At 28.7% G+C, this 144,179-nt stretch overlaps 11 protein-coding genes and 3 long non-coding RNA genes across 33 annotated transcripts in view; 10 read left to right on the top strand and 4 right to left on the bottom strand.

Moving 5' to 3' along the window:
- Positions 1 to 2,390, top strand: part of LOC145971001 (cytochrome P450 4C1-like) — a 59,616-nt gene extending 57,226 nt beyond the window's left edge. For all 4 annotated transcript variants that reach the window (XM_083098160.1, XM_083098161.1, XM_083098158.1 and 1 more), the window contains 5 exons: positions 1 to 36; positions 1,122 to 1,190; positions 1,520 to 1,682; positions 1,950 to 2,126; positions 2,192 to 2,390. The exon at positions 1 to 36 is cut by the window's left edge and continues 59 nt beyond it. In XM_083098160.1, coding sequence (XP_082954286.1) covers positions 1 to 36; positions 1,122 to 1,190; positions 1,520 to 1,682; positions 1,950 to 2,126; positions 2,192 to 2,364 — 618 coding nt within the window. In that variant the 3' untranslated portion in view covers positions 2,365 to 2,390. The remainder of the gene's footprint in view (positions 37 to 1,121; positions 1,191 to 1,519; positions 1,683 to 1,949; positions 2,127 to 2,191) is intronic.
- A 13,306-nt stretch (positions 2,391 to 15,696) lies between these two features.
- Positions 15,697 to 22,214, top strand: LOC145970525 (cytochrome P450 4C1-like). The gene is made up of 9 exons (XM_083097368.1): positions 15,697 to 15,736; positions 18,201 to 18,270; positions 18,645 to 18,768; positions 18,845 to 18,902; positions 19,702 to 19,796; positions 20,842 to 20,910; positions 21,238 to 21,400; positions 21,668 to 21,844; positions 21,910 to 22,214. Exons 3-9 carry the CDS (start codon positions 18,676 to 18,678, stop codon positions 22,080 to 22,082), a joined length of 828 nt encoding a protein of 275 aa, XP_082953494.1. The 5' UTR covers positions 15,697 to 15,736; positions 18,201 to 18,270; positions 18,645 to 18,675; the 3' UTR covers positions 22,083 to 22,214.
- Positions 22,215 to 24,381: 2,167 nt separating this feature from the next.
- On the top strand, positions 24,382 to 27,050 carry LOC145970843 (uncharacterized). 3 transcript variants are annotated; one of them, XR_014438632.1, is made up of 5 exons: positions 25,468 to 25,601; positions 25,952 to 26,078; positions 26,155 to 26,212; positions 26,491 to 26,653; positions 26,907 to 27,050. It is a non-coding gene; the product is annotated as an uncharacterized LOC145970843 (long non-coding RNA). The 3 variants fall into 3 exon arrangements; XR_014438631.1 differs by lacking the exons at positions 26,491 to 26,653; positions 26,907 to 27,050 and adding an exon at positions 24,382 to 24,560 and having other exon boundaries at positions 25,532 to 25,601; positions 26,155 to 26,405; XR_014438633.1 differs by lacking the exon at positions 26,907 to 27,050 and having other exon boundaries at positions 26,491 to 26,767.
- Positions 27,051 to 38,888: 11,838 nt separating this feature from the next.
- LOC145970723 (uncharacterized) lies at positions 38,889 to 44,062 on the bottom strand. Its single transcript, XR_014438579.1, has 3 exons — positions 43,821 to 44,062; positions 41,116 to 41,230; positions 38,889 to 40,078 (listed from the first exon to the last, which is right to left on the bottom strand). It is a non-coding gene; the product is annotated as an uncharacterized LOC145970723 (long non-coding RNA).
- Positions 44,063 to 48,306: 4,244 nt separating this feature from the next.
- LOC145970003 (nucleoporin Nup43-like) lies at positions 48,307 to 50,198 on the top strand. Its single transcript, XM_083096351.1, has 7 exons — positions 48,307 to 48,676; positions 48,789 to 48,893; positions 48,972 to 49,096; positions 49,186 to 49,304; positions 49,411 to 49,562; positions 49,641 to 49,887; positions 49,966 to 50,198. Exons 1-7 carry the CDS (start codon positions 48,563 to 48,565, stop codon positions 50,136 to 50,138), a joined length of 1,035 nt encoding a protein of 344 aa, XP_082952477.1. The 5' UTR covers positions 48,307 to 48,562; the 3' UTR covers positions 50,139 to 50,198.
- A 383-nt stretch (positions 50,199 to 50,581) lies between these two features.
- Positions 50,582 to 55,636, top strand: LOC145970268 (putative pre-mRNA-splicing factor ATP-dependent RNA helicase PRP1). Its single transcript, XM_083096850.1, has 9 exons — positions 50,582 to 50,754; positions 51,285 to 51,640; positions 51,899 to 52,593; positions 52,685 to 52,915; positions 53,034 to 53,253; positions 53,502 to 53,624; positions 53,705 to 53,895; positions 53,979 to 54,141; positions 54,310 to 55,636. Exons 1-9 carry the CDS (start codon positions 50,702 to 50,704, stop codon positions 54,435 to 54,437), a joined length of 2,160 nt encoding a protein of 719 aa, XP_082952976.1. The 5' UTR covers positions 50,582 to 50,701; the 3' UTR covers positions 54,438 to 55,636.
- Positions 55,637 to 56,659: 1,023 nt separating this feature from the next.
- Rangap (Ran GTPase activating protein) lies at positions 56,660 to 60,062 on the top strand. Of its 2 annotated transcripts, XM_083098778.1 has the most exons (6): positions 56,660 to 56,947; positions 57,197 to 57,616; positions 57,699 to 58,513; positions 58,590 to 58,817; positions 58,899 to 59,144; positions 59,647 to 60,062. In XM_083098778.1, exons 1-5 carry the CDS (start codon positions 56,842 to 56,844, stop codon positions 59,118 to 59,120), a joined length of 1,791 nt encoding a protein of 596 aa, XP_082954904.1. In that variant the 5' UTR covers positions 56,660 to 56,841; the 3' UTR covers positions 59,121 to 59,144; positions 59,647 to 60,062. The 2 variants fall into 2 exon arrangements, with proteins under 2 accessions (XP_082954904.1, XP_082954906.1); XM_083098780.1 differs by lacking the exon at positions 59,647 to 60,062 and having other exon boundaries at positions 56,661 to 56,947; positions 58,899 to 59,637.
- Positions 59,464 to 65,119, bottom strand: LOC145971278 (phosphatidylserine lipase ABHD16A). 4 transcript variants are annotated; one of them, XM_083098783.1, is made up of 12 exons: positions 64,666 to 65,119; positions 62,950 to 62,998; positions 62,787 to 62,840; positions 62,286 to 62,596; positions 61,688 to 61,872; positions 61,463 to 61,577; positions 61,254 to 61,398; positions 60,847 to 61,011; positions 60,651 to 60,778; positions 60,377 to 60,573; positions 60,148 to 60,299; positions 59,464 to 60,062 (listed from the first exon to the last, which is right to left on the bottom strand). In XM_083098783.1, exons 1-12 carry the CDS (start codon positions 64,746 to 64,748, stop codon positions 59,958 to 59,960), a joined length of 1,689 nt encoding a protein of 562 aa, XP_082954909.1. In that variant the 5' UTR covers positions 64,749 to 65,119; the 3' UTR covers positions 59,464 to 59,957. The 4 variants fall into 4 exon arrangements, with proteins under 4 accessions (XP_082954909.1, XP_082954907.1, XP_082954908.1 ...); XM_083098781.1 differs by having other exon boundaries at positions 62,923 to 62,998; positions 64,666 to 65,118; XM_083098782.1 differs by having other exon boundaries at positions 61,254 to 61,389; positions 62,923 to 62,998; positions 64,666 to 65,113.
- Positions 60,329 to 61,903, top strand: LOC145971281 (uncharacterized). Its single transcript, XR_014438832.1, has 3 exons — positions 60,329 to 60,517; positions 60,808 to 61,041; positions 61,256 to 61,903. It is a non-coding gene; the product is annotated as an uncharacterized LOC145971281 (long non-coding RNA).
- Positions 64,398 to 66,613, top strand: Mbf1 (multiprotein bridging factor 1). Of its 2 annotated transcripts, none has more exons than XM_083098786.1 (4): positions 64,398 to 64,996; positions 65,099 to 65,165; positions 65,795 to 65,955; positions 66,054 to 66,613. In XM_083098786.1, the coding sequence occupies exons 1-4, from the start codon at positions 64,922 to 64,924 to the stop codon at positions 66,207 to 66,209; spliced, it is 459 nt and encodes a 152-aa protein (XP_082954912.1). In that variant the 5' UTR covers positions 64,398 to 64,921; the 3' UTR covers positions 66,210 to 66,613. The 2 variants fall into 2 exon arrangements, with proteins under 2 accessions (XP_082954912.1, XP_082954913.1); XM_083098787.1 differs by having other exon boundaries at positions 64,402 to 64,996; positions 65,114 to 65,165.
- A 312-nt stretch (positions 66,614 to 66,925) lies between these two features.
- Prosbeta6 (proteasome beta6 subunit) lies at positions 66,926 to 68,218 on the bottom strand. Its single transcript, XM_083098785.1, has 4 exons — positions 68,005 to 68,218; positions 67,647 to 67,836; positions 67,290 to 67,526; positions 66,926 to 67,169 (listed from the first exon to the last, which is right to left on the bottom strand). Exons 1-4 carry the CDS (start codon positions 68,100 to 68,102, stop codon positions 66,984 to 66,986), a joined length of 711 nt encoding a protein of 236 aa, XP_082954911.1. The 5' UTR covers positions 68,103 to 68,218; the 3' UTR covers positions 66,926 to 66,983.
- A 3,893-nt stretch (positions 68,219 to 72,111) lies between these two features.
- LOC145971276 (nose resistant to fluoxetine protein 6-like) lies at positions 72,112 to 81,279 on the top strand. The gene is made up of 11 exons (XM_083098777.1): positions 72,112 to 72,497; positions 73,935 to 74,167; positions 76,687 to 76,904; positions 77,278 to 77,548; positions 78,041 to 78,201; positions 78,385 to 78,553; positions 78,632 to 78,828; positions 80,030 to 80,168; positions 80,252 to 80,447; positions 80,727 to 80,869; positions 80,988 to 81,279. Exons 1-11 carry the CDS (start codon positions 72,167 to 72,169, stop codon positions 81,114 to 81,116), a joined length of 2,187 nt encoding a protein of 728 aa, XP_082954903.1. The 5' UTR covers positions 72,112 to 72,166; the 3' UTR covers positions 81,117 to 81,279.
- Positions 81,280 to 82,574: 1,295 nt separating this feature from the next.
- Positions 82,575 to 119,034, top strand: Hrb27c (Heterogeneous nuclear ribonucleoprotein at 27C). 9 transcript variants are annotated; one of them, XR_014438719.1, is made up of 9 exons: positions 82,575 to 82,742; positions 84,263 to 84,470; positions 84,672 to 84,858; positions 87,572 to 87,654; positions 88,339 to 88,729; positions 91,061 to 91,261; positions 94,059 to 94,214; positions 111,425 to 111,579; positions 117,903 to 119,034. XR_014438719.1 is itself a non-coding variant. In XM_083098150.1 (9 exons), the coding sequence occupies exons 1-8, from the start codon at positions 82,705 to 82,707 to the stop codon at positions 117,965 to 117,967; spliced, it is 1,329 nt and encodes a 442-aa protein (XP_082954276.1). In that variant the 5' UTR covers positions 82,575 to 82,704; the 3' UTR covers position 117,968; positions 118,639 to 119,034. The 9 variants fall into 9 exon arrangements, 6 of the variants coding, with proteins under 6 accessions (XP_082954276.1, XP_082954275.1, XP_082954273.1 ...); XR_014438717.1 differs by having other exon boundaries at positions 111,419 to 111,579; XR_014438718.1 differs by lacking the exon at positions 117,903 to 119,034 and adding an exon at positions 115,902 to 116,006 and having other exon boundaries at positions 111,419 to 111,579.
- Positions 119,035 to 119,348: 314 nt separating this feature from the next.
- LOC145970540 (uncharacterized) lies at positions 119,349 to 143,971 on the bottom strand. 2 transcript variants are annotated; one of them, XM_083097390.1, is made up of 14 exons: positions 143,830 to 143,971; positions 132,535 to 132,748; positions 131,079 to 131,182; positions 130,802 to 130,900; positions 130,386 to 130,484; positions 129,545 to 129,751; positions 124,607 to 124,804; positions 124,162 to 124,260; positions 123,835 to 123,933; positions 123,455 to 123,553; positions 122,230 to 122,325; positions 121,643 to 121,877; positions 121,204 to 121,344; positions 119,349 to 121,091 (listed from the first exon to the last, which is right to left on the bottom strand). In XM_083097390.1, exons 2-14 carry the CDS (start codon positions 132,635 to 132,637, stop codon positions 121,006 to 121,008), a joined length of 1,665 nt encoding a protein of 554 aa, XP_082953516.1. In that variant the 5' UTR covers positions 132,638 to 132,748; positions 143,830 to 143,971; the 3' UTR covers positions 119,349 to 121,005. The 2 variants fall into 2 exon arrangements, with proteins under 2 accessions (XP_082953516.1, XP_082953517.1); XM_083097391.1 differs by having other exon boundaries at positions 121,204 to 121,332.
- Between the last annotated feature and the right edge of the window lie 208 nt (positions 143,972 to 144,179).

Raw genomic sequence — 144,179 nt, 5'->3', positions numbered from 1 at the left:
GTAATACGGGAGAATTTAATTACTATAATACTAGCGGTATGTAAAATATCTCTATATAATTTTTACATAATTATGTTTGTATATAAACAAATATTTATTATATTATATATAAAAAGTTAAAAAAGAATTAGTCTAATAAGAGCTAAGCACAATAAATAAATGCATTTATATTGTGTAAATATTCTTTTTGATAATAACGTTTCGATGCTTTTGTATCGTATCTCTCTTCAGCATATAAAAATAAATAATATACTGCTACAATGTAGCTAATATTATCTAATAAGCATAATAAAGAGATAAAAATCGATTAATAACACGGATTACTTTACATTTTTTAACATACCATTTCGTTACATTTTTTTCGGAACAATTTAGACGTGGTCCGTGATTGGAAAATATTTTTATTTTACACTGATATGAACAAGTTACATGCCATCATTAAACTACATAAAAACTCTTTCTCTCAGCAAAAAATAAATCAAATAAAAATATGGTATATAAAATTTCATGTAAAGATTGTGATGCATCATATGTTGGTCAGATAAATAGATAAAATATTAAAATTACGCATTTATGAACATTGTATTCATATTAATAACGACACTTTGCAATATTCTGTGATAGTCAAAGAGCATTGAATTATTTCTTTTTTTTAATTACAGTTTGAATAGGATAACGTTGAAGGATATAAAATATAGTTATATATTATAGGATAGTTTTTGGATATAAAAATTTATTTTAAGTAAAAGATTATTATGAGATCTGTTGTTTATTAAGCATCAGAAAAATAGAATCAATCGACATATAATACCGAATGTCTTTACCATATATGCTGGATTATTGGAAAAATAATATTAAACGAAAATTTAAGTGTCCCTATGTGTTTATTTTTCTCCCATCGGAAGAATTGAATTATTATTAAAGTGAAATTTTGCATAATTTAAGTGCATTTATTTACTACGCTTTCTTCTTATTAGTTTTATTCTCCTTTCCGATTTTTTTATATTCAATATATATAGGTACACACACACACACACACACACATATCAATATATATGTTTTTAGTTGTTTATTATCAACGAATCATTTTAATCAACATATAAAAAATTGTTATCTATTAGGGATCGGATACAACGGCGATAACATTAGATTTTGCTATCTTTATGCTGGCCTTGCATCCACATATACAAGTAAGTATTTATTAAATTTATTCGAAATAATACAATTAATTATACAATTAATACAATTAATTCGGAATAATAAACTAAGTAAATGCAAATAATACAATTTTCAATGATGAATATAAAAAAATATTTTTCTAGTAATAATCAAAGAAAGTTCTTTCTCAATAAATTCTATCATTTACACAAATAATAATTCGCTCAGAATCTCTTTTCATCTGCATTTCAATACCAAACTGATAAAAATTCGTAAATATAATCAATAAGATTACATCTCTCTTATATATTGTACATGTTTATATTTATATAATTAAATATCTTATTTAATTTTATAATAGAATAAAGTATATGAAGAAATTAAAGAAATTTGTGGAACTGATCCTGTTAAATATGAAGATTCACATTACATGGAATACTTAGATTGTGTAATAAAAGAAACAATGAGACTATTTCCAGCTATTCCATTAATTGGGCGGTCTTTAACTAAGGACGTAAAAATAGGTATCTTTTCAAATATTAAAATTCTATTACTTTATATGTGTGTTAGAATACATATAATCATTATATAGCTTAAGCACGAAAAACCATAATTTTTAAAGAATAATTACAAATATATTTTATTATTTAAAAATTATATTATATTATGTGCTCATTTTGTTTTTATATATAAACTACTTTTATATGTTGCCTTATATATACCATACATATATAAATATTATTTTTTATATCTTTTTTTAACGTTTAAATATAAAGAGATATATGTTTTAGGAGACACTATTTTGCCAAAAGGCACGGAAGTTATATTGGGGATAATAGCTCTCCATCGAAATGAAAAGTTCTGGCGAAATGCACTAACATTTGATCCAGATAGATTTTTGCCAGACAAAATAGAAATATCACAGAAACATTACATGCCATTTAGTTATGGCGTAAGAAATTGTATAGGTGAGCAATAAATCACAAGATATTAAGATCAAATTTATTTATAATTAACTAACAAGTTTTTGCAGGTGGAGGATTTGCTTTGTTATCGATGAAAATTCTACTAGCAACATTAATACGCAATTTCATATTTGAAGCGGATTCTAATATTAAAATCAATGAAATAAAATTGAACATGAATATTGCTTTATCTAGCGTGAAACCTTTAAGTGTTAAATTAAAAACACGAGGTCCACACTAGTAAAATAGTATAAAAAGAAATATATTATGTAACAGTATACATTTAATTAATGTATACATACATACACACACACATATATTATAATATAGTACATACAATAAAAAAGATATTCATTATATTAGATTGTAGTATTTGAATTTTCTGCGCATTATAAAAAGTTTTGTAATAGTATTCAATAGATTATAATTAAAATTTTGATTTTAGTAATTAATATTTTTTTGTCATATTTAAAAAAGATGTACATATATATATATATATATATATATATATATTTATATATATATATATATATATATATATATATAAGAAAAAATGCAATTGTTAATCGCAAATTATATTTTTTTTTTCTAAACAATTATGTGTTTTCTTTACACCAATTGATTCCTCTCATTATTTTGTACATAAAAGTATTAAGGTAAGATAATCGAAAAATGAATATTTTACTAGATATTTTATGGTTTATGTAAAATTAAGAAATTATTTCAAGCCTTATAACTCGAAAAGTACTTGATGAAAAAATACTTTATTTTAGTGTTTTGGAAAGCTCTCGACATAAGCTATAAGAATATGCAATAAAAAATAGGTGGTTCCATTTAAGAAATTAAAGGTGTCCTTGACCTCACCTTAACGATGCCATCCAAGGTCAAACCAATGACACCATCTTGTGTTCCCCTCAAAATCATACAATTTTTGTCGAAAATGTTTTTCTCTAAAATGCTTAGTTTTTGAAAGAAAAGGTGTGTACTGGTGGTCTAGGACACCCTGTATATATATATATATATATATATATATATATATATATATATATACAGAGTGAGTTTTATTTCCTGTGTCAAACTTTTTATCATACGAGAGATTATCATCTGCAATTATAATAAATTATAATAAATTGATCGGTACACAGATGTCAGTTATTTGAAACGACCGTATCGATCCATATATAATATGTACAAGTTAAAAGGTGAATCAAATTATGTGGTATGGATTTATTATTATTAGAGCTACGTATTATTATTATTATTATCATTATTATTATTATTATTATTATTATTAAATATATATATATATATATATATATATATATATATATATACATATTAATATATTTTTTATTATTATTATTAAAGCTACGTATACATATTCGATATATTAAAGCAGTAGAAATACATATTTAAAAATTCAGTTTTCAAATTTAACACTTTTATGTAAAACTTTATTTCAAAATCCGCATTTATTTTTATGATTCATAAATTGTTATTATTGATTTATACGTTAAAAGTATGCAGCAAAAAAGTGTTCTTCCTTCTTAAAGTAAAATTACACAATTGTTCCATAAGAAATACATTCTTAGCGCCAAGTTTTTTTAATTAAAATTTTTTTTACTTTTTTGTTTTATATTAATTTTCAGTTTTCAATTTTTAAATAAATTTTTAATTTCTTAATATTATTATTTTTGAAAATTAAAACAACTATTTTGTATAACAATGTTTTCAATTAAAATATTTCTATTTAACTTGTACAAGTTTTCTTCCTTGTACTTCTATTTATCTTGTACAAATTTTTATTCTTAGTTGGCGCAATTTTTTTATATCACTACTTTTGTAGACAATATGACAGTTGGATACAATTAGTGCATGAACTTGGCGCCCTTTTTTTACCTTTTTTTAAAAAGGTAAGTTTTTGGGGATTATATCACTTCTTTTTTTAGTCTAATTTGCTAAGAGATATTATATTAAAAAAATATATATATATATACATATATACATATATACATATATATATATATATATATATATATATATGTATATTTTTTAAATATATAAGCAAATTATATAAAAATATATATAGAATAAGTATATATAATATATATTTTATATATATATATTATTATTATTATATTATATATATTTATATTTGGCTTGTAAAATAGATATATTTATTTACCTTGCGTTCCAATTATCATACCTTACTGGCTCTTGCGAATTTTTAATTAATTATTAATTATTTATTATTTAACTTGCACTTTATTATTTATCACTACTCAAAATGCGGTTAATGATACATGTCACTAATGACACATATAACACATGTCATTAATATCGCAAATATCGCAAAGCGTCATTAGCGCAATCTTCTGTCGAGAGTAGGAAATGTACGTTTTCTCTTTCTATGTGTTGTGTTGATGACCATGATGATGATAAAGACGTTTCTTAATTGAAAATTTTCATATTTCGATTTTGCGTCATGATATCTCCGTTTATAGATCATGCAGCACAAAAATAAAGATACTTTCTTTATACAATTCAAACCCGCTCTATCGATTAAGGCAAGTAAGAATTCAATCCGTTCAGCCGTTATTGAAATCCGATAATCTGAGTTACTCTCAACTGTCCGACTCGCGTATAGATACACGGAGTGCCGCGCTAATGCTTCGCATGAACTTGGCGCGAGACACTACCGTGTCTCTTGATAAAATATAACAAAATATAAAATAATATATAATATAAGAGTGGTAAAATATGGCTCAAGGCAAAGGTCCACTTTAAAAAACCTAACGCACCATTGGTGGTACCTCATGGGTGGTGTGGAAAATCACCATTCATTAGTATATTGCTTTGTAATATTAAGATACTTGTATGAAATTGTTACCTTTTTCCTCTATATTCTTATTAAGGACTGATTAATTCTAATCATATTAGCTTATTATATATTTATCGATACTTTTCTCTTATTGTTTCTAAACGGATAATCTTTTTAGTCATCAATATATTTGTACGTAAACAAAAAATCTTTTAATAATTTCGATTATATACACAGACTATATAAATATAATATTATATATTATATATTTACTATCTGTAATATAATATAAAATAAATATATAATGCATAAATAGTTATACATTATATTTAATATAAAAAGACTGTAAAAAAATATTTAATGCTGTCACGTCGCCCGTCGCGGTGACGGATGACGGTTCTCGCTTCTCGATATCTCGATATGGGTGGCAGTATTAAACATTTTTCTCTTACACTTTTTTATATTAGATATTTTTTATAACTGATAAATATATACTATATACTTACTAGTTGTAAGAAAATATTCTCCACATTTTCTTTATATAAAAAATTAAAACATACAATTCTTATAAACGAATATTGAATGTGTGTGTGTGTGTGTGTGTGTGTGTGTGTGTGTGTATATATATATATATATATATATATATATATATATATGAAAAAGAGGAATTAAAAAATTAATAAATTTTCAAATTAATATTTATCATTTTGCATATATATATATATATATATATATATATATATATATATATACAGGGTGAGCCATTTTAAGTTACCCACCCCAATAACTTTTTTATTTTTGAATGTACAACAAAATGTTTCAAATAAAAGTTGCTTGACTTCGAGGGGGACAGAAGATGGTGGCAAAAATTTGACCTTGGATAGTCATCTGAAGGTCACATAAAGGTCACCTTCAATTTCTTAAATGGAACCTACTATTTTTCATTGCATATTCTTGTAGCTTATCTCGAGAGCTTTCCAAACACTATAATTAAGTACCTTTTCGTTAAGTACTTTTTGAGTTATGAGGCTTGAAATAATTTCTTAATTTTACATAAACCGTGAAATATCTTGTAAAATATTCATTTTTCGATTATCTTACCTTAATACTTTTATGTACAAAATAATGAGAGGAATCAATTGGTGTAAAGAAAACACATAATTGTTTGGAAAAAAAAATGTAATTGTTAATTGCAAATTACATTTTTTCTTTCGAAACAATTATGTGTTTTCTTTACACCAATTGATTCCTCTCATTATTTTGTACGTAAAAGTATTAAGGTAAGATAATCGAAAAATGAATATTTTACAAGATATTTTACGGTTTATGTAAAATTAAGAAATTATTTCAATCCTCATAACTCAAAAAGTACTTAACGAAAAGGTACTTAATTATAGTGTTTTGGAAAGCTCTCGAGATAAGCTACAAGAATGAAAAATAGTAGGTTCCATTTAAGAAATTGAAGATGACCTTTATATGACCTTCAAATGACTATCCAAGGTCAAATTTTTGCCACCATCTTCTGTCCCCCTCGAAGTCAAGCAACTTTTATTTGAAACATTTTGTTGTACATTCAAAAATAAAAAAGTTATTGGGGTGGGTAACTTAAAATGGCTCACCCTGTATATGAAAAAGAGGAATTAAAAAATTAATGAATTTACAAATTAATATTTATCATTTTGCATATAACATTATAACATCATAAATTGCATTTTATTATATAATACAAATTTTATAATGAAATTTAATTTAATTCATAAAAATAGGTAAAGTAAAACCATTTTCGACAAGCGTTCTCAACACATGTGTTCGTAACATTCGTTTTTATTAATATATATATATACATATAGAACATATATATCTATATATATATATATATATGTGTGTATATATTCACAATTCGTTTATATTAATATATATATAGTATACGCATTCAATATTCGTTTATAAGAATTATACGATTTAATTTTTTATATGAAGAAAATATATCGATATTTTCTTACAACTGATAAATGTATAATATATTTATCAGTTATGAAAAATATATGATATAAAAAGCTGTAAGGGAAAACATTTAACGCTGCCGCACGTATCGAGATAGCGAGAAGCGAGCAGCGTCGCCCGTCCGTTGCCAGCTTAGTAGGAAGGAGACAGAAAACTGTATTCTGTCCTTTTCTACTATCCGAAGCTAGCCGAAGCGCCGAGCTCATACGTACGCTTACGCATACGTGTCTGTTACTCCCTCCACTCACGGTTGCCGGTTGCCAGCGTATACGTTCTGGCATCATTGGTTCTAATATGCATGTAAATATACATAAAATTTTTAATTTTATATAGTCCTTTATTAAAAAAATTTATCTTATGAACATTTTATTTTTTTTTAATATTTTATTTTATTTTTCTAACTTTAATTTTCCTATTTTTCTCTAATAATAAACATTTAATTTTAATTCCAAAGTTAGATATAAACTGATAAGGTTATTTAGAATAAGAAAAAATATATAATGTGTATTTCTTTGTAAAAAATATAAATATATTTTTATAAATTTCAAACAAACACTTAATTGTAATGTACCATTAATTTGAAACCTATGCATTTTGAATATATTAAATTAATGCATTTAAATATGATTAATTAACACGTTTTAATGTATTAAATTAAAATATATCAAGTGCATATAAGTTATGCAGCAGGAAACGTATGAAAAGAGCTTCATCTAATTTACACATTTATACATGTGTAAATTAGATGAAGCTCTTTTTATATGTAAATAAAACATATTAAAGATTTGCAGTGTAATGTTATGCCTCTGTAGCTGCATAAGAGTATCATTTGTTTTTGTAGCACTGATAATAAATTATTATATATATTACTTTTTGATGTCATAAACACAATTTTTTTTGTTCGTTTAGTTCCAGTTTTTATGAAACGTTTTAAATATTTTAAGTGTATCGCACATATATATTGCGTGTTTCTCTCTTCTGTAATCGCGAGTCGTAGCAAGTGTAACAACAAATACCCATACTTTTCGATAAGGTAAGTACACTGCAAATCTTAATATGTTATATTTACACGTATAAATGTGTAAATTAGCTGAAGCCCTTTTTATACGTTTCCTGCTGCATAACTTATGCACTTGATATATTTTAATTTAATACATTAAAACGTGTTACTTAATCATATTTAAATGCATTAATTTAATATATTTAAAATGTATAGGTTTCAAATTAATGGTACATTACAATAAAGTGCTTGTTTGAAATTTATAAAAATATATTTATATTTTTTACAAAGAAATACACATTATATATTTTTTCTTATTCTAAATAACCTTATCAGTTTATATCTAACTTTGGAATTAAAATTAAATGATTATTATTAGAGAAAAATAGAAAAATTAAAGTTGGAAAAATAAAATAAAATATTTAAAAAAAATAAAATGTTCATAAGATAAATTTTTTAAATAAAAGACTATAAAGTTAAAAATTTTATTTATATTTAGGTGCGTATTGAACATGCATCTTAAATAGATAATGAACGAATCATTTTCGTTTATTGGCCGAACATTTACTTGTCCGACTTATAAAATCGATTTAATATCTGAAGTTCCTCTATTGAAACTGTATCAGAAATTAAATCGAAGTGATATTTTTAATTTTATCTGTCGTCTTTTGCAAGCTTTATATAATTCTCATGACTAAAACTTAAATACGAGAAAAATAGCGCACCGTAGCGGTAAACAAACGAACTAGCGATTACTGATTTTGCGGTGAAATTTTACTTCCACTGACTATAATTAATGAGATATAAGATAAAATAACAAAAAATAAGCGTTTCTATTAGAGTTCAATGAAATACTGATTCTTAGTGATCTTATTCATATATTTGTAAATAGAAATTAATATAGTTTTCATAATTATATATATATATATATATATATATATATATATATATATATATGTATAAGTATGTATGTATGTATGTATGTATGTATGTATGTATATGTATATGTATATGTATGTACATATGTATATATAGTTTTAAATTAATTTGAAATTAATAAAAATTAATTTTTATTTTGTCTATAGAAACGTAAAAAATACATTTCCTTAACTATGGTTTTAAAAGCATTTCTATAGGAACGTTTCTTATTAATGCTTTACGGTTAAAAAATGTTGGATACGTTTAAGAAACGTATATAAAACGACCGTGTGCTACCTGGGTTTATTGTTATCATACATGACAAGAATATAATATTTAATAAATTATTTGTAAATTTATTATAAGTAAACATTACTTTAAAAAATCAAAGCAATATAATTTATAATATTAATATTATTAGAAATTTATATAATAATATTATATAATAATATTATTAGAAATATTAATATATACATTAAAAATTTTACATATATGTAGTTTCAATTTGTATAATTTTGATATCTGTGTAAGTCATTAAATGTGTTAAGCTGCTGAGACGTGTAAATCAAGAACAAACGTCTCTTTATAACACGTCCCAAACATTGAATAAAGAAGTGTTTTATTTTTTTATACGTTTCCATACTCTCTAAAAGCGAATCAGTGTATTATCACTGAAAAACAGTAAATAGTCACTAATTACAGCAGTTATAAGTACAGCACTGTAAATCAGTGATATTTTATTGAAAGAATTAGTTAATAATTTTGACTGTTTCAAACAGTAATATTTCTTTCGTTATTGTCAGTAATATTAAACTACAATTCATCTCTCTATCTATTTCATATAAAATTAAAAATTTTATTTATATATATCTACTGAATATTTATTATATCAAAAATTTTATTTTATTTATATTATATGCATATTGAACTTGCTATCTTAAATAGATAACGAACGAATAATTTTCATTAAGTCGCCAGACATTTATTTGTCCGACTCATAAAATCGATTTAACATCTGAAATTAAATCGAAGTAATATTTTTAATTTTATCTGTCGCTCTTTGCAAACTTTATATAATTCTTATAACTAAAACTAAATACGAGAGAGATAGCGATCGTAGCGGTAAACGAACGAACTAGCGATTACTGGTTTTACAGTGAAATTTACTGGTTTTACAGTGAATTTTATTTTAACTGACCATAATCAGTGAGATATAAGATAAAATAACAAAAAAATAAGCGTTTCCACTGAAAATCAGTAAAATACTCACTGATTCTCAGTGAAATCTTATTTTACTGTTTAAATTAGTGATATTTTCACTGATTCACTTTTAGAGAGTACATATTCTCATTATAACACGTAAGATTCGTATAAAATTAATACATTACACATTTATATGTATTTAAATAACATGGATAAACGTGTTTTCTGGAAATTACACAAATGAAATAAGTTACATTAACACATTGAAATTTGCAGTGCATTGCGAAGAATTTTGAGATTTGTTTAAAGCCGCAAAAGTAGCTTTCCTGGCAGACAACGGACGGTCAAATATAAAAAAATTTTTTATTTTCTCAAAAATACATAGTGTTTTTGATGTCGCTGATTCTAATTCTGAACATAGATTTATGAAATTTCAAGCCTAAGAGCAGTAATGATAACATGAATAAATATAAACGTATAGACTTATGCAGAGAACTTTCTTTTAACATTATCGAGAACTAATTATGTGGATGTAGAAAGCTCCTTTTTTACTTTAGAGTCTTTTTCGTTGGTTTTCTAATTTTTTACTTCTATGGTATTAATTTAATATTTATGAAATACCACTAATTTATCAACTCAAGAGTCACAAAAGTGGCTTTCCCGGAAGTCTAATGTCGCGCCTTTGTAGCTGCATAAGTGCATCTATTTGTATTTGTATCACTAATAATAAATTATCGTCTATTACCCTTTGATGTCATCAAAAAGAATTTTACTTGTTCGTTTAGTTCGTTTTTGTGAAACGTTTTGAATAATTTAAGTGTATCACATATATATTGCGTGTCTCTCTTTTCTGTAATCGCGAGTCGTAGCAAGTGTGATGGTAACAACAAATACCCATACTTTTCGATAAGTAGTATCTCTATTTAGTGTATCTCTATTTACTTTCTAATCTGAAAAAAGCATCTCCATTATTTCATAAATTGTATTTATGTATTTTTCTTTGTTATAGTCTGAAGGACTATAACTCTAGTTTAATATTAATATAGATTTTATTTAAACAAAAAAATGCAATGGAATGTTTGCGAACCGCGTAAAATCGTCACCTCAGCGAACTACGTGTGAGTTCGCCAGAAACACGAAAATGCAAAGGGTTTCGATTTTGAAACGCTTTCGCTTGCACCAAGATTTGACCGTCACGAAAAGTTCACCATGATCTTATATGATAACGTCACTAGGCGATCCCCTCCCAAATTTTAGCAAAAACGAGGAGTTAAAAACCGCCCATCGCGAGAGCGCAGCGGACAGTCGTTAACAAATATTGAACAATTGTAAGTGCGGGCTAGTCGCTAATTAATTTCACTAATTAATTTAACTTATTACTTAAAAGAATAAAGGAAGAGGTTATAGAAATAATCCGAGTCTTATATCAAATCAAGAAAATATATTTGTAGCACTGATAATAAGTTATCATCTATTACCCTCTAATCAAAAAGAATTTTCCTTCCTCGTCTAGTTCCAGTTTTAGTGAACATTTTAATGAACATTTTGAATATTTCAGTATATTGCACGTATATATTGCGTCCGACTTCTATAACCGTGAGTCGCGACAATTCAAGTGTAGCAGCAAATACCTATACTCTTCGATAAAGTAAGTAGTATTTCTATTTGTTCCTTAAAGTTTTTTATATTAATTATTGTTGTTTTATTAGCGGAGTTTCTTTTTTATTAAGTATTTTAGATTAATAAAATTTTTAAATAAAGCAGATTGAAGATTTTTGTTACATATAAAATTATTATCTTTTAAAATTTTATAAAAACATTGATTATTTTAAATAACTACGAAACTTATTTAATTTTTATTTTTCCTTAAACATAGAAATTCTCGAAATAATAGCTTCCATGTTATTTGATACTTGACATTTCGAAAATAATTAATGAATTTACTTCTTAATCTGAAAGAAGCATTTCCATTATTTCATAAATTGTATTTATGTATTTATCTATATGTTTAGAAGGGGAAGACATAAAATAAAAAAAAATCTGGGAAATACATTAATACAAATTTGTATTATCAATTTAATGATAATGATATTTATTTCATTAATACTATTGGGTCTTACTGCTCTATATATATATATATATATATATTATTATATTTTAAATGATCATCGCCGACATATAATTAAAAAGATAAATATATTAAACGGCCCAAAGAGTTTTCCATTTATTGGAAGTGGTTATTATTTCTTTCGTCAGAATTATGGAGGTAATAATAAAGAGATATTTAAAAAATTAATTATTACCAACATTGCATTAATTTAAAATAATAAAGATATTAATAAATTCATAATATAAATAATATTAATATTAATAAATAAAATAAATTTTAATAACTTAATAATCTTATATGATAAATCATAAAACATTTTTTAGAATTTTTGGATATTATTATTAAACTGACACAAGATTATTCATCTCCATTCAAGTTTTGGCTAGGCAACAAATTAGTAATTGGTATATATGAACCAGATCAAATGCAGGTAAAAAGATAGCGTTTATATGTTTCATTATTATTTGTTTGTATATTCATGAATTATTTAAATCTATATATAGAGAATCTGTTGTCTATTTCAAATAAATAATACTTTTATATATCTTTATAATAACTCATCACTGATCTAATCAAAATAATTTTCTACAGTTAACTTTATCTAAATATAATATATTGTTAAATATCTAAATGACACAAACAGATATACATTTGAAATATTTAAAAGTACTTCACATAATACAACTTTTATAGGTAATCTTGCATAACAGTGTGGATAAAAGTATGATATATAAACTTTTTGAACCCATAATAGGCAAAGGATTACTCACAGCTCCTGGTAAGATATTTTTAGTAACATAAAATTTAAAATTATTCCTATAACTATAGTTTACACATAATAAAATTATGTAGTTCCATAACTACAATTTACATAATAACATTATATAATTTTAAAAAATCCTTTATAACATACTTATAATATAATTATTACTTGCATTCTCATATAATATATTCTTATATTTTTACTTTTGTTACTTTGACTGCAATGTGACAAATTTAAAATTATTATTAATTAAATTTGTTTTCAAAGTTTTTTAATATCAATGCTTTTTAATATTATTTTTATGTATTATATGTACATATATATATATATATATATATATATATATATATATATATATATACAGGGTGATCCAGAACAAACGTTTGTCTTTATAAAAATAAATTGTCGAGTCTATTCTAAGACGATTTTCCCTTTACCAAAATTGTCTACGAGGCTTAGTTTTTAAATTATTAAATAAAATAGTTTGCGAATTACGGAACGAGTACAAGAGGTAGACAGGGACGGCGCAACTCACCGTCCGATACAGGCGATCATGTGGGGCGCTCGACGGGATCAGCTGATTGTTGCACACGATGAGTGTAACAATCAGTGTGTGTGTGTGTATGTGTGTGGTGTATTTATGCACGCGTATCCACACATGCACCGTACTCTCTCTCTTTCTCTCTCTCTCTCTCCCTCTTTCTCTCTCACTCTCTCACTCTCTCATTCACTCACTCACTCACTTATTCTTACCTTAATAATGAGATTCTTCATACTGCTGATAAATAGCAGTGCCCAGTGTGTTGTACGATAATAATCGTCGTCGACGAGACGTTGTTTCTTTAACACGCAGTCTGACACATCGTCAAATAAGCGAAGTTTTTTCTTTCATCACTTTCGACACTTTTACAAATTTACTCGCGCACTTAATCACTTACGATTGATAAAAGGAGGAATTTACCAACGGTTACGGTACGAATTTAATAAACGGTTAACGCATTTAATTATTAATTACACACTCGATTAAAGAAACGCGTTAACAGAACGCGATACTTGATGCAAAGCGCGCGACGCGACGACCGACGACAAGCAGGTCAGATTAGTACTAGCGCCTCTAGCGCTGCCAAACATAAACGTGTAGCATTACGCGCTAGTACTAACCTGACCTGCTTGTTGTCGGTCGTCGCGTCGCGCGCTTTGCATCGAGTATCGCGTTCTGTTAACGCGTTTCTTTAATCGAGTGTGTAATTAATAATTAAATGCGTTAACCGTTTATTAAATTCGTACCGTAACCGTTGGTAAATTCCTCCTTTTATCAATCGTGAGTGATTAAGTGCGCGAGTAAATTTGTAAAAGTGTCGAAAGTGATGAAAGAAAAAACTTCGCTTATTTGACGATGTGTCAGACTGCGTGTTAAAGAAACAACGTCTCGTCGACGACTATTATTATCGTGCAACACACTGGGCACTGCTATTTATCAACAGTATGAAGAATCTCATTATTAAGGTAAGAATAAGTGAGTGAGTGAGTGAGTGAGTGAGTGAGAGAGTGAGAGAGAGAGAGAGAGAGAGAGAGAGAAAGAGAGAGAGTACGGTGCATGTGTGGATACGCGTGCATAAATACACCACACACACACACACTGATCGTACACTCATCGTGTGCAGCAATCAGCTGATCGCGTCGAGCGCCCCACATGATCGCCTGTATCGGACGGTGAGTTGCGCCCTCCCTGTCTACCTCTTGTACTCGTTCCGTAATTCGCAAACTATTTTATTTAATAATTTAAAAACTAAGCCTCGTAGACAATTTTGGTAAAGGGAAAATCGTCTTAGAATAGACTCGACAATTTATTTTTTTAAAGACAAACGTTTGTTCTGGATCACCCTGTATACAGGGTGTCACAGGTATTATCCGTCAAATAAAAACCATAAATAGAGCTCGCTAAACTAAACTAAAAAGCCCTATACCATTTTCCAAACAACCACGTAAAATTTCGAGATATTAATTAAGGAAGCTCGGCTAATAAGCGTACAATTGGCGTGATTAGACAGGCGGCCATTCCAGCGAGGACAACGCGGAGTGATCGGATTGTATTTTTGCAACATTCCCACGCGGTTTTGTAAGAAATTTTAATCACTTTCTAGTCAAATAATTATTTTTCAAATAAAAACCATTTTTAACATTTAAAAATCAATATGGTCCTTATTTGAAAAATAATTATTTGACTAGAAAGTGATTAAAATTTCTGACAAAACCGCGTGGAAATGTCATAAAAATACGATCCAATCACTTCGCACCGTCCTCGCTAAAATGGCCGACTGCCTAATCACACCGATCGCGCGCTTATTAACCAATCTTTTTTAATTAATATCTCGAAATTTTACGTGGTTGTTTGCAAAATGGTATAGAACTTTTTAGTTCAGTTTAGCGAGCTCTACTTATGGTTTTTTTTTGACGAATGATACCTGTGACACCCTGTATATATATAAATACACACACACACACACACACATGTATATATATATATATATATATATATATATATACATACATGCTTTCTTCATTTATCTTCTTTAATATATCTTTCCTATAATATTTTTTTCAGTACCTATATGGAGAAAACATCGAAAAGTTATTGCATTAAATTTTAATACTCCAATATTACGAAACTTTTCGGATACATTTGTCGATCAATCTCTAAATTTAACAAAGGAACTTAAAAAGATCGGATTAAATGGAAAAGAAATAGATCTTTCCCATTATATCTTCAAATATACGCTTAACGTTATATGTGGTAAGGCCAAGTATTTTTATTTAATATAAAACATCTGTATAGTATATTTGTTATCATAAAAGTAAAAAGAAATCAAAAATTTTGCAAGAAATCAAGAGAAAGACACGTAACTTATACATTAAGTATAATATAGTATAATTTGTATTATTTTATTATTTGCGTGCGTGCGTACGTGCGTGCGTGCGTGCGTGCGTGCGTGCGTGCGTGCGTGCGTGTGTGTTTTGTGTGTGTGTGTGTGTGTGTGTGTGTGTGTGTGTGTGTGTGTGTGTGTGTGTGTGTGTATCGTGTGTACATAGAAAGAAGAACAAAAATTTATACAATATAAATTATTCCACAGAAATAAAATGTTAATCATATCAATGTACAATGTACATATATGTGTATATATATATATATATATATATATATATATATATATATTTCTAAGGTAATTATGCATAAAAAGGGCCCACCTTCGCACAAATGTGTTATTGACGTATGTTGTGAAGATGTTATCCCTGATTAACATTCTAAAGGTTTTAGCCGGCGGTCGTTCTTTATTCAAAAGTTATTAACAAATAAATGTGAGAAATATTGACATAAAGATTCTACTTTATTTGTTCACCGATTTGCTTTATTTTTAAATATGTTATAGGGGAGATTTTCCCGAGTAATTTCGTATATATATATGGTATATAAGGGTCGGATTCAAATAGTTTTGGAGATATAGGCTGAAAAAGGATAAAAATAATAAATACAAAAATAAGATAAACCTTCCGAAAACCTTCGGAAAACCTACCTATATGAAATAATGGGTAAGAATACCCAATTTCTACGTATTTTTACCACCTGAACACGAATATGAAACTTAAAAATAGTGGTCGAACTCGCAAGTCGAAGAAAAAAGGTAAATTAAAGGTAAATAAAAAAAAGGTAAACAATTTAAATTTATATAGAATTTAATACAATTTAATACAATTAAAAAATATCACAAATGTATGTGTACACACACACATACGCGCGCGCGCGGGGGGGGTTGCAAGGGGGGCCTTCGGCCTCCCTCCCGCAACCGCCCCGCCGGTAGGGACGCATTGCGAAGAGTTCAATCACAATGGATATATGCTGTAAGTTGTAAAGCGAGGTCCACCTTGCCTACCGGCGGGGTGGTTGCGGGAGGGGGGGCCGAAGGCCCCCCTTGCACCCCTCGCGCGTGTGTGTGTGTGTGTGTGTACACATACATTTGTGATATTTTTTAATTGTATTAAATTGTATTAAATTCTATATAAATTTAAATTGTATTAAATGTATTTAAAATTATTATTTTTTCATATAACAGCTAAAATAGTAGGTTTATGAAAAAAATGCATATAACCTTTTTTGTAGAGTTTCTCAGCGGCTATATTTTTTGCTTAAAATTTTTTTCTCAAATCAATATTTTCGGAGATAAAAAGGATTAAAATTGTGAAATTCTTTTGTTAATAACTTTTTAATAAACAACGATCGCCAGCTAAAACCTTCAGAATATTAATTAGAGATATGACCTTGACAACATATGTCAATGACATGATTTGTGCGAAGGTGGGCCCTTTTTATGCATAATTACCATTTCTAATTTAAATTATCGCCAGTATTAATTTAATCCAGAGTACTCTATAGGGGTTATATTGTTCATATCTCTTTTTATAGAAATTTTGTGCATATAATTGAAAAAGACAAACATATGCAATAGAACATATGTAATCGAAGCATATGTAATAGAAAAGAACAGAAAAATAATTATGATGGTGTTCAAAACATTTTTTAAATGAAAATATTCATATTAGCATTTTTGTAATATTTCTGTTTATAGGACACATAGAACACAACTACAGATATTTTTCTTAATGAGACTAAAGCTATTGATTAAGTCTATTAACATTGACTCAATAGTTATTGAAATATGATAATCGATGATACTTCTAAATGAGCAACTCGCATATAAGTTGCTGCGAGTGACTTTATTAATGTGTTTCATGATTTTTCAGTTCTTATGTTTGTTACTTTTGAAAACATTTTAATGACAGTATGTGTAAAATATGCTGCAAAATATTGTTCAACATAGTAAATTAATATCGAGAATATTGAAACAATAAAAGTAATGAAATGCATATAATTTTACTAAGTTGATTATTATTTTCAAAAATATTTGGATAACAAGACATTTATTTTTTATTTTATATATATATATATATATATATAATTTCATATCATATTTGTTTAGGGAATGCATTGTATAAAATGTACAAATCAAAATTATTACTCAATTACTATAATAGTTAATATCAATTAACTAAATAATAATATAATAGTTAGTATCAATTAACTAAATAATAATATAATAGTTAATACCAATTAATAGTTAATATCAATTTATAATAGTTAATATCAATTACTATAATAGTTAATATCTTGAGTAATGAATTTCTTTTCATGTGTCATAATAAAGCCACAATGACGAACGTCAAACCAGAACTTCTCTCAAACTAGATCAATCAATGTCTCGAAATAAGTGCGAGGTAAAATGATATTTTATATTATTGTTTCTCTTTTTTATGTTATTGTATTTTAAAATAATTTTTTTAACCTGGACTTTTTACAATATTACTTCTTACAATATTAAAGTATACGCACAAATCGTAAAAATAAGTCTATCTGAAAATAATTTGTAAAATTCTTTAAAAAATTGCACTTTCAAAAGAATTTTTTACAAATGTATTTGTAAAAATTATATTTTAAATTAAATCTTTATTATAAATAATTTTGTTGACATATAACCAGGAAAGCAATATTTTTCTTTTGCTCTATTTGTGGAATTAATATAATTAAATATATTCTTATATTTTATAATATAGAATATTATTTTAATAGAAAGATGTTGTATGTGTTTTAGCACGAAGAAAATTTTAACATTAAGGTTACGGATGTTTTTGTGTCCTGATTTCATATTTAATCTGACAGCTGCAGGACTAAAACAAAAAGATAATATAAACATTATACACTCTTTTATAAATAAGGTAAATATTGTGAATATTAATAACGAATTAATTTTAACTTATATTTTATACATACACATAATTTATTATTTCACAGTTAATACAACAGCACCTAATAAATGCACAGAATAGCAACATTAATAATGATAAGACTCGTAAGTTTTGTCTATGGACGTACTATATGGACGTAGTATATAGACTCCGCATGCCCTTTTTTGTCTATCTAATTGAGTGAAGCCAACATCTAGAAAGAGAGCGAGAATAGAGAGCTTTTTCATCTCTCTCTTTCTTTTTTTTTTTTTTTTGCAATTCGTCTGCGCAGAAAGAGACAAAGTCTGAACAGAAAGGTTAGATCATCTGTTTCTTTCTATATGTTGGCTTCACTTTTTTGGCCATATGCGGAATCCTTGTATACTACGTCTATGGTTTTGTCTATATTTTATTTGTATGTTTTCATTGTTGTTACGATGCAAGATTGTAAATGATTTTTTTCAGCAAAATAATATTTTTCAAAAGCTTAAAACTTTATTAAAGTGCTTGCTTTCATTGTTAAAACACTATTATAATGTCTAATTTTAATCAATGCTAAAGATATTTTTCTTTTTCTACGTTTATTTTTAATATTAATTTTCAAAATATCTAATTTTTCTTTTATATATACATGGCGTCCCAGAAAACTACATACAAGCGCTTGTGAGGAGGTACAGACCAGTAAATTGAACAGAAAAGTCTTGTACCATTTTACAATTTTCGCAATAATAACAGAAATATTAAATATTAAAATCGGACGTACGAAAGAAGCGCTCAGCCGCTCGAGCGCTTGTTTGTAGTGTATATATATATATATATATATATATAATATACTATTATTATATATTCTTATGCTATGAGAAAATAATTAACATATATACACACATGCACAAAATTTTATACTTTTTCTTTCATTTTATTTAGATAAAACACTTCTCGATACATTAATAGAAATGTTTGATAACGAGAAATGCCCGCAAGAAGTAATACGGGAGAATTTAATTACTATAATACTAGCGGTATGTAAAATATCTCTTTATAATTTTTACATAATTATGTTTGTATATAAACAAATATTTATTATATTATATATAAAAAGTTAAAAAAGAATTAGTCTAATAAGAGCTAAGCACAATAAATAAATGCATTTATATTGTGTACATATTCTTTTTGATAATAACGTTTCGATGCTTTTGTATCGTATCTCTCTTCAGCATATAAAAATAAATAATATACTGCTACAATGTAGCTAATATTATCTAATAAGCATAATAAAGAGATAAAAATCGATTACAAATAGTAATAATTAATAACACGGATTACTTTACATTTTTTAACATACCATTTCGTTACATTTTTTTCGGAACAATTTAGACGTGGTCCGTGATTGGAAAATATTTTTATTTTACACTGATATGAACAAGTTACATGCCATCATTAAACTACATAAGGACTCTTTTTCTCAGCAAAAAATAAATCAAATAAAAATATGGTATATAAAATTTCATGTAAAGATTGTGATGCATCATATGTTGGTCAGTTAAATAGATAAAATATTAAAATTACGCATTTATGAAGATTGTATTCATATTAATAACGACACTTTACAATATTCTGTGATAGTCAAAGAGCATTGAATTACTTCTTTTTTTTAATTACAGTTGAATAGGATAACGTTGAAGTTTTGGATATAAAAATTATTTTAAGTAAAAATTATTATAAGATCTGTTGTTTATTAAGCATCAGAAAAATAGAATCAATCGACATATAATACCGAATGTCTTTACCATGTATGCTGGATTATTGGAAAATTAATGTTAAACGAAAATTTAAGTGTCCCTATGTGTTTATTTTTCTCCCATCGGAAGAATTGAATTATTATTAAAGTGAAATTTTGCATAATTTAAGTGCATTTATTTACTACGCTTTCTTCTCATTAGTTTTATTCTCCTTTCCGATTTTTTTATATTCAATATATATAGGTATATATATATATATATGTTTTTAGTTGTTTATTATCAACGAATCATTTAAATTAACATATAAAAAATTGTTATTTATTAGGGGTCGGATACAACGGCAACAACATTAAATTTTGCTATCTTTATGCTGGCCTTGCATCCACATATACAAGTAAGTATTTATTAAATTTATTCGAAATAATACAATTAATTATACAATTAATACAATTAATTCGGTATAATAAACGAAGTAAATGCAAATAATACAATTTTCAACGACGAATATAAAAAAATTTTTCTAGTAATAATCAAAGAAAGTTCTTTCTCAATAAATTCTATTATTTACACAAATAATAATTCGCTCAGAATCTCTTTTCATCTGCATTTCAATACCAAACTGATAAAAATTCGTAAATATAATCAATAAGATTACATCTCTCTTATATATTGTACATGTTTATATTTATATAATTAAATATCTTATTTAATTTTATAATAGAATAAAGTATATGAAGAAATTAAAGAAATTTGTGGAACTGATCCTGTTAAATATGAAGATTCACATTACATGGAATACTTAGATTGTGTAATAAAAGAAACAATGAGACTATTTCCAGCTATTCCATTAATTGGGCGGTCTTTAACTAAGGACGTAAAAATAGGTATCTTTTCAAATATTAAAATTCTATTACTTTATATGTGTGTTAGAATACATATAATCATTATATAGCTTAAGCACGAAAAACCATAATTTTTAAAGAATAATTACAAATATATTTTATTATTTAAAAATTATATTATATTATGTGCTCATTTTGTTTTTATATATAAACTACTTTTATATGTTGCCTTATATATACCATACATATATAAATATTATTTTTTATATCTTTTTTTAACGTTTAAATATAAAGAGATATATGTTTTAGGAGACACTATTTTGCCAAAAGGCACGGAAGTTATATTGGGGATAATAGCTCTCCATCGAAATGAAAAGTTCTGGCGAAATGCACTAACATTTGATCCAGATAGATTTTTGCCAGACAAAATAGAAATATCACAGAAACATTACATGCCATTTAGTTATGGCGTAAGAAATTGTATAGGTGAGCAATAAATCACAAGATATTAAGATCAAATTTATTTATAATTAACTAACAAGTTTTTGCAGGTGGAGGTTTTGCTTTGTTATCGATGAAAATTCTACTAGCAACATTAATACGCAATTTCATATTTGAAGCGGATTCTAATATTAAAATCAATGAAATAAAATTGAACATGAATGTTACTTTATCTAGCGTGAAACCTTTAAGCATTAAATTAAAAACACGAGGTCCACACTAGTAAAATAGTATAAAAAGAAATATATTATGTAATAATTATGTAACAATATACATTTAATTAATGTATACATACATACACACACATATATATTATAATATAGTACATACAATAAAAAAGATATTCATTATATTAGATTGTAGTATTTTAATTTTCTGCGCATTATAAAAAGTTTTGTAATAGTATTCAATAGATTATAATTAAAATTTTGATTTTAGTAATTAATATTTTATTGTCATATTTAAAAAAGATGTACATATATATATATATATATATATATATATATATATAAGAAAAAATGCAATTGTTAATCGCAAATTACATTTTTTTTTTCGAAACAATTATGTGTTTTCTTTACACCAATTGATTCCTCTCATTATTTTGTACATAAAAGTATTAAGGTAAGATAATCGAAAAATGAATATTTTACTAGATATTTTATGGTTTATGTAAAATTAAGAAATTATTTCAAGCCTTATAACTCGAAAAGTACTTGATGAAAAAATACTTTATTATAGTGTTTTGGAAAGCTCTCGACATAAGCTATAAGAATATGCAATAAAAAATAGGTAGTTCCATTTAAGAAATTAAGGGTGTCCTTGACCTCACCTTAACGATGCCATCCAAGGTCAAACCAATGACACCATCTTATGTTCCCCTCAAAACCATACAATTTTTGTCGAAAACGTTTTTCTCTAAAATGCTTAGTTTTTGAAAGAAAAGGGGTGTACGGGTGGTCTAGGACAAAAGTTTGACACAGGAAATAAAACTCACCCTGTATATATATATATATATATATATATATATATATATATATATATATATATATACAGGGTGAGTTTTATTTCCTGTGTCAAACTTTTTATCATACGAGAGATTATCGACTGCAATTATAATAAATTGATCGGTACACAGATGTCAGTTATTTGAATCGACCGTATCGATCCATATATAATATGTACAAGTTAAAAGGTGAATCAAATTATGTGGTATGGATTTATTATTATTAGAGCTACGTATTATTATTATTATTATAATTATTATTATTATTATTATTATTAAATATATATATATATATATATATATACATATTAATATATTTTTTATTATTATTATTAAAGCTACGTATACATATTCGATATATTAAAGCAGTAGAAATACATATTTAAAAATTCAGTTTTCAAATTTAACACTTTAACTTTTTATGTAAAACTTTATTTCAAAATCCGCATTTTTTTTTATGATTCATAAATTGTTATTATTGATTTATACGTTAAGAGTATGCAGCAAAAAAATGTTCTTCCTTCTTAAAGTAAAATTACACAATTGTTCCATAAGAAATACATTCTTAGCGCCAAGTTTTTTTAATTAAAATTTTTTTTACTTTTTTGTTTTATATTAATTTTCAGTTTTCAATTTTTAAATAAATTTTTAATTTCTTAATATTATTATTTTTGAAAATTAAAACAACTATTTTGTATAACAATGTTTTCAATTAAAATATTTCTATTTAACTTGTACAAGCTTTCTTCCTTGTACTTCTATTTATCTTGTACAAATTTTTATTCTTAGTTGTCGCAATTTTTTTATATCACTACTTTTGTAGACAATATGACAGTTGGATACAATTAGTGCATGAACTTGGCGCCCTTTTTTTACCTTTTTTTAAAATGGTAAGTTTTTGGGGATTATATCACTTCTTTTTTTAGTCTAATTTGTGTGCTAAGAGATATTATATTAAAAAAAAATATATATATATATATATATATATATGTATATTTTTTTAAATATATAAGCAAATTATATAAAAATATATATAGAATAAGTATATATAATATACTTATTCTATATATTATATATATATATATTATATATATATATAATTATATTATATATATTTATATTTGGCTTGTAAAATAGATATATTTATTTACCTTGCGCTCCAATTATCATACCTTACTGGCTCTTGCGAATTTTTAATTAATAATTTTATTATTTATTATTTAACTTGCCCTTTATTATTTATCACTACTCAAAATGCGGTTAATAATACATGTCACTAATGACACATATGACACATGTCATTAATATCGCAAATATCGCAAAGCGTCATTAGCGCAATCTTCCGTCGAGAGTAGGAAATGTACGTTTTCTCTTTCTATGTGTTGTGTACATGTGCGTTGATGACGATGATGATGATGATAAAGACATTTCTTAATTGAAAATTTTCATATTTCGATTTTGCGTTATGATATTTCCGTTTATAGATCATGCTGCACAAAAATAAAGATACTTTCTTTATACAATTCAAACCCGCTCTATCGATTAAGGCTAGTAAGAATTCGATCCGTTCAGCCGTTATTGAAATCTGAGTTACTCTCAACTGTCCGACTCGCGTATAGATACACGGAGTGCCGCGCTAATGCTTCGCATGAACTTGGCGCGAGACACTACCGTTTCTCTTGATAAATACAATATGTGGTAAGGCCAAGTATTTTTATTTATTATAAAACATGTGTGTATACTATATTTGTTATCATAAAAAGAAATCAAAAACTTTGTAAGAGATAAAGAAAGAGACACACAAATTACATATTAAATATAATATAGTATAATTTGTATTATTTTATTATTTGTGAATTAAATAATATATTAAATCCTGTTGATTTAATGATAAAATTTCATAGAGTATAAAATATAAAAAAAAATTGTGTAATAAAATTCGACAACAGCAGAATTAGATTTATTTTAGTGTGTGCGACATATGTAATCGAAACATATGTAATAGAAAAGAACGGAAAAGTAATTATCATCTGTCTAAAACATTTCTTAAATGAAAATATTCACAAATATTTGGAATTTTGCATCTATTTCCCTATCTTTAATTGTAATATTTCTGTTTATAGACACGTAGAACACAACTACAGATACTTTCCTTAATGAAACCCAAGCTATTGATTAAGTCTATTAAGATTGATATTGAATAGTTATTGAAATAGTTATTGAAATCTGATAATCGATGATACTTCTAAATGAGCAACTCGCATATACGTAGATACATAGATACGAGACTAATCTTGTCGTTGCTGCGAGTGACTTTATTATCGTGTCTTTTGATTTTTCAGTTCTTATGTTTGTTACTTTTGAAAACATTTTAATGACAATATGTGTAATATACGCTGCAAAATATTGTTCGACGTTCGACATTCGACATAAATTAATATCGAGAATATTGAAACAATAAAAATAATAAAATGCATATAATTTTACCAAGTTGATTATTATTTTCAAAAATATTTAGATAACAAAACATTTATTTTTTATTTTATAATTTCATATCATATTTATTTAGCAAATGCATTGAATAAAATGTACAAATCAATATTATTATTCAATTACTATAATAGTTAATATCTTGAGTAATGAATTTCTTTTCATGTATCATTATGAAGCCACAATGATGAACGTCAAACCTGAACTCTTATCAAATCAGATCAATCAATGTCTCGAAATAAGTGCGAGGTAAAATAATATTTTATATTATTGTTTCTCTCTTTTACATTATTGTTTTTTAAAGTAATTTTTTTTACTTGACTTCTTACAATATTAAAATATGCACAAATCGTAAAAATAAGTCTATCTGAAAATAATTTATAAAATTCTTTAAAAAATTGCACTTTCAAAAGAATTTTTACAAGGGTTTGTAGAAATTATATTTTAAATTAAATCTTTATTATAAATAATTTTGTTGACATATATAACCAGGAAAACAATATTTTTCTTTTGCTCTATTTGGAATTAAATTAATTAAATATATTTTTATAGTTTATAATATAGAATATTATTTTAATAGAAAGATGTGTGTGTTTTAGCATGAGGAAAATTTTCACATTAAGATTACGGAATGTGTTCTTGTATCCTGATTTCATATTTAATCTGACAGCTGCAGGACGAAAACAAAAAGAAAATATAAACATTTTATACTCTTTTATGGATAAGGTAAATATTATGAATATTAATAAGGAATTAATTTTAACTTATACTTTATACTTACTCATAAATTATTATTTCACAGTTAATACAACAGCATTTAATAAATGCAGAGAATAGCAACAATGAAAATGAAACAACTCGTAAGTTTTGTCTATATTTTATTTGTATATTTTCATTGTTATTATGATGCAAGATTTGTAAATAATATATTTTTCAGCAAAATAATATTTTTCAAAAGCTTAAAATGCTGTTAAAGTGCTTGCTTTCATTGTTAAAATACTATTATAATGTCTAATTTTAATCAATGCTAAAAATATTTTTCTTTTCTTATGTTTATTTTTAATATTAATTTTTAGAATATCTAATTTTTCTTATATATATGTTATTGTATATTATTGCTATATTTTTATGCTATTAGAAAACTTGAGAAAATAATTAACATGTATCCACACATGCACAAAATTTTACATTTTTTCTTTTATAATATAAATAAAACACTCCTCGATGTACTAATAAAAATGTCTAACGGGAAATTTCGGCAAGAAACAATACGGGAGAATTTACTTACGATGATATTAGCGGTATGTAAAATATCTCTATATAATTTTTACATAATGTTTGTATATAAACAAACATTTATTATATTATATATAAAAATTAGAAAAGAATTGTACGTGTGTGTGTGTGTGTGTGTGTGTGTGTACATATAAACATATTCATATATATAATATTTGTATATATATAAATGCACTTAAATTGTGCAAAAAGACCCCGCACATTTTATATTAAAAAAGTGGCTTCGGTCAAATTGGCTAAAATTGAAATATGTTGTAGTTTAGGTGATGCTGATCAAAAGTTTCCTGAGGTAAAAAGTCTAAAAATCAAAAGTATAAAAGATGATTTGAAATGGATAGTATTGAAGTTTAAAAAACGTCTGTTTTTGAATACATAAATTAAATTAATATACAGGGTGTTGAAAAAAAAAGGATAATTTAATATGTTTATGTTAGTATGTTTATGTTAATATTTTTTGTGTTAGTTAATAATTTAATTTGTAATTTATTTGTAATTATTTGTAATGTGTTTTTTATGTAATTGCAAATTAATTGTAATTTACGTTGTATATATTATAATTATGTGTAATATATATTTTATATATGTATTATATTCTCTGTTTGGAAACTCTGTATTAAAAGGAAATTAAACTAAAATTAAAAAAAAATTTTCCTCTTCAATATATCTCCACCTTAACGAAGGCATTTGCCGGGTATGAAGGTTTCAGTACTCTCATGAACCTGAGAACTATGCCGGCGGTAACATATGCCAATATTCATATAGACTATTCTTACTCTCTAAAAGTGAATCAGTGTATTATCACTGTAATCAGTGCTGTACTTATAACTGCTTGTAATCAGTGAGTATTTACTGTTTTTCAGTGATAATATACTATATACTACTTTCACTAGCGTGAAGCAGTGTATTATCACTGAAAGACAGTAAATACTCACTGATTACAAGCAGTTATAAGTACAGTACTGATTACAGTGATAATACACTGATTCACTTTTAGAGAGTATATTTAAAATCATTTTAAGTATGATCTTAGATCGCGTCTTAAGATTCCATACAGTTATTAAAATAGTTATGTAACAATTTCCAACTTATTTAAAACACTGACTGAATGAATTAATTATTTTAGAGATAATTAATTAAATAATCTATAAATTAATATTTTTCTATAATTTAATATTCCGTGTGTATATTATATAATGCATAGAATATTTCGGCAACAAATTACCAATAACATGTTCAGCCTTGATGATAAACAGTAAAGCGTTATTGTTTACATATATCATTGTCATGGGTGTGGGTGGGTGGGTGTGTGTGTGTGTGTGTGTGTGTGTGTGTGTGTGTGTGGGTGGGTGGGTGTGGGTGTGGGTGTGGGTGTGGGTGCGGGTGCGGGTGCGGGTGCGTGTGTGTGTGTGTGGTGTGTGTGGTGTGTGTGTGTGTGTGTGTGTGTGTGTGTGTGTGTGTGTGTGTGTGTGTGTGTGTGTGTGTGTGTGTGTGTGTGTGTGTGTGTGTGTGTGTGTGTGTGTGTGTGTGTGTGTGTGTGTGTGTAGAAAGAAAGAGAGAAAGAACCACAAAATTTTATTTAAAAAAATTAAAATTAAAAATTTATATATATTTATATACATAAGCGTCTTGCTATACAGCACTGATGCTACTGGCATTTCGTGCACATAGCACGGAACAAAACCAGAAATTGTGCACATTATATGTTACCCTTTGAGAACATTAGTGGCTTCGTAGTTCATGTTTTTCAATGTTCTCAGAGGGCGTATCGCTTTCAGGCTGATATCAGAGAGAAGACTGAGAGATGTCATGGCCCGCTTTTAGGTGATCCCTGGAAGCGATACTCCCTCTGTGGACATTAAAAACGTGAACATGAACTACAAAGCCAATGTCCACGAATGTTCTCAGAGGGTAACATATATGTCTCTCTGATAATATAAATAATATAAATAAAAATATAAATAATTTAATTAATAATAATTTATTATATTATAAAAATATTAGTATGTTATTTATTATATTATAAAAATATTAGTATGTTCTCTCTTTCCACGCTATTATTTATTTATGTGTGTTCTTTTTCTTCTCAACATCATTTATTTATTTTTTATTTATTTATTTATTTATTTATTTATTTATTTATTTAGCTCGCTCTAAGTCAGTCTTCTAAAATGCAAAACTAAATATTATAGAATTTGACTTTGAAAATAAAATAATCGAATAAACTCAAATAATTGGCATAAGGAAAGATTTCGTGATAAGTTATTTAATAAATAATCAATTTTAATTAATTAATGAAAATACTTCTATAATTTAATATTCCGCGTTAGCGTATATTTTATAATATATAAAATATTTCGGCAACGAATTATCGATAACACGGTGTTCGACTTTGGCAATACAAAAAATAAACAGTAGCGCGCTATGTTAAAGCTTTAATATTAGAATTAACTATATTTCGACCAATGTTTTAATTTTCTCAATCCTTGTTATTAAACAATATACAATTTAATCGAAAATCGATTAAATGATAGAAATCCAAAATATTAAATAATTACTTCGATCATTGCGATTTTTACGGACAATAATTATTATTATAATATTTAGAGTCACAAATATATTTCATCCGTGTTACTTTATCGTTCTACTTGACAATCTAAATGTAATTTGGATTATGAGAGAACACGAAGTAAATCAATCGAATTATAGATGCAAATAATTAGCATAATGAAAGGATAAATTGTTTAATAAATAATCAATTTTATTCGATAAAATACTTCATTAATTTAATATTCCGCGTTAATGTACATTTTATAATATATAAAATATTTTGGCAACGAATTATTGATAACACGATGTTCGACTTTGGCAATATAAAATATAAACAGTAGCGCGCTATGTTTCGGTTTTGTCATCATTCGCACGGTGACTCTCGAGTAATAAGGTAGTGGTGAGAAACGTTTCGTATTGTATTGTAATTTTTTTACTAAATACGATTACGATTAGTATCGAAACATAATTTGCTTTAAATATTAATATAAATTAATTAATTAAAAATTAATTCACGACATGAAACTGTATCGCAACTATAAATCTTTATCGAATCGCAATCATTTATTACCGTGATTAAAAATTGAAACAAAATAATTAATATAACACATTAGAGAAAATATTAGACAATAACATATGAAATTATATAAATGAGATACAGATAGCATTGTAATATCTGCATGTCGATTGTGAAACGATTTATATAATTTCATATGTTATTGTCTAATATTTTCTAACGAGTAATATAGTGATACGCCGTTAAATTTCTTTTCTAGATACGATCGCGATTAACATCGGAAAATTATTTATTATATAACAATATAATTAATTAACTTTTATAAATAACACATAATTAATATCTATATACATACCGCGACGAAAATTCTCGAATCGCATATTTCGTAATTTATTCATTTAATTAATTATAATAAGAATCATATAGTAACAGAAATCTAAAATAATAAATTATTATTTCGATATGAAATCGATTTTTACGAGCAGAAATTATTTCTTTAATATTTATAGATATTTATAGAGTCGAATATAATATGTCTGCGACGTTTTATTGTTTTATTTTTCAATCATTGAAATATAATTCGGATTATAAGGATGCACAGTAAAATAATTGAATCGTGGATCTAAACAACCCAGACAGCACAAAAAGGCCAAAAGATGTCTTAAAAACATCTAAAAGACTTTAAGACGTCTTTAAATCGTCTTTTAGATGTCTTTTGTACATGTGTGCTGTCTGGGAATTAATATAATGTAAGTCTCCATGATACATCATACAATCTTTTAATAAATAATCATATAATTAAAAAATCTATATAATCTAAAGTACTTCTATATACTTTAATATATTCCATATGTATATGTATATATATATATATATATATATATATATATATATATATACATGTGTGTGTGTGTGTGTGTGTTAAAGTACGTAAAATATTTCGATGACGAACAAGACAATAACATTGACCTTAGCCGCGTAAACAATAGCGCGCTAATGTTTATATGCCATAGTCTTGAAAAATGTTTCGATAAAAAAATAATAATAACACGGTTTTTCGGACTAATTTTCTCGGCTCTATTATTATTCGCGCGACGACACTCAAAGAGTAAAGTAGTAGTACAAGGCGCTCCGTTAAATCCTTTTCTAGATGCGATCGCGATCAATATCGACAAATTATTTGCTGTATCAAAATACGTAAAATATAATATAATATAATATAATATAATATAATATAATATAATATAATATATATGTATTGTTTACGCCAAGGTTGGTATTATTGTCTGTTCGTCATCGAAATATTTTACGTACTTTAACATATTTATATTATATTATATTATAGTATAAAATATAATATAATATAATACAATATATTTCGATATGACTAACGGACAATAACGGTGTTAGGCCTTGACAATGTAAACAATAGCGCGCTAGTCATACGGTCTTGGTATCATTCACACGGCAACACTCGAGCAGTAAAGATCGTAGTGCGAAATACGTCGTATATTCTTAAATTAATTATTAATTAAACAATTATTGTATCATGACTTTCAATTTTATTAATCTTTCGATCCTATAATTCGTATTAATATACATGTATTGCATATATATATCAATAATGAAAACAACATTTGTAATGAATTAGTATTTAATTTAATTTCATAAAAACGTCGAGCGAATCGTACTTCTCTATCCCTTATACAATATATTAAAGTGCGTCTCTCGTAATTATTCCGTGATCGGGAGTGCCGTGCAAAGTGTCTCGCAATCGTTTCTACATATGACTAAATATAATTAATTGTTTGTTCGCGAGTGAACGTGAGTGCTGTGAAGGTGCAAACAAAGGATGAAGAAAGGAGAAGGATATCTGGAAAAGTATCGGACAGCCAGAGAACAGTGAGAGAGCCTGAAGCAGCCAGAGAGATATGCGGTGAGTAATTTATAAAAATTATTTATTATTTATATTGTTGCGTCCCCGCGACTCGTTCCTGCGGATGTATACGCCATCCGTTATTCTGTCGGGAAGTATGTCGATGGAAGAAGATCGTCTCCGCGCGCGTTGTTAAGAGGTTGTTTAACATCAACGACGGTCAGCTGAGTCTGAGCCCAGCTGTCAAGCTGAGCAGTCGCGCGTTAAAATCTGTGTTTCGTTTTACGAATTACCTGAGTTCTTGTATGTTTCTCGTGGTTCTATGTTTCGTGGTTCTTGTGTTTCAAAGAATTGTATTATTATTATCGAGTGCGCGAGTGCGAGCGTGTGCCGATCAATTGTGTCGCGCGCGTTCGATACATATCGTTCCGCGGACGCAACAATATATATTAATTTGAAAATAGACATATTGCTTATTATTTTTTCATTTTCTCAATGGTATATATAATTCGCTCTAAAAATCACGTAATATAATGCATGTATAAAATATTCCAGGTTTTATTTTAACATTTTAACATTTAACATTTTAACATTTAAAGTATCTATAATAAAGCATTTATAATATTTTTGTTATTAATTAATATTTTTATATATAAATATTTTAATATTTTATAAAATATTTTTAAAATAATATAATTATTTAAATATTTCATATATGAAAATTAACATACTCTCTTTATATAATTATATTTTTCAAAAATTTATAATAAAGAAACATTTTTTTGCTAGTTTTACATTTAAAGTATTAATATCAGAGATAAATCTCTCTTAAAAGATAAAAAAATTGAATGCGCGTAATAATTAATTTTACAAAATAAATTATTTTGAGTTTTATAAAGAATAAATCTATAAGAATATTAATTGATTATATTTGAATTTGATTTTTGACATATTGATTTAAAAATAGAAGTGTGTGACAAGAATTAAAATTAATAATAATTTGAATTGTATTTAGATTGTTAAAAAGTTGAATGATAAAACATCGAATAAAATACACTTAATCTTTAAGTATTGTTAAAGAAATAATTATTCTTATAAAAATCACAATAAAATAAATTATCGTTTTATTGCTAAGTGTTAACTGTTAAATGCAACATAAAAATTAATTACTTGATACTTTTTTATTATCATATAAAACGATAATAATTATATTGCGTGTGCGCACATTGTGTTGCGATTATTATAAAAATGACATGGATTGTAATTAAATATTACTATTACTGTCAATTTATTTATTTGTCATGTATATTCGTGAAATTTAAATCGCGATTTTTTTTCTCATTTAATCATTGGGTAACATCGACACTTAGTTTATCTTCTCGCGATAATATTTCTTTTAGAAAACCTTACAAAATACATTAAAATTCCGGGTACTCTTTCTTAATTGAAAGACATAATCGATAAATTTATTAGTGATTCTTTTGATTGCGATAGATTATATCAGCTATATACGCCAATCTAAAAATTTCTAATAAATTTTACATTGTACGCATTTCTGATATTTTCGTGTAATATAATAAAATATTCTATGTATATATTCTATATAACAATTTATTATGTATATCAAGTTATTATGAAAATTATAACAAAACTATGTATAAAAGTTATTTATAACACTCACAATAGAGAATAAATCTTGAGTAAAAGTCTCGCAAAATGGAAAATATATCTTCATTTTTCGAAAAATTATCTTACTCTCCGAACTTTCCTTTCTTTTTCTTTCCATATATATAATATTATTGTAAGTCCAAGCGTGTGTGTTATAATGCTCTCATGCAACATCAAATTATCCGTATTATTGAAAATATTTGAATAAATTCGAATATATATTTATTTGATGTTGATAGCATCATTAATTTATAAATTATATTATAATTATACTACATATTTTGCTTCGCATATTTTTCTAAACACGACTACGATTAGTATCGAAACATGATTTGATATAATTATTAATAATTAAAAATTAATTAACTTATAATAAACGACATGAAACTGTATCGCAACGATAAATCTTTATCGCATCGCAATCATTAATTACTGCGAATAAAAATTGAAACAGGGGATACATAAAAGGGGATAAAAGAATTAATTTTGTTATGATCTTTCGATTATTAATGCTTATTATAATAATTTCCTTAACGATATCTATTAGAATTAAATAAATTTCAACCAATGCTTTAAATTTTCTTAATCGGCAATAACTCATAGAAGATTTCAACGACGAATTATAACAATAACGTAGTATAAGTCGTCCTTGGCGATATAAACAGTACCGCGGTAATGTTTTTAATTTACGGTCATTCGCACAGTAACCTTGAGCAATAAAGTAGTGACGTTTCATATATTATCAAATTCTTTCTTTACATAGTCGACCCTGGCGATATAAACAGTACCGCGGTAATGTTCTTGACTTACGATCATTCGCTCAGTGGCTCTTGAGCAGTGAAGTAGTGATGTGAGACGTTTCATATATTATCAAATTCTTTCTCTAAACACAATTGCAAGTGCAACGAGGAACTTTTCGTGAATAAGTGTAAGTGCAACGAGGATTAAAGTGCCACGAAAAAAGAGCGAAGGAAGCAAAAGAAAAAAGGAGGTTTTGGAAGTGGATGAATCAATAAGATATGATGTAAGTCATTAATATAAATTATTTATCACATTCATTATTTATTATATTGTTGCGTCCCCGCGTCCCGTCCCGTTGAATGTATTCGTCACCCGTAGAATTCTTTCGAAGAAGATCGTTTTCGTGCGCGTTGTCAAGATATTGTTATAAACAACGACTGTCAGAGAGTCTAAGCCCAGCTGTCAAGTTGTGCGGACGCGCGTCTATTTGTGATCCGTTTTACGATTATTCTGAATTCTTGTATGTTACTCGCGATTTATTAAAATTCTTGTGCACCTTAAATCGCGTTATTATTTACGAGTGCACGAGCGTCAGCGTATGCCGATTGTGTCGCGCGCGTTCGATATATATCGCGTTCGATATATACCGCGTTCCGCGGACGCAACAATATATAAATTATTTATCAATAATATATATATTCAAAATATACATTTCTCGTTTCGTTTTATTTCTTTGATTGTGATTTAATAGTGATTTTAAATTGTAACATATATAATACATATACTTATAAAAAATATTCCATTTTATTTTAAAATAATTAAAACATTTATAAAATTTTTTATTAATTAATATTTTCAGATACCTTTATGTTTTATAAAACATTTCAAATTAATATATTTATTTAAATATTTCACATATAAAAAAATAGAAATTTTTTTATTTATATTTTTAAAAGTTTATATCTAAGAAACATAAATTATTTTGTAATTACGCAGCTTATAATATTAAAATATATATATTTAAAAGTAAAGATGTAAAAATTAATTGCGCGCAATAATTAAATGTAAAATCAATTATTTTGAACATTGCTTTGTATAATAAATGTTCTTTTATCCTTTATATTCTTATTTATCGTTTATATTTGCGTATTTAAATTTATGTACTATATTACAAAATAAATTTCAAATTATGTATTATATTATATATAAAATTATATATAATATAACCCTCCCATGGGGTACACCTTGTCGCGGTGGGAGGGCTTAGTACTTGGATGGTGCCTTGAGATTTATCTTAAATTTTTCTATTTATGATAAATCTTAAGGTGCCTGAATGGGAAGCTAAGTACCCTTTCGCGTCGTCGGTGCCGTCAACGTGCTGCGGACGGTAAGCGCTTTGTTACCGCGTTTTCGCGTTGTAGTATTCTCGCGTCGTCGCGTTTTCGCGAAACTTTTGGACTTTTCATATAAAATCCCAATTTCATTTATTGTCACGAGTCTCTACTTCCGATGCCAACTAACTGGGATGTTTCGAGTTTGCACACGTTGCTATGCAACGTACACTCTTGCTTCGTGCTTCGTCAAGTGATTCGGCCCGAATTAGTTAGAACTCGATCGATTGCTCGGAATGATCGTCAATGGGTCCCTTCTCTTTGCTCGTCTACAGCCACACGCACTGCGTGTGTTAACCCTGTCGAGAAGTCGAGTGGATTCCCCTAGGCACGATTTTCGCTCGGTAAAAGGGATTGCCTCCCCATTTTCTAAATTGCCGAATGTAAGCATTTAAAAAATGTGGGTATCCTCTTCTTTTGCCGTCTACTAGCCTGGTGTAGCATATAGCAACCGCGGGAGGCATAATATGTCCGGGCGGAGTACCTGAAATCGTGCTTAGCGGGTCCAGGTTCGATACGAGATAAGATAATTATGCGCGAAAAAGAGTTGGTGAACTTCATTTTCCTCTATTTCCGTCAATCGTTTCGTCTTCTTTCCGGTTTAAGCTTAGTCCTTGCTCGTTGTATCGTTGCAATTCCGACCGGTTGACTCGAAGTTGAATCTCGTAAGTGGGATTTTTGCTCGTACTGAAACCGGGAGTGCCGTCTAATGTATAGGTATACATATTAAGTATATACATCGCGCGATCAAATATAAAATTTTTAATCACATCAAAATAGTGCGGAAATCGTTAAGTATCGCGCGTAAAATAGCGAAAATAGCGATATAAAAATATCGCTCGTGAGTGCGGGAGTGCCGTTGAAAGTATCGCGCGACAACATGAGAGGAGGAGGAGGCCTGGGAGAGGCATCAGGCACCTGTGAAGCAACTCTATGTTAAATAAATTATCGCTTATATATAATTATTTATTAATTGCGTACGCGCGATTTAAATTAAGTAATTAATCGCGTAATTTGATTTTTTATATACATGACTTAAACAAGAGAAGAAGAGAGAAATTTTTACATAAAAACTGTAATTTAAAAGTTTCTACGTTCGAATAGCTTTTAATAGAATTATTGAATTATTACTTATTAGTAGAATTTTTTTCAAAATTTATAAAATTGTTTATCTGCTTATTATTTATGTGCGTCGGATATAAAATTAAATGCATATAATAATAATTTTTTGACCGTGACTACATTTTGAATCTTCTTTGTATGTTACAAACCAACAAACTATTGTGAGAGGAGGAGGAGGCCTGGGAGAGGCATCTTGCATCGGCGAAGCAACCTGATGGTGAATATTTATTATTTGTATATCAATTGTTATAAATCGTACGCACAATAATTCGTTCTTATAATTTAAAGGAATTAAAGAGAAAATTAGAGAGAAAGATTTTTATAAAAATCATATATAAAAATTTCTATTTAAAAAGTAATTTTAAAATTTATAAAATCTTCCCACGTGTTTATATCTGCTTATTATTTTACACACCGGATATGAAATTCCGCACAATAATAATTTTTTTAAATATTGATTGTATTTTGAGCTTTGTTATAAATGAATTTTATATTTGTATGTTACAGACAACGTAGCTTCGATAATGACAACTCCGCTGTGGCACATCAATGCTCCGGTAAGTAATAAAGACTTTTATTTAATTTTAAAGTGACGGATTCACAGAGATTGTAGATAAATCCGTTGCCATAAAATGGATGAGCTAGAATAGATTAAATTAAATAACTTTTAATAAATTCGTTCGAAATATATTGCATCCATTGCGAAAATATATTGCAGTATTTTAATTATAAAGAAAAAAGATAGAGAAAAGATTATTTTTGTATAGATTTCACCTAATTTATTAAAAATAAAGAACACAAAAAATTGTATCAATTACATCTAATGCTAATTTATTCGCTTATAACGCGCATTTATCTTATTCTCTTATCTTACTCTAATTTCTTATTAGCTCATCCATTACAACATTTGTTGTAGATATTGTTTTTAAACTTAATGTAAAGCCAAATAATTAATTAATGAAATAACTTGTAATGTGATAAATGTAATATGATAAATGTTATACACATTAATTTTATATTTTATTATAAATTATGCACTACTATAAAAATTTATTAATTACATATATTATTATAATATCAATCAATTTTTATTGATAATCTGCACAGAGACTTTTATATTATAAGAATTTTATATATTATACCAGGCTGCTAATAGCTGAAGCCAGGATAACCATTTACATTTGGGCAGGATATACATATACAGATTAGATTAATATACATATTATGTCGTATTGTCAATTTTTGCCGGCATTTATTAAAATAAATATAAACTTCTACGAGATAGTGATTAAAATGAACATAAGTAGTTACAAAATATTAAAATATAGTATTTAAATAAATATGAGCAATGACCAGCAATTATTAAAATAAATATACAATCGATACTCATATAAATTACAATTGCATCTTTCGAGAGCGATAGTTATGTTAAATTCTGTGATACCCGGTATAAATTCTGTCCAGTTATAAATGGTTGCCTTTGTTTTACATTTTATCATATGAGATATGGCCGTGTTAGCAGTCTAATATAATATAGAGAAATTTGTGATTTGGCTTTATTTTAGTTTAAAAAATTAAATTGAATTTATTTTTAAAAATGCTAAAAAAATGAAAATATTTAAATTATTAATTTAAATTATTAAAATTATTTTCAGGAATACTAAAAGAAATTGCAAAATTGTTAATGTTTAAGAAGATTGTAAATTGCGTAAATACATTCTTATGTAAATTACACGAAAAATTATCCAAAGTATACGTATAATGATTATATAATAGTAATTCATTAAATTAACATATTTATTTTTATAGTATATATTCTTTAAATATTTATAAAAGAGTAACTATTTATATTTTCATATCAAAGAATCATTAATAAATTCGGAAAATTTTTATAAAATGTAAAAATTCGATGCTAAATTAATGATTAAATATAAACGTTATAAAATTTGACGAACGCCTTTGTTATAGAATCGCGAGTCAATTATTATAAATTTTATGATATGCTTTCCGTTAAATTTATCTATTTATGAATTCCATATCGCGCGGAGCTAAATATTCTTAAAATAAATTATTAAATTATGATTGCGAAAATACCGTGCTCTTTCCGTGTTCTTTCCGCGTTCTTTCCGCGTTCTTTCCGCGTTCTTTCCGCATTCTTTTCGCATTCTTTCCGCGTTCTTTTCGCGTTCTTTTCGCGTCCTTATAAAAGATTACCGTTTTAACAAAAGAATTTTATCGCTGTCCCTCTCGTCAGATAATATTCCTAAATATTGCTAATTAAATATAAAGAAATATCGAATAAAAGTGTGAAGATTCGATATAATAAGTCAACGATTAAATAATAACTTCACAAAATTTAACAATCACCTTCGATATTATAGAATCGCGAGTTAATTATTATGAATTTAATAATTTGTTTCTTCAGTTATATTTACGAAACGGAAATATTTCGTATCGGAAAATATTCATAAATAAATTAATAAATTACGGTTGCAAAAACACCATGTTTTTTCCGCGTTCTTTTTGGCGTTCTTAGACGAGATTGTCGTTTTAATAAAAGAGTTACATTGCGTCATCGACTTTCCATCGTCGGTGCCGTCGACGTGTCGCCGACGGCGGCATTTCGTTACCGCATTTCCGCGTTGTAGTATTCTCGCGTCGTCGCGTTTTCGCGCTTCCGCGTTGGACTTTTCGTATAAAATCCCAATTTCCTTATTGTCACGAGTCTCTACTTCCGATGCCAACTAACTGGGATGTTTCGAGTTTGCACACGTTGCTATGCAACGTACACTCTTGCTTCGTGCTTCGTCAAGTGATTCGGCCCGAATTAGTTAGAACTCGATCGATTGCTCGGAATGGTCGTCAATGGGTCCCTTCTCTTTGCTCGTCTACAGCCACACGCACTGCGTGTGTTAACCCTGTCGAGGAGTCGAGTGGATTCCCCTAGGCACGATTTTCGCTCGGTAAAAGGGATTGCCTCCCCATTTTCTAGATTGCTGAATGTAAGCATTTAAAAAATGTGGGTATCCTCTTCTTTTGCCGTCTACTAGCCTGGTGTAGCATATAGCAACCGCGGGAGGCATAATATGTCCGGGCGGAGCACCTGAAATCGTGCTTAGCGGGTCCAGGTTCGATACGAGATAGGATAATTATGCGCGAAAAAGAGTTGGTGAACTTCATTTTCCTCTATTTCCGTCAATCGTTTCGGCTTCTTTCCGGTTTGGGCTTAGTCCTTGCTCGTTGTATCGTTGCAATCCCGACCGGTTGACTCGAAGTTGATTCTCGTGAGTGAAATGGGATTTTCGAGGACGAATTTCGTATCGGAAAATATTCATAAATAAATTAATAAATTACGGTTGCGAAATCACCGTGTTTTTCCCGCGTTCTTTTCGCATTCTTAGACGAGATTGTCGTTTTAATAAAAGAGTTATCGTTGTTCCTTCCGTTAAATAAACGTTAATAAAAATTGCGTGGCTCGTACCGCCGAGGAGTCGAAACGATTTTCATCATGGAGAATTATTTCTCACCGGTTCTTGTGAAATCCATTCGCGACGTCTAGTTCGGTGCCCTGTTAAAATTTGGGAATTTTTGTTGTAAGATTGGAACTAATCCCAGGTTTTCCTGGCAATTTCCGAAAGCAATGATTTCGGTAGTAATTCAACGACGATACGCTTCTTTAACGTCGAATTAATTATAATATATATTTAGATGAGAGAAATGTATCTTTTCTTTTCTTCGTTAAAACATGTTCTTCATTATTAGGATTGGTATTATTATTGTCTATATAATGCCAGAAAGATTTATTAGTAGATTAAATATGGATATAGCGTTATGTATAAATTTTAATTTTTTAAATAATTTCATAATTTAATTAATTTTAATTAATTTTTATGATAAAAATACGAACGAATATATATTATTAATTATTAATTAATTTGAAAAAATTATTTAAAATACATGCACAAATTAACATATCCAAAATATTTTTATAATTTTTGTTAATATAATATATTATATATACGCGAAATTATACATGAATGTTACATAAAATGTGCGAATACTTAAAAATTTAGAGACGAATCGAATGGGTACCCCTATATCAGTAAGATATTGATTAAAAGAAAAAAAAATTATTAATTTAAACGTTATAAGAATAAGAATCTAGATAATTAATCTAGAATTAATTATATATTTAAAATTATTTCATTTATTTTATTTTGAACACTATTCGAATTGAAATTTTTTAAATCTTGCTGTTATCGGGTTCAATTCGTCTCGCGCGCGACGGTACCCCAAATTATGTGTTCGCACATTTAACACAAACTTCAATAATGCATGTATTTTATTATTTATAAATATAATCGTTCGTAATCACATTTCAATAACAAAGGTCATATCCATTTAATTTTCAATAAAGAAATATATTTCTTAGTAATGGAAGAACATGTTTTCTGACGTGAATATCAATTTCGCGAATTGAAAATAATGACGAGGGATAATTGTCTTTGATTTAATACTGAAACCATTACTATCGGGAATAGTCCGGAAGATCCAGGATTCGTTCCCTCCTACAGTGAAATTCCCGACGTTCATGGATCACTTAACTTTTCTTCGCCGATTGATCTTGCGAAATCTGATGTAGAAACAAGATGTTAATCGTTCTCCATTTTTAAGATCGCTCCTCTTTTTATCGGATATTACCGGTATGTCACTCGCGTATCTGCAATTGAATATTTTGAATATTATTGACTTATTTATTCGTCGCGTTTTATCGCGAATTTTAAATCGTGATTTATCTTATAAAAATTCGCAAGTAAATCGGTCGCTGAATTGCATATTCACAAACATTACAGATCTCAAATGATTGTTGAAATATTTTCGATTTTCTATATTTACGTGATAATAATTATATCGCGCACGTGTCTATTGAGAGCTTCGATTATTATATTTATTCGTCGCGTTTTCTCGGGAATTTTAAATCGCGATTTATCTTATAATTTAATCGTTGACTTATACGTCGAAACTTTGTCTATCTTTCCACGTCTTTGAATATTGTCTTTTATAGTCTTCGCTAGTAGTGCAAATATTTTTTTTTTACTATTTAAGAAGATGACCGATAATTTTATTAATGATTAATCGTGATTATTTAAATCATTATATAAATCTTATTAAACTCTACTAATACATCGATAGTTAGAGATATAGTTAGATAGTTAAATTATTAGAGAGGGATTTTGATAAAATTATTTGTGCCGTTATTCTCTATTAAACGTGGCGAACAACGCGATTTTTTAATTATATGTTAATTATATTCAAAATTGTAAAGTCTTAAGATTTATTTTATTTCATTTAACTAATCATGCGCGAGATGTATGTATTTTCAATATGTATTTTTCAATCGCGATATTTCTATAAAATAGCGTATTAATCGCAAATAAATTCGCAAATATATTACAGACCTTAAATATCTGTCGAAATATCTTTGCACTTGTGCGTGATAGTAATTATATCGCGCGTGTCTATTAGATGCTCCGATTATATTATTAAAATTATACATATCGCAATCAAATATTCCGAATATTGTCGATTTATTTATTTGTCGCGTCTTCTCGCGAATTGTAAATCGCGATTTATCTTCTAAAAATTTGTAATAAATTCTATATTCGCAAATATTATAAATCTCAAATGTCTCGAAATATCTTCGCATTTGTTTGATAATAATTATGTCGCGCGCTGTCTATTAGCGGTTTCGATTATCATATTACAAAAATTACGCACATCGTAATCAACTATTCCTAATAATCGACTTATTTATTCGTTATCGCTCTGTCGTGAATTTTAAATTGTTATTTATCTTGTACTTTAATCATTGATTTACATCGAAGCTTGATCTATCTTTTCGCGTTTTGAATATTAATAATCTACATAAAATGCGCCAGTAATGCAAATACTTTCTTCTACAATCGGAAAAACTATCAATAATTTTATTAATGACCCTTTTGATCACGATTATTTATGTTTAAGCGTTATTTATATAAACTAATTTCTCTATTCTTAAATTCTATTATTGTATGTCGATTATTAATAATAAATATCGCGTAATTCATCATCGCTAATCAGCCTTATTTGGACTATGTAGAAATTTTTAATAAATTTTATATTATACGTATATTTTGGATACTTTTGTAATTCTTTGTAATAATTTAAAATTATTCTTAAAAAATTAAATTGAATTTCTTTTTAAAAATGTTTTAAAAATGAAATTTAAATTATCAAAATTATTTTCAAGAAGATTGAACAAATTGCATAATTATAAATGTTCAAGATATATTTTAGCATGTTATATTTGATTTTAAAAATTAAAAATATATCATATAAATGTGTAAATTAATATATAGCTATAATATTAAGTCCAAATGTTAATGCTATCAATATCAAATTATTTATGTTATTAAACATTTGAATAAATCGAGTACATTTATTTGATATTGATAACATCATAAATTATATTTTGTAAATCGTACTTTGTAATTAAAAAATTGTGTTTTGTAAATTGTAAATAGTTATAATTGTATATTAATTATAATCTAATATTGATATTTTTAATTATTGACATAGTTGTATAAAATACAATTATAACTATAATTATATTAAATGAAATTGTATTTACGATTGTAAATTACGTGAATACATTCTTATGTAAATTACACGAAAAATTATCGGAAGTATACGTATAATGATTATACGTATATATTATATGTATATATATAATTATACGTATATATTATATGTATATATATAATTGTACGTAAGTATACGTATAATATTAATTCGTTAAATTAACATATTTGTTTCTATAGTATATATTTTTGAAATATTCGTAAAAGAATAACTGTTTATATTTTCATATCAAAGAGTCATTAATAAATTCGGAAAATTTTTATATAAAATGTAGAATCGCGAGTCAATTATTATAAATTTAATGATATGCTTTCCGTTAGATTTATCTATTTATGAATTCCATATCGCGCGGAACTGAATATTCTTAAAATAAATTATTAAATTATGATTGCGAAAATACCGTGTTCTTTCCGCGTTCTCTTCGCGTCCCCTTCGCTATTATAGGATCGCGAGTTAATTATTATAAATTTAATAATTTGCTTTTCAGTTATATTTGTATTTACGAATTTCGTATCGGAAAATATTCATAAATAAATTAATAAATTACGGTTGCGAAAAACACCGTGTTTTTCCCACATTCTTTTTCGCGTTCTTCTTAGACGAGATTGTCGTTTTAATAAAAGAATTACATTGCGTCATCGATTTTCCATCGTCGGTGCCGTCAACATGTCGCGGACAGCGGCATTACCGCGTTTCCCCGTTGTAGTATTCTCGCGTCGTCGCGTTTTCGCGCTTCCGCGTTGGACTTTTCGTATAAAAATCCCAATTTCCTTATTGTCACGAGTCTCTACTTCCGATGCCAACTAACTGGAATGTTTCGAGTTTGCACACGTTGCTATGCAACGTACACTCTTGCTTCGTGCTTCGTCAAGTGATTCGACCCGAATTAGTTAGAACTCGATCGATTGCTCGGAATGGTCGTCAATGGGTCCCTTCTCTTTGCTCGTCTACAGCCACACGCACTGCGTGTGTTAACCCTGTCGAGGAGTCGAGTGGATTCCCCTAGGCACGATTTTCGCTCGGTAAAAGGGATTGCCTCCCCATTTTCTAAATTGCTGAATGTAAGCATTTAAAAAATGTGGGTATCCTCTTCTTTTGCCGTCTACTAGCCTGGTGTAGCATATAGCAACCGCGGGAGGCATAATATGTCCGGGCGGAGCACCTGAAATCGTGCTTAGCGGGTCCAGGTTCGATACGAGATAGGATAATTATGCGCGAAAAAGAGTTGGTGAACTTCATTTTCCTCTATTTCCGTCAATCGTTTCGTCTTCTTTCCAGTTTGGGCTTAGTCCTTGCTCGTTGTATCGTTGCAATCCCAACCGGTTGGCTCGAAGTTGATTTTCGTAAGTGAAATGAGATTTTCGCTCGTACCAAAACCGGGAGTGCCGTCTAATGTATAGGTATACATATTAAGTATATACATCGCGCGATCAAATATAAAATTTGTAATACAAGTTCTTATACAAAATTATCGTTTTAACAAAAAATTTTTATTGCTGTCCCTCTCGTCAGATAATATTCCTAAATATTGCTAATTAAATATACAGAATTATCGAATAAGAGTGTGAAGATTCGATGTGATAAGTCAATGATTAAATATTAGCTTCACAAAATTTAACGAACACCTTCGATATTATAGAATCACGAGTTAATTATTATGAATTTATTAATTTGTTTTTTCAGTTATATTTGTATTTACGAATTTTGTATCGGAAAATATTCATAAATAAATTAATAAATTACGGTTGCGAAATCACCGTGTTTTTCCCGCGTTCTTTTCACATTCTTATACGAGATTGTCGTTTTAATAAAAGAGTTATCGTTGTTCCTTCCGTTAAATAAACGTTAATAAAAGTTACGTGGCTCGTACCGCCGAGGAATCGAAACGATTTTCATCATGGAGAATTATTTCTCACCGGTTCTTGTGAGATCCATTCGCGACGTCTAGTTCGGTGCCCTGTTAAAATTTGAGAATTTTTGTTGTAAGATTGGAACTAATCCCAGGTTTTCCTGGCAATTTCCGAAAGCAATGATTTCGGTAGTAATTCAACGACGATACGCTTCTTTAACGTTGAATTAATTTAAATAATATATATTTAGAGAAATGTATCTTTTCTTTTCTTCGTTAAAAAATGTTCTTCATTATTAGGATTGGTATTATTATTGTCTATATAATGCCAGAAAGATTTAATAGTAGATTAAATATGGATATAGCGTTGTGTATAAATTTTAATTTTTTAAATAATTTCATAATTTAATTAAGTTTTATTAATTTTTATGATAACAATGATTACGAACGAATATATTTTATTAATTATTAATTAATTTGAAAAAATTATTTAAAATACATGCACAAATTAACGTATCCAAAATATTTTTATAATTTTTGTTAATAAAATATATTATATATACGCGAAATTATACATGAATGTTACATAAAATGTGCGAATACTTAAAAATTTAGAGACGAATCGAATGGGTACCCCTATATCAGTAAGATATTGATTAAAAGAAAAAAAAATTATTAATTTAAACGTTACAAGGATAAGAATCTAGATAATTAATTTAGAATTAATTATATATTTAAAATTATTTCATTTATTTTATTTTGAACACTATTCGAATTGAAATTTTTTAAATCTTGCTGTTATCGGGTTCGATTCGTCTCGCGCGCGACGGTACCCCAAATTATGTGTTCGCATATTTAACACAAACTCCAATAATGCATGTATTTTATTATTTATAAATATGATCGTTCGTAATCACATTTCAATAACAAAAGTTATATCCATTTAATTTTCAATAAAGAAATATATTTCTTAGTAATGGAAGAACATGTTTTCTGACGTGAATATCAATTTCGCGAATTAAAAATAATGACGAGGGATAATTGTCTTTGATTTAATATTGAAATCATTGCTATCGGGAATAGTCCGGAAGATTCAGGATTCGTTCCCTCCTACAGTGAAATTCCCGACGTTCAATGGATCACTTAACTTTTCTTCGCAGATTGATCTTGCGAAATCTGATGTAGAAACAAGATGTTAATCGTTTTCCATTTTTAGGATCGCTCCTCTTTTTATCGGATTACCGGTATGTCACTCGCGTATCTACAATTGAATATTTTGAATATTATCGATTTATTTATCGTCGCGTTTTATCGCGAATTTTAAATCGCGATATATCTTATAAAAATTCGCAGTAATTCGGTCGCTGAATTGCATATTCACAAACATTACAGATCTCAAATGATTGTTGAAATATTTTCGATTTTCTGTATTTATGTGATAATAATTATATCGCGCACGTGTCTATTGAGAGCTTCGATTATTATATTATAAAAATTATACGTATCGCGATCAAATATTCCGCATATTATCGACTTATTTATTCGTCGCGTTTTCTCGTGAATTTTAAATCGCGATTTATCTTATAATTTAATCGTTGACTTATACATTGAAGTTTTGTTTATCTTTCCACGTCTTTGAATATTGTTTTTAATAGTTTGTGCAAAATGCTGGTAGTGCAAATATTTTCTTCTATTATATAATTTAAAAGACGATCGATAACTATATTAATGAAAATCATTCGTTCCGTTATTTTTGATTAAACGTAGCCACAACGCGATTTTTAATTAAATTTTAAAGCTTATAGAGCTCATTTCTTATTCAGCTAATCATGCGCGAAATAGGATATGTATTTTATTCTTAATCGTGAAATTCGTATAAAGTCGCGTATATATTAATCGCAAATACGTCGGACAGTGAATTTTATGTTCATAAACAATACGGATCACAAATGTTTGCTAAAATATCTTCGTCTGTCAACATTTGTGTGACAATAATTATATCGCACGCGTGTCTATTGATTCGATTATTATATTATAAAAGTTATGCGTATCTCGCAATTGAATATTCGATTATTGTCGATTTATTTATTCGTCGCGTTTTCTCGCGAATTTTAAATCGCAATTGTAATTTAATCTTTGATTTACATCAAAGCTTGTTCTATCTTTACACGTTTTAAATATTTCTTTTCATGGTCTGCGCAAAATGCGTCAATAATGCAAATACTTTGTTCTACAATCGAAGAAATTATCAATAATTTTATTAATGACTCTTTTGATCTTGATTATTTACGTTTATACGTTATTTATATAAAACTAATTAAATTCTATTATTCTATGTCGATTATTAATAATAAATATCGCGTAATTAATCATCACTAATCAGTCTTGTCTGGTCTATGTAAAAATTTTTAGTAAATTTTATATTATACGTATATTTTGGACACTTTCGTGTAATAAATTTTATTTTGTATTAAGTTTAAAATTATAGTTTATATTAAATTTGTATTATATTTTGTAATACATATTTCTAATGCATTGTATTTTATATATTCTGCATTAAATTTTGTAATATATATATTTGTAATGTAATTATTTTTATATTACATAATTTAATAATTTGTAATGTGTTTTTTATGTAATTGCAAATTAATTATAATTTACGTTGTATATATTATAATTATGTAATATATATTTTTTATATATATTATATTCTCTGTTTAAAAACTCTATTAAAAAAAATAAAAAAAAATAAAAAAATTTTTCCTCCTCAATTTTTCCTCCCCTGTATCTCCGCCTTAACGAAGGCATTTGCCAGGTGAGGAGATTTCAGTACTCTCATGAACCTGAGAGCTATGCCGGCGGCAACATACGTCGATATTCATATAGTCTATTCTTATATTTAAAATCATTTGGACAACGTATGGGCACACATACATACACATATAGGTAAGTAATTTATAAAAATTATTTTTATAAAAATTATTATTTATCATATTTATATATTATTTTCAAAATAATGATTGTTATACTCTGGTGCTACCGGCATTTCGTGCACATAGCACGGAACAAAACCAGAAATTGTGCACATTATATATTACCCTCTGAGAACATTCATGGACAATGGCTTTGTAGTTCATGTCCACGTTTTCAATGTCCATAGAGGGAGTATCGCTTTCAGGAAATCACCTAAAAACAGGCCATGACATCTCTCAGTCTTCTCTCTGCTGATATATAAATATATATAATTTATATAAATTTATATATATTTATATAAATATATATAAAACACATTTATAAAAATTAGTTACTCATTAATCATATTTATCATAAAAGAATAATTTTTCAATACTGGTTGCAATCACATTTAGAAAAGGAAAATTGTTGCATACGCGAAAAAAAAAACAGGCTCGATCCAGAACCTACAATCACAACTTGTGGTCCACAACACCGTTTAGGCGGGCAATTCAGTCAGCTGATTCATTTGTGAGGTATTCGACTCTTGTTTCATTTTGATTTCCAGAAATGGGCGAAAACGTACAAGGTACATTCGTATCTGAGAAAATTTCTAAAATAAGGTGGCAACATAGAGATTTTACAGAAGCAAAGAATTTCTTAACCGGCAGTTGGGATAATCCGGTATAAACCATTATTTAACCTAAATTTATTAATAAGTTTTTATTATTTAGTTGTATTCAGTAATTAATAATAGGTAAATTGAATAATTTTGCTTGTCAATTTTATTTTTTAGGTAAATAAAATAACATATTGGACATTTAGAACAAATTACGATGAAGAGCCATCGCCTGTAGTTCTATCATCATACTCATTTCTTGGAGATGTTACTGAACTAAAGGTTGTATATCATTCTTTTATGATAAAATTAATAATTTATCTTATGCATTACAAGTTTCTATAAAATATAAATTTTTAGTTTATCAGCAAAGATTTCTTCGTGGCTTCCTCATCTTTAGGTTCAGTGAGATTATTGCAAGTTGACGAAGATACTTGTGCTGAATTTAAGGAGCACATGGCATGGGAATTTATACACAGTTTTAAGTGAGTAAAAAATTTAAATAAATTTTGGTTTTATTCTTTGAAGGCAAAATTTTAAATAAATATGTTTTTTTAATAATATATCTTTACAGAACAGATTATGCCTCTTGTACTGCATTATCTACTTTCGAGCAAGATATAGCTTCTGTGGGAGAAGATGGGAAGCTTAATCTTCTTACAGCTATAGAGAAGAAACCAGTTAGGATTATTGGTAAGTTCTACAACATTGAAAAAATATGTATATTTTTAAAGTATATTTTTACAATATATAATCCATTTATATTATAATTAAAAACATGTCTTATCATTTTTATCAGAAAATGCTGATAGTTGCTCCATATATTGTATCGATTTTTTAAAACATAATGAAGTACTCACTGGGAATTCAAGAGGACACATGAAAGTTTGGGATTTAAGAAATGATCGAGATGTGCCTGCGTCCACTTTTATGCTTTCTGATCAAGTTAAAGTAAGTTGCAAAAATTGTACATAGTTTCTAGTTTCTTTCAATGTGCTAATATCTTTAGAAAATGAAATATTTTTTTAGACAGCAGCTACAAGTATTACACATCATCCTACACAAAGACATATTGTGGTTGCTGGTGGAGATGATGGTAGTTTAACTGTATGGGATTTGAGGCAAAATACTTATCCAATATCGCAACTTAATGCACATGCTAAAGCTGTTAGTGAGATACTCTTTCACCAAGACAGGCCTGACAATCTTTTCACTTGTTCTGTTAGTGGAGAATTATGGCATTGGAATAACGCACAAAGTTCGAAACTGAAACTTGGTGAGTTGTAATTAATTATTAATACGATATTATATAATAAATTGAGTGTAACATTCTATTTTCTTTTTGTAATATCAGATTCTACAGATACGCATTGGTTAAATACAATTAGTGCAAATGGGAAAGTTAATGTGACTTCATTGTATGCTGCTATGCATAAACCAATAAATAGTATCGATATCGACAAGTCGATGTTACTTTTTGGATGTGACAATGAAGCAATGTATATTATAAGAAATGTTCTTGTTTAATAACAATATATTGTTTTTTACATTTTTTTATCATATTTAATAAATAAGTATCAACACATACATACATATAATCTGTTTCTTTTCTTGTTAAAAATTTAATTAGGTTTTATTTGAATTTAAAAAAATTGTAATTAGATCTTTAAAAATTTTAATATTAAAAACCTTTGTTATCAAACGTTATATTAAGAGCTATCCATAAAAATACATAAAAAATTTATTTTATTTAGGGAAAACAGTATATATTTATCTATTTATAAAATGAAGGACATGATTCACTGAATAGACGGTTTATTTTTATGGAATTATTTTTTTCTATTTCTATAAATCATCAATTATTTTTGTATCTTACAACATATCATATAAAAGAGCACCTACACTTTTCCAAGTGTAACGCGCCAATCCATCGATGCAACAGCCATCTGCTGTCACCTGCCGTTACCACAAAGACAGGAAGTTTCGGGATCGCTGCTAGCGCTTGCTTGCCATTTTGACTGACGCCTTGCCTGAAATTTCGTAAACAGTTTTAGCTTCTGCTTGGCTGCTCTTGAAGCGACGAGGACGCTATGTCGAAGCGTAGGATCGAGGTCGTGGACCCTTACGTCAAGCGAAAAGCCACGTGAGTACACCAACATGTTTTCCCTTATTTCGGACGATTTCGGGTAACGGATCCGTCGACGGTCCCCGTTTGCCATGTGCAATATTCGCGGCATTATTGGGCTGTAAAACGGTTACGCGTGATCGCGTACATCAATTTTTCTATAGCATACGTGGTGTTCGCGTAGATATTGTCTATAAATTACAAGCAAGCTTATCAAGACTCCTCTCGTCATAGACGACAAGGAAGACTCGTTACGCTTTGTGACGGTTCTCAACTATGATCTGATTCTTCGTAATTTTACATTTGTAAAAGACGAAACATATCTGAATAATTGCTTTCTCGGTCATAAATTTGCTATGCATTATCATAATTTCGTCATTGATTTCGCGCATGTCTCTTAATATTTCAAAACTATTCTATTTTGTACAAAAATATGTTTTTTCGATGCATTTACAATTGATTTGTATGTGTCTATATATTGGGGAAAAAACACAGATTATTATTGGTGTAGTAGAATGAAAAATGTCACAGTAAATATCATTTTACAGGGACAGCTCAACATCTAATAATGTGACAGCTGCAGCATCCACAGCGACGAAAAGCCAAGTGCAATTCAATCCATATACTATGCTGCCATATACACCGAGATACTATGAACTTTACAAGAAAAGGATAACTCTGCCTGTATTTGAATATCGTACTGATTTTGTGAGATTGTTATCTACACATCAATGTATTGTTCTTGTTGGAGAGACTGGTTCTGGGAAAACTACACAGATACCGCAATGGTGTGTAGAATATTCAAGGAGTATTGGAAACAAAGGTGTTGCCTGTACATCTCCAAGAAGAGTAGCAGCTATGAGTGTAGCTCAAAGAGTTTCAGAAGAAATGGATGTTGCCTTAGGTATGTGTATATATAAAAAATTATATATTATATATTATAATTATATATTATAATATAATTGTATATTATATTAATAATTAAAAAATAAATGTTTCTATTATTGATTCTTTTATAATATTTCTTTTATAATATTTGTACCTCAAAGTTTACAAAGATGCTTTTTCCTAAGTTTATTTTATTTTTAATAAAAATTGTGTAATATTATAGGAAACAATATAATACGGTAATAAACTAAAATTTACATTACTTTATTAATAGGTCAAGAGGTAGGATACAGTATCCGTTTTGAAGATTGTAGCTCACCAAGGACTGTGCTAAAGTATATGACTGATGGTATGTTACTTCGTGAAGGCATGTCTGATCCCATGCTAGATGCATATCAAGTGATACTGCTTGATGAAGCACATGAAAGAACATTAGCTACTGACTTGCTTATGGGTGTTTTGAAAGAAGTGATCAAGCAAAGACCCGATTTGAAACTTGTGATTATGAGTGCCACTTTGGACGCTGGAAAGTTTCAGCAATATTTCGATAATGCACCACTTATGAATGTACCTGGTAGAACGCATCCAGTTGAGATATTTTATACACCGGAGCCGGAAAGAGACTATTTAGAAGCTGCAATTAGAACCGTTATTCAAATCCAAATGTGTGAAGAAATTGCCGGGGACCTTTTATTATTTTTAACTGGTCAAGAGGAAATTGAGGAAGCTTGCAAGAGAATTAAAAGAGAAATGGACAACTTGGGACCCGAAGTCGGTGAATTAAAGTGTATACCGCTGTATTCAACGCTGCCGCCAAATCTTCAACAGAGAATATTTGAACCTGCTCCACCTACTAAACCTAATGGTGCTATAGGTCGCAAAGTCGTAGTTTCGACTAATATTGCAGAAACATCGTTGACTATCGACGGTGTTGTTTTCGTGATAGATCCTGGTTTTGCCAAACAAAAAGTAGATATAACACATCGATTAGATTTTTATTGAAAATTCTTTTATACTATTATAAACTTGTCATTAATATTAAAATATTTTTTGTTTATAGGTATATAATCCCAGAATTCGTGTCGAGTCTCTTTTAGTATCGCCTATTAGTAAGGCTTCAGCACAGCAACGAGCCGGTCGTGCTGGTAGAACAAGACCTGGAAAATGTTTCAGATTGTACACAGAAAAGGCATATAAAAATGAAATGCAGGATAATACCTATCCTGAAATTTTGCGTTCCAATCTTGGGAGTGTTGTGTTGCAATTGAAGAAACTTGGTATTGATGATCTGGTATGTTTATTTAGTATTTAATATTGTATATTATTAAGATAATGATAGATCATTTGATTAAAAATAATGTAATTTTGTATTATTTTAAATTATTCACTTTATTGGATATATCTTGTAGGTACATTTTGATTTTATGGACCCACCTGCACCTGAAACTCTCATGAGAGCTTTGGAACTTTTGAATTATCTGGCAGCTCTTGATGATGATGGGAACTTGACAGATCTCGGAGCAGTGATGGCGGAATTTCCATTGGATCCCCAATTAGCAAAAATGCTTATAGCTTCTTGCAATCATAATTGCAGTAATGAAATACTCAGCATTACTGCTATGCTCTCAGGTAACGTACCGAAGCTTACCGAATGCGATAATATTGCATAACCATTCTAGTAATATTTATTCTATGCTATGCTAATATTTATTATCAATTAATAGTCTATCTAAATTATTAGTCTTCTTTAATAATCAAGAATTTAATTTTGTTATAAAAATTATATGTAAAATATATGAGAACTTTAAAAGAATAAAGTAAAGTCAGAATCGTGGTAAGATGACATGGTAGTATATTGATGATTGATATGGTATTAGTCCCACAGTGTTTTGTGAGACCAAACGAATCGAAAAAGGCTGCAGATGATGCAAAAATGAAATTTGCACATATTGATGGTGATCATTTGACGCTACTTAATGTATATCATTCTTTCAAACAACGTAAGTATTATCATTTTATGAGATGTGATCTTAATATTTATATACCTTACTTTACTTATATCATTTATTTTTGTTTATAGATATGGATGATGTCCAATGGTGTTATGATAATTATGTTAATTACCGATCGTTAAAAAGCGGAGATAATGTAAGACAACAATTGAGTAGAATAATGGACAGATTTGTATTAAAGCGCACTTCAACCGACTTCAATTCGAAAGATTATTACATTAATATTAGAAAAGCTCTTGTTAATGGGTTTTTCATGCAGGTAATTTAATATTTGTGAATCAATTTTTAAAAATTCCTCTATCTTATATTGTTTCTGTATTTTATATTTTATTACATAAATAGGTAGCGCATTTAGAGAGAACAGGACATTATCTGACTATTAAAGATAATCAAGTGGTACAGCTTCACCCAAGCAGTTGTCTGGATCATAAACCAGAATGGGTTATTTATAATGAATTTGTGCTTACAACTAAAAATTATATCAGAACAGTTACTGATATTAAACGTAAGTTTTTTTTATTACATAATTATTATGAGTGCATATTTATATATATTTTTTCCTTAATTTTTTCCTTTATTTACTTCTGTAAAAAAATGAGCTTTATATATTTATCTATAAGATTTATTTACTTTTAAGATGATCTTTATTTATTAAGTCTTTATCTCTTTACAGCTGATTGGTTGCTGATGATAGCACCACAATATTATGATCTACAAAATTTCCCTCAATGTGAAGCTAAACGACAACTGGAAATGATTCAAGCAAAACTAGATTCAAAGCAGTATCAGGAAGGCTTCTAACCTCTATGTATTTTAGACATGTTTGGAAATGACACAAAACTGTCGACAGTACTCAGTCAATCTGCTTCTGTAATGCATAATGAACTTTGGCACTTTTTCACTATCAAAGTCACATCACATAAAATGTGAAGAGTCATTTTCTGTTCTTCACTTAAGACACTGAAGAAATATTACATTTAGGTTTTTGTACAAGCTTAAAATTAGCTTGTACAATGTAAAAATTGAATATTTGAATACTTTCAACGCTTAAGCTCAAAAAAAAAAGGAATGAAAATGGACACTTAGCTTGAGATACAGCAAAAAATATAGTTAATAAAAAGATTATTTATGTACATTTAAGAAAAGATTTAGTTTTTAAGTAATTTTTAATATAGTAGAGTTTTCACATTTAATCAACGTTTACATTCGGACGTATTTGAAATGCCGCTACACGATATAGTTTAATTTACTGTATAAATTTATTATATCTATATGCAGAATGTAGATATAATAGATAATTTTTGTATTAAATGTTGACCATATATTGTGAAGAAGGGATATATAAAATAGCTACTCCATAAATAGTCAAAAAATAATCTTTTCGTATTTGCTTAAAATCCTCTAAAAATAGTTCGATTTTTGCTAATATTAGCCCCTAATAACACACATGTCCAAAAGACGTCTGGAGGACAGCCAAAGGATACTTTATGTCTTCTGGGTGTCTTCTGGACATGTGTGCTATTAGGGACTATATTGCTTTCTCTTTCTCTTTCTCTCTTTTTTTTTGGCACGCTAAATAAAACTTGATTGTGATGTTTTGTGTTCTATTTCCTCAATTTAAAATATGTCAGGTGCAGTATATACAGTATACATTTCTGATTGAGAAGAGAATATGTTGGATGTATGACATTTCTAATTAGAATAAAACTATAAAAAAAATCACAAAGAGAGAGAGAGAGAAAGGGAAAAATTGTATATATTTATTATAAACTTTAATTTTGCAACCTCAACTTTTGTCTAAATTGGAAAAAAATAGAGCAAAGCTAAAGAGATAATAAGAGAAATATTTCTAAACACACTACCATCTAGATCTAAAAAAAATCAAATCATTGAAAAAAATATTTATGATATATATTAGAATATAATCAAAGCAAAGACAAAAAAACCAACAAGCTGTGACCACAAAATATGAAAAACGTAATAAAATACCTTCAATAGCACCTGAAAGAATATGTGAATTTGATTCTATATGTTTAATGTTCATCAGTGATATTCTATATATTAATAGTAAATACATGGATTTTATTTTAAAAAAGAAAATTGAGAAATAATTCTTCTCAAATGTTTTGTCAAATTTTCTATAATGAATCATATATATAAGATACCTTTTCGATTTTATAAATAAACGTTAAAAAATGTCGTGAGAATGCAAAACTAATTAATGTTCAATTGCAACATATCTTTTCATTCCAATAAAGTAAAAATTTGTATATATCTCAATACCAATTATCATCTATCTCTTACATATACATTTCTATTTAAATTAATATATTATTTCATCAAATTAATAAATTAACAGGTTCTATTTAACGTCGAAGGAACAAAATTCCTCTAATCGTTATAACTATCTGTTAATATAATGTTATTACATAATATATTTGTTTTATTTTTATAATATGCAACTTGCTGTGTAATTTTTCCATATAAATATGTAATTTCTGAGTTTTAATGCACATATAAATATCCAAATATACCTCTATTAGAGAATGATAAAGAGAAACTTGTTAAAAATAATGTCAAATATTTATTCGTGCTTTATTCTCTTGATTTATAAATACGTTGAATCGGTTGATGGACCGATTAGAAAGAAAGAGACAAAAAGATTAATCAATCAAACGCTTTGGTCCATATTCTGAATCCTCTTTTATCGATAAAAGTGCCTCTAAAAGTGGCTTATAGCCAATCAGAAGGCTTATAAGCCACTTTTAGAGGCACTTTTATCGATAAAAGAGGATTCAGAATATGGACCTTTGAAACATTAGATGCATTTAGTACAAGATCGCTCATTGAGCTAAGTGGTTATTCATGATTGGCGTAGCTTTCAGATTTTGGTTAGATGTAAAAATATACACCAATCACGAACAGCTGCTCAATGAGAAGTGCCCATTTACACCACGTGAAGCACCTATAGCAGTATTGTAACCAATAGAAATTTTTCTCCCAATATGTGACGTAAGTTGGTAGAGATTTCCCGCGCACACAATTTATGCGTCATTGTTTACCACTTTGCAGAGACGTGCGGTGTATGTGGTGACTTGATATCAATAAGAAAATAAATCTGTCAATAGCTTATCATTATTCGATAACATACAAAGAAGAATTATCGATAAGGGTCATATTACAGAACTGGTAATATACGGATAACATGTTTAGTCTGGGCGAAATTAGCGAGCAATTAAAAAATGTCAGCCGAAAGTCGGTTGGGGTCTCTTTTGCCGGTCAATCGCTCGTTTTGGACACCGCGGATAATGGTAAGAAATAAAATCTTTTTTTTTTTTTTTTTTCTTAATATTTTCCGACGTTTTCTGCACAAAAGCGCATGAGGTTATATAAAAATTACGAAAAAATTCAACTTTTTTCTAACAAAACTTTTCTAACTTATAAAGTACAACTATTTTACAAAAAAAGTACAATTATTTTACAAATTTTACTTGTCCAGAAATGTCAATTTTTGATGCAATTTATCAGTGAATTTATCATTATGTTTTTTTATAATACAGCTCTCAAAGTGATAGAAGCGATAAGGGCATGTCCATGCTTGGAATACTTGGATTTAGAAGGAAATACATTAGGTACACCAGCTGCAGAGGCTATAGCCGAGATATTAAAAGAAAAGGGAACTCCTTTAAAAAAAGCCTTATGGAAGGACATGTTCACTGGTCGCTTGAAAACAGAAATTCCAAAAGCATTGGAATATCTAGGAACAGCATTATGCGTAGCTAATAGCCAGCTTACTGAACTTGATTTGAGTGATAACGCTTTTGGTCCAATTGGTATTCAGGGGTTAGCAAATTTGTTGACATCGAGTCCATGCTATACCCTTCAAGAATTGAGATTAAACAATAATGGTCTTGGCATATCGGGTGGAAAAATGTTAGCTAAAGCATTGGAAAAGTGTCTGGAGAATAGTTCTAAAGAAGGTGAGATATTACAGAATATAAATGTATTATTATAATATATCTTATAATATTCCAAGTATTAATTGAATGCACTTTATTATAGGTGCACCACTTGCCTTGAAAGTTTTCATCGTTGGTAGAAATCGTTTAGAAAATGAGGGTGCGCAAGCATTAGCAGGTGTATTTGAAAAATTAAAGACATTAGAGGAAGTTGTAATGCAACAAAATGGTATATACCACATAGGTATAGCGGCAATTGCACAAGGATTGTCTGCTAATCCTAATCTGCGAGTATTAAATTTAAATGACAATACGATTGGATTGAAAGGGGCTAAAGCGCTCGCTAAAGTTTTACCTATTTTCCGAGGACTGGAAGAACTAAATCTCGGAGATTGTTTACTAAAGACCAAAGGGGCTTTAATTTTAGCAGAGACATTAGAGATTCACGGCAATCATCCATCTCTTAAATATCTAGACTTAAGTAATAATGAACTACGTGTGGATGCTGGAAATGCTATTGCTAAAGCCACACATGATAAAACTCTTTTGACAAACTTGCAGTTAGATGGCAATTGTTTTGGGACAGAAGGACGCGAAAAACTTCGACAAATTCTTACAAAATTGGAAAGAATTGATGCATTAAATTCTTTAGATGAAGATTATACTGAAGATGAAGAGGATGAAGATAATGATGATGATAATGATGATGGTGATGATAATGATGATGAAGAGAAAACAAGTGAAAAATATGAAAGCGATAATACTGAGGATGAGGCAGATGACAAAGATAAGAAAATGCAAGATAATGTAGCACAAAACACAGTAGTAACAGTAGCAGAATTTTTGAAATCACCGACAGGCGAAAAACTATTGCTGCTACAAGGTGATAATGTACAAGCTTTTGTTGATCATGCAATGGTATGTATTAATATATATTAACATCACTTGACATATTTTGTTAAATTTCTAACAAGATTTGTACTTTTTATTCCAGAATTTGGCAAATCAGAGTAATATGACTACAGAACAGAAATATGTAGAAGAACTTTTGCGGATAACTATGAAAGTTTCAGCATTATGTGATAGTGGCTACATGAATGTGAGAATAAAAGCAGAATTCTTATCGGATGCTTTATATGCAAAGCTATTTTCTTATGCAATAGAGAACGATCAAATCTTGACTTTGAATAATGCACTACTAGTAAATCTTGGCTTAATAAAAGTAAGACAAAAAATGAGCAATATTTATTTAGATTCATTTAAAGGGAATAAATAAAGTGAATAATAATGATCTACTTTTTAGGCTGAAGACAAAAACAATGGTAAAATTGATTGGAATTTGGAGGGATGTTTTAAAGCTTTGGAAAAAATTACTCAGAGAGACTACTTTTTGGCACAAACAAGAAATATATTAAAAGTATTCCTAGAACGACCAGTGAAAACAGGTCGACCAAATGTAGTAGATCCATTTCAAGATTCTAAAACTGATCTTAAAACTGTCTTGAATAATATTCAAGTTACATAAATTTATCTGGAATTATTTTATTGGGTATGATAGTTATTTATTTTTATACATTATATGAAAAATAGAATATTTCGTGTAATCAATTTGAATTGGGATGCCATCATAAAAATCTTGCAAGATATATAGATAAATAATCTTTACGATTTTAAAGCAAAAAATTTTGTATTTTTAATATTAAACTTTTTTTTTTAATATACACAAATATGGCTTATAACTTTTATTATCTTTATGTTATAATAAAAAGTTTTCTACTTCTCTTATTAAAAAATTAGGTAATTAATATGAATAATATTTATATATTAATTAAATAATGAGTGAAATGAAAAATACAATTTATCATATCTTACATTGTATGTGTATATTCATTTCAGAATTCTATAATTCTCAATTTATAATAAAATAATACATATTGTAATAGTTATTATTTCTTAAAATAATGTGAAGAAACATATATTAAAATGCAATTTCTCTAAATTTTCTCTATTATTTATATTATAATAAAAATAATTTTTTTATACATGTGCAGTATTTATATTTGGTGTGTGATGTGTAACTTGTATAATTAATTTGAAAAATACAAACTATCAATAATTCAAGCAGAATGTTTTCACTGTGAATGAAAACTAAGATACTTAGTATGTAACATTTTTTTCAATAACTCGTCAAAGATTGTACAGACTAATATGGAATAAATAATGCTTGTGTACATGTGCTAATTAAAACTTAATATGAAATGCACTGGAGATTGTTACTGCTTTTGCTCATTCATATTGTACTATGTGAGTAAGATTCTCTTGAAAAGCTTCTGATTTTTGTAGACACAATATCGAGAAAAATTTACTTTACAGTGATTGTAGATGCTGGGTCCCAACCCGGATGAAAGAGGTCAACAGCCAATGGGATGCAATGTGATGAAGATTGGTCTTTCATATACATTGTTGCCTAAAATCATAGGAAAAAAAGATAGATTCAAAATATATTTTATTTTGTTTCATTTTAGATTTGTCTTGGTGTATGTAATACATACAAGAAAAAGGATCAACTGCACTTTTGTCTTAATGTTACAATCTTGTCCTAAAGTAGATGGATAATTTATCATCCCATCATTTTTTCGTATATCAGCTGTTATCAGTTCTAGACAATGCTTTTCCTCTACTCTCAACGATTCCAATATTGATTCTGCAATAAATGTAAAAATCGATTTGATATTTTCTTCAGTTAAGATCCATTTAAATTGCCATTATTTAATTTCTTACCTCTATCAGAAGTTTCAGCGGATAAGAATCTCGATAAGACAGTTGCAGATTCGGAAGTTTCAGAAAATAAATGCGGATAACGTCTGAGAAGCAATTTTGTAAGCAGCATATTGCCGCGATTTCCAGCTAAGCTATTATTAGGTATACAAATAATTTCATCGTCTGTTCTTCTCACTAATAATACAGTCCCATTATATCTATCAATTTAAAAAAATAATTTTATATATATGTATATACTTTACTGGTATTTATATAACATCATTATAGAATATACCTATTCAATTGTTCTGCGATATTCAAATTAAAATAATCTCTAATTATATTGCGGATTAAACCTTCTAGGGACGGTGACATTGTTTTAATAGCTAATGGAAGTATATCGTCAAATGTAGCATCTAAAACCTGCAGTGATATAAACTATTAATTTATAGAATGGCGTGTACAATTAATTGAACAAAGTATAATACTACCAAGCTGTGAATAGAAGGATAGTTCATAGCAGTCCAGGTAGCAGTATATCCTCCAATGCTCCATCCATACAGGATAATGCGTTCTTCGGGAAACTTTAAACGCTCGATCGCAAAGCGCATTACACAATCGACGGCATTTTCTTCTTGGTCTGGATATGGTGCGCCCTTTGTGGTCATTACTTACTGTTATATGAGGTACAAATCGGCCCCGAAGGAAAAGACTTGCCATTACTTCATACATAACTTTGCATTTACTGTCTTATATGTCAATGACAATAACTGCAACATTTTGATAAAGTTTTATTGTTGCAATAAAAAATAAAGTTTTATGACAGAGCAATAGCAATTTTTTCCCTCGGATTGTTTAAATTATATATAAAGTTTAATTCTTTGCGAATATTACTTACAGTACTACCGCCGAAACCCGGATGATTCCAACCTAGTACCGAATAGCCCTTATTCATAGGAGTGGATATAATACCTGTTTCATAGAAACCACAATTTCCTTCACAAGATATTACTAATATATCACCATTAGCGTTCCTGCAAAAACTTAATATTAAAAAACTAGTTTGTAAGATACAATAGCTAGTGATAAAGTTATTGTTTACATTACTTGTTGCGTCGATCGACGAATATTGCATCAATTTGATTTTTATCAGCTGTCATCAGCTTGAATCTTTCCCCATTTTGTTTTATCAAGTCTATTCTTCCCTTTAATAATGTAGAACCTTGAACATAGTACAAAATCTTAAATAGTATAAAGATGTGTGTGTTTGTGTGTATATATATACACACATATAAAGACAGTAAAAATATAGTTAAAATAGTAATGTTTTACCGAGTGCCCAGCTGATAATAGATACACTGCCAGGATAAATCAATTTGATTGCAAGAGTATGCGCCACTACATAAGAAAGTAGTTTACATGGTATAGCAAATAAAAAATCTTTGCCACTTTGACGTTTTAGACGCCCACTAGCTTTTGCAATTTTTTCCAGTGTCAATTTGTCTGCAATTCTGTCACTAAAACAAATAAATATTTTATCACATTATATATATATATATATATATATATAAAAGCTGTTTTAAAATCTCTTAAATATTGATATAAAAGATCTTAGAGTTAATTTTTGAACTTGATATTTCTTTAATTAAAATATGCAAGCATTAATTTTTTAAATTTTTAAATAAATGGAAATAGATAAAAAAATGTTAAAATTAAAGTCAAAATTAAAATAGACTATTTTATATTATATAATTTGAGATTAATATTAATTAGATTTGATATTTAATTAAGAGGTATTTTTAATATTAATTATTAAAAGCTTGTAGAAATTATAATATCAAAAATTGATATTATACACAATTTGTTAAAGAATGTTTGAGATTTTAGGACATCCTACATAATTATTATTAAAAGAACATATTTGTCCAACCCTTTTAATTCAGATATATCAAAATCCACAGGCCATGCCCAAAATTCAAAGTCGTATTTATGAAGCTTCTGTTTTGTTCTTTCATTATATTGTAAATGCGCCTCATTTAAAGTTTGTATAAATTTCACATATATGGGATTGTTAACTCTGGAGTAACCACGTGCAGCTAACGAAGCAATGAGGAGTGCACCAGCACCAGCTGCCAATTTACTCAAACAGAAAACATTATCTGTCAAGGAATAACTTCGTTGATACATAAACGTAGCGATAAGTGGTACAGCATAAAGACTTATGGACCATATAGCTGCAAACTGTAACAATGTAAAAAACAATTTATATAAGCTTCTTACAATATAAAATATATAAAAATGCGATTAAATTGTGGTGAAATTAGAAAATTACGTTTGTACACAAATATTGAGATTTTACTCGTACAGTGTAGCAGCAAAATTGTTTAGTAAATTTTCAAATAGCATCTGAATTATTTTGCGAAACACTTACGGAAATGACAATTTGATCGCCCCATCTCTCCAAGTTCTTCGGCTCGTAAGATTTCTGTAATTTACACGCGCATAACCTTAATCTTAAATAAATTCTCACTGAGAATAAGTAATATACTGTACGTAAGTGTACTTACGTCAACCAAATGACCGATCCACGTTACCTCGTAAATCTTGAAAAGCCGCGGACTGAATGTACACCTCCATAAGGACCTGATTAAGGACATTTCGCGTCAATCAATTCGATCTTGTCGTATACAAATATACGTTACACTGCGGAACCACGATGCGGATTAAATTCTCATGCAGTACACATGTTAAAACGAAACATATCCAACTTGTATGTACGTCCGTCGAGTAAGCACGTCAGCTAGATAGACGACGGATTATTTGTTGCCAATTTTTTTTCATTCCACATTACACAGCAAAATCATAGATGACAATTAAAAATCTATCCTTCTTTGAATGTAATTTTATAATACAATATATGATTTGTTGTCATTAAAAATTTAAACTAGGAAATGTTTTAGATATATGATCGATATATATATCAAAAACATAAGTATATATTTGCATATATATTTATATATACTAAGCCTTTAATTTTAATAGTTATCTATGTTTTTAAGGAATATCATACTACTTCCCTCTGTCGATCAAAAGATCAAATGTCAAAATGTCAAATGTCAACTCGAAATGTCAAAATTGAATAGCTTTCACACGCAAACATATATATAGTTCGATGAATATAAATTATTTTATTTATTTTCTAGTATCGTAAATCTCCCCAATACATAAATTAATTTATGTCAATTCAATCTTCAATTGCCATCTCATTTTCCGCGAGAATAATAATAAAATCAAGACAATCGGTGATATTTTTTTATCCGTATAATATCGAGGAATTTCAAACAGTTAGACGCTTAGGCAGCCAATAGTGTACTTTTCCATATACTTATCCATAGCACGTTGGAATTTTAATCTCAAATTTCGCGGTTGACAGCTCGAAATCTATGTTTTTTTAAGGAATATCATACTATTTCCCTCTGTCGATCAAAAGATCAAATGTCAAAATGTCAAATGTCAACTCGAAATGTTAAAATTGAATAGCTTTCACACGCAACATATATAGTTCGATGAATATAAATTATTTTACTTATTTTCTAGTATCGTAAATCTCTCCAATACATAAATTAATTTATGTGAATTCAATCTTCAATTGCCATCTCATTTTCCGCGAGAATAATAATAAAATCAAGACAATCGGTGATATTTTTTTATCCGTATAATATCGAGGAATTTCAAACAGTTAGACGCTTAGGCAGCCAATAGTGTACTTTTCCATATACTTATCCATAGCACGTTGGAATTTTAATCTCAAATTTCGCGGTTGACAGCTCGAAATCTATGTTTTTTTAAGGAATATCATACTATTTCCCTCTGTCGATCAAAAGATCAAATGTCAAAATGTCAAATGTCAACTCGAAATGTTAAAATTGAATAGCTTTCACACGCAACATATATAGTTCGATGAATATAAATTATTTTACTTATTTTCTAGTATCGTAAATCTCTCCAATACATAAATTAATTTATGTGAATTCAATCTTCAATTGCCATCTCATTTTCCGCGAGAATAATAATAAAATCAAGACAATCGGTGATATTTTTTTATCCGTATAATATCGAGGAATTTCAAACAGTTAGACGCTTAGGCAGCCAATAGTGTACTTTTCCATATACTTATCCATAGCACGTTGGAATTTTAATCTCAAATTTCGCGGTTGACAGCTCGAAGATTCCAAGGATGGCGATCTATCGATCGATACCGCATGGAAAATATTAGCGACGTGAACGTAAAATTGGACGAAATTACGTACGGTTTTCCTTCAGGGCGCGATACAAGATTCGGTGTCCGCGAAATTGTAGCTTCGTACCGGTCGATCGAGCGGTCGCGTTGCATGACTTTCGGAACGTCCGCGAGGAGGAGAAAGAGAGGAAGCTTGCGCTGGAAAAGAAAAAGCAACACAGCGGCGAGCAGAGTGTAAGGAACAAGCGGCCGATCGTAGCTACTCGAGAAGACTGCGTTTTGACTTACGCGATTTTACGCTGACCGTTCGCAGCAATCCTCGCAGCATGTCAGATTGGGACACCGCGCCTATCACGCTGCGTAAACGCGCCCCAAAATCGTCGACGCTCAAAACCGAGAAGGTCTGAGAAAATTCGCGAATCCCGGTGCGCGGTTATCACGTTAGCACGAGAGATCGCGATGCCCGTATTTGCGTCGCATGAGACTGCTAACTTGTACATTAGGTTTGTTATTTGCAGGCGGTGAATGACGCTCGACGACAGGGTTACACCGTCGAGACACAAGCGAAATGTGAGTAATTCTGCTCCTGGATTTTCTCACGTTTTCTCCCCCGGCTGCTTCGCAAAATTATTCCTCATGATGTAAACAAAACACCACTTTTGCTTTCTTATCGATGATAATGATAATTTCGAGTTACATCAATTCGCGTAATTTTCTGAGAATAAAATAGGATTTTATTGTTAAAGAAATTGTTAATAATTATTATTTACTTTTTTTTTAAATAAAAATTTAAATTTTACCACAGATTTCTTTTTTATTATCATCAAAGAAGCATGTAATTAGAATTATTGTCACGTCATCATACACACACATATGTTTTACATCATAGATAAAAATCTCAAGTTAATTTAAAATAAACATGTTTTATGTACAGATTAGATATATATGCATAAAGTATCTATTTTGAAGAATAAGTTGATATTTTACTATATTATATGGATAACTGGAGGATGTAAATAAAAGATAGAAAGCATCAGCCAAGAATCGAATGAAATATTTTTCATACTTCAATACTGTATAATAATAATATGTTAAAGATATTTTGTTTTACTTAATAGAAAAAGATCTATATTATTCTTTAAATACTAATTGTTTTTTTTATTTTATTGAAAGCATAATAATTCTGAAACCTCTGACAGGGGGTGGTGGTGCAAACAGACAGCATGTGACTACAAAGAACACAGCCAAATTAGATCGTGAAACAGAGGAATTAAAACACGATCAAGTTCCACTTGAACTTGGTAAACTTATCCAACAAGGACGGCAAAACAAAGGATTATCTCAAAAAGACTTAGCTACAGTAAAGTATCTTTATGCACAGAAATTACTTATTATTAGAAAAATAAAATACAAGTATTTGTTATGATTAATAATTTTTACATGTTCTTTTTTTTACAGAAAGTGAACGAAAAGACTCAAGTTATTAATGATTATGAAGCGGGACGTGGAATACCAAATCAAATGGTCATTGGTAAGATTGAACGAGTACTTGGGATCAAATTGCGTGGTAAAGATCGCGGCAGACCGTTAACGACCCCCGGGACGAAGAAGTGAATCTCGGGGGGGGAAACAACTCTACTTTCGATCCTTATATATTATTCCCAAGAAAGAGTTATGAGAAAGATGGTAGAATGGAATGCAACAAACAAACAAACAAACAAACCCCTAACCTTCTTTCCTTTGGTTACATTGATATTGAATGATACAAATGGGTTATAATTAATTTGCCTTTATGGTAAGAGAAAGATATTTTAGGGTATCATGATATATATGCAAAGTAACATACAGTACATACAAAATGCATACAGTAATATAATGTAAACAAGGCTTATTGAGTTACCTTTGCATAATCATTTACATATTATAGATTTTCACGTGTACATTACTAATGCTAATTATGAAGTAAGAACGAAATATGTTTGAGTGACAAAATAAAATTCTTAATTTATGATAAAGTACCCGATATTTGTTCATTGAGCACCATAGTACAGAGAAGTTGTAAAAAGAATGCAAGATTTATTAAAACTATAAAATAAGCATAGATAAGATCTCTATATATAAAGTAGAAAATATTGTGTATAAATATAAAGAACGCCTATTCAAGTATCATTGTGTATTTGTATCTTTCACACTGATGCATATGTGTTTTTTATACCATTCTTTCAGGCAATCTACATATTTAATAATTAAATTAATTTATTCCTATAAAGAATATTATTTTCAAGAGTGCTTAAAATAGAGAGAAAAGTTTCGATAACAAAAAAAATATGTTAAGATACTGAAATAACTTTATTTGCATCAATGTATAAATGTGTTTTTTCACTTCCATTAATCTTTTCTCAAGGCAAAACTGGAGTCTTTTATTCCATCCTTGGTAATAATTTTAATACTTATTCCATCACCTGTGTATATATCTCTCTCAGCTGCAGAAGTGAAAACATCTTTTAAGATTGCCACAGCCTTTTCTTGAGTCAAGACTGCAGGAGTAACTCCTTCTTGATTTTTATATCCAATCTAAGGGATAAAAACATTACATATATAATGCAATATATATAAACTATCTTTTTAATTTCCTCTTTTAAGTACTTTTTATTATGAAGATAAATTATACCTATATCAGATTGAAACATGTACCTGATTATCAAGAAGTGGTTGTAAAAGTGCACCTGCTGAACCACCAGCTCTATATGTAGTTTTTTCACAATGTCCAATTGGATCATAACTATATATGCATCCTTTTCCATTTTCATCTAATCCAGCAAGTATATTACTGACGTAATAAGGAAAGAATCTTTTATGATATAGCATTATTGAAAGCATCTGTGCTGCTGCTGGAGTTGTCATTTCTTTTTGATGTTCATGTTTGTACATCTAAAATAAAGATAAATATTGCATGTGCATCTGATATGAATTTATGATCATATATCTATATATGTGATTGCTTTATAACTTATATTTAGTCTCAATTAAATGCGTAATAAAAATTTGTACCTGCATACGAGCGGACAAGAGACGAGTTAAAGTCAAAGTATCGCACCAGCAACCAGAGCATCCTAGGATGGTGGTGTTTGACAGAGGAAATAACTTATCCTGCTCTCGAGTGTAAATCGAAAATCCCGTACTAAGACGTGTATCCGCAGCAATGACACAGAAATCATCTCCTGCGAGAGCCACTACGCTCCTAAGGAAAAAAATAACATTTTAACAATATCTTTCAATACAATGCATTTTATTCGAAAGAATGTAAGAAGATAAAAATTAAAAATATTAATTAATCATAATTGCGCGGTCATCATAATTAAAATTGGTAGAGACAAAATTGATAGGGGGTTACTTTCATTTTACTTACCCTCCGTTATCGGAATATGGGCTGAAGCTGACTTTTTTTGCTCCCTGTACCTCGTAATCGGGTAAACATCCTTTTCCATTTTCTGTTAATAGAGCCATCGTTGTTTTCGTTTGCAAAATCTCAAATCACTCCCGTCACACAAAATTGAATGACACCAAATGACACTACAATTTTAAAGGAGACACAGACGCAGCATAACATCGGACGGCAAAACAGTCGTGCTTGGTCGTGTTCTCTTATTGGTTCAATACTACTCTGCTACACGAATAGGATTTCCGAACGCACCTCAAATGCTTGTATATAAATGTTTGATAAAATTAAAATTATACAAAAATACGTAAATATATATAGAAAAATCAAAATAGGGTGCTTTCCATTTAGCGACACAAATCGACACAAGTGTCATTCTATCTTTGTTTGTATTATTCACTGAAAAAAGATAGAATGATGCTTGTGTCGACTTGTGTCGCTAAATGGAAAGTACCCATTATCACCCAGGTAGAACCAGGTAGAACATGAACTCATAATGACATCATTATAACGTCACCTAAAAGTCATTTTTAAGTCAGAGGAAAATCATAATGATCTCATTTGATATACTTTTGGCAATGTTTTGGTGATTTATTTATATACAGGGTGGCCCATTTTAATCCATCCAGTCGAATATCTCGAAAACCAAGCCCGGGAGAGAAAAATGTTTCAGACAATAGTTGTATGGTTTCGAGGGGGACATAAGATGGTGCCATTAGTTTGACCTTGAAGAGTCAGCTGAAGGTCACGTGAAGGACCTCCAACTTTTTAAATGGGACACCCTATATGCTTTTGCATATTCTTATAGCTCATCTCGAGAGCTTTCCAAAACACTGTAATTAAGTTAGTTTTCATTAAGTACTTTCCGAGTTATGAGGCTTGAAATAATTTCTTAATTTTACATAAACTGTAAAATATCTTGTAAAATATTCTTTTTTCGATTATCTTACCTTAATACTTTTATGTACAAAATAATGAGAGGAATCAATTGGTGTAAAGAAAACACACAGTTGTTTTTAAGAAAAAATATGTAATTGTTAATTGCAAATTCCATTTTTTTTTTCGAAACAATTATGTGTTTTCTTTACACCAATTGATTCCTCTCATTATTTTGTACATAAAAGTATTAAGGTAAGATAATCGAAAAAAGAATATTTTACAAGATATTTTACAGTTTATGTAAAATTAAGAAATTATTTCAAGCCTCATAACTCAGAAATTACTTAATGAAAACTAACTTAATTACAGTGTTTTGGAAAGCTCTCGAGATGAGCTATAAGAATATGCAAAAGCATATAGGGTGTCCCATTTAAAAAGTTGGAGGTCACCTTCACGTGACCTTCAGCTGACTCTTCAAGGTCAAACTAATGGCACCATCTTATGTCCCCCTCGAAACCATACAACTATTGTCTGAAACATTTTTCTCTCCCGGGCTTGGTTTTCGAGATATTCGACTGGATGGATTAAAATGGGCCACCCTGTATATATATAAATAAGTATATTACGCTTGTTTATTTAATTATTCATGTATATTTTAATTATATTTAAGCAACAATCTTTTTAAAATTATATAATGCGATTATTGAACTTAAAAATTTATGATTCTTTTTGTCATCTTTAACTCATTTTTTAATCATTTTTGTTTACGTAACTTTTAAGTGATAAAAAAAATCATGATGACATCATTAATGATGTCATTATGAGTTTCATGTTCTACCTGGGCAATCAAATCCTTCAAAATATTATATAATTTTGGCTTCATTTCGCAATTTAACATTCTATTTATACACATACATGTATGATCAATGAGGATAAAGAAATCTGGACTTAGCTGCAAACTAAGCTCCTAGTTAACCTAGCTCATTAATGATGTCATTATGAGTTTCATGTTCTATCTGGGCAATCAAATCCTTCAAAATATTATATAATTTTGGCTTCATTTCGCAATTTAACATTCTATTTATACACATACATGTATGATCAATGAGGATAAAGAAATCTGGACTTAGCTGCAAGATTCGAATTCTATAAATTTATAAATAAATAGGCGATTTATAAATTTTTTAATTTTAAAATTCTCTCGATATTAGGAGAACACGAATCGAAAGAAGAGATATTCACACAGGCCCATATTCTGAGTCTTTTATCGATAAAAGAGGATTTAAAATATACTTAGAGTCTTTTATTATTACTTTTATTTTTTTTACGCTCTAAACAACTTGCGCCACGGTCTTTTAGCCTTTTATTTTTTATTGCGTATTGTTATCATTCGGACTGTATATTGCTTTTGTCATTGTATCTATATAAAAATATTTTTTATTTATGATTACAATAATCGTCATTAACCTTTTCGCTGATATTGACGCCTATGGAACCAAAAAAAAGACGTGCCCGATCGACATTGACGCCATTGGTGTCAAGCATTTATTTTGCCGAATAAATAAGGCAATTTTTTTATACTTATAGTATAGAAGAGTTTTCGGGATCGCTGATCCACTATTTCGAATTTATAAAATTCTGATCTTAAAATCAGCGACCCCAAAAACTTCTGTATAATATCAAATTTCAAAAAAATTTTTCAGACTTTTTTTCCTGCCAAGGGCACAAATAGTAGAATTGAACGTGTCCCCCGCCGAAGGGGTTAATTTTATATTTCAATGATTATCATTTTGAAACTTGTAGTAAACATTAAGAACGAAAAATTTTTGTAAGATAAACTTGAAAGATGCAAAATTAATGTTATTAATTAATTATATAATTATGGATAATTATGAATCACAGTTAATAGTTTTATTGGAAGACTTGTCTTTTGAGAACAAGTTAGAAGTAATTCTAGTTTTCTTTATACGACACGAAGTAATTCTATTTTTATAAAATGAATTTGAAAGATGTGAAACTAATGTGTTGCTCAATTGCGATATGAATTATAATTAACCGTGTCATCTAAAAGAAATAATTTATTAAAATTTTACTTAAAATAATTAAAAATGGATTCAAAATTGACAAGTAAAAGCCAAGGTATCTGGAGCACAATGAAGAAAAGAAAACCTTCTTTTTTTCTTCTAATTATTAGTATATTTAAAAATACTCGTTACAATATATATATTAAATGCGACATTAATATTAAGCGTTAAAAATATCAGACGATAACATATCAAATTATATTTATTGTTTCGCACTAGACATGCAAATATATTCAATATATTATCTATTTAATATATTACAATGGCGATTTGGAACTTGAATATGTAAAAACTTTGACGAATAATACATAAAAAAGGAAAAGTTTTTTGTGTTTGCGAGCCAACGATCGAGGACATATTTATATATTTGTCATCATTAAGTCTCAAGTCGTCATGAGATGTTACATATACAATAGCGTTCCGTACTGTGACTAATAGGAAAAGCACAAGATCTGAATTCTGTAATAATAGCATTGGTACAGTGATTGGAATTGTTCAGGAAAATGTATTTGCCAGATTACTGCAAAATATAGCATTGCAATATATTTGCATGTCAATTGCAAAATGATTAATATAATTTTTATTATTCTGATATATATTCTCTGTTATTAATTTAATTCTCTACCGCTTAATATACTGATGCATTTAGCAGAGAAAACTGTCGTGTTATATTCTTGTAACATTTGATACTGAGAGATTTGCTGAATCTAAAAATAAGAATTAATCACATTCAATTGTTATTTTTAAGCGGTTTTTTTCTGCTAAACGTATCCAATGTTGCTTAAGATGGACCAAAAAAAGGTTCGAAATGTTCATGTTTAATGCATGTAGATTGTAACAAGTATTTTAAAATATACTAATATTAAAAGAAAAGAGAAGAGCTTTCTCTTTTTTCCTGAACCCCAATTACCGCGCCTTGGCTCTTACTTGCCAATTTTTAATCAATTTTTAATTATTATTATTTGAGCCAATTTTTTATTTTAATTTTACTTAAAATGTTATTTAGTAGTTTTATTGCGAGATATATTCTTTGAAGCGAGAATAAGATATAGATAACTCTGACTCTCTCTATGATGTAGTGGGGTAAGGTGAATAAATAAGTAGACATAACAAAGCTAGAAGCTTTAGTTTATCGTAGTTCGTTCATTGCAGACAGTCATTGTTTGATAATGTTTAAACAAACTGTGCTAATTGCCGTTAGCACATTATTGTTAAGAGTATCAAGTAGCTTTGCCGATCCAAGTCATTCTGGATCAGAACAATGGACATCTAATGAAAGAAATTCTCTGGATCGGACGAATAACTTAAGCAGTATTTTAAATGGCGGTGGTTATAATAATGAACAGTGTTTTGCAAATACGGAACTATTAAATCCTGTTAATTTACCGTTGTTACCTATAATTTTCGCGCAGTCCGAGGATTTGCCAAATGGAAAATGTAAAGAAGACGCACAACGATTTTTAAAGGAATTGCAAAATGGTACTTTATGGGCTGTGCAAAGTAAGTATATAAAAAATTACAAAATTTGTATAAACTACTCAAAAATTTGTGTTCATAAATGATTAATGTAGATGAAGAAGTATTATATCAAAATGTATTTTTTATTAAATATTATAGGAAAAAAGAGAAATTAGTTATATTCAATAATTTATAATTAATTAAATTCAATAAAATAGTTTAATATAAGTTAAATTCAATATAATAGTTTAATAATAGGTTAAATAATTCGTGACGCGTTTTATTATTCGTGACGTAATATGTTTTCGTATATCTGTTTTTAAAAAAGTAAATTTCAATCAAATTTTATTGTTGTCTCTTTGATTTAGTCTCTTGCTATACATTATGCTTATTTCGTGTTGTAAACAATTTTATTTTTTAAAAGTTGCGATAATATTAATTTGATAATATAATATGCAATATGCAAATGCAATATGCATTTGTTTTTTTCTTTTTTTTCAAATCTTTCTTTATATTATAATTTTGCAATATGCAAATGCAATATGCAAAAGATTATTTGTTTTTTTTCTTTTTTTTCAAATATTTCTTTATATTCTCTATATTCTCTATATTCTCTATATTCTCTATATTCTCTATATTTTTTTTCAAATATTTCTTTCTTGCGCACGTCTTTCATTTCCGATTTAGAATGATACAGTGAGGAACAATAATCCGATATAATTAATCAATTAAATTATTCTTTGTAATATTTAAGAAATACATGTTTTCACTTAAATAGTATAGTTCAACTATTTTATCTCACGAAAAAATCTGTAAACGGAAGGAATCTGTAAACCGCATCTTATAAATTCTTTCAGAATGCGGAAGGCATTATTATTCTTGCGTCTACCCGCAAGTACAATCAAGTGGTTTCAATCTTAAATTTGATTAATAATCAAGATGTATGAGTAGACATGTTAGAAATTTACATTCTATTTTAATTTATGATGATTGTTATTGAAAATATGTGGTTATGTAGTAACAACTAAAAGTGCAATATTTACACATAACAAATTAAAAAGTAAAATTGGTAATACAAATATAAAATAAAATGTAAAAATTATATTCACAAGTAGAATCAGATTTAAAAATTTCAAATTTTTTATAAAAAAATAATAATCAAATTATATATGAATATGTACATGTCAAAAATTTACATCTCATTTTATTTTTTTATGATGATTGCTATTGTCTGTAGTTAAAAAATATTACACACATAACCAACTAAAAAACAAAACATTAGTTGTATAATAAAAATATTAAATAAGCTATAAAAATTAATAGAATGATTGTTATGCGTATCTGTATGCATAATTACAATCTTTATTTTGGATCATTTATATCTCTGCTCTATTCTTTTAATATTTCCGTATTAGAATTTTTGAAATACACAAATAAAATATGTTAATTTACTTTTGACTTAATAAAATTTTGTTTTAGTGTTTGATTCTTCATCGAAATATCCTGATGGCATATTATACGGTCATACAAGACATTTGGGTAATTTTGATGAATGTTACAATTTACAAATTGATGCCGGAGAAGTTGAAAACAAAATGGCTGGTAGATATTGTTTAGTCGATCTTGAGTATAAAAGGAAAGATGCACCAATTTCTCTCAATGAACCAACTATGGATTACAATCCAAATGAATCTTTTTGGGAAGCAATAGAGGTATATTATTATAGATATATATAGACTAGAAGTAGTATATATATTTACAATATTTTGCTAATAAAGACATTTAGATTAAAACAAAAGAAAATAAGTTACAAAAAACAGGAAGAATCAGAAAAAAATTTTTCTCTGTCATTTATGTTTGCATTATTTTTGATAAAAGAAAATATTCTTTTTTTATTGCTTCTCTCCATTTCCGTCTATTCTTTAGATTATATAATTTGTTTATATATATATATATATATATATATATATATATATATAAACAAATTATATATATATATATATATATATATATATATATATATAAACGAATTATATATATATATATATGGATTTATAAATGTTATCAGTATGTGAATTCTCTTTTTATTATAAATTGTTAATACAGCGTGTTTCAAAATGATTCATCCGATTTCACAGGATTTTTTTTTCTTTTTTTTCTTTTTCCTTTCTTTCTTTTTTTCTTTTTTTCTTTTTTTCTTTTTTTTCCCACAAATGTTCAATGTTCCCTTCACCGGACGCACGGCATACGTCTAAACGGTAGTTAAACTCGTTCCATACTCTTGCGACATAGTCGAGCATGTATATATTCTGTATTTCTGTTGTGGCACTGGGCAATATTATTTTTCGCCCATGCTGCCAGATATCTTCGTGAGTATTAATAATCAGCAGAGTTTCTTACATTAAATAAAGTACAGAGGTCATAGGTAAGGAAGGGGAAAGGATGAGGGGAAGGAGTAGGAGGGGGATTGGGGCGGCTATATCGCAGAAATAAATTTTCTGCCTCAGCGGGACTTGAACTCAAGACCCCTTTTTGGCCTATATGGCAGGCAAGTACTTTGTCGCCTTAGCCACACGCCGCCCCGAGTCGAGCATGTGAGAGACTCTCCAAAGGTGAATGTGTTTTGCGCACAGATATCTATACTATAACTAGATCGCTAACTCCCATTGATTTTGTACATAAAATGTGTCCCTGAAAACCATGTAATATGGTGGTCGCGCATGCGTAATATTGGTGGAAAACTAATATGGTGGACACTTGTAGCCAGCTAATATTTAAGTTTTCACCTTAAAACTTGTACTTTTTACATTAACTTTTAATTTTGTAATAAAATAAATATAAATATATATATATATATATATATATATATATATATATATATATATATAAATGTTATATACATATATTTTTAATCTTTATATATTTTTAATCTTTATATATTTTTAATCTTCTATATATATTTTTAATCTTGATTTTAATTATATCATATACCTTTTAAATATATTTTGATATATTTTATCTTTAAAGGCTGTAATAAATTTTAATTAAAAATGAAGAACATTATATATTATTTAAAAATAACTTATATTCAACTGTAAGTTTATACACAAATTACATACTTATGTACATTGTACATAACATCAACCAATCACAAACGTGACTGCTGTCCACCAACGTTACCCATGCGTGAGAATTTAGTACATAAATTTCGTGGACATGTATTTGACGCAAGTTAGCGGTCTAGTATATAGTATAGATGTCTGTGGTTTTGCGCCGTTTCCCGAGAGCAGATTCAAAAAAGATACGAAATTCCCATAATAGTTTCACAAAATTTTTTCACAAAAAAAAACGGACCGTAAACCTGCTCTGGGAAACGGCGCAAAACACATTCACCTTTGGAGAGTCTCTCACATGCTCGACTATGTCGCAAGAGTATGGAACGAGTTTGACTACCGTTTAGACGTATGCCGTGCGTACGGTGGAGGGCACATTGAACCAGGCCCGTAATCAGGGGGGGGGCAAATGGGGGCATTGCCCCCCCTAGGGACTTCATTTGCCCCCCCTGGCAAATTTTTATCTTATATGTTTCCTAATGCTCTGCATATTTAAGGGCACTAGGCAGTAAAAACGTAATTCGTAAATACAAATATAAGGGCACTAGGCAGTAAAAAACTATTCACAGACAAATTATGCTGTTTGGTCGGGAAACCAATCTGACAATATTACTTTTTGAAAAAAAAAAACTGAATCAATCGATCAAAATGTTTTCCTATAGAATTTTCAATAACGAGACAACTCGAAAATTACAATTATTTTAACATTTTAACATTTACCTGATTGTAATTTTATATTATTGGTATTTCTTATGAAATATTGCATCGATATTTAAATAATAAAAAATATTGTATTTTGTGCATTGAAAAAGAGTTTTTGAGACTGCCCCATCTAGAATTTTATTTGCCCCCTCTAATATAACGGGCTGGTTACGGGCCTGCATTGAACATTTGTGGGGGAAAAGAAAAAGTATTCTTAAACTTGGTATTCTTATACGTATATTAAAATTTACCCGAAGGTTCTATCTTCATTCATTTCAAAGTTATAGCCCTGTGAAATCGGATGAATCATTTTGAAACACGCTGTATATAAATTTTTATTATAAATTTATAAATAAAATAATTTTTTGCATCATTAAGTAACTAGTTTTATGTAACTAATGATAATTTGTATACAGGAACGAGGAAATATTCATCGTGTTCGTCGTTATTTGTTGCAACTAGCTATATGCGTACCATCATCATGTAGTGCAAAAGATGTAGAAACGGCTTTAAAGAGGCCTCTAGAAAAGATCGGTGCAAATAACAATATTAATATAAATACTGCCGTTCAGATAAATTATTGTCAAACAATTGAGGAAGCGCCTAAATTTTCTCTCCCTGCAATAATATACTGGTAAATACTATTAATATCAAAATATGCAAGTTTAAGTTATTTGTCATATAAGAGAGAATCATTGTTTGTGCTTAAAATTATATGAAGGTATTACAGTTTTTATATAAGTTATATAAGTTATTATTTATGCTTTTCTTTTTTTCTTTATTTCTCTTTTGTTCTCTTTCTTTTATATTTTTTCGTATGTATATCTCGAGGCAAAATAAAAAGTAATAACAAATATTTGCATATATAATAAAACTAAAAATATTTATTATAATTAATGTAAGTTTTAAACTTAAAGAAAAAATTCATAATTTATATAAATTTGATTTTTTTGCTAAGTTATATATTTATAATAATACTGTGTTATGATCTCTATAATCTTTTTTAGTATTGTACTACTAAGCTTGCTGATTATAATATTTGCCAGTACTTGGTATGAGACTGAATTAAGTAGCGGAAACACATCAACCGTTCGAAGTGCGTTACTTTGTTTCTCACTTCGAAGAAATTTTAAAAGTGTTCTTCAGATAAATTATTCGAATCCAGGACTCGATACCATACACTTTATACGATTTTTCTTATCACTTATTGTATTAAATGGACACCGTGTGATACAATATTATGCTAATCCAACGGTTAATGTCATAGATTTTGAAAGAGTAAGTATTGCAGTTTTTAATGAATGTAATATATAATAGAGAAAATAACAAATATTTCTAATATTTTAATATTTTATATTTAGTAACATGTTTCGTTTTATATTTTATAAATATTAAATGAAAGGCTAAGTGTGCATGAAGGAAAGCTGCGATATTATATAATAAAATTATTATTTTTGAGATTGTTTTCGCGAATTTTGCGTTCAAAATTCATCGAAAAGGATTTTTATATTGTGTGAAAATTTTGTCCATAATTATATAACATTTATAATATAATAACATTTTTGAAAAATTATATTTTATAATATTAAATTAATATTTTGCTTTATTGAATAAAAATATTTACATTTTTCATTTAATTTATTTTTAAATGTCTTTATTCATTCGCTTAGCCTTTAATTATTTGAAGAAAGCTGACTCTCAAGTGTTGAAGCATTTTTCTTATTAACTTTTAATTAAAATTTAATTTATAAATTTAATATTTTCTTGTAGTTATTTGCTTTACCACCAATAGCATTTTATTTAAATGGAAAAGTTGTGATAGACGTATTTTTTGCTTTGGGTGCTCTTCTAGTCACATATCATATGTTAGGGGATCTAGATCGAAGGAAGCAACTCAATTTTTTTAGTGATGTTATAACTAGATATTTTAGGTAAATATGAAAAGAACAATATTATTTTTTTTCGATATTTGAAACTTTTTAAATATATATATACATGTATGGAATATTTTATAATCCACGATTTTAATTTTTAAGATTGTAAATTTAACATCTACAGAGAGCCATATCATTGTTTGATTCTATTAAAACGCATTTCGATTTATAAATTAATAGATTAACACCGTCCTATGCCGTAATAATCTTCTTTCATGCTTGGATTTTACCGCTTCTCGGTTCGGGACCTTTTTGGAAGCAAGAAATCGTACAAGAAAGCACTGAATGTGCCACTAATTGGTGGGCAAATTTATTGTATATTAATAATTATGTAAAACCAACAGAAATGGTAAGATTTCTTAGATCGGTTGATATATTGGGCAAAGGATTCGTGGATAATATACATATCTGTTTTTTTTTGTTTTAGTGTATGTTTCAAACGTGGTATTTATCCGTAGATTTTCAATTATTTATTCTTAGCCAATTTGTAATTTATGCATTTTGGTGTATGCCTCGTAAAATTGGATATTCTTTTCTTGGAGTATTGACAATCATCAGCTGTGCCATACCATTCTTAATAACATATTTATACCGTGTACCGCCTGTTTTTATATTTACACTACGGTAAGTTATGCGTTTATTATTACATATATAATGTGTTTATATTCACATATATAATGTTTCGTGAAATAATATATATAGTTTTATAACATCATAAATAGATAGATAAATAAATAAATAAATAAATATATATATATATATATTTATTAATATATATTATAAATAAATAAATATATATACAGGGTGACCCATTTTAACTTAGGCAGCCAAATAACTCGAAAAATAAGCAAGATAGAGAAAAATGTTTTAGACAAAAGTTGTATGGTTTCGAGGGGGCCATAAGATGGTATCATTGGTTTGACCTTGAAGAGTCATTTGAAGGTCACGTGAAGGTCACTTCAATTTTTTTAAATGGAATACCCTATATATTTTTGTACATTCTTGTAGCTTATTTCAAGAGCTTTCCAAAACACTATAATTAAGTACCTTTCCGTTAAGTACTTTTTGAGTTATGATGCTTGAAATAATTTCTTAATTTTACATAAACCGTAAAATATCTTGTAAAATATTCATTTTTCGATTATCTTACCTTAATACTTTTATGTACAAAATAATGAGAGGAATCAATTGGTGTAAAGAAAACACATAGTTGTTATTAAGAAAAAATATGGAATTGTTAATTGCAAATTACATATTTTTTCTTCGAAACAACTATGTGTTTTCTTTACACCAATTGATTCCTCTCATTATTTTGTACATAAAACTATTAAGGTAAGGTAATCGAAAAATGAATATTTTACAAGATATTTTACGGTTTATGTAAAATTAAGAAATTATTTCAAGCCTCATAACTCAAAAAGTACTTAACGAAAATGTACTTAATTATAGTGTTTTGGAAAGCTCTCGAGATGAGCTACAAGAATGTACAAAAATATATAGGATGTTCCATTTAAAAAAATTGAAGTGACCTTCACGTGACCTTCAAATGACTCTTCAAGGTCAAACCAATGATACCATCTTATGGCCCCCTCGAAACCATACAACTTTTGTCTAAAACATTTTTCTCTATCTTGCTTATTTTTCGAGTTATTTGGCTGCCTAAGTTAAAATGGGTCACCCTGTATATTAATATATATTATAAATAAATAAATATATATATATATATATTTATTTATTTATTTATTTATTTATTTATTTATTTATTAAAGATACACTTTTCATTAGATACAATGTATATTTTGCTAAATCATAATAATTCTTCTAGCGTGCAACACTTTAGCGAGGCACCATTTTTTGCATCAAATTATATACAAACATACATGCGTTTTATTGCATATCTTGTTGGTATAACTGCGGGTGCAATACTACATGATCATAGAGGAATAAAGCGTCAAATATCGACAGTATGTGATTATTTTATATGACATTTAATATATCTATTTCTGAATTACACAAGCTAAATTTCATCGCATTTTATATTTTATAGTTCTGGTCGCATGTATTGGTCGTAATATTGCCTCTAACTATGGCTGTCACATTTCAATTGTGGGCACATAGATTTTTCATGCCATATTTCGAATGGTCATCTTTAGAAGGTGGATTTTGTTCATTCTACCAGAAATTATTATTTTCAATTTGCATTTGTACTATAATAGTTGTATTATCTATTGACAACCGTTTAAGTACGTATATAGTAAAAACAATTTAATAATTAACACTTTGTGAATTATAGCTGTTTAATTGTATTGCACTTATGATAAGAAATATTATTAAGAAATTATTTCAAGTTGATTTAAAAAATTTTGCAATATTTATAACAAATCATTAATTCTTTAAAACAATAAAAAATTATACTTAACATATTTTTGAATATACTATACATATTTTCCATGCAAAATGTTAATATGAAAATTACTTTATTTTTTTATTTTTATATTTCATAATGTATATATTTTTTATAGCATTTTATCATAAACTTTTGACGCCTAGTTGGGCTCAAATATTAGCAAAATTAACTTATGGAGTTTATCTCGTGAGTGATATATTTCACATTTATAACAATGGACGAAGAAGAAACCCTAGAATGTTTTCAATTTATGATGTGGTATGTATATGAAGATTCTTTTACAGAATTGCAATATGTGTAATCATGTTTTTTCGTATCTTATCTATTTAAACAATCTTATAAGTAGTTATTATTATTATATAAATTTTTTTTCTAGATATGGGATTCTATTCCAGATACAGTCTCTTCCTTCTTGATTGCTTTAGTTCTTACATTATGCGTAGAGATACCATTTAGAAAATTATCACAAATATTTCTTCCCTCAAAAAAAGTTGTCACTAAATAAGTATTTATAGTATGTGAAAAAGTATTTCCTGACATTGTTATTTTTGAACAGTAAATAATATACTACAAATATATAACTATGTATTATATATATGTAACTAATTAAAAATAATTAAACGATTAAATGTCCTGATTAAATATAATAAATTACTTACAAAATTTAATACGTATAATCTAGTAAATATTTCTTTCGTGCACACAGTTTAGCAAAATAAATATATTTCATTTTTTAAAAATTTTTTCGATACACTAGATTGAATTAAAGATTACAACTATATAATATGATAAAGATTACAGTTTATGATATTGAAATGTGTTTTTTTCAACTTGCTTTATTACAGTTATTATCGTGTAATAAATAATATGTGTATATATTTACTTTAAATAATCCAAAATTTATACTTTGTAAAACTAAAAATATAATTAAGAATATAAAAAATAATATAAATAATAAAAAAAAATAAAGAATTAAGAATATAAAAAATAGAAATATTTAATATATAAAAATAGAAATATTAAGAATATAAACATATATATTTTTTATATTCTTCTGGGTAATATTTAATTGCTTTCAATCGCAGTTTACTGATATTTATGTACAAGATTTAATTTTATATCTGGTTAAAATCTTATTTTGTGTCATATATATAAAAAATAATTTTACTATAAATAAATCAGTTTAGACCATGCCAAGACAAATATCCTGACTATTATCAGCTGATGATATCGGTCTCGAGACCAGATACGAAGTAAGACGCGTTTAAATTTCCCTCCATTACAGTCTTACCATTCTCTTTGCTTATTGAAAAAGACATCCCTGTCGCATGTTAGACCGTTTCTTGTATTTTCGAGAACCGCATTCTCGGTGATCAGTTAGTTTTCACCGATATCGATAGTCTTTATCGCGCTCGCCTGGAAATTTGCATAAGAAACATCTAGCTGTTAGAAAGCTCTCCCTGGAACTGGTGTGACGCAGCACACCCGGCGCATAGTGTATGACGACAGATCGTTGAACTCGAAATAACTGACGAGTTCAGGTGACCTTTTAAAATTTGTGCTCTCGTTACGTAGACATCGGATCGCTTCGAAATCGTAAATCATTACTCGCGAGCGTGTAATGAATATACGTTATAAATATCAGACAAAATATATACATATGCACGCGACGAATGAACGTTATTTCTCTCAGTATCGTGCATAGCGAGGGGGAAACAACGTGACCCACTCGAGATGAGCGGCAATATTTTCGTCAATTCGCACGTACATTAATTCGCGCGATATTTTATTTTTTTTCGCGATAAGATACACGATCGATGTCGTAGGCTCGGGCGCGAGGATTCGTCGAGACGACGCGGATGTAAGATTTGGCTCGGTGGCGCCACTAGCTACGCTCCTGGGCCATTCGGCCGCCGACTTGACTAGCGGCGTGTCGACGGCGGAAGTGACGCGCGTCGCTTCGTTACGTTTACATTCTGTTCCCGACGTTGCGTTGTGCGGAGCCATTACCCTCGTCCGCGCTAAAGCATCGTGCCATATTCCCACTCGCGCCCTAAAATAGACAGCATTCACGTAGTTTTAAGTGAAATATTATGAGAGTGAAGACCGAAATGGACGACGACGAAAAGGGGTGAGTACCGTAAATTGCGCGAATTCCATGAATTTCCCGTCGCCGTCCCACCCTCGGGGAGAGAGAACCGTCCCGTCTCGTTGCGGGGCCATCATTTTTTCGTCGAGCGCGAGGGCCCCATTTTCGCGTCGTCGCGATCTCGCTCGACGATCCCTTTTTCACGCGCGATCCTCGGCACCTCGTCTCCCGTTCGAGCCTCGTCCTGGTGTCTCCTCGTTGCCGCTATCGAGAGAGCCAAGACGAGCCTCTTGTCGGGAGATGCGCTGGCATTTTTCTTTTTTTTTTTTTTTTTTTATGGTAGCGATGATGCGTGACTCGTCTTCGTCGCGAGATTCGCCGGGTGAAGTCGACTCGGCGTGTTCGCGTCGTTCAATTTTCGCTGGATCTTCGAATATCGTGATCGCGAATATCTAGAGTCTCCTCCCCCCCTCCCCCTCCCCTGCCTATAGCATAGGCACATTCTTTTATGGCAGCGTCGCGAAAGCAGTCCCGCTCGCGTTCGCAGGCTACTCGATTCTTTCTCTCTCTCTCTCTCTCTATTTTTATGCTCTAATTCCTGATAGACTGGATGGCTTGCATCGTCCGTTTCTGGAGGATCTTCATAATTTAATGTAGAGTATTACAAATATTTATGTAGAGTGGTAAACATGTAGATGTCTCTATTGGAATAAGAAGTCTAGTAGAGTGTTTGAAATAATAGGCAGAAAGGGAGAAAAATGCAGGCATATCAGTTGGTATTTATTCATTATTAACAATGTGAATCATTATATTTCGTGTATAAGCATGTACGTGTATTTTTGTTATATTTTTTTATTAAAGAAATTTTAATACGCACATATGCCTGTTTTTAAAAATTAAGTTCTTGATGGAATTAGAAAATTCCTTAAAGTAAGTTTTTTATTATATATGAATTTTTGAGGACATACATACGCATAAAATATGAAATTGTATGCTTACTTTTTTATTATAGTAATAAAATTTTTATTATGGTATTTATATTTGTACACACACACACACACACACACACATATATGTTATATTTCCATAATTTGAATTATTAAAATTGCTCACATTTGATAAAGTTTATGTACGTTTATATAACAAATTTGTACATTTTTATAAACATATAAATTATTATAAGTATCTATAATATATAATTGTTGTGTTTATTATATTAAAAGTTTTAATTTGAATGTTAAATTGATTTAATATGAATTTCAGAAAATATGAAAATAAAATCCACACATATACACACTTTTACTTTTTTTTTATCTAAAATTATTTCTTTTTATTAAAAATATGAAAAGGTAAAAGTATCGAAGAATATGATTAAGCTTCACAAATATCATAAGATATTTTTTCTATCAAGATAAGCATTCAAGTGAATTTATAAAATATATAATAATATATCATATGTAGATATTATTTATTCATGCTGTATTTTTTTACATTTTTTTTTTAAATTATGTAATGCATATATTAACGATATTAAAAAAATATTGTTTCTTATCTTATTTCAGTAAATTGTTCGTTGGTGGGTTATCATGGGAAACAACCCAAGAAAATCTCCAACGTTACTTCGGCCGTTATGGCGAAGTTATCGATTGTGTCGTTATGAAAAACAGCGAATCTGGACGCAGTCGAGGTTTTGGATTTGTAACATTTAGCGATCCTGCTAATGTTTCTCTGGTTCTTCAAAATGGTCCTCACCAACTTGATGGACGTACGGTATGTATTCTAATTTTTTTTTAATGGAAGTACATGTGTTATATATTTTCTCTATAAATAATAGATTTGAAAACTGATAATACTGATAAATAGCTCATTTAATAATATTGCAATTATATAAGCTTAAGATAGAATTATGACTTTATACATACATGTATTTGAGAGTTAGATAAAATATGTTTTGTTAATATTTCATTACAGATTGATCCAAAACCATGTAATCCACGCACTCTTCAGAAGCCAAAACGCAGTGGTGGCTTCCCAAAAGTTTTTCTTGGTGGTTTGCCAAGTAATGTAACGGAGACTGACTTAAGGTCCTATTTTACCCGCTTTGGCAAAGTTATGGAAGTAGTCATAATGTATGATCAGGAAAAGAAGAAATCCAGGGGTAAGTGTAAATTAATTTTTATATATTAATTGATACATTATGTTTGATGGTTTTCACATTATTATCTAAGTATTTGTGTTAGGATTGTATATTCGATTCTTTCTCTCTCTCTCTCTCTTTTTTTATTTTTATTACTTATGTATATTTATATATAAGTTTTAAATTGTTTTTTCCAATATTATAAATTTAAATTTTATAAATATTAAATTTATAAATATTAGCTTTATAAATTAAATTGTAAATTTTAAAAATAAATAGTGAAAACTATTGAACCATATATCAAAATAAGAGAAGTTATTTTTTCGTCTTTATATATGATATCATCAAGTATTAGTCAGAATTCTTGAATTTCTTTTTTATAGACGAAATAATATATATAAGAGATTCCATATTTATTATATACATATATGTATATAATGTAATTTAATATAATAATTTATATATATAATTTGTAGTACAATTTAATTAAAATAATTTTATTGCTTATGCAAAACGAATATAAATGTGAAAGAAAATTAAATATTTTTTTATTATTACAAAATAAAATTTTATAAAAGCGCAGGCTTCTCTGATCAATAATTCTGACTGCGGTACACATTAATTATTATCGTATAGTAAAAAGTTTTATTAAGATTTCAATAAGAATTAACAATTTTTAATATTTTAAGCAATTTATTCTCTAATTATAAGATTAAATAATAAAATCTAAAATTATCTAATATTGCGCAATTATTACAATATTCAGCTTTAAATTTTTTTTTGTAATATATCTTGTTTTTTTGCGAAGATTATGTTACACATTGCAGTACTTTACATTAAATTAAATAAAGCAGTTTATATATAATGCGTTTTGGCTAAGTTTTATTAAATATAAGGCTTTATCAATTAAATTAAAATTACACTATTGTAAGTTACACATAGCTTAAGTCTGCTATGTAATTAGTAAGTGGTTCTATTTTTTTATTAGATATACGTTTGATATCCCCTATATTTTTGAAGTAACTTATTTATGTAATTATATTTTCGTTTGTAATTATTTATAGAATTGTACAATTATTTATATTAAAATTATAAAATATATTTATATTAAATTTATAAAATATAATCTAAAAATATAAAAATATATTAATAATATAAATAACATAATAATAATATGTATTTTAAAGTAAAACTCAATGATTATATTTATAGCTGGAAACTATTGGCTAAGCAACACTTATACTTAGAAATAAGGTTGTGACTAGTACTTTTGTTAGATTAGATACAAACATTTCGCAATTATTTTCAAATATTTTCCGGCTACATACTATGTTTATATGTATGGTGGTTGCATTCAAGAAGTCATTTTGGTTTTATGTATATCTCTCTCTTTCTCTCTCTTGCTCTATCTCTTTTTCTTCTCTACTTATTTTTTATAATAAAATATTCTATTTTCAAAAAGTTTCTTAAATTCAACCATCATCAAAATTGTAGAAAATATATAAGCTATTAAATTTTATAATCTTAAAAATAAATGACACAACAAATGCATTCATTGTTTAATAATACACATTTTATTTTTGGCATAATGTACATATAATATTATAGTATAACATATTCTATATAAACTTATATTATTGACAGTGAATGCATTGAAGACAATTACTATAGTATCAGAAGTTTAATAAGCATGGGCTATAAATCTAACATACACAAAATAATATTTAAGCTTAAATCTTTTTTTTATTAAAATTGTTATCATTATTTGCGATCATTATTTATTTATCAAAATTTTTGAATAATACAGTTTTTCTATTTAGGTGTGTTCTATTAATGTGTATTCTAAAGATTAAGAACTTTAATTATCTCAATTGTGTAATAATATTCATATTAATTAATAAAGATAAGAAAAATTAATAAAGAATTAATTTTTAATTTTATAATAAAACATTGAATATGAATATAATTTTCAAACTGGATTATAAATACGTCATAAAGTATGTATGTATTATGAATTTTCACTTATGAATTTGCACAATAATGATATATAATATAGTAATATTTTTCATTGTTTTAAATGTTTGTATCATTCAAGAAATCTAATTAAGTTTATTAATAATCAAAAAAAATGTTTATTAATAATCAAAAAAAAGTCACAACGATATTTCCTTCTTATTGTGAGACAATAAATTAGTTAAGAGGCGAGACAACAGGCTCAGCCAATAGTCATATGGCATTAATTTCTCTTTCTTAATCTCTTGTCTGTTTTAGCTCTTTTTATCCTTTGTAGAAATACATGCATTAAATATCTAAATTTATATATATATATATATATATATATATATATATATATATATATATATATATGTTTTTTAAATTTGTAAATTAATAAAATTCTAAAATAAACATTTGAGAACAAAATTTTGATTTGAACTAGATTGTATTGTACTGTACTGTATTGATATATAATATGATAAGACATACATTCAATTACTGAATTAGTGAAAAATTTACATTGCGCAATATAAAAAGCGATTGATTATTTTATTAATTCAATAAACGATAAAATTTATTATCTAATAAGTATTATAATATTGAACAATATAATATTGAACAATATAAATATCTGTTTGGGATTGCGTATATTTTTACACATTTGTATCGTAAAAACTGCCTTCTCGCATTGTTTTGGCGAGCATTTTTTTGATTATACTTTCTCACGTTTGGACGACAGGATTCGGCTTTCTCAGTTTCGAGGATGAAGAAGCAGTGGACAGATGCGTCGCGGAGCATTTTGTCAACCTAAATGGAAAACAGGTATAATACATCAATACACCATCGCCATGTGACCATGATGCTGCACAAGATCATATATTATCATGACATATGATCTTATGTGGCAAATAGAAAATAAGTATATGTATATGTACATTATTAATATGTATTGTTCTCTTGCAATTAGAAACATTACATAGGAATTTTAGTCACATAAATTATTTATTTAATAATTACTATGATTAATTCATACAAGTATTAGCATATATATAAACTCTATATATTAAATTGATAGGAACATAACTACTTTTGTAATTTGAATAGTATTAAGTATGAACTGCTTTTAATATGTTTATTATATAAGTATTATTATTAAAACATGTTAGTATATGATAAGTATACCGTTTAATTAATGATTTTCTATTTTATAGTTAGAATTAAATATTACTCTTATTTAAGAAATAGAGTATTATATGAGTCTCTTAATGTGCAGAATATTATATTAATTAATATAAAGTAACTCTCTTATTAGTTTAAAACATATAATAATTTATGAAGACAATTGTAAATGATAATATATAAATGCGCGTATACATATATTTAATTATTATTCTAAATTTTATTTTAAAAATTTACTTTTAATTTAGAATTCAGAATTTTTTCATCATTCTTGATAAAGAAAAAACAATCTAATAATATCATTTGCACGATATCTGTTCTTTTCAGGTTGAAATTAAACGCGCAGAACCACGGGACTCGTCCAGCAAGATGAATGATAGTCATCAGGGTCAATGGGGACCGCCTCAACAGGGTGGTCCGCCAATGGGAATGGCTGGAAATATGGGGCCTATGGGTGGCCCAAACGGGCAAATGGGTGGACCTATGATGGGAGGACCGATGGGTCCCCCTGGTAATATGATGCAACAATATCAGGGTTGGGGTACTAGTCCCCAAACTGGTGGATACGCCGGATATAGTACCCAGTACAATGCTCAAGGCTGGGGTGCACCACCGGGGCCGCCTCAACAGCAACAAATTCCGCCACCGCCACCGCATCAATGGGGTAGCAGCTATAATGTTCAACCTGCTGCAGCTACCCAGGGCTATGGAAGTTATGGTAATCTCAGAAAGAATTCCGAAATTTCAAATCTCTTTTCTCCTTCACTTTAATATTTTAAATAAAAAATATTAATCAATTAAGATTGATCAAGGTTTTTCTCAATTTGATTAATTTGATTGTATGAGATCATTGAAAAGTAATTCAACATTTTGCTCGATAATAATGATATTAATAACAATGTCTTGTTGGCCGATATACAGACAAATTTTACAAAAATTGGTAATGTACTTAGAAAGAAAATTTGTCTCTCTCTCTCTCTCTCTCTTTTTGTATGTTCTTTTTTGTCGATATAAAAATATTAACAATCGATATTTGATATTAGCAAACAAGATAGTCAAAGATATTTTTATAGAAAAATTCGTTATTGATTATATTTAACATATCTTCTATTTGTATCAATTAATAAATTAAAATTAGGAAATCTTCTCTTTATATTAATTGATTATTATTAATTGATAAGATTTAAATTATCGATTAATAATGCTTCTAACTTTTAACATTTATGGCAAAAATGAAAATTATAAGTACTACATTATACTACAAAAGAATCATAGGACATTAATAGAAATTTACAGTACTGAAATATTGAAAAAAATTATCACTGTATCTTATTAATACAGGGTACATGAGACAGTGAACGAGGTTGATATCAACTTTGCGTTCGAAAAATACAATGTAAAGCTGACGTATGTAGCTAAAGCGCTATTAGAAAATTTTAAGTTTAATTCGATTTTTTCAAAATTTTAAATATCAACTTCGTTTATATCATGCTCAGGAATAGCAATAAGATCTTAGCTAAATATAACTTTAATCCTGCTCCACTCCCTTCCACTTCCATCCTGCTTGGAGAGGTTAGAAGAAGAAAGAAAAAGATAAGAACATGAGAAATCTACAAATCTCAGTATAATACGATAAATTTGCACAATGCCCCCTGGAGGTTAATTTCGTATGAAAATACAATTTTAATGCAAAGAAAATTAAAAGAAGTAATTATGTCAGTCCAGACTTAAGTGTTTTACTTATTATTATGACATATAGATTTCAATTATTTAATATAATTTTATATAATAAAAGATAAGATATATAGAATAAGTATATATATGTATATTTCAAAATCTTTGTGTGTGTGTGTTTTTTTAGTAACAGATTCTCCGATCAATGTGAAGTCGACTTTTCTTTAGCGAGAATATCAAGCGATATGACATTTTTTTCATTTTTCGATTTTTTCTATTATATATTTTGTATAATTGAGTTTAAAATTAAAATAAACTTCATTTGAAATTAATTCAAGAATATAATTTTATTAATTATAAATTTTAATTTTATAAAATATAATCTGCTTCTTTTTTTCAATCATTTATAACTCGGGAATTATTGATATCTTAACATTTTTATTAAGGAAAAATTTGTTACTAAATTAATCGGAGAATCTGCTATTAAAAAAATGTCTGATGGTTTTGAGAGACATTCTTTATATATACAAATCTTCGAGAGATCTGCGATATACATACATATATGTATATATATGTATATGTATATAGTAATTAAAAAAAATGAAATGTGATAATTATTATACATACTTCATTAAATATCTCAAGTATTTGAATGAGACAGCATTTAGTTTGGATTGACGTAATACATCTATACATATGCATATTCGAAATGTTGGACCTCATTATCTTATCTACGTTTATGCTTGATTCTCTTCAAGTTTAATCCTTTTTCACGTGTCTCTGTATTGAAGTTTACTTTCCCAATTTTTTATTTAGATTCTGCTTTTACACTAAAACAGTACTTACAGTTTTTAATCTACTTATCTTTAACATTATAAATTAAAGCACAAAATGCTAAAATTAGTATGCTTAGATAGCAAATACTAACATTGAGTATGATAACACATGCTGCTTATGTTCCATAATAAATGTCATACCCAAGTGTCATAAAATAAAGAAGCACACATACACACACACACACAAATATATATATATATATATATATGTTATTATAATTAATACAATTGACAATTGTTATAATTATTACAATTGAACACAGCAATATTCTCTATAAAAGCAACTTTCATACACAATTATTATCATCATTTATCTATCGCTTTCTTCTTCTTCCTTACAATATTAAGAGAACCAAGCATGAACGTTTAAATCGTACAAAAAATATTCTTACGCAACGCTAAAAAAATAGACACATCTTAAGACACTTTTAAGTTAGAGATAAAAATAATAGTAATATAAATTAAAAGAGCGCTATAAAAGTGATTTGAGGTGTGATATGCGGTCGGTGACACGTATTTTGTGTGGTTGATGATCGCAGGTGGGCCGGCGGCGGCCGCTTCAGGGGGCTACGGGCCCACGGCGGGTACTGGCGGGGCTGCGGGGGGCGGGCCCGGGGGCTCCTGGAGTTCCTGGAACATGCCACAGAATGGGCCCCCTCCTGGGACCCAGCCCCCACCCCAGCCCCCTCAGCCCAACTCCTCGCAGCCCAACTCCAACTCGAACCCCTCTGGCCCGCAGGGTGAGTCTTCAAGCTCAGTCAAACAAACTCTCCTCTTTCCACCCTTTGGCAACGCAATTAGTTCCATTTTGACCTAATTTTGAACCTAGCTAAAGCAATGTAATCTCTTTTTTTTTATATCAATCTAATTTTAAATGTCTAGTGCCTTCGAAAAGATTAATGCGCTTTAAACAATTAGAATATTTACCGTTATTTGTTTGTTCCTGATGTAATAGACTTCCTTCAGATCTCGCAGCTAAGTTTTGCTAACTGTGTGAACGATTTTTATAAATATAGTTTAATAATTGTGTTTGGATTATCACAATGTGCTTAATGAGAGAACAAATTAAATCTTTATAACATTACATTTAATTATTAATGTTTTTACATTTTTTATGTATAAAAGATCTTGCAAACTTATCTTGATAGTAACTACATTAAACGAAAGATTAAAAACTATATTAATCGCTTCTGCACAAATTATCAATATGTAATTTGTTATTATGACAAAAATTGTATTAGCATATTATGCTTAATTGAGTTTCTGATAATATGTGGAAAATTGGATATATTTGATACAATGTGATAGTTGTTATTATAGAGATTGAAGGAAATAAAATAAGATTTATATTATTGTATCATACATTCGTAACATCAAATAATATACAGGGCTCGGAAGTCACCGTATCTTATCCGTGAGATATAATTTCATATTATCTGGGAGATACAAAAGTGGAAAACGGCACGTAGATATTAACTTCTACTCGAAGTTGAATTGTGTAGGGATAATGAGATACGCTCGTTGCATATTGTTCAATCTTTAAAATTGAAAACAACGCTTGCTGTATATGCTTGATGCACTGCCGCTTACCGCTATTACCTCCGTATCTGCTTTATTATCTGATGTTGTAATTAGACGTTAGACGATATTATAGATTATTATGCTTCGAGCATGAGAGACGATAATTTCTGAGCCGAAACGATAAATTAAGATTATTTTTTTTTATCCAGAAATCCTGATGTATCCCAATATTCCTCCCTTTGTAAATTTTTTACTCTGTTATTATTTTTTTTACGCTTAAGTTTTTATATGTAGATGATCGAGAAGCATGTACCCTGCCAGTACATATTTATTGGGCATATATTTATAATTGAAAGATTAGTATATACTGTGTATTAGACATGTAACAGATTTCGAATAGAATTCTCAGAAGATACTTCTCTTCTCAAAATCCAAGAGCATGTTATAAAACAATAATTATTATATTTTATAAATATTAAAAATATAAAAAGAATTAATCTTAATATTTTATGATTATCTATCATGTAGGATAGTGTAATCATGTTTTCCGACCATTTATTTTCTTTACCATTGTCCTATCTAATTAACGACGAATTAATGTCTCTATTGGCATAATAAATATGATCCATTGTTAGAAATATTCATAATCGTGACGAATTATTTGTGTCAAGTTATAGAAATAAATTTTATAATAAAAGAAAATAAAGAGATTATATATATTACAACCGACATAAATTCGTCTCTGAGATCCTGAACATCAGTATGATACTTTTAATATCTTCGCTTGTGTGTAATATATGTTTGTCTCACCTTAGTGCTTTTTAGTGTACACACAAAAGGTGTGTATTCAATCGTATATAAAAGCATATATGAAATAAAACTTTATTTAATCTAAATTTATTGTGGAAAATGCAACTTGTATATGTGAATGTCTTTTTTACAATATTTGTTACTTAAGACAATTTTTTTTACAATTGCTGAAAATTATTGTATGAATAAATGTATAATAATTCGAGAAACTTAGATGTTAAAGATATCAAAATAGTTAGTCTGCACAATTTATTATTATGCTAGATGATCGTTATAGTTATTTGATATAATGCATGTGATTATATGTCTTGAGCATACATTGTTTATTTATTGATTTAAAAATTGTAAGTTTTAATAAGATTTATATATTTTACAAATACTTGAAAAAAAACTCTGATGTTATAATTATACATTATTATTTTATGATTCTAAATTTCTAAAAATCAATATTTGGAAAAAATAAGATTAAGTAATCGAATGTGAAGTTAAATCAATATATGTGTATCGATTTTATTTTGGTATTAAAAATAGCAAAATTATAAATGTATGCATACATTTTGATATTAAGGATAGCAAAAGTAAATGTATGTATATATGTTTATAAAATTTTACATACTAGGTGAGATACTCTTCTTACACACAAATGTTTATGAAACAAAATCTTATTGTTTTCAATATTTACGAGGATATGTTGGTATAAATAATATTATTTACTAATAACTTAATTATTTTTTTTATTAAATTCTTTTAAGATTGCATTTAATTAGTGGATATTTTTAAGAAGACGATTGCTATTATATTGTTTTAAACAAAAAATACCAAAAATATTGCTTTGTTGAATAGTAAAAATATTTTATTATTTCTATATCATTTAATTATAATATTGATAGATATAAAAAATAAGATAAATTTACACGCAAATCGAAAACAAAAAGAGAAAAATATATATATATTTTTTTAAGTTTTCTATTAACAATTCTTTTCAATATTTACTCTTTTGATTTTCCAATATTGTAACATTTAAATAATAGTGCAAGAAAATATATGTAAATTACATATTGGAAATAATTATCTGCAATATTCTTTTAAGCATAGTTATATTTTAACTTATTTTTTTATATCTTTGATGAAACCATTAGAAATTAGCTCTTAAAGTTTTGATTAGGTGAATTTGATGATTTAATGTTTTACGAACGAATGTTCCAGGTGATATGTATTCACGGCAGAACACCGGCTCAGGTGCGCCCGGATCCAGCAGCAGTTCGGCTAAGACTCCAGATTACACTGGGTACTCCGCGTATAGTAATTACGCGGACACCACTTATCCTCAGCGTTCGTATCAGGGAGGAGAAAGCAACCAAGGTGGGTATGCCGCCAGCGCTCCTAAACCCGGTCAGCAAGGCTTTGATTTCAAAGAGTGGCCCACCTCATGACCATTTTAATTGACTCATGGTGGAGAAATGCGCTGAATGGCTTGGCCTTGCTCGTGGGTTATTTCTTACTTCATATTCAAGATAATCGCAAATTGTATTTGATCGTGAAATCTGCGCTATGATGCGAGACATTCCTTGTCGTTTTGCGTCACTTATCTACTTACCATGTGCGTTAGGAATGCCATTATTTAGAAAAAGTATCTTGTTTAAGGAATTATGCGCTATATAACATATTTTTGTAGAAACTGTAAATTAGAATTACGATTAGAGTTGTAAAGTACTTGCTGAAAAAGTTGCTGAAAAATTCGCAAGCGTAATCGATGATAGAAAACGCAAAGAATGTCTCTTGTTCAAGCCAGTACGTCGTTCGCGAGCGGTCATACTTATAAATAAATATCTTTTTTGATAATATCGAAGTGTGCAAGAGAAAGTTTGGAGAACGGAAGCATCGAGGAGGAATGTTTAGGCTCTTTTCAGATATTGATTTTCTTATTGATCGCTCGCGAAAACGACCCATGATCTTGTCGGATAAAAATAAAGAAATAAATTCTCTTAAAGTTACATTAAATAAAGTAGAACAAACAGCTCGACAGAATTAGAATAGATACCCATGATGCAAGCGAAGTTTGTATGGCACTAGGATAGAGGGAAGAAAGCGCGATGTATATTATAAGAATAATACATAATATGAGTGGATTTTGTAGAAGAGAGAAAAGTAAATGAGTAAAGTAAAAAAAAGCGAGCGTAAAGAGTCAGGAATGCTAATCATTTAATCGATATAATGGCATTTATTACGGAGGTGAATAAGATCTCAAGTTGGAGAGTATTTCTTTTCAGAACAAGCATAAATTTTTCGATGCTTGTTCACCTCCTGATCGTTAGCAGGCACTTCGGTAACACAAACGATAAGAATATAAACGAAAGAAATATTTAAACTATAGTCTCTGATGGAAAGTCAGCGCTGACTTGCACATTCGAGACACTCGTCCCTCCACGATCTTGTATTTATTAAATAGTTGTTATATCGGATATAATTGAAGAAAAAAATGATAACAAGAGTAATTAATCAGATAATTAAGTAAGATGATCACAGGCTGACCTACGATTGTAGAGAATAGTGTAAAATGTATAGATCATTTTAATATGGTATTGTATAATCTATATAAATCTTGACACTCTCAGTAGGATGCGGTTTTTGCGGGCATCCTTTTTTACTTTTATGTCATATCACTAGTAGTATCTTAAAAATACGTATTTCTCTCTCAGTTCCTTTTTTTTCTACTCTTTCTGATTTACGACTAATTCCTTAAATTAGTTTAGCGACTGCTTTCCTACTCTTCCAAATAATTTGGAAATAATATCAATGTGCGAAAGGGAGGGGATAATAAGAAAAAACAAACAATCATAAATATTTTTACAAATTGTATTATAAGAACTTAGTGTGGTCGTCGGACTGGCTTCTGTTCGGCCATACCATAATGCACGTGGAAACTGGTTTATTTTTTACCTCCGATTTATAATAGCTATTATTAGGCACGTTTAAGGCTACGATTATTATTGTTACTATTATATATAATTAATTCTATATTATTACTATACTATATATACAAATACTATTATACTCTTATCACTATTGCTATTGCTACTATTGCAAGTACTACAACTGCACTATTACTATTACACTATTATTATTGTCGACGATAATTATGAAATATTGTACGATGATGTGCTTATAAGTGTTTAAATTTTAGATGATTAGAACAAGATCATTGGTGGATAAGGTGGAGGGAAGGGTATATATTGTAATCGTATGGATATATCTCGGTAGGGGACATTGACCTGAAAAGTTTACCTGATTAAATATATGACTTAATTATATTTACTCTGTAGGATTTACCATAGATCTAAACGAGGAATATTTCGGAAGAGTGCTCTCGAAATGCTCATGTTTAATTATCGAGCGGGTCGCGTTGTGTCTTATTTTGTCGATAATGGCGAGTATTACACTAATATATACATATAATTCATCAAGTAAATAGACCTTTTATCACACATAAAGATATATAATTAATAGATTACAGTTACAAAGAATCACAATTTCGTTAAGTATCGAAAATCTGATCTCATATAATGTAATTTATCATTGTCCACGTTCTTTTTTTCGTTCATCGAATAAACACAACACAATGTAAGAATTATTATATTTTAAGTGCAAGACGATCGATTGTTATTTTTGTTCTTCTTTTTTTCGTATCTACTATTGTTTGTTTCGCACCATTCATGTATCACATTTTACAGTTTGATATGTATTTTAACAATATAGTACTGAATATTATACATTCAAAGTTATAGTAAGCTAATTTTTTTTTTATTGCGATATTTATTATCGGTGTATCAATTAATATATCGAGTTCAAATATGGAGTCAATTTGCATTTGATTAAAAATCATGTATAATAACTTGTTTTTCGTCTGCGAAAGATATATCGCGGAGGGAAAACCAATGTTGTGAAAATCGGATGAAGAGAAATGACGAGCGAAACGTTAACAAACGCGACTCGTGTAAATTTCTGGGATCAACGCAATAACACACTTAATTAAACACATAACACGAAAATGCAATTAGAGAGCTCAATCAAACAACCAATTTTACACATTATTATTATAGTAAGACAAACGAAACACGTACAGATAACATATACACTTACGAACACTTATTCACACACACACACACACACTTCTACGCGGATAAAAAAAAATAAATTAATTAACTTTTTGGCAGCACTAAAACTGCTTTTTATTTCTAGTGACCTAGAAATGCATTACAATATTACGCGATATACTCTCCAAATTTATTCTATTTATACATATGAAAAAACAGCTATAAATATAAAATATCTATGGCTATTATTTTCCGGTCAATCTCTTACAGATTAGGTTAAATAATGTTATTTATCTGGTTTATAACAACCGAGTTTTACCAGTTTTAAATTATTTTTTTCATCTTTACGAACTTGGATATAAAATAATGATGTTATATAAATTAGTAATGGAAAGCTTTAATTGCTTAATAACTTTACTTAAATTTTTATTCGCTTGTACTAGAGAGAATTTTCAAATTTAAATGAATTATTCAAAATCAAAAAGTTAAATGGACTATATTATTAAATATTATTATTTAAATGATAAAAAAATTTATAAAAAAATACATACATAGTTGAAAAGTGATAAAACACTTGATTCTATATAATATCAGGATAATATAAATATCAGAATAATTAACGTTATTTAACCTGATTTGCAAGAAAGGAAACTGCAAATAATAGCGATATACTTTACATCTGGCTGTTTTTTGTAATTTAATTTAAAAATTAATACCAATAAATAACGATGCAAATTAAGAAATAGTATATTAATTATATTATTACTACTAATATATATTATATTTCTTACTATTATCGATTTTTAACTAAAGTTAAAGCGTGAATTTTAAAGTCTTTAAGTGTATGCGAGGTATTAAGGAAACGCGGTTATTACATTTAATTTGTACAGAGCACGTAAATATAATCGATGCGTTTGTTGAGGATTGGTATGTAAATGAACTAATTAATTTATAATATTAACGACTCTCAGACGGATAAAATAAATTTAAATATTAGCGCGCGGGAAAGGAAAAAAAGAAAGAACTACAAAGATTTAATGGCTGCCTTTGGCGGGATTGTATATATACATACATTTTAGACTATTACGATGATACAGTTTTGAAAAATGCGCAATGGAATTTGATGGAAGATATATAAAAAGCGAAGGCAAGAGGAGCGGGGGAGGGCGGGGGGATTTGTAAAATTGTTTTAAAAATCGTAAAGAAAATTCCGGAAAATGATAAAGGTATCCAAACGTTGTATTACACTCTCATTGTCAGTAGGAATTTTACTCTACCTAGCAATAAAGAAAAGATTCTTGTTATTCAATTTATCAAACGCGAACACAGCACATCGACTGCGATGGATACCTCAAGATATTCGATTGCTCGTTTGATCAGAAAGACATGCACGGTGAACTCGTATCATGATTATGTTTGGATCTTTTTATGGATCGGGAATTGAGAGGGTGCAAGTCATCTTTAATCTAGAAGGGCAAGATTCTATTCGAATAATATTGATGATTACTCTAATTGTACAACAGATAATATATTTATATTTAACGCAATATTATTAGTATTTTTAAATACAGAGATGACGCATCTAATTAATGTAATAGGTAGCATATATAGAAAAGATATACTTTGATTCTAGCCGTTGTTACTATCTGCCTCATTCGCGATTACGCGAACTGTACGGCTTGCTCTCAGGGTTGTTGTTGTTCTCTTTCTTTTATTATTGTTTCTGTGCAAGTTCTTTTCTTCCTTTCTATCTTACGTTCATCTGCTCTTATCGAGTCGTGTGTATTTATTTTTTGTCTTTTAAACGGGCACTTGTGTACGCTTTACGCTATTCGCCAAATATCACGTAAAGAGGCCCCACATTCAGTATTGAAACATCTTTTACGCGATGCTTTCCACAGTTCGTCATCCCTGTTTAAATAGACTGAAGCATCTTTCATTTTTTTTCTAAAATATTAAATGTATCTGAAAAGAAAATCAACGTATCGACATCCGCTGGAGACCGTTATTCTGTATAATAATCACGATTTTGAGAAACGAGGAAAGAATGTCTCGAAAATTATCTTTTTTAATGTTATTCTTTTATAAGTTATCACATTAAAGATTGAAAGCTAGATTATTCTTAAAAACGATTAAAAAAAAAAAGAAAATAGATGGATTACAAATTTCAATGGATTTACTATAATTTTTGATATAATTTATTATAACTTATGATAGCTGATGTAAGTGCATCGCCGAATTAAAAAAAAAAAAATTATGCTTATCTTTCAGATTAATAGCTCGTTTTTCAAGTCGGGGAAATAAGAAATTTTACAATTATTTTTCACAAACAACCGTAAGTCTGCATACCTCTCTGTGTTTTTCATGCATTTCGATGATTTCGTGTTGATTCATTTTTTTACGTATGATTAATAGCGAAATATATAACATAAAAAGGAAATAAATTATGAATATTACAGCCACTAAGTTAGGTCGTTGTTTTTTTCTCTATTAACTTAATTAGATAATGCGTGGATTGATCTTGTTTATTTTATCACTAAATGCTATGCGGATTAAGTTTTTTACAACACGTTAAGTATTTCGATATTTAAATAAATGTCCTTAAATATATAAATATAATTCCCGGGGACGTCTGTTTTAACGTTAAGCGCATATTTTAGCGTCCCGCACACTAAAGACTGGTCGTATAATTAAATATTACACTTAACTATCTTATTATTCGTATCGTAATCTATTGTGAAAAACACTTTTTATTGATACACATGAGTTTCTCCTGCCGTTTTTAACTATTAGTATATGTCTTACAATTAGTTGGTACCATATGACGATGTGTAATCATTGGCTATTGCATTTTTATCAAGCGATTATTAATCCTTGAAATCGCGAACATCGCGCAGTTCCTCTTCTTTATTATTTATACGATTACACCATATAATTTCGGATATCCTTTTATGGCAATGGTAAATAAGTGAGACCGACAGAGATAGAAAGATGGCATTTTTTCTCAAAAAAAAAAAAAATTGTATAAGATTCACCGAGAAACAAACACCATTGTATAGTCACGATAATACAAGTTCTAATTAAGAGAAAACAAAGAATACATTCTTAGTAATAAGATTGTTATGAAACCTAAAGTTTTTGTCGAATTGGATCATTTTATTCGGGCGATTGATTGGTAAATAATTTTCGGATTCGTACGAGATCAAAAACAAAGCATATGATTCTCCCTCTGAAATTTCGATTGATCAAGCTATCATTAAGTTTTTTAACCATTTTTTTAAGACGATATGATCAGATAATAAAGAAGAGGTCGCCGATATATTGTACTCAGGTAGTGTGATAATCGCCCTTGCGTGTTGGGCGCGAGTATAAGACAGTAAAAATAATAATTTCAAACGGAATTAATATAAGAAATAAATGTGTTACTCGTACACACACAAGATATTCTAAATTACGTTTATATAGAAGCAATTAAGGTATTAAATTATAATTACAAGGTGATTTTCTCCTGTGAGTCTGATAGAGCAAGGTAATCATTGTCTTAAACAAATATAGTAATGCGAAAACACAATGTAGGGATTTAAACAAGTGAGTTTCATATAAGGGAAATTCTAAAATATATATTTATGTTAAGATTTGCACAGTGAGCGAAAGATATTTCAATGTTACGAGGGGAAAGAGCAAGGAGGAAGAAATGGGGATAGATGATTAGCAGGATAAAATACATACAGATACACATCGTACACTATTCTTTTATACACACACATATACACACAAAATCCGTAAATACACACAGTACTAAGAAGAAGTGAGTATATCGGGAGAGTGATTAGCGATTTTTGATAAAGACCACGAGTGCATTAGCGAATTGGATAAATTAGCTAGAAGATGAAATAATTAAATAAAGTTCTATAAAAAAACGTGTAATTATTTTGATCATCAAATCTCGAAACATACGATCGAGAGATTAATGATTCTCAGATATTACTAGATCGTTATTTGGGAGCCGCTAAAAAGAGGAAAATAATATAAAGTTGAATATTTTTAATTTTTGGAACGCGGAGGGAACATTAACGCTGCAACGTTTACTTCGCTCGAGAACGACCGAAAGGTTATTTCGATTTTAGTGGAATGGAAAATTCCTACAGTCGTTGAGATGCTTTAAAATAAATATCTCGCACATGGTACGATGAGAGAATCGATCGATCTATCTTTTATCATATTTTAGTGTGAAGTAATAAGGTAATAGACGTAAAGTTGGTAATGATTGTAACGATAATAAATGAAATTATTAACTATAATAACATGACCTGTATACTTGTAAACTTTTAGCATTGTATTGGTAAGGTCGTGTGTCCCCTTACGAGCTATAAACGTGAATAGAATAAAATAGAGAATAAAAAACACGAGAAAAATTTATGGTAGTAAGTTTAGTAGTATCACAACTGTGCCGCATTTGGCTCTATTTGCATATGCGATATGCGATTTTTTGGAAAAAAATGCGATGGGTATCTTATAACACCCGTCTCGAATAATAAGGATATACTTGTTAAATGACATCTTTACGCTCGCGCGCTTTCTATCCGTCTTATTCCCAGTGCCCCGAATTTAATGTCTCTTTGTGTTGAGAGAGGATGTTCGACTTTCCTTTGACATTGCAACGAAATATCGCTATTGTAAAACGCAAAAAGTTTAGTATATATCTGATTAATAATTAAAAATCGATGAGTGTGAATCATAAACATAAGCAGTAAGTCTAGAAATATTTCGCACAAGATTCATCCTTGCGATGATTATGTCGACGAAAAGTATTCCATCAGTCTACTTTATGTATCAATCTATTCCACTGCAGTATATCGAATTATTATTCTCAACTAGCTTATTGTGCTGCAGACAATACGGTAATAATTATAACTTGCCTTTTGGCAAAAAAATCCTTGCATATCTATAATATACAAGTATATTAAGTTTTTCAGATATTAATTGACATAAAATTAAGTTTATATTATATGAAATAATAATCTACAATAAATATTAATCTAGTCGCAATTTCGAACGAACGTTCCAAACGTCGCGCAAACAACACATTGTCGAATTTCATTAATGTTTATATTTTAAGCTATATAAGTAAACTAAATTAAAATTAAAATTATTATTTAAACGGAGAGAGATTTTATTATTTTTATTTTTTTTATTTTTATTTTTATTTAAATAAAAAGCTTATATATACAAGTTATTAAAACAGAAAGAAACTTATCGAAAAGGTATTAAACAAAAAATTAATCTATTTTGTTGTTTTTATATCTTGTTTTTTTTTTCCTTTTTGCACGCCACGACTATTAGGCTACAGTTTGTGGCGAGTTTATTCGCCTTTTACCTTGTTTTTTTAACAGGAATTGTTGTATAAAAAATATTTAAGACTTAAAAGAGCTTTAATACTCGAAAGCTTCTCGAAGTTTTTTTGAAATATTTTAAAGCTACTACGAGTTTTTATGTTTAAAGTAAAATTTGTATTTAATTAGTGCTAAAAAGCTTTAAAAATAATGGATTATAAGATTCTCATGAGATTTGAAGTCGGACATCCTTTGAACAGCACTTAGATGTACGTTCCAGGCCAAAGCGCATGGTCTCTATTTAAATTTTTTTTTTTTTTTTACAAGAAAAAACCAAAACAACTACAGAATTGAAAAACAGGATAGGATAAAAAGAGAGGAAGGAAGGATGTAGAAGCTTGAAATGCAGAGAGAAAGAGAGAGAGAGAAAGAAAGAAAGAGAGAGAGAGAGAGAGAGAGAAAGAGAGAGCGAACGAGAGAGAGAGAGAGAAAGAGAGAAAGAGTGAGGATTAAAAAAACAGATGAAAGATATTTGAGAGCATAATTTTTTTCGTCGCACTTGTATTAATAATAATGATTAATGAATGCTAAATAATCAATATAAAGATTATGTTGACAAGAACACTATTTACATGCTATATACTCTATCATGTATTTATATATATTCATTACAACATATGTGTATGTACACGCACTCGTATGTCAGTTCGTGTAAATGTATACCTTTAAAAATATATGCGGATTCCGGTAGAGGTTATAAGTATTTTTTTAAAGGTACGTACATTGTATGCACGGCTATTTGTGCACGCGTATGTTCGACATATATACATATATGTATACCACACACAAGTGCGTACATATATATATAAAATATCTAAATACATACACAGTCACCACATACCAAATACATACACTATCCTTTTCTTTTCGTTTGTTGAAAAGAAGAATAGACGAAATGTTATCGCTGCTGTTGTCGGAGTAATGTTGGTTGCAAGAATATTTTTCTCGTCAATCGTTGTAGAAATAAGGTTTAGGCTATTCATCAACGTTATACGATCAATCTGGATCGATATAACATGTGCATAAATCGAGACTGACGCCTTCAAATTGCTTAATCGTAAACGATTATTCTTGTTTAATTATGGAGATACAAGATAGACGAGTGGATTTGAAATTGAGATTTTAGTGAATGTATGCGTAGCGTAATATGCGTATAATAAAAGAATAGAGAGAGAGAAAGAGAGAGAGAGAGAGACAAATATAGAGAAAGAATGATCGATCTTTTGTTAGGGATGTTGGATCCATTTGTTGTCTTTTCTATATCTTTACACAATGAATTGTATCCAAGATATTTCTTGCAACTGAGACTACTAAAGTTTGAGATAATAGAAGGAATGATGACATATTATATTTTGGAAGGAACAACTGATAATTACCATTGTCTATTATAAGCAACATTTGTTTTGACATCTTACGATATTACTTGACATACTTGACGTCACATTTGCGATTGCGTCGCGTAAACCGCGAGAAGGGAGATACATATATACATATTATCTTCCAATCGATCTGTCAGGGTGTATTCTAAGCAAAACTCGAAAGTAAATTCCTCGAGAACCAGTCGGAAAGTCTTAATAACATGCAGTTAATCCGTTCTCTTAAGTAAGCCAGTCTCTAAGTCACTTGGGACCCGAAAAGAAAAACTTTCTTGTTTAAGTACTAGTTAATTATAATTAATAGTAATTCTTAGAGATATCAGGGCCGAGTGGGAGTATCACGTGTAACACAATATTCGATTTTGTTTGAATGAATAAATAATTAAGTCTGGCATACACGTTTGCTTACATAACATTGCCAGGACGTAATAATAGATCGATGTAAAGCATAAACTAGTTGTAATCGATGAAAGAACTGACTACGCGACGAGGGTTTTATATATAATTATTGGATTTATATTTAATTAGACTTTGGTTATATTATATATATACTATATGAACTTATTCGAGGATAGAGATATGATACATGTAAATTTTATTCTACAATATATGTATGTTAAAAATGCGCGATGATATATCGAATAATGCATTTCACAGCTTAATAAGAGAGAGGATAAACGAAAACCTGTGTGAATCAATAGTTCATCTTTCGTATAGAATGTCATGATTAATGTTAGATGATACATTCAATCAATAATTAGATCGTTATGGAAACTTAATTAAGGAACTACTACTAATGGCTAATTAAATGACCAATCGCGATTATATATGTGCGAACAAGAATCCTATATTATCAATGGTTGGCAACTCTTTAAATTTTTAATAAAATGCCTGTATATTTTAATAATAATATAATGATGATTTTTTATAATAAATTTTATACATATTTATTTCGATTTTATTATAAAATATTTTTTATCTTATTTAATTTTACAGATACACTTTAGTAAGGTATATATATATCTGATCCAATTTTTTTCAGGAATTGTTAATCCGAAACTTCGGAATTGTAGACAAACTTTTACGACAAAAGTTGTAATAAAATTTTTATTTAAAAATGTAGCAAATATCTATGCGTTAAGAATCTCTCATATATAAAGATCTATATTCAAAAAAATATTTTGCTGATGCAGGTAAATTTCTATAGGTGTCACAAAAAATTTATATGAATTTCGATTCTTTGTGAGAAATGATTTTTTTGTATATCACAATCAAACTTGATAACAAATATGATTAACCTTAACACAGATAGGCGCCACAGAAGGACTTTTTAAATATTATTAAAGGTTCAGATATAAATTCTTTCTCTGTCATTTAGATTAAGTACAAAATATATGCGATATCATAGTGTGCTAATCATGTATCTATCTCAGTTAATTTTTCTCATCTAGAAAATTGTTATAAAATTTTATATTATTTATGCACGTATCATATTGTCTCGTATTAATCTTATTTGCATTGACATTGTTTTGAAATCAACGTCGAGTTATAAATTTACAATGCAAAGGGTTTCAAACATCTTCGAAGTATTTTATTTTTATTTATAAATAAATTGACTTATATTTATATACATATGTATTTAATTATCTTTTAATTCTTAATTGTAAAATCTATACAGTGTTGCCGACCATTTATCTAGCTCGCTAATATGTCGAACCTTTTGCATTTAACGAGAATTCTTTACACTTGTGATTCGGACGTGACGCAAATGTGACGGAGGAAATCAATTACATTGTCTTCGTAGACGCTTTTAAGATGACGCATATATGTGAAGATTTATATACAAATAACGCTTGGATTACTGATTAGGATATCGTTTTTTCTCCTATATTGGTGGGGTCGTACACATCATTTACTAAGCAAACAATGGCGGATACATTAAGTCGAACTACACTGACAATGAATATAAATAGTATTTACGAATCTATATGCGCATGTACTAACTAGATAACTGTTCGTATTTTAACGAGTAATATTTAATGTTTGATGTTTTCATCCACCACACGCACATTATACGTGTGTGCGTAAACATAGAAAAATAATCACAGTGGAGGTAACTGTGCTATATCGATTGACCCAGCGAGCCTAGGATCGGTTGGTGGTTGGAACGCATTTTCGGACATCGTGTAATGCGCCTTGCATTTGCTTCTTTTTCTTTGTCAAAATTTGGTTCGTCAATATTTTTCTTATTCGAAAACCGGTGCGAAAAAATTCATCAAATGGGAGAATAGTTGGATGAGTTGTTATCAAAACGGTTCGCAATCTTTGGGTTTAATTGTCGACTATGGTGTGACAATTATTGAATTGAGATGGAGAGTTCACATTTTGCTCATTTCAGAATTTCGGTTTCGTCGAAACGGACGAGAAACTAGATTCCGATCGCTTGTGAAGCCAAAACTAATATTAGTTCTTAATTTCCTTTTAATACAGGATATATATGCTAGAGTTATTTAAGTTTAACGCATTATTTCGCCGAGTGAAATACGTCCAACAACCACTGCCCTTCATGGAGAGACACACAAGAGCGGCGGGGCCCTTTCCGTGTCTGCTAATTTTTGAACAGGACTAGCCAGGAGGGTCACCGCGAAGCATAATATAGTCAGCGTATTTTATCGAGCTGAATAAGAGAAAAATCATTAACAATCGCGCGTTTAACTGTTTCTTCTCGCGAGTCGCGTGCTCGCGCGCTTCAACTCGATTTGGAAATATTGCTGTGACACTTAGGCTTAGGATAAAAAAAAAAGCGGAGAAACAAAACCTTATTAAAAGATAAAAGAAGTGTCAAAGAGAGTACTGCTACAATTATCACTAATTAACTATTAAATATTAACGCGTTAGTACCACTTAAAATGAGAGCACGGAAGGATAAGAGAGAGAGATAAATAGAGAAAACTGTACTGATGTTATTAATTTCTATTTGTAATTAATTAATTAATTGTCATCAGCCATGGCTTTACTATTTGCTTAATAAAATACTATATTGACAGCTTCTCGAGGCTACGGAGTAATGAGGCGTGACGAGGGGAGCGTAGTTTAGATTTAATAAGATGGGCGTGTTTAACGTTAACTAGGATCGATCGATGGGAGTGAGAAATTATAATTGATATCGTTACGCTGTAAGAATTCTGTACAGCCGAGTGTTATGTGAGGCGAGATGGGTACAGTAAAGATCTGGACTCGACTAGATAGGTAAATAGACGTATATAAGACGATCTGGAATAAGACTGGGAATTAATTAAATCACATCCTCGAAGTAATTAATTAGGGAAGCTGGCTGTAAGGTCACAAACGACTGTTCGCGTTTATTGTTATTAATAGTTAATGAGCTATCTCTAATATGTCTTACGGTCTAGTTTACTCGATAAATGGACAAAAAAGTTGTTTAAATAAACTCGTTACCTCCGCCTAAAGATGATAGCTGTTACGAAAAAGCAATCGTAAGGTTAACTGAGTAAGGCCGAAATCACGTTAAAATAATACGAGGATAGAAAATACACACCGAAAGTGCTACATACACAGATCTCTTTTTTTTCGGACGACATAACGCGAAGTAGAAGACGGAGTGAGGATAAATGCGAAGAAAATTTTCTCTTCCCTCAATTAACGATTAATCAATGTGACGTACAATTAATTACTTTGTTCGAGCGCAGTTCTCGACATTGCATCACGTTGAGATTGATAGCGAAAACTTGAAATAGCTGCTAGCTTTAGCTGCTAAATGTTGGATTCAATAATTTTTTAAATATTTTTGCAAGCACTCCAATAAAGCGAATACTAAAAATAAATTGCTCTAGCTACGCGTGATACAGTTAACCGCTTATTTTCGTTCTCTCATACCAATATACGAACATTATTTCGATAGCATGGGCTCTTTTTGAAATCGTGTCTTAAAATCGTGACAGTATTGGTCGTTGTGTGCTCCTTTAGGGGGGTTGCGACGATATTAGGCGTCGCGGTCAGGGGCGGCAGAAGACAGATGGGGATGAAAGATGAATGAATGTGGAAACTTGGGCGAGATGTCATAGGAGTAAATCGATATAATTATTGATTAAGGGATAAGTTGTGTACAAATGTATTATAAATTAACGATTATATATCTCAGAGTACCTTAACGCAGAAAGGAAAAAAATAATGAAACTCACTTGACTCGTTTTAATTATCATAAATACAATATTATATATATAGAGGCCCGTCGTCCCGCTTCTTTCGATTGCGCGGGCAAGGGAGAGTACGGCGCATAGGGTCAATAATTAAGGTATCGATTATTATCTAATTAATTAATTAAACTCGTAACTCTCGAAATAAGGCCGTTGTAGACAAGTATTAAAATAGGGAAAGTGAAATATTTTTAATGAAACAACAAATACCAACCATTGTGTTCTCGTGAGAATCATAATTATTCCGTAATTCTTAAGTAAAAAAAGGAAAGCGTATCTAAGTCGTTGATTATATAAGTCGTTGTAATTTAATTCTTTTGTTAGAGAGCAAGATGACGGGAGAAAGTAAAACGGGATATATGATAAATCACAGGCAGAACGAAACACGAGTGAGACGAATAATCGTGCTGTATGAAACGAAAGAATGTTACCGAGTGATTGATGACGTTTGAACGATTATGAATCGATAAGGGGCGATAATCGAGCGACTGATGACGAATGGTGAATTGGAGGAATCGAATAAATTCGTCTTTTTTTTCAAGCAATTTTCGACGTAATAATTAATAAATTAAATCATTTCATTGATATATTAATTGATATTATGTCATTATCAATTATTATTTTAATATCGTTATTAAAGAGAGAATCGAGACAATCTTTGTCTCTTTTCATTAATCAAAATCTTTTCAAATGAAAAATTGAAAATTGCAAGAATGCTTGAATTCTATCATGTCAATTATTTAGGATTTAAGTAATGCATAATTTAAGGCTTTTGAGAAAGAGTTTACGAATATTAAAAAAAGACGCATAAATCCAATTTCTCAAATTTCATAGAAAGATCGGTATGAATGAATTATCCAGAGAGAAAGAAACGCGCACGAGCAAAAGGGGTGCATGATTATACGAATGATTACGAGATGACGAGTCAGCATAAGCATAAATATTCGACGTTAACAACCAAACGACAGACACACATATATATATACACACCGAGAGAGACGCTCACACACATTTTCTAGTAATACAGGAGCATAGATTGTACGGGGTACAAGTGGCGCGCGTCCAATCACGCGCGTCGAATCAGGTTTAAGGTTTGCCAAATCTTACTAAGTAAAAATCACGCGAGTAACAGAGTAAAAGTTTATTAAGCTGCATTACGTATAGTATGTAGAAAGTATTTGCATTAAAGGAAAAAAAACATAGTTAAAGACCGTTAGTGCTTATTAAAACGAAGATGTGATGAAGAGTGCCGGCGCAATATTTCCAAATCGACGACCCTCGAACCTGCCGTTCACCGGAAGGAATCACCTTCCAATCTCGAACGAATCTGCGTGTAAAAGAGAAAGGAAAAAAATTGCGATCACAAATCAAACAAAAAGAGACCCTCGATCATTACTGCATTTCTCTCGCGATCGTATCTATTTTTTTTTTTTTTTTTCGCCACATATATCTTTTTGTCGATGGAACATTTCATAGGTTCGTAGAGGGCATGTGCGTGATGTTTTGAGTCGTCAAGAGAGGGACAAGGAACGGTCGCCAAATCGAACTGTGCAGACAAGAATATAACGGGAGCGAGGAAACGGAGGAAGAGAGAGGTGGATTGACGGAGTAGAGAATTACAGAAAGTGTAATTAAAAAGTAATTAACGATCGTTATCTAATTTTAGCGATGTTATTTCTAATTCGATAGGTGAGGGAGAAATCGCGGAGGATTAAAGTGGACGAACAAATGAAGGAAATTCTTAGAATACACAATCTTAATTAATTTTAACTATTTCTACGAATCCTTATCGTATTCAGAGTGATATATGATTTATTGTAGACGTATATGAACGGTAAAAATATTGAACATGAATTGGAATGATAGTATGAAAAAAATACGTGATGTAATAATAAAATCAGAGTAAACGAAGTGAATCGTATCAAAATAGATCAGACACGAAGGACAGGAATTTGAAGCTTCAAGAGGAATGTGTAAAAATGTCAATGTCGATGAAAGGTACTTTGAAAGTAGATCACACTGATGACTGGTATAGATTTGGGTTAGGGATAAAAGGATCGATGAGAGCATTCGGAAGAGTTGAAGGACTAGGTGAAAAAGTGTGAATCAAAGATTGGAATGTGTATTCGAGGGAAGGAAAGTGTGCGAGAGAGAAACGTGCGCATTTGTCTTTTTTTTTTGCAACCGCGGCGAATCTTTGATATAGTCTCGACAGAAGGATATCAATCGGATCGATGTGTAATTGTTAAAGATGATAGGACGATTTCGGAGAAGGAAGAGGTTGATGTCGATTCGTTCCGCTGATTTCCTCTCGTTGTTCCTTTTTTGTTTCTGGACACACGCTTGCCGACACATACGCTTGCCGAGGAAAGTTAAGAAACAAATAAATTACTCACGAATTGTTTAATATATTTATAGTAATTGATTGTGTCGAATGCAAGAAATATGTTGTATTTTTTTATATCTTACGTAATACATATTCCTTGTACTGCAATCAATTAATTGCATGTATAATTGAGTAAATAACATGTATGTAACAACTTTGATGAGCAACTGCTTCGTTTTTTGATTTTTTTCGGTAAATGAGTACAAAATAAACACACACATATACATACCACATCTTATACATATATAGACAAATACATGTTTTTATCATACGAGTACGTCATACACCATAAGCTCTTACTTCCTCCTCCCACTCTCGACGACATATAAAATAACAGTACTATTATGATATAGTTACTGTATACTACTTATTATTACCGCTATTACTATTACGACTATTTACAGCTACTACTTATATTAATTATTATTACTATGATTATTATTATTGCTATTATTATTATTATTATTATTATTATTATGATTATGATTATTATTATTATTATTATTCATTAAATTACACACACATAAATATATATATATATATATATATATATATATATATATATATATATATATATTAATATACTTAACGGTGTTTCTAGTGGATTAATTGATTAATTGATACTTAAGATATATATTAATAATATTAATATAACACGACATATATAATATTATATATATAGATATATATATAAATCTATATACATATATATAATGATATAATGATGATAAGTTGATATGCTGATTATGATATAATATAGAGAAAAGAATGGATCATTATTCGTAAAAATACACACTGGTATAGATTATGAGGAATGATTAAATAGAAAATGATATTGATGAAAAAAAAAAGAAGTTCCATATTATCAATCGAATTAATTTCGATCCCTTCACTTAAATTAGATCGCGCCTTACGTATAACTATTATCTTTCTACTATGCGCTTGAAAAACTTAAAACACTGCACAGCATAAATTTTTATTCCCAATGGCGATTACATTATATATTAAAGTATATTATCGCGGGACGCTGTGTATGAGGACCAATACGCGATTAGACGGAATAAATCTTCTTTTTTAATCATTTTTTTTCTTTTTTTAAGAAACAGATAATATTAATGTGCGAATGAAGCAAGCATGGGAAGGCGCGGGAGACGAGTATCATACGAGTTTGCTTAGAATGATTGCACGACAATGATGCATTTGTGTCTGCCGATCAATTTTCGATTGCCCCAAATTGGTGCAGTCGACACGGATATGCGAGGTGACCTTCTACTTTCTTTTTGCCTTCCTTCTGTTTTGCAATTATCCCATGTGATTTCCACTGTGCATACGTGCGCGTAATCGAAAAATGTCACTCTCAATATTGTGAGGATATCTCATTAGAAATATGATGTATATTTCCATGAGAATTTAAATTTAACACAAATTCTTAGCACGTGTTTTTTAAATTGAAAGAAGAATTATATATCGATATCGCGATAATTTTCGTATGCACGGTGTTCCTATCATTAACGAGAGTAAAATTATAGAGGTGGTCCACTGTTAAAATGTTGATTGAATTTTATCCTTGGATTTTTATTGCTGTCGACTTTTAGAACGTATCCGAAACGGTGGAGAGAAGTTTTAAATTGGTGCAGTGTTTTATGCGCGTCCTAATATATCCCGCCATGTTCTCTCGAATCTGAGATATGCAATTTTACAGCGAGAAGCTACTATACTATAAATAATCTGCCTTAACGAAGATTTCTTTCACATTTTTTAAATTGCAACGATTTTTTTTTCACATCTTTCAAATTGCAGAAAGTCTCAATTTCGAGTTGGCTTGGTATTGACATGTGTGTGTCAGTACTCTCTCGTATATTTATGATCAAAGAAATGATCATTTTATATACAGGAAGTTTAAAAGTTACCTAAATGAAGTAAATTTTTAGTTTTTTTAACTTTGTAATATAAAGATGTTTGTGTCGTTTTAATCTTTAGTGCTGACATGACCATAAATCGAAGCTTATATAATCTCTAAGTATATATCGTAAAACTTAACCCATTAACCGGGCAGGTAATTAAAACATTTATCTGACATTCGTAATTTTAATTTATATGTAATTTTCATATATTAGAATAATATAGTCCATATATTATTAATATTTCATAAATTAATATATAGATATATAACTTATATAGATGTATAACTTATACGTATATATATAGATGTAGATATACGTATGTAGATGATAGTCTAAAGGCTGTCTAAAAATGCATCGATATCAAAATGGCACGAAGTTAATTTCAGTTAAATAAAACTATAATAAATTTTTCGATAATACGATGTGTGTATATATTATCTAGAAATTTATAATCTGTAAGCTATTTGATACAATGACAATTTACGCATTATATCGCGTGATGCATTTAAATTACCTTCGCGTCATAATAATATACTTAAATAATAATTTTAGATAAGACTTACAATTAGATTAATAATGAATATATAATATATATAGTATAGCGTAATTTTATGAAAACAAAAACTCGGTTAAAGGGTTAAATTAGGAGCTTCGAGAGACCGTGTTCAGCCACTTGGAGTAAGACCGTTCTCAGAGAGAAAAAAACGCTCAAATCTCTCTCCCCTAATTCCTTTTCTCTCATTTCGTGCCACCCTTAATTGTTGCGAGTCTCGCTCGGTGCTTCTCAAGAGGAAATGGCACTCGAGAGAGAAAAGTGCATTTTCAGAGATGAAACGAGTTTTAACGATCTCTCCTTCCTTTTTCCTCCGCAGACGTTCTCCCGATCCCCAAATTCAAAAACGTCGAAACTGGAAGTCCGACCTTCATCCCTAACGGAGACGCAGCCCCGGGTCCCCAACGGTTCTCCTTGACCCAGCACACGAATTACCATCCCTATAGACGCTAAAAAACGCCGATGTCATCCGAACGGCCGAGAGAAATAAGTTTCATAAGTGCGCGAATGGATAAGAAAGAGAGGAAGAGTGATAGAGAAAGCGAGAGAATGGATGCAAGTAACGCGTACAATTTCCGGCCGGAATCTCCACACGGGTATTGCATATGTCCGTAGTTTTGATTATATATTATCGATTTGTTAATTTTATAGAACGGTGACTTTTTTGAATTCGTGTCCAGCAATCGAGATTAGCGCGCAGTAAGATTACTGAGTAAGGATTATTAAATTATAGCCTTGGAATAAATGCGCCCGCGCGGTTTATACAGTAAGATTAGCTAAGCCACCGTCTAATGTTAGCTGTACGATTTCATTATTAAGCTAACATTAAATTTTATCACTTAACATTTAGAGTGTAGTAGCTTTTTGTAGTAAGTCTTAAGATATGTCTCGCTTTTTTTATGGATATACATGTGTTATCTTTAATCGTGATAATGTCTCTATAAATGTCTTAAGGAATTAATAGTTAAAAATAATTAAAAAGTATAATATAAGTAATTAAAAAAAGGATAAAGACATAAGATATGTATCCATTTAACGCTTTTCCATTTCAGATATTATAAATTAGAAAATTTACGACTAATATATCATAAATACGATTATTTTAATGTCTCACGAAAGAAAAGTAAAAAGAATTCGACTTGTTACATAATTATTTTTATTATTTTCTATATATGTAATTTAAATTCTTTATTCTGAAATAGATAAATATCATGAGCACACAGCTATCAACTGAACGACTTATTAAATAACATATTTTAATTGCTCGACTTACAAGATTTAATTAATTGCGAAAGTAACATTCTTTGAATTTAATGATCTTAGTTGAGATATTTTTGTAGATGCGAAGATGTCTTTAATGCAGGTAAAATTGAGTTGGAAAGCGTTAAAAGGATAGATCGATAATTCGCCGACGTGGGGTGATGGTGCTCCGGTTTTGTGTCCCACTATGAACGGATATAAAGAAGGTCGATGCGATCCAGTTGACCCGTTTTTCGGGCGTTCCTTTTTTGCAAATTAGTCACGAACTCGTCGCGCGACTCGAAACTCGGTCAAAAATCCTACGAGTTAACCGTTGCGATGCACGCTCGGACCTCTTGGATCCGGCAAGAGGATGTATATAAAACTACTTTCGAGATTCTAGATCGGTGAGATTAGTTTGTTCTCGAATTTAAATTATTCCTTGCAAAATTCTATCTGCTCCATCCATTCATTTATCCATTCATCCTAGATCGTTTTACGAGATATATATCCTATACATAATACTATTACAATTATGTTTTTAGTCTGTTGTCCTCTGATTTCACTTCAACTCCGCCTGGATGAATACACTTCGGTGATTTTTCAGCCTCTTTTTTGTTTTGTGTTTTTTGTTCTACTTTTTCTTACGTTATTACCTTTTTTATTTTCCTTTTTTTATGTGATTGTAGAAGAGTAATACTAGAGTATATTCCATTACATATATATATATATATATATATATATATATATATATATATATATATATATATATATGTAATATTTAAATATTTATAAATACAAAAAATATATCTCTTATAAAAGGAAATTGTTAATTTTTTCGTTTGCATATTTTTTATTATTTGCTGTATTTTCTTACGTAATTTTGTTTTGAACAATTTCTGACATTAAAAAAAAGTTTATTATGAGTATTGATTCATAGTGTTCAGTCCGGGGCATTCAACTTTTATATAATTATAAAATATAAATATTAAAATAAAGTGCAATCTTTTTCTCATATTTTAATTCTAAAAGAACATATGAAAAATATGTTGAAGATTTCTCATTCAATTTATATCGTGGATCATACTTTTTAGTTGTTTATTAACTTGTTTCATCAATTTCACTATGTTCAATCTTTTTAATTTTTTTAAATTTTAAATTTTCTAATTAAAAACGTCTTTATAATATGCTGAATAACAAAACATGAATTTATATGTCAAGTGATAAATTGTCTCACAAATATCTATTATCTATTTGATCTTAAATTTGTGGAAGCCTTTCAGGGCGATTGTTTCAGAGTTGTTAGAGAGTTGCCCTCTCCATTCTCTTCTCTAAGGTTTTACTTTTCTGCAAATTTTATTCTTCAATATATTTCAACTCTTTGCAATTCTCTCACATTCAGAATATTATTGTACCTTTTTTTTATCTAAACAGCTACAATAATCTTGTAATTAACGATATAATAATCTCGAATTAACATTGAAATGTATCTAATCATTCAAAAAATTAATCTAATCATTCATAAAAATATTTTTTTGAATATATTTATAAAACATTAAATTTTTTTATTAATATTTAAATTTATATATCAAATTTATGTTGGTGGCTAACATAAATATGCGAAGGATTTGAACGCGTAACACACTGTGTGAAAATATATTATTTTATTACAATTTATCAATTTTTAATTATCCATGTATTAATTCGAATTGCAAAGAGTTAAGCTTCCTCCACTTTCCATATTCAGTCATCAGATTTCCCATTGAAGATCAGTCTTTTGAGTTATTGTAAAGTAACACGCGCCACTTCTGTACCACCTACTCCGGTTACGTCCTCTCGCCACGTCCTGGCACGTAGTACTATGTTCTTTTGTGCGATTCTACACAGGATACGGATCTTCAAGCGTTCCTGCCGCACCAGGAACAACGGACAACTACAGCGGTGGCCCCCAAAGGGCTTACACAGGATCCTCGTCCAGCACCAACAATTATCATCCTTATCGTCGCTAGGAGGAATAAGAACAAAATCAACAAAATAGGCTGCAGCACGAGATCTCTCACCTCTTTTTGTTAGTTATATACATATATTCTCTAAAAGTGAATCAATGTATTATCACTGTAATCAGTGCTGTACTTATAACTGCTTGTAATCAATGAGTATTTACTGTTTTTCAGTGTATTATCACTGAAAAACAGTAAATACTCACTGATTACAAGCAGTTATAAGTACAGCACTGATTACAGTGATAATACACTGATTCACTTTTAGAGAGTACATTTGTATATAACTGACTATACTTATTACAATAAATAGTTTAATACTAATAATAGAACGCGTCTAATCTTTTTTCCATAAATCTTCCAATGCATTCAAATCTGTGTTGGAGGATTTGTGGAAAACAAATCGACATTATTGGTGGCACAAGTGCGAAATACGTACAAACGAACAAGACGTTATTTAAATTTATTCGATTCTGATAAAACAGTACATGATAGAGAAGAAGCGAGAGATAGAGAAAAATTGCGAAACTTGCGATTATGCTAACGAAAAATAGATGGAGAAAGTTTGCAAAGTTGTTCCATCTATTTTCCGTTTGATGTTTATTATGACAGAATATAAAAAGAAATTTGCATTAAATAGATTTAAGATTTAAATATGATATTTCATTGATTAGTGCGATTCACGGGGATATACATTATGATACTTTATGCATCGAGCATTAGTTCTGAAGTTCTGAAATCATCTTCTTACTAGACTCGTACGTCACGTAAAATTCATCATCTGATTCTTATTAAAATCTCAATAATAATCTTAATGTATATGATTTTTTAAATAAAATTTGGATACTACTTAAATGTATATGATTTTTTAAATAAAATTTGGATACTATTATACTTCTATTGATACTAATTTTTAATTCCTAATGTCTGGTTTCATTATATACATTATATAGTAATCAAAGATTAAATATAAAATAATACATCTCTTTTTCTAATAAAATTTGGAAAATTATTATATAATGTACATATTACATATATTTATACATATAAATAAATTTATAGATATACTATATGTATTATTACGATAACTTTTTTACAAAAAGTTTAAATTTTTTAAACAACACAATATTTAAATTTAGACCTTTGTGTATCTGAATGCTTCGTGAGAAATTATCAATGATTTGTCATTAATAAATAGTTCATAAATGACGTAAATTATATAAAAAGATTATAGCGTTTACGATCTATCGATTATTTTTCTTCACTTCAAAACGCGCGTATGTCTTTCTGCATATTCGAATTGAAACTGAATAACTGACATAATATTCATCAGCTAGAAATTTGATTTCTATGGATGCAAACAAAGCAATCTAAACAATAGTTTTGCATGCACGTTGATGTTAGTGCATGATCGCGAATGCGATCCAAATTGCATGTACATACATAAGTTAGCGCTATGTCGCGGGCAGAAATGTCGATTAGCATAAGGAATAATGAGTTAATTTATTCTTAGTCAAAACCTGTTGCATATAGCAATAAGGAATCAACCAATTGGACAGAGGACAAATTTCATTGGCAGCCATGTTACAAAAAAGGCACACAGAAATATTTTTTTATTTATAATTCGAATATTGTATAATCCAAGAATTTCAGTTTGATTTAGTTTTATTTAACGAAATTAATTGTAATCCTTTTTACTTTCGTTTGATTAAGTTTTATTTAACGAAATTAATTGTAATCCTTTTTACTTTCGTTTGATTAATGCGAGATCAAATTATTGTTTTCGCCTTTCGTGTTTTTTCTCGTTTCTTGTCGATTACAACTGTCGCGTGCGCGACGACATTAAAGTATAGAACCTAATATTTTTTTTTTTCAATTTCTGTCGTAGGAAGTTTATTTCCTAGACGTCCTGTTCATTTTACTGACTGGATGACGCGAGCCTTGTGGACTTGAGGTAAAAAAAATTTAAAGACGCGCGTGATGTTTAACACAGAGCAAAGAGATTTGCCCTGATCTCGATATTTTTTTCTTTTCTTCTCTTGTGATTCGATTCGCTTTAAAGTCTCGGCATCCGATATAAAATATTTAGATTCTTTATTATAGGTAAAATTACATTTATGTGAGAAAAAAATTAATATATTATTAACGAGAATGCAGTAATGCATTGATTGACGAAATATAATAGAATTATTTATTTATTTATTTATCATTTTCAAAAAGAGAGATGTTCAAACGTGCATATAGAAATATGGAAAAGGAATCAATCTTTGCATTTTAATTTGAAATCTCATTTTAAACTTGTCGAGCCGAGAGAAATAATCAGAAATAACTTTTCATACAAAGTGAGTAAAAGATTGTAATTATTTTTGAATGCAAAAATGTATTCGGATTTGCGTTTGTTAATCATTCATTATCATTTTGAAAAAAGAGTCATGACAAACATAAAGCGAACGCGGGCAGTCTTGTAAAAAGATAGATAAGATTAAAACGCCAAACGTATTTAATATAATTGCGATAGCGGTAAGGGATAGGTATAGTTAGGCATGAAGATATATATATTTATATGCATATACGGCTATCTTATGTTAAAATGGTAAATGTAAATCCCCGTATATATGTTACAGATACATCTAAGATGCACATTGATTTATACTTCTGAATGTATTTTTGCGATAATTTTTCGTATTTCTCTAAAGAAATTCTGAGAAGAGAAAATTATAACAACGAAAGAAGCACGGATCAATGCGTACAGTCGTGTAGTATTTGTAATGATAATACTAATATTGATTAAGCTTAAGGTTAAGGAATTATATGGAGTTACCCGGCGTGGTACGATTGCTGTTGATGGCACCAATCTCCATTTTTACTATCTTCTCTCGCCGCTGATGCTGTATCGTTGTCCAAAATATTTTGTTACATACTGCGAATCAAGAAGCCAGCGATAAATACATTCTTTTATAGCATAGAGATAATTAATATTCCGTACGGATTAATAAACGTTCACATTTTTAATAGAAACATTTCGAGAGCGGAGTTATTGATTTTTCACGAATTATCTTGTCATATTTTATTCTTTTTAATCTTGATCCTTTTTCCTTTCGATTCCAATTTCCTATTTATAATTTTGGGAATGAAATATATTTATTTGTTTTTTTCTTTTTTCAAAAAAAAGGTCAAATTATTTAACTTATAATAAGAAATAATTTAGAGTCATAAAAGTTAAATTATTTAATTTTATTAATTAAATTATTTAATAAAATTATTTAATAAGTCATAATTTTACAGATTCAAGTTGTCTTAAATAATGTTTGCAATAATAATTAATACAGCGATACACAGAATACAATGATTTATTACATCGAGATAAGATATGTACATTGTTGTAAAATCGTACTTTCAGAAAGCAGCTTCGGAAGTCCATAATTTTTTAATCAAGCGGTAAGTATTTGTCTATCTATGTTATATACATTCTCTTTTTATCGCTATTCTTATCCATTATGACTATTCTTTGTTAATAATTTGTTATAAGTTTGTTAAAAAATCAAATATAGATATAAATACAGGCAACTTTTGTACTTAATTATATTCTCGTTCTATTTTGTTTTATTTTTTAATGATATGATTTTTAACGTTCTAAAATTATATAAGTTAAATATAATAAAGAAAGAAAAATTTATTTCTCTCTCTTCAATTAATTATTATGCATTCAATTTTACAATAGAAAAAAATATATAATTTTTAATTTACTAAGTATTACCACACATAATGAAGTTAAACATGTAATGTTATTTGCCCGTAATTAATTAAATATAGATTTGTAAATTTCAGATATGTAGATTGTCTCTCTCGAGAAATGTGCGTGCGATAGTCGCTATCGAGGTTTTTTAAATACTCTTTGTCGAAATCTAGTAATCTAGCAACTTTTTATCACATCAAAAGCCCTGCAAAATTTATTCTCATACTTATTCTATGCGTTATGTCTATTCCGAAGAGTTCTTACATTCGATTGTTACTTTGATTTTACAATTGTACCGTTTTTTCGATGGCTTTTGTATACTAATTATAATTTTGTTGCTACAAATTACGGAAGCATACTGCGTTCCTCTATAAGAAAATCGCGGAAATAAACGGAATTATAATAATTGCATTTAAATTAGGATTAGCTTAGGACGGCTTGGTTCCATACGTATATAGTTGTCCCAGAATCTCGCGTTTTGTTTTAATATTTTTTTTCGCATATAATTTATATATGGTACGCGTTTGAAATATCTTTTTCACTATTATGTTCCTCACTATTATATATATACTGCACTGTCACATATGTGTGTGGGAATGATATTTAATCCGACAGAATAATTCAGAGAAGTACAATATGCTTTGCAGAATGATTTATTCTAGTCAAGCTTTATCTTCAGTCAGTTTTTCATGCAAGATAAATTACGCAATCTGGCTGATTTAAAAGAATTTATGAAAAAATAATTTGTTTTATACATGAAAATTTGTTTCTATTTTTGCAGATTTTTGTTTCGTGTGTGTAACTTTCTGTTAAAGTATTGACGGATTAATTTCATTCACCATAATAATGCATTTTTTGTTGAATGTGTATCATTCGATCTTAAATTTTGACTTGAGAACTTGACACATAAACTTTATCGAGTGTGATTATATATTCTAATACAACATATAAGAAAATTCTGATTGTTTTAAATTGATAATGTGACTATACCTGCGTCATAAATTAATAATCGTTGTATTTCAAGAATTATGAAACATTTTGTATTATTAGTACACAAAAGATATTTTTTTTATTATCGTAGTAGTAATTTTTATCTTTGTCATAATCGTTATATTCGCCAATTTCAAATTCTTCCTATTATAATTTGAGAAATTTCCAATAGCAACAGTTGTTACAACAAGTTATATAAGTTACATTCGTTATATTTTCATGTATGTGCAGAATTTACGTGAGATTGAGCTTGGCACTTGTAGATTCATGTGATAGAACATTTATGACATCGCTGCCCTTTCGATTTTGCCTTGCTGTCGTTTCCCTGTTCTATTTGCTTACGAACGGAATCTAAAATAAATGAGAGAAAACAACTTTCTTTGTAAAAAATCTCATTCAATCTTAGAAATGTTATATTTATCATTCTATGTATTCTATGTAATAATAATAAAAGAGGAATTACCAGCAATTGTTTTTTTATCCACCGCTGACAAAGCGTCGCAGAGCTCTTTTACTAATTGTACATCAGGATTTAATCCGGAAGCCCAAATAATTAGCATTCGAAATCCGTGCTCTTTGTAACTCGAAGAACCTACAATTGGAGCTTTATCGACCTTTTTATAAAGCTGCTCTAGGCACTATAGAAGAACATCGAGGCACAAAACACAGTATAAATCGAAATTAATTGTATGATAATCATATGTTATGTGTCATAATTCTATATGTGTGTTTATTATTTTTTAAATTAATATTTTGCGATTTTTATTTTTGCACCCCGATGTGGAAAGACCTATATCTCTACATAATTTTTAAGGCAAATGTCGAGAAAATTAAATCGATGTTCATTTTAGAATGGATTTGTAACAAAGAAATCTAACTGTACGAAACCGATGCCGATTTACCTGTATATTGATGCTCGATAGCTTTGATCTGTTCAGGAGTGAAGGCCCAATGAAGAGCTAATTTTTTCCAATCGCCAGGTGCTAATTGTTTGTAGGCCAATTTCCAGAGAATGGATCGAACTTGTTCGGATAAACGACCATTGTTGCTAGAAATGCTGCCACCGCGTGACCCTTCTCTCCATCGCCTTCGCGCTGGGGTTAACTCTCGGACCTCTTTGTCCGAATTTGATATTTCCTAAGATTCATAATATCAATATTTTTGCAAATATTATATTCCAAAAATTCGATTCATAATTTCAATATGAATCGAATTTTTGGAAAATAATATTTGCAAAAATATAAAATTTTTCGTATACAAATTTAATAAGCAATGTGTCACTAGACAAATTTACTGGAATTTCCACAAGAAATATTATTTAAATAATACATCTTACACTTTTTACTTAAATTTCAAGATTAATCGTAAAAATAGAAATTTTAAATATTAAGTTAAATCGAGCCTTACATCTCAAAGACAATGTGTGTCAAATGCAAAATAAGGAAAAAGAAATTTGACGTTAAACGAAAATTCTCGTCGGCGTACCTACCGGGGTCGGATAATCCAATCTCGCGGTTTTAATGATCATGTCGACAATTGCCGTAAAACTGCCCCTCGCTGCAATATAAAGTGGTGTCCGACCGCTCTGCAAATGTCAAGATAAACTTTGCTTTAACTTTATTATCGAGTTTACGATAGCTATCAATCCGACCCCTATCCTGTTAACTTCAATAAGATTAAGGTAAAACGTTTGATTCGAAGCTTTTCTGCAAATAGCACGAATCAATTTCCTGAGGTATATGTCACATTTCGTTGATAAAATCGACATATCGTGTCGTGTAAGTGCGATAAAGCTTTCGTCAAATAAATTAAGATTATAATTAAGATTGTATAAATGGGATGTGTATGCTACAAACGTATTATTATTAGAACTGCCCACATACATATTTAGATAATATCTTTTATAATATTTTTATAAACAAGAAACCTTGTATCCGTTTTCATTTAGGGAATAATAAAAGACAAGTACGCATCAAGAAAATTATGAAAAAAAATTATATTATTAAAATTGTGACTATATATTACGAAATAATCTTGACTCAGTTTTTATTATTTATTCATTTTTTATGTGTCATATATAAGTACTTTTTTAAATTTTACTAATTCATGACCGTAATAATATTACGTGATCGATATCATTTTATATTCATTTATATAAAATAATAATAATTTGTAATATTACTACTTTGATTGAATTTAATTCGGAATAATGTCGGAGATTAATATTAAAAAAAAGTATTATAAATTATCGAAGAATACACATAATAATATATAAGTAATAATATATTAATCATTAATTTTTTTTTTTTTTTTCATAATGTTAATTTATAAATATTTTATCATTACACTCTGTGATTTATACAAATATTTAGTTAGTCTTTCTAATCAGCTTATTGACATTCCTGGAATTTTCTTTTATATTTTATAAATTATGATTTTATTTTTTAAACGGATTTTCAATAATTAATTTATGAGCAAAATTTAATTGTTTATAATAGCGACTGATATGTGTTTAATTATAATTCGAGCATATTGCGAATTTTAAATTTGTATTGCAAGTGTTTAATGGCGGACCTGTTTAATATTGAAATATTAATGTCTATAAATGATTAATCAAGCGTTGATAATGTTTGGAATATAAACGAATTGAGTTAATTATAAAAGGATAATATCCGATTCCATTTTTAAACCATTTTTACCTCTACAGTATTTACCTGTTCTTTTTGCTCAATATTCGCACCCGCTGCAAGAAGTAATTCACAAATATCCGTATGTCCCATCTCGGCTGCAATATGTATCGGTGATTGAAGTCTCTAAAATAAATCGATATAGAAAATGAAGAAATTAATAATTCTATTATAAATTTTTTGATATCTCTTGAAGATGATAGAAAAAATCTTTGGTAATATAAATATATATTATAAAAAAAAAATTAATAAAAATAAGTTTTATTTGAAAATTGACGTGTGTAGTATCATTTAAAGATATAAAATTTAAACAGTTTTATTGCATTGAGAGTGTAATAAATATAATATTATTAAGAGTACAACTTTTTGTGTATTAAATGTATAAAAATAAAATAAACTTTACATACCAGATTTAGACAATTGAGATCGACACCTTTGTTAATTAATATTTCTATCGTTTCTACTTCGTTGTTTTGACAGGCCAGATGCAAAGATGTGTTACCATTCTGCAATATATAATTGAAAAAAGTAAATTTATTAAATTTATTTGATCTATTTTGTTCAGAAAATCTTTTTGTATATTTATTTTTTTATTCGATATTTAAATTTGATTCGTTGCATCATGCTTGCATGACTATTAAATATCAACGTATTTCTATCCACAAATAATGCATCGACAAAATATTGAAAGTTATGCTTATGCATGCAGCAGTTGGCACGGATTATATCTGTACCTTGCACTGCTTGTTAAGATCAGCTCCATGCTGAATCATGGAGTTGAGTATTCCTTTGCATCCTTGACTCGCGGCAACGTGAAGAGGAGTGAAACCCTCCTGAAAATATAGAGCGATAGAAAGCGAGAGAAAGTTGATACAAATTAATCAGACATGATACAATCGCGTCTATCATTAAAAATCTCATTTCTATGAATTATATCGATCAACTCAATTTTATATAAATAAAAAACTTTCGCCGACAATAAGTAAAAATTCAAATATTTTTCGATAGATATTGTATGATTTTTACGTATGAATTTATTATTGAAATTTAATTGATATATAAATGTGATATCTTATCTTGTTACTTGTCTTATTTTATTTTACGTCTTATCTTGTTCACCCAATTATATCTTTCTCCATTTGTTAAATGGACGTAGTGTTGCTCGATTATTCAATTTACCGCGTCGGTTAGCTCGGTATTCGCCCCAGCTTTTAATAATAATTGCGCTATCCCGGTGTGCCTCGTTCTGGTGGCTACGTGAAGTGGGGTATTCCCATCGTTATCTTGAGCATCTACGTTCACGCCTAATCTTATAAGAACTTCGACTGCTTCCAAGTGCTCTTCAGCACAGGCATAATGCATCGGGGTTTGTCCTTTCTGAAAATAAATCCAAATTTATTGCAAGAGATTCGATGAATTTTTCGATGAACTTTAAAAGCACGATATACTTTTATGCTTTTATGATAAAAAATATGTGTCTAAATATATCGTTATCTATCTATATTTATACATATAGATCACTTTTGTGTTCTAGCAGTGACATGTATCAGCTTTTTAGAGTTAAGTAAAAAATGTTCTAAAAATAAAAATTGCATAGAATTTTAATTTGAGTACCCATATAATATTTGTGTTGAAAGCATAATATTTCTATACATTTTTATATTTTACATTGGGTGACAAAAATCTAGTTATTCTAGTTTCTCTTGTTACAGTGTTGCAGAATATTTATTTACCGAAAATAAAAGCTATGTAAAATTTGAATAAATAATATTTTTTGTGGGAATATCACACATATAGATAGCCTTATATTCGTTATTATAATTTTATATTAATTATTATAGTTTTATATTAATATATGTATCATTTGACTATCTTTTAATTTAATGAAACTGACTTTTAAAAATTACTATAAATTATAAAAAACTTATTTAATAAATTACAAAATCCTGAGAGCTTTTTATTATCAATTTTATTCTATTATTATATATTATAAAAGTAATAATGCGATGTTATTTTTATTAATATATATTATTCTAAAATATATTATTAATATATATTATTCTAAAATATATATATGTGCATATGCCACATTATTTTAATAAACTGTATGATTTTCCCGATATCAAGTAATATTTTCAGAGAAGATAGAAGAAATTGATTGCTCAATAATGGTTATTCGATACGGCAAGCCATGCGGAACGTAAAGATGGGAACGTATCTGAATGAGATTAAAATTCCGTGCACGTCTATGACGTCTAAGAAAATCAAGAAGGATGCACGAGAGTAAATTGAATAAAAAGGCAAAAATATCCGATGAAAAGAGACATAGCGAGATTAGAGTTTGTTTACAAAGGCTCTTCTGTAAAATGTGCGTTCTCGAGTTCGCGGTCGGTCGAGTTTCTCAATAGTGGGGATTCCTTCCTTGAGGGGATTTGTCCTTTTGATAGGAAGAGGAAGCATATACAAGTTATAGCAGCCATCGGAGACACATACAGAGAGAGGAAGAGAGAAAGGGAGAGACCCACTTTCCAGGATCTAAATTGAGAGAGAAAAGATGCCCTCTGACCTACCTATCCCCTACCTACCTACTTACCCACCTGAGAGCATGTATACGATTGCACATGCGGAAATCCGAGCGGTTCTTCTTACTACCTCTAAAAGCACACGGATAGTGTGTGCAGATATGATGGGAGAAAGAGAGAGACACGGTCGATTATTCCTGTCGATAAATTATAAATTCTCCCTTTCGTATCTTTATCCACCCCGCGCGATCGATACCGCGCTGCTTCCTAGCCATGGCATTCATTATTCGCCAACGATTGTTGATGCGTTTTCGCTGTTTCGCATTATTGTGTGTAGTATACGATACGCGATAGTTTCACGTGAAATGCAAATGTTGTGATTGAAATTTAATATCGCGATACAATCCATCAAGGATTTCATCATAGAGGAATGTATCCCTAATTTTAATAAGTTATAATATTAACATCAGGAATTAATATTTCGCAAATCTAGAAATATGCCTATATTGCTTTTTTTCCCAAAATGTATGAAAATTGCATTCCTATAAAATTCGAGTTTCAAAACGTTTTTTTCCTCGTTCTTGTTTCAATTTTGGGCTTGTCCCTCTATCTATGATATAATGGCAAGTAAAAAATCTGATTTTATTAATTTTGGAGCAAGATATGGATAAACTTCCGAAAACCGATTACCTCCGATTTGAATGAAATTTTGTGAAAAGCTTCCTTTTAGCTTAAAATATAAGCCTGTAAAAGGAATTTTGGCGACTCCTACAAAAAAGTCATTTTTTTAAAGAAAATGATGAAAAATATAATAATAAGGGAAATATATATAATAATAGATAAGATTAGAATATATACACAAAAAATTACTCAACAAAGCTTTATTAGCTTACTAGTTAACGTTACTTCTTTGAACGATACATACGTACTCAGCACAAATCGAAACGTAGACCACGAGTAACGGCTAAAAATGTAAATAAATCGTAACAAATGTAAACAAGGTCGCGCAACAAGCCAAATACACACACACACGGGGGGGGGGTGCAAGAGGGGCCTTCGGCCCCCCCTCCCGCACCCACCCCGTCCCCCTCGCTTCGCGTGGAAAGTTACAAACCCATGGAACCTCGCTTTTAAAAAAATGACTTTTTTGTAGCAGTCGCCAAAATTCCTTTTACAGGCTTATATTTTAAGCTAAAAGGAAGCTTTCTACAAAATTTCATTCAAATCGGAGGTAATCGGTTTTCGGAAGTACACCCCAAGATATTTATATAAATACGATAAAGAGAGTGTCATTTCTAGTAAGACGTAATTTAATTTCGATTATTTGTTTATGTTAGATTTTGTTTTTATATAGTAGCGTATTTATATATTAGTTTTTTTTTTTTCGTGAATGTGTATGTAGCTTATTAATTTTGCACGAAATTTGTTTTTCTTTTCTTCTCTTAAATAGAATCAGTGTATTATCATTTAGAAGTATTGATTTTTTTAAGTTAAGATTATAAGTAATCTCATTTAAAATTAGATAAATAGTGGTAATAACTAATTCTTCAATGAAATCTTACTATCATAATCAATAAAAGACAGAGGAGTAATGTGTAAATATTCTAAGATCAATGGAATGTGTAAATATTTCTAAGATCAATGGAATATTGACTTTCCGTAAAATGTCGCTGCCTTAATTATTACTACTACATTTTTATAGATTCAATATAAAAGAGTAGATAAATCTTTAGTAGATATATCTTTAAACTATTTGTGTTTACTTGTGTTTACAGTATACATCTAAATTAAACATCGTAACATCTAAATTAAATATAAAAATCAAATATTTTGAAATAATTTTTTTAAATCTTGCGTTTTGAAAAATTTTATTACGAAACATATATTTATTGCGATGAAGCGAGAAGCTTGGGATTAAGTACATTTCCTAAGAGGGTTTGTAGGGATCTTGGTGTATCTTATATATATATATATATATATATATATATATATATATATATATATATATTTTTTTTTATCGAGAAAGCTTGATATATTCCAGAGAATCTCACGTCAAAATTGATCTTGGATTATGGACGGATTCTTATCATCTTTACGGTGTATGTGAATAAGAGAACCGCATCGAGATAGGAGAAAGTAGAAAAAGAAAGAGAGAATGAGAAAAAGAGAGAGAAAGATTTATCGGGGAAATTGTCAAGTGATGACTGATTTTAGATAAGAAAATATTAAAAAATTCACTTTCAGATATGATCTTTATTAAATATCGAGGGTAATGAATTTTTATTTGCATAAATGACGCAACTAATTTTCTAATTAAACTTTACTTATTTATAATTGAATGCTGCCTTAAGTATTAATTGATTGTAATTCCCGCGAAATTAGACAAATGCATTATATTTCTTCCTGCTTGTAACATGAATGTATTCATAATCACTAAAAGCATCAAATTCATGGTGAAATGCATATATATATTTTTACTTTACGTTTTTAAAAATAAAGTTTGAGACTTTGCAGTGGTATATTCCAAAATATTGTTGTAAAAAGTTATTATTGTTTGACTTCCGTCTAAGAAATGAGATGTAAAATTATGCATAATTCATGTTGGTATGAAAATATTTTCTAGGAGATAATTAATTGATAATTTATAAAAGCTAATTTTTTGTGCACAATTATGCGCAATCGCCTGAATGAATTTACGCGGAAGTGGTCGGTTTTTGATTACCGATATTGTTATGAGATATAATGGAACTTCTGCGAATGGAGTTTGGGCAACCAAGATGCTAATGGATGAAAGGATGGATTAGAGAGAAATGCGAGAATCACATTTCCAAATATGGAATATCATATTGCAACGTCAAATTCGAGACCAAAGCACGCCTGTATTGTAAGAGAGTATATTAGTATGTATTTTGGAATGCATACGATGTATATATATTAATATGTAATCCAATAGAGATAATATGAGCCCGTTTGTTATGTACTACTTGTTCATTCTAATAACTTGTATAAATTATAACAAATAAACGAATTATCGGAAGTACTGATTTTAGTGATTACGCGATTAAATTTAATTTCAGTGAGTATGATAAAACAAACACGATGCACACAAAATTATGAAGATTTTCGACATATTTTATCGACAATAGAGAGAACTATAACGTATAATAATAGAAATAATTATCGTGATTTTTCCATTTCCCTCGACATAAATCTGGATTTTCTCTGTGGATGATGTACGTATTTTCTAATTTTACATCTTTATGTAGCAATTAAATTTTTGAAAACTTCTTATCTCAGTCGTAGAAACTGAGATGATTGAGTTGTTTCGTTTACAACGTTCGAGAATGAAATTAAAGTAATATTTAGAGATAAAATAAAATTTATATTAAATTTGTATATAATATATATTGTATATAAAGTAAAATTTGTTTTAAATTTATAATAATATAACGATCGTTTTAATATAATTTACAAACATATATATTTTAATTTTTTATTTAAATTAATAATCTTGATAACTAATTAAAAATCTCTTGATTTTATCGCGAAGTTCGAAATAAAAAACATATTTAAATTAAAGAATATTTGCGCATACCTTATCTGTGGCGTCGAGTACAATCCGTGGGATATTAGCAAGCGCTGTTATCACTGCAGGATGTCCGGAAATGGCTGCATGGTGAAGTGCAGTCGCACCGGTCGAGTCGACGGCCTCACCGTTTAACGATTCCACGGCTTCCGCGAGATACTCCACCACGCTTACGTTGCTGCCGCGAGCACCGCACATTAAGAGGGTGTATTGTTTCTAACCAGAAAGAGATCTTTTGTTTATACTCTCACTGTGAAAAGATGTTCTCACGAAAGTAAGTTCGCGGCTTTTAGCCGTGTAATGTTTCTCTCGCGTAATTTTAATTAATAAAATATTGTACCACTTTATTGTATCACTTTCTCGCCTCGCGTGCACGAAAAAGGTTCTTTTATAATTCACGTGTCTTAGTTTCCTATTTCGTTAAAGATTCGATACGCCCAAGCACCGGAGGGAAAGTGCCATTATTTAGGGAATATTAATATCAATATTGACACAATATTGATTTCAATTTTGTCGTGGTTTCCCGATGACATATTTATTTTTTTCGTAGCCTTTGCGAGAGATTTTAGTTTCAATGTTTTCTTTCTATTATATCCGTGATCAATAAACTTTAATTAAACGCACGATTCAATCCCATGCAACATGTTCCGCAAATTTCCGTTCAACAAAAAATTTCTTTCTTAAATAAAATTTTCTCCACGTGATAGTTTGGCATTACAAACATTCTATGCAAATTTTTTATATGTTTAATAGATTTTGCGACATTTATAGATGTCATTTTTTCAAGGAATAAAAATTTTCTTTGATAGGATATTTAATGAAATTTATTGTTAAAAGATAATTGGTGTACCTTATTAACCGCAGATACATTTGCTCCAGCATTGATCAACATCTTCACCGCATCTCGGTGCCCGTGCTGAGCAGCCATATGTAAAGGGCGCATTCCATACTTGAAAGAGAAATGAACGGCTCGGAAATTAATGTTCGATAAGGAATTTCATCAAGTCAGCAGTTGTCTAGATTAAATTCCGAAAGAAGTATTGCCTCAAAAATATGTAAATGAAGTATTCATTTATCAATCACTATTTTTACATTAGTTTCTATTTATTGTCGAAATTATGCTAAATTTTTAGAAGATCCATCTCTATATTTAAAATTAAAAATTTTCTATTTTTTTTACGAGAAAATCTTACGTTCGTGATTTCCTCGTTAAGTTTAGTTTGTAATCATTTAACGAGTAGTTGCAGTTAAAAAAATATATCATACCTTGTCTCTCGCTTCGATATCGCATTTGGCTTGCATTAGCATTTCAATAATTTCCGTATTTCCTCTAGATGCTGCCCAATGAATCGGAGCGCGACCATACTAAAAAGATGATTTTATAAATGTTTAAAAAGTGTTTATTACTTTTAATATAATCCTTACTTTATTACTTTTAATAAAATCCTTAATTAATTTTTTTCTTAAAGTAAAGCATCTATCAAATAAGATGTTAAAAAGTAACATATTTATTTTTATCTCTGAGATATTTTTCATAACTTACATTATTTCTGGAATCTACGTCAACAGTCTCCTTAAGTACTTTACGAACGGTGTCCGCTTCGTTTTTTATCACAGCCTCGTGTAGAAGAAGGTCATTCTTAAGGACTGATGGAAAGAAAATGTAGTAATTCGTATTTACAATTAGTAATAAAATATATTCAATACTCTTTCTTCATTTTTTAAACAATTGTTTAAAAAGTTGTTTATTTTACGAGATTATTAAATTATTGTTTTAAATAAAAGTATATATTACAAAATGTTTTTACTTTTAATCTTTGTTAAAATGTAACAAGCCACGTAAACGTATATATTACAAAATGTTTTTACTTTTAATCTTTGTTAAAATGTTACAAGTCACTTTTATATCATAGCATGCATATATACGAATAGATTTTTCAATTTTTCTATATACTTTAAAAATATACAAGTTTATATGACATTTTTTTATTGTAACATGAATATATAGATTAGTTTCTCGATTATTTTGTTTTCGTGAAATTATTGAAGTAGAATTTTAAACGAAAAGCGTGAAAAAGTATGGATTTAATTAATTCGTTACAGACTTTTCATTTTAACTTCTGACAATCACATCGTAGCGCACGCGTTGCTGTCGTTACCACTGCACACCGTTTTTTATAATTTCAAGTTGCACAGATATCGATCGCGTGGAGAATCGAGGTAGAAAGAAGGAAGTAAAGTTGGAACGAAACATGAAAATATAGCGTGTGGTTAATTAATTGACTTGGCAAACGTTCAGTATAAATTGAATATTTTTTCATTTTCACATATTAATTGCGTGTTGATAGTTACTGCAGAACGCAAAAGTGTTTTGTAAGAAAAACGTATAAACACACACATGCAAAAATTTTAATTACAAAACTGCACATAATTTATTTGTTTTGTTTCTCCTATAAAGATACCAAACATTGTGAAAAATTTACGGTTGTTACATACACATGTATGCAGACAGTTGTTTTAAATTATTTTTATTTTGTCTATATACGTAAAATAAAGAAGAATAATTAAATTTTTGTACAATTTTCGTACTGCTATTGTTTTTATAATAAACAATTTTTATTTTATTAAAAGAGAGAGAAAGAGAGAGAGGAGAGAGATTGACGGTGTGTAATAAATAATCCAAAATTATTAAGTAAGAAAAAAAAGATTCGTTTGATTTGGAGAAGAGAGAGAGAAAGGTTGGTAGTTGTGATAAATGGAATATAGATATATGAGTTAAAAAGAATCCATTCAGAATTCAACCAAATATGTGAGTGATTTTTCCAGGAGTTTTACTATAATATAAATCTTATAAAAGAGCTGTATGTTTTTCGCTTCTCTCTCTCTTTCCCTCTACATTCCTTATACATTCACATTTCATTTGAGATTACCGAGACAGCCTTAAATCTTTTTATGCTTCGTAGCACATTCTGTATAGGGAGGATTTATACTTTACTCACTTCTAGCAGTCTTTTGGTTCAGTACTTCGTCCTCGATCGCCTCGTTGAGATTCAGTGGTGGTGGTGGGGCCTTAGCCTTCGTTATACTCAACTCTTCCACCATCTTTCACTGCTGTTGTTCTGAGCCTAGCATTGTTATCGGCATCGCGGTTTCCCGTCGTTGTGCGATGCTAATGCATCTCGGATTGCAGCTTGATTGCTAATTATCGACGACCTAGAAAGCCAAATATTATCGAGATATTTAATTATAAAAGTCGCAGTTGGAAATACAAGGTCTAAAGAGGTTTGATTGAATACAACAGCGCACTTATGATAGAAAAAGAAATTAATCGATATTTATGTATTTGAATTATACAAATTTAGAATTTGAATCGAGAGAGAAAAACATTTTATATGGAAGGATATTTTCAAGTTAGAATTTTTAATTTTTAAAAATAAAAATTTAGTAGCTCTTGTTTTTCTGAAGTAGTCTGATACATAAATTACAATACGAAGACAGCATATTTATCGTTAGCTTATATTAATATTGCAAGAATTAATTTGTATTTTCTAATAATTATCAAAAATATGCTGAGCACTTGTTATACTAAAATTGGAACTCCATTGAGATACGATCTATTAAAATTGGCATATATTTTTTGCAATTACAGTTCTATTTATAATCGATGAAATACATAAATAAAATACAAATGAATTAAGATCAGAGATATTTTTCTAACTCTATATTTTAATTTGTCTCATTTAAAATTTATTCTCTTCATCACAATGAAGTCTGTTAATTATTATAATTTGTGAGATATACGATATGATTGAAATGAATAATATATATTTCACAACACTTTAATTAGTAGAATATAATAACATTTATTCGATTAATTGGATATAATTAATTCATCTACGAACTTTGATTTTCGAAATAATATCAGAAACGATATCAGATATATCATAATTTGATATATCTATATCAAATATTTTTTAAATATTTTAAATTAGTTTGCATCACGATTTTAATATATTTTTAAATGTGTTTAAAGCTACAATTACATTTTACAGATATTTGAATAATATAATTATGTCGGCGATTATGCAATATTTTGAAATTAAAATGTATACATTAACGGCATATTTGTATTTTTACAATGTTATAGCTGATCAACAGCTATATGTTTATTTCATTATCTTGGGCTATCTTCTTTAAATTTCAATTTCCATCGCTTATGTCAATTCAGGAATAAATTACAAATGAACTATACAATTCCCACATGTGTTTAAATGCAATTATAGCATATTTAACTCGCTGTTAACTTTTCCAGAGTTTATTATACAATAGAGTTCGCTTATTTTGTGCAAATATACGTACAGGTGACATCGCAGTCGTAGATAAATCTAAATTTCCCACATTATTCAGTCGCACTATAATAAGAAAAACTTTGATCAATCTCTTTCTCTCGTAAAACATCTCCGGTTCGCTTAACTTTTATCTTTCGGCTTATCCTTTTGACATTTCTAACCGTGCTCTATTTTCACGGATAAATACAGACGTATACGTTTGAATCAAAGGCGTTAGCTTTACTAAAGCGCTGGTTTCATTAGTTCTGCATACATCGAGTGTGCTTTCAAGTTGATGTCACAGCTATGATCATTTCAGAAATACTTAATAAGTGAGCCAATGAAAATATTATACATTAGACTATGATATTAGCCAACTTATGATATAAATAAAAAATTTAAAAGAAAAATATTTTCTATTCTCTTTAAAATCGCACAATTTTTCTATGCGATATACAGTTTCTATATATAATTCTTCGAAGAAAAATAATAAAAATTGTGAATTGCAGAGTTTTATTTTACAATATAATATAAATTTCTGGTATTATAACTGGAATCACGAATTTTCAATTGAAAACGTAGATATTTCACGTGAAACTGATCTTGCTTGAATATAAAGTAAGATATTAAATTTATTCCGTTGATTGAGTTACTAATTTCTGATTTTCATCATTTGTGGTACTCGCGGTAACATTTCAAAGATCTAACAATATCCTGCAGCTGTGAGTTAGATACTGACTGTGGAATCGCGGAAACTCCAATAATTATACTTAAACGAGAATGGAAATTATATCAAACGTTTTGATGTTTGTTGTAAAGATTATAGGCTGTTAATAAGAAGTTATTTATCACCTTTAATTGTATATGATCAATATCCATTCTTTAAACTTTATTTTGAAAATGAGCGTGGCAATACATAATGCATAACGGTTAAAGGGAGATACGATCGTGCCTAGAATTGTGGGTTGTGCACAGAATATATTTGTCGATGGATATTGAACGAAAAAAATTTTCACGAAGAGTGTAATATATATTTATAGTTCAACTCTAATATAATATATAAGCATCATAATGTAATATATATTTCTACTTGATTCTAATTCAATGAAGAATACCTTCGTATCCGTCGGGAAATATAGGAAAACACATCAACTCTAGTTAGTTTCCAAGTTGCAGAATGTATTTTATTATACTTTTGTCGCTTGGGAAAATGCTTTCATCCATGATACACATTATAAGTTACGATCTGTTTAATGATTGATTGTGCCTGACTTTACTGTACAGTTAAGGGATTGTCAGAGTTTCTCACTAAAGTCGCACATACATAATCCGGTACTGTTGAAACTCCCAGAAGTTTATTTGCATTTGTTTAATTTTGTATGAGATCTTGGATCTTGTCGTCTCTGGTCTCTTATCTCATCACAAAACAACTATAATTTTATTATATACATTCACGTCAAGAATATCGTAAATATTAATGACGCCAAAAATTTCTTCAGCTCTGTGTCATGTAACTCGAATATAATTACTTAATAATTATTTGTTATATAAATATATTATAATCATTAAATTGGTTTTTTACGTCTTCTTAGCATCGTTTATTTTGCTGTTTCGAAGTAAATATAATTGCATTCGATACATTGGTGTCGTATATTTCATGACTATGTCATCGGAATGGCTTTTCAGCGAGGTATGTCGTTTAGTTAATAATGTAGTATCAGAGACGATGTGTGTTTCCGTTTCCTGATCATACGTTCTACAAATGTGCATTTATCCGCTTGAAAAGTAAATGTGCATTTATTCTCTTGGAAAATAAATTCGCGTGCAATGTAGTTTCATGTAAATAAGTAACATAAATTATTGTCACCAAAACTTCTCGGGCAATTTAGAATGCTTTATTTTTCAAATTATCAGATTAAAAAGTAGCATTTAACTGCAAATATAATACCTTTTTATAATCAATTAAAAAGTAAAAAGTCTAAAGTTATAAATTTTGATAGTTTTAAGTTAATAATATATGACTTTTTATTAATAATTAAAAAGTATTTGTAAGAATTACAAAATATTAAAATTCTCTCTACCATAGGAGTTATTTTACTGATAACAAAAATATTAAAATTCTAAATTAAAGATTTAATAATTCTAGATTAAAATATTAAAATTCTAGATTAAAATTCTTTCAAGGAAAATCTTTCTAAGAAGAGGATTGGATTTTAAGAAGAAAAATTATTTAACAATTAAAAATATGCAGTTAATTATTTCTTATAAACATTCTTTCTTTAAGATATAAAGCAAGAAAATGTTTTATTATTTGTATCAATATTTTGCTGGCAAAAGTACAGTTATTAAAAATTTGTGAGCGAGCTAGCCTTGAGTAAAATATATACTCATTAATCTTTATCATCAAGAACCATTATATCGAAATATAGTATCTTCATTTACCATATTTCATATTTTGTCATCATGCAAGTGTAAGTCGACATTTTTCTTTGAAGCGTCAAACCGGACAGCGATGATGCTTGGGTTTAAGAAGAATTTCATACTTTTTCTTGTTTTTTGAAAATGTGCTTTATGAAACTTTTCGTGACATTTCTCATTAGACCTTCATCCTACATCATGTCGTATCTAAATTCTCATAGTTGCATTTATGCATTTTGCTTTACAAAGATCATATTGTGCTAGTAAAATAACTTTTTGTAAAACGCGGATAATGAGATGCAGTCGCTTGAGAATTTTTCCGGAGAAAAAAAGAGATCTAAATTTTATGAGATTACACTGACATTTATTACCTCTACAAAATCATCATTTTTGCATTTTTTTATTGCATTTTCATTTTTTACACGCATTTATTTATATTATGTAATGATATGAGAATCTCTATTATTTGTTACAGAGACTGTTCAATTGATAATGAACTGATATGAATTAGTATATGTACCAACATATATACCAAATTTTAGATAGAAATTAGAGCATTTTGATATTTATAAAATTTAAATGAATTCTATGAATTATATGATTGTAATTTAATCACTTTTCTGAATACTACCCGAAGAGAACTAAAATATAATTTGTATATATAATAGTGTGTATTATTTTACTTTAATATTGATAATCTCGCGATTAACTAATTGTTTTATAAGAAATTTATACAAAATATAAGCTTTATATACAAGTTTTATAAATAAATCTTTTCTTATATATTATATTTTATATGCAATAACTTAATATTACGTAGATTTATTCCCGAGAAATAGCATAGCACAATGAAAACGTCTTTAATAGACAAGCAATGACAGATGCACAATTGGATTTCGAGGAATGTTTGGAGGTGTGCCATTGTTCTCCCAGTACAATCCATTGTCAACACATGCGGTAAGATTTTGGTGCTTTGCAATGCGATGGTGCATTGATCTCTTGAATGCGAATCAGAACATGAATGTCGCGACCAGATATAATGGACGCCAAAATTGAAGATGAAATACGAGCAAAAAGCTATCCTTAATTAATCAAAGAAATTAATATAACATAATATCTGATGTATCTTTCAATTAAAATGTAGAAGCAAATTAAATAATTCAATATTGATGACGATCAAATTAAAAATCGAATTCTATTTATTATAAATAAATTTAAAATTGAAATATCTTACATGCATATGATTTTGCAGCAAAATATATTCAATACGATTTGGAAAGAATTTTATTTATTCATATTTGATATGTCATTCTCATAATATTTCTTTCTCATAAAAATATATCTCTTTGTATAAAAATATTTTTATATGCTCTATATTATTAGTAAAAATATTAAATGTTATTGTATAAAAATTAAAATTAAATGCATTAAATGCATTAAATCATTAAATGTCCGACATGATCTAAAAACGATATGCGAGAGAAATATTATGAAATATGATGTAAGAAAAACAATTATTTCGATTTAGAATAATATAAATTTTATTTTTGAAATATCTGAACGGGCGATAATTAAAATGATATTTGATTCGATATTGAGCACTTTGATATGATATTTGAATTTCTCTCGTATCGATTGATAGACTTAAATGAAGATGCAGCTTTGATAGAATACACGTGGATGCTTTGCACGATTCGATGAATATAATCTGCTCAAATAAAGTGCATATTATACCTGATTAGTAGGTTAATTGTGAAATCATATGCATATAGTTGTTGCATGTTTCCATTTTTGCGGAATAATGAAGTACGCTGACGGTATTTCAAACATGAAAGATATTAACACACAGCAAAATTAAAATTATAAATATGAAATTATACTTCCTTTATATAGAATCAAAGAAACTGAAATTGCTTTTGTCTGTAATTAATGTGTATGAATGCTTTTTAATTTACAATTTTTCACAATTTAGAAAACTAAATTGTATAAAAATACAGCTATATGGGCTTTTGTTGTAAAACAGAAGTTACGATGAAAATGATTGATATTGGTATATATGATAATTACGCAATAATACTTTTACTACAGTATCACGAATAAACATTTATACATCAAAATTTTAAATATAAGTTTACGCATAAAAATGAAATCAAAATAAATTTATGCTCTAGATTTTAACATTGATCTTTTTAAAAAGATCGCTTTGTGAATTTCCAACTTTGACAGAAAATAATATCTTTATTCCTCTACCAAGATAAATCATCCTTTTTAATTTTTGTAATTTAATCAGTAATATACATATACACATACGTATTAAATTAAACCGCCAAAGTCGACTCTTTTATTTATGAAGCAGATATGAACTTCATATTTTTCCATGTCGTTAATTACACATACGGTTTCATTTACATAACGAGAATGGTAAAATTTTAAATGTTGAATCAAAACTTGCGTGGTTCTGAAAAGAGATAGAGCTAAAAAATCATAAAGACATATTGTTTAATATTTATGTACGCGATATTGTATTAATTGTAATAACGTAAATTTTACATGGAATTGAAAAAATATATCTCGAAAGAGAGAGTACCCGTTTTACTATTATAAAATTATATCGATGTCCGACCACACGTTTACTCCATCACTCAGTCGGCGACTGATTGATGAAGAATCGTGCTCTGAATGTTCGTATCTCTGCGCGAGCTTCGCGTATTTACTCTTTCCCACAAGTCTGGCCAAAGAGGAACGAGCTCGCCTGGCTAAAAGAAAAATAGAATACGCATGTGGTTAAGAGAAAAAAGTGTTCAGAACTTCATTAAACTGATGTTACGATATGGTGCACAGCGACCGCGTTTACGCTAAAAATACTTGCGATATAATCAGCGATATAGTCCGCTGATAGTGATTACTTTGTATTTTTTATATCACAAGCCCAAGAGATCTTTGTTAAGTTTATTGCAGATAAAATAATTACATTAATATATAATTGCTTGCATACACTTTGTACCGACTTTAATGTTCGATGTAATTTAATTTTTAGATCATATTGAGATTTGATAATAAATTATAATTCGAGATTTACGCAGCGAGTACTGATCCAATTGTCTTTAAAAGTTATAAATTAGTAAATTAATAAAATTACTTTTACACGTTTGAAATATATCCATATATTTGTAAAAAATAAATTTGAATCAAGTGTTGCGAGAAAAATTAAGAATTAAAAAAATGTGTTTCGTGCGATATGATCTTGGGATACAACAGTTATCGTAGAAAATGCTAAATTATGATTATATAGGCGGAAATGTAGCGTGAGATCGAGGAAGATATAATAATAACAGTTTCGCGTGCGCGTTGAGAAGGTTTCAACAAAAAGATCCTTTTAATGAAAAGGAGGTAAGTGGCATTTTTCCAACTCAGAAAGTGACCCGATTAGTCGTGAACAAATTCTCAAGTCACTTTGTTACTTCCTGTCACTTTGCGCGATTTGTTTGGGTAAATAATCGTTTTCAAGCTTCTCCGCAATTGTAATTACGGCGCTTAAGCCGACTGCCTTATGGCAGCAATATAGTTTCCCGAATAGGAATTTGTTCATGCTTTCCCAATAATTCAAGCTTTGTGTCGAACGGAACTTTCCTCGTATCTAGCAAGCTCCGAAATATCGGCACAAATATATATCAGGCCTCCAGAATTTCCAGAGCGAAAAGCATCGGTTACTATCGTCTATAAAGTGTACAAGGAGTTACGCACGAGCGAATTGTGCCTTCCTCCGATTGAACTTTAATTTGTTCTTAATGTTGAAAGTTGTACTAATTTTGGTTAAGTAAAAAATCAAAATACGAGAAAATTTAGAAATTGAAATAAAATTCTCTCTTTTAAATATAAATTTAGAATTCCTTAGAACATATATTCTTAACATTGTTATATCTTAATTATCTTTTAATTTTAAGACTTGCTAAATAAAATCAGAAACTAAGTTGTTATATTTCCTAATGCAATATAATATGCTTCCCTAATGATGAAGATTCTTGATGAAGATTAGCATTTAATTTTTAACTGAAACATTTATAAAAATTTAATAAAAATTACATAAAATTATTTAATTAGAAAAACTTTAATTAGGAACATTAAAAACGCATTAGAAACACACTAGAAATAGCAGAGGAAATTGTGTATCTAATTTGCAGTATGTGAGCCTAATTTGCTAAATCTGTATATATAAATATTTCAGTTGTAATTGCCTTTAATCATTGTTGCTTTTTAATTTTAATCTTTGCTAAACACAGGTAAAATAAATGTAGATAATGCACATTATTATACTGCTCAGAATGATTTACACATAAAAAAACTACAATAAAAATTACAATATACTATATATAATATACAGAGAGAAAAATCATGATATTTTTTATTCAATATTATATACGTATTTTAAAAGTATATTGTGTAATTATTTAAATATTTTGATGCAGAGACATATGCATAATTCTTGACAAACAATAAAACAAATGTATAATTTAAAAATTTACAGTAATAAATATTTTAATGCTACATTTCAGCTTTTTATAATAAAAGATAATGTATTTTTTATGTGTGTAATTTATATAAAATTTTCTTCGTGTAGAGATTATTTTTTGAACAATTCTGTAAGGAAGAAGCACATGTAAAAGACACGCAGTATTAAAAAACTTTAAATATTCTGCCAAACATGTTAACTAAAATAGAAAAATAGGAAAGATGAAAAAAGAGAGATATGTGTGTGTGTGGTTGAATATTTTATATTTACGATGCACTAGAAAGTTTCCAGCATTCGAAATGTTTTCCAAAAATGCCGAAATATCACTCTCGATAGATATAAAAAAAAACACTGAAAACAATCTATATGTTTGCACTTATCCCTTGTGCGTGCCTCGCTATAAAAATATGCGTTTCATTTAAGAGTTTCTATTAAACGTTTCTATTAAGAGAACTTTTTCAAACTTTATATCGAGCAATATGATATTGAGAGAGAGAGAGCAAAATAATTTGAGATAATTATTCTCTTTCTAAACATTAAAATTTAAATTTACATAGATTAATAACGGTATAGTAGAATCCCTTATTGCACAGTTGTCAAATCACTTCGTGTTTATGTCTCTGTCAGTTTCAATCTCCGTTGAATTTTCGTGCGTCGTCGATTATTAATGTAAAATGACGGGCGAAATGCAAGCAACGGTCAACCTCGCGCAGACCATTCATGTATCGTGCGTATATGTATATATATACATATATACGAGCTCGTGAGCGGAAGCCACAGATGAGCTATGTATACACGCAGCCCTTTTAAATTATTTTAACGTTACCGCCACATATTATCTCCGCTTGTTAGCTTCACACAAGCACGTATTTATCTAACTTTAAATTTTACGCAAAATATTACTGGGTTGTTTCAAGTAAGTTTTTATCACTAACTCAATTCCCTGTAATCAAATATCCTGATGTGATAAAATCAGATCAATCTGAAAAATCTCTGACCTGAAATGGAGCAAAATACAGTTTTACTAGTTACAGATAATTTGAAAATGATACTTTTTTTCACTAAAGCAAAAAATGTATAAAATTGTATTCTTTTTTTGAAAACAAGATCTTTTTTTTATTAAAAAAAATTATAAATTATTTCTATTTTAATTTTAACTTTCAAAATAAATTAAATGTATCTCGATAACATAACGGCAATTTATTGATTTGTTCTGTTGTAATAGTTTGTTTTGTTATTACGCTAATCTTCAACCTCTCTCTTATAAAAAGAAATATTTAACTTTTATTAATTCTTTTATTAAGAAACATCTCTATTTTTCTCTACAAAAGATATATAATGTTATTACAAATAATCGATATCCTTACAAGCTGATTATAGTAATATGCAAGATATACAATATTATTTTATATAACAAAAATTTAAAAGTAAAATGCAAATATTCATTTAATTTAAATTTCAATAATTGTTTTTTTATATTCTAATTATTCGTAAACCAGAAAGCGATTAAAATTGATAATTCACAATGTAAGACTTAAATATTATACATATAATTTTTACATATAATTTTACACATTTTACATATAATTTTATTATCTTTTTCTTGATTTATGGAATAATTTCTACATTTCTTTTATTTATTTAAAATTTAAACGACAGAGTGCGCTTAATCTCTTGTCTTGTGTGTGTGTTTTGACAGAATGCATTTCAATTTCAGTATTATACTGAGATTAATTCTCGAGAGTCATGGTTTGCGCTTTTATCAAAACTTTGATATTCTGACTTTAAATAAATATGCTTCCGTGTTAGAGTGTTCTAACAATAGCTGATGTTTCCTAAATTAGCAGATATTTTACGAATCTCTTAAGAGATTTTAATTTTAAAGTTATGATTTTTTCTCTTACATATTATATGTTACATTTTAAGATAATGAGAGTGAGAAAAATGTGTATATTACTATACATAAAATACTTTTTTGTATCGGTGCCCACAAATTTGTAGATGTATTTATTAATTGATTTAAAGTAGATCTTTTCTCATCAAATATTTGACAATATTTTACAATTAATTAATTTTCTATATTAAATGATTTAATAGCTCATCATAAGTATGTTAAAATAAAATTGATTGACTGGTTCTTGGAAAATATTAATAGAGCGATATTAAAAAAAGGAGACAAAGGAATATAGAAATAAATTTTTGAAAATAATATGAGTTTTTAGAAAGAATATAATACGAGATTAAATATAACATTATAATTTATATTTTTTAAAATCTCTCTTATTTTGTAATTATTTTGAAGAATATTTAAATTTATGGGAGAAAATATATACATATAATTCTTTTATGGAAATTTTTATATATCTCACAAAAGAGAATGTTTTCAGATTAGAAATTTACAAATTTATAAATATTCAGGATTTTTTTAGAATTTTTTACGATATATGAAGCCAATGAATACGAGTACGAAGTTGAAGCGCAAAATAGATTTTAATTATTTCGTAAAGTCACATGAAATGTCATCTGTTACAGAATCTGTTAAATTGAGCGGGGTTGTTTCCTATGACGGTTAATTAGTTTAGCTTGAACGTGAATGCTATGCGAGAATGTATGAGAAATGGACAGCATGCAGTATGACTAACAAGTGTCACATGACATCTTCAATAGTCCTCATGTTTTATTTTCTTGTGCTTTAATTAAACCATGGTTATATCTATTAAAATGCGCGATCCAATTTTTCTGTTACAATTGTTCGCATTTGCAATATGCATAAAATGTATATTCGAGAATTTTTTTTCATAATTATTAAAATATTTGATAAAAAATTATATTTATAATATGAAAATATAAATAACTCTCCGTTTTACTTTCTCTATCACATTTATAGCATTTAAATATAAATTAAATTTTTATGATATTCCTACATCTTAGTACGAATGCTCATATATCAATTAATTAGTTAAATTTAGTTATGTCCCTTAAATGTGCATTTTTAATTTAAACCTTGTATAAATATTTTCTGTTAAATGTTCACTTACGTATTGTTTCTTTCTGAAAATTGTTCTGGTGACGGAGAATCACTGTTCTAAATCTTCGATTTTTCACTAAAATAATAGAATTGAAAAATCAGGTGTGAGAAACGAATGCTGCGTCACGATAAAAGCAACGAAAAGCTCAACCGAGATTCATGCTACGAGAAGCAGCATGCTACTGGCCGAATCATCCCCCGTTTCGCCCGCGAGACAACCCCATTATTAGGTCGACGGCAGCGCAGCCACATGGAGGGTTGGATCACTATTACAAGCACTCTAGTTGGCATGTAATCGGACTTCCTGATTTGGAAACAGCTTGAAGTCGCTTTGAGATTGCAATATTTTTTCTCTCGCTT

Source organism: Camponotus vicinus, unplaced genomic scaffold, assembly GCF_025532165.1.
Source record: "Camponotus vicinus isolate PSW18456_S1 unplaced genomic scaffold, iyCamVici1.0 SCAF_4, whole genome shotgun sequence".
NCBI lineage: Eukaryota > Metazoa > Arthropoda > Insecta > Hymenoptera > Formicidae > Camponotus > Camponotus vicinus.
The sequence above is the reverse complement of the archived record's forward strand: the minus strand, read 5'-3'. Positions and strand labels throughout refer to the sequence as shown.

What these genes read in the sequence shown, in the direction of transcription:
- Mbf1 (XM_083098786.1), top strand. Translation starts at nt 64,922, where the DNA reads ATGTCAGATTGGGACACCGCGCCTATCACGCTGCGTAAACGCGCCCCA. An exon ending in CGACGCTCAAAACCGAGAAG is followed by an intron (nt 64,997 to 65,098) that starts GTCTGAGAAAAT and finishes CTTGTACATTAG; the next exon opens with GTTTGTTATTTGCAGGCGGT. An exon ending in CTCAAAAAGACTTAGCTACA is followed by an intron (nt 65,956 to 66,053) that starts GTAAAGTATCTT and finishes TTTTTTTTACAG; the next exon opens with AAAGTGAACGAAAAGACTCA.
- LOC145970003 (XM_083096351.1), top strand. Translation starts at nt 48,563, where the DNA reads ATGGGCGAAAACGTACAAGGTACATTCGTATCTGAGAAAATTTCTAAA. An exon ending in GAGATGTTACTGAACTAAAG is followed by an intron (nt 48,894 to 48,971) that starts GTTGTATATCAT and finishes ATAAATTTTTAG; the next exon opens with TTTATCAGCAAAGATTTCTT. An exon ending in GAAACCAGTTAGGATTATTG is followed by an intron (nt 49,305 to 49,410) that starts GTAAGTTCTACA and finishes CATTTTTATCAG; the next exon opens with AAAATGCTGATAGTTGCTCC.
- LOC145970525 (XM_083097368.1), top strand. Translation starts at nt 18,676, where the DNA reads ATGTTTTTGTGTCCTGATTTCATATTTAATCTGACAGCTGCAGGACTA. An exon ending in TAATTACTATAATACTAGCG is followed by an intron (nt 19,797 to 20,841) that starts GTATGTAAAATA and finishes GTTATTTATTAG; the next exon opens with GGGTCGGATACAACGGCAAC. An exon ending in CCTTGCATCCACATATACAA is followed by an intron (nt 20,911 to 21,237) that starts GTAAGTATTTAT and finishes ATTTTATAATAG; the next exon opens with AATAAAGTATATGAAGAAAT.
- Hrb27c (XM_083098146.1), top strand. Translation starts at nt 82,705, where the DNA reads ATGAGAGTGAAGACCGAAATGGACGACGACGAAAAGGG. An exon ending in ACCAACTTGATGGACGTACG is followed by an intron (nt 84,471 to 84,671) that starts GTATGTATTCTA and finishes ATTTCATTACAG; the next exon opens with ATTGATCCAAAACCATGTAA. An exon ending in TCAACCTAAATGGAAAACAG is followed by an intron (nt 87,655 to 88,338) that starts GTATAATACATC and finishes TGTTCTTTTCAG; the next exon opens with GTTGAAATTAAACGCGCAGA.
- LOC145970268 (XM_083096850.1), top strand. Translation starts at nt 50,702, where the DNA reads ATGTCGAAGCGTAGGATCGAGGTCGTGGACCCTTACGTCAAGCGAAAA. An exon ending in AGAAATGGATGTTGCCTTAG is followed by an intron (nt 51,641 to 51,898) that starts GTATGTGTATAT and finishes CTTTATTAATAG; the next exon opens with GTCAAGAGGTAGGATACAGT. An exon ending in TTAATGGGTTTTTCATGCAG is followed by an intron (nt 53,896 to 53,978) that starts GTAATTTAATAT and finishes TTACATAAATAG; the next exon opens with GTAGCGCATTTAGAGAGAAC.
- LOC145971276 (XM_083098777.1), top strand. Translation starts at nt 72,167, where the DNA reads ATGTTTAAACAAACTGTGCTAATTGCCGTTAGCACATTATTGTTAAGA. An exon ending in GTTATAACTAGATATTTTAG is followed by an intron (nt 78,202 to 78,384) that starts GTAAATATGAAA and finishes ATAAATTAATAG; the next exon opens with ATTAACACCGTCCTATGCCG. An exon ending in ATGTAAAACCAACAGAAATG is followed by an intron (nt 78,554 to 78,631) that starts GTAAGATTTCTT and finishes TTTTTGTTTTAG; the next exon opens with TGTATGTTTCAAACGTGGTA.
- Prosbeta6 (XM_083098785.1), bottom strand. Translation starts at nt 68,102, where the DNA reads ATGGCTCTATTAACAGAAAATGGAAAAGGATGTTTACCCGATTACGAG. An exon ending in TCTTGTCCGCTCGTATGCAG is followed by an intron (nt 67,527 to 67,646) that starts GTACAAATTTTT and finishes TCTTTATTTTAG; the next exon opens with ATGTACAAACATGAACATCA. An exon ending in AACCACTTCTTGATAATCAG is followed by an intron (nt 67,170 to 67,289) that starts GTACATGTTTCA and finishes TTTATCCCTTAG; the next exon opens with ATTGGATATAAAAATCAAGA.
- LOC145971278 (XM_083098781.1), bottom strand. Translation starts at nt 64,748, where the DNA reads ATGCAACGCGACCGCTCGATCGACCGGTACGAAGCTACAATTTCGCGG. An exon ending in GGATCGGTCATTTGGTTGAC is followed by an intron (nt 62,841 to 62,922) that starts GTAAGTACACTT and finishes TGTAAATTACAG; the next exon opens with AAATCTTACGAGCCGAAGAA. An exon ending in CGCTGAAACTTCTGATAGAG is followed by an intron (nt 60,300 to 60,376) that starts GTAAGAAATTAA and finishes CATTTATTGCAG; the next exon opens with AATCAATATTGGAATCGTTG.
- Rangap (XM_083098778.1), top strand. Translation starts at nt 56,842, where the DNA reads ATGTTTAGTCTGGGCGAAATTAGCGAGCAATTAAAAAATGTCAGCCGA. An exon ending in TTTGGACACCGCGGATAATG is followed by an intron (nt 56,948 to 57,196) that starts GTAAGAAATAAA and finishes TTTATAATACAG; the next exon opens with CTCTCAAAGTGATAGAAGCG. An exon ending in CTTTTGTTGATCATGCAATG is followed by an intron (nt 58,514 to 58,589) that starts GTATGTATTAAT and finishes TTTTTATTCCAG; the next exon opens with AATTTGGCAAATCAGAGTAA.
- LOC145970540 (XM_083097390.1), bottom strand. Translation starts at nt 132,637, where the DNA reads ATGGTGGAAGAGTTGAGTATAACGAAGGCTAAGGCCCCACCACCACCA. An exon ending in ATATTGAGCAAAAAGAACAG is followed by an intron (nt 122,326 to 123,454) that starts GTAAATACTGTA and finishes TGACATTTGCAG; the next exon opens with AGCGGTCGGACACCACTTTA. An exon ending in TATCGAGCATCAATATACAG is followed by an intron (nt 121,345 to 121,642) that starts GTAAATCGGCAT and finishes AGGTCGATAAAG; the next exon opens with CTCCAATTGTAGGTTCTTCG.